The sequence below is a fragment of the Callospermophilus lateralis genome, unplaced genomic scaffold, assembly GCF_048772815.1.
Source record: "Callospermophilus lateralis isolate mCalLat2 unplaced genomic scaffold, mCalLat2.hap1 Scaffold_248, whole genome shotgun sequence".
Classification (NCBI taxonomy): Eukaryota; Metazoa; Chordata; class Mammalia; order Rodentia; family Sciuridae; genus Callospermophilus; species Callospermophilus lateralis.
In genome coordinates this window covers 1,677,351-1,821,529 of record NW_027513318.1, presented here as the reverse complement: position 1 = coordinate 1,821,529, position 144,179 = coordinate 1,677,351, and positions in this window count along the sequence as shown.

Here is a 144,179-nt window from a genome sequence, read left to right as displayed (position 1 = left end):
AACTTTTGTACTTTCTCTGGCTTTTGTCATGCTGCATCCATCTAGATTCTCCCTAACTCCATATTCTTTTCAGATTGTTTTCTCATGGCTGATTGCCTGACTTTTCCTGAAGATTTTACTTCTTGGGCTGATTCCTGGGGTACTTCTTATAACATGCACTATAGCCTTTGGGTCAATAACACCCCTTTCAGCCATCTGACTCAGCTCTAAAATCTCAACACAACCAGGAGTCAGAGGACCTCACTTCTCTAAAGTGAGGTATTCAATATATTATTGACAGAACTGTTTCATGGGTAGTGTGAGTTCAAGAGGCTAGTTATTCCTTTTTATTCCAGAACTGCAGGTACATTCTTGACAGACCTATGCCTATAGAAGAATGAACAAGGGTCAAGGTTCTAGCTTAGGTTGTTGTTGGTAAGTTGATGATCCTAGGAAAAAAGAATTAGCTCAATATAATCAACCCCCTCACCACCAACAAGACCAGGGAAAAATGATGAAATTATCTGCCTCCCAAGATCACCACCTAAATATATAGCTTAACTTCTCAGGACTTAGTTTTCACTGTGCCTTCAAACTTCTGTTCCAGAAACAGTCCTGAAAAGAATTTGGATAAGGAGTAGATCATTGTAATCAGTACAACAAAGTGTGAAGATACTGCTCTTATGAATGTTTCATCTAAAGTGAGGTAATGCCTTATTTCAGAATGGCTTCAGTTCGCTGTTAGTGAAAAATAAATACACATCCTGAGTAAAATGAAGTGTTAATCTGTCTCTCCAACTTTCTGATATTGAGGGATGCAAAAGGTAAATTTTTCAAGAAAACCCAATAAACAAAAAAAGAGTTAAAATATATGGTTAGATCAAGTTAGCATTATAATCCACAGATCCTTACCCAGTGTGATTTACAGATTGGCTATAAACAAGGAAGGTGTTTTAGTCAGCTTTTGCTGTGATTAAAATACCTGACAAGAAAAATTTTAGATGAGGAAAAGTGTATTTGGGGGCTCATGGTTTCAGAGGTTTCAGTCTATAGACAGCCAGATCCATTCCTTGGGATTCCAGGTGAGGCTAAGCATCATGGTGAAAGAGTGAGGCTGAGGTAGGCAGATCAAATGTTGATCAGGAAGCAGAGAGAGACTCCACTGCCAGATACAAAATGCATACCCCAGAGGCATACCCACAGTCACCCAACTCCTCCAGCCACCTACCCACCTTCAGTTACCACTTAGATTAATCACCATTCCATTATTTTTGGAAATAACCCATCAGGAGATTAATTCACTGATTGGGTTAAGGATTTTATAACCCATCATTTCTCCTCTAAACCTTCTTACATTGTCTCACATATAAACTTTTGGAGGATAGGTCACAACCAAACCATAACAGAAGGAAATCTTTTTCTCCTTCCGTGCATATCAGTGGAAATAGTGTCCCCAAAACCAAAGCAATCCCTCTGCCTGGTCTTTGGTTCTGGATCCTTCCTTCCTACTTGGGTCTCTTTCTCCATAAAATATTACCTCTTTTCTGTTCTTCACTTTTCTTCTTTTCTTTGGTGCTCAATTTCTCCCTTATCAGTAGTTTCATATTCCATGGTTTCAATAACCTGTAGTTAACTGAAGCCTAAAAATGTTAAATGGAATCTTTCAAAATAATTGATTCATAAGTTTTAAATTGCATGCTTTCTGAGTAACCTGGTAGAATCTCAAGCCCCCTCCTGCTCTGATCCTCCCAGGGACATGGATCATCTCTTTATCAGCCCATCCATACTATACCTGCTACATGCCCATTAGTCACTTGGTAGTGACCTCAGACCTGATTGATGGTTGCGGTATCACAGTGTTTTCAGTAACCATCATTTTACCATTCATGGTGGCCCCAAAGCACAAGAGTAGTAATGTTGTCAACTCAGAAATTCTAAAGAAACTGTACAGTAGTACTTCCTTAAGTTAAAAGTGGAATGTTCTCAACAAGAAAAGGGTGATTGTCAGCTTTTTGTCACTGGGACCAGAACACCTGACCAGAAACACTTAGAGGAGGAAAATCTTATTTTGGCTCAGAGTTTCAGAGGTTCAGTCCATGGTCAGCTGTCTTCATTGCTTTGGGCCTAAAGCAAGGAAAAATATCATGGTAGAAGGGTGTGATAGAGGAAAGTGTCTCAGCTCACAGAAGCTGGGAAGCAAAGAGAGAGAAGGAAGAGGGGCAGACTCAAGTAATATCCTTCCAGGTTATGTCCCAGTGCCCTTCTTCCTCCAACCTTGCTCTACCTGCTACACTTTACACCACCTCCCAATAGTCCATTCAGCTCTCAGTAGTCCAATACACTGATGAGTTCAGAGTCCTCATGATCTAATTGTTTCCCAAAGCCCCACCTCTGAATATTTTTGATGCATTGAGGATCAAGCCTTCAATATGTGAGAATTCATGGGACACTTTTATATATGTTATAATCTTTAATTCATGAATATATTTGGAAGAAAACATTATATATTAGCAGTGGTTATTGTTATCTCTACTGTTGTGATTTCCTAAATTTTATTAAATGTTTAAAGGAATAGTTCCTATCCTTTATAACTGTGACAATGATTTTCTAAATTTTTGTTATTTTTCTGATAGTTTCTACAGAAATGTTCTTTGTAAAATAAATCCTTAACCACATTTTAGCAGGTTTAAGAGTGTTCTTTAGGTGTTTGGGTGCTGGATGATTTTTCAGCACTCCTCTGGTTTAGCAGTCTGAATTAATGGTATTTGCTTAATCCTTCTTTTCAATGTGAGTTTGATCATAGTCAAGAGCATCTATTTCACATTGACAATTCCCAAACCTGTTTGATAATGTTTACTGACAATTACAATCTTAGCTAAGAAGTAACAACAGGGAGTAAAGCTGTCTTTGAATAAAGTCAGCCTCAAAATGAACAACAGTAGGGGACTGATTGGCTCAGTTTTATTTAACATATTTAAGCCTGATCTTTGACATTTTCATTAGCAAGCAGAAATAGCACATTGAGGCAATTCTCAGGTGGCTCAAAGAGGAAAGTGCTAAGCATACAAGAAAAAATGAAAAATTTCAGAAAATCCTGCTATGTATAAAAATTGTGGAGAATTTTAGAAAGTAGCAACATGAAAGTCAGGCAATATTTCTTATGCCCCCCTGCCCCCACACCACCATTCTTTTGGAGACAACAGTGTATTTGTGGAAATCAGCCATTCTATTGTCAGGATTTTTGAGATTTATTGGAATTATGGCTGTATTGTATGGACAAAGAACTGTGAAAATGTAATGGACAGTGAGGCAATTTTTAGTGTTTTCTCAACATCAGAAAAGTTTATGGATATAGTAAGAAATTTCCCAATACCCTCCTTGACTACTAAAAACAAACTAAAAAGGAAAACAAGAATTAACCAGATAAACCATGCTCAAGCAATTATATAACGCTAATACATAATATTAAATGAAGACTGGAAAAAGCAGGAACTTCGCTGAGATTTTATCCTCTTATAGCCTTGCTACTCTGAATGACCTCTGCCCAGTACTTTGGTTGTTAAATAAGAATAAGCAGATTATTAAGTATGTGTGGGCCAGGGATTAGATCAGTGTTAAAGTGTTTGTCTAGCATGCATGAGGCCCTGGGTTTGGGCCCCAACACTACAAGAAAGAAAGAAAGAAAATAAATCAATTATTATTTAAGTAGAAATATATCTCAATGTTATGGAGAACCACTTTGAATATCATTAAAGACAATACAACCCTACAGATAAAGCCTGCATATGTAAATTGCTTTGAAGTTCAATCAGTTATTACTGAGTATTGAGAATAGAATCTGTCACTAAAGTGGATATTTACTTACAAATAATTTTTTTATTTTCTTCAATTATTCATTGATACAACAATTTTGAGCCAAATTATTTGCAAGTAATTGTCAAAACCAAGAATGGTGACTTCTTGTTACTCCTGGAAACTGGAGGTCTTAAAGACAGGTATCATGGTATTCTTTTTCTCTTTTCCTTGAGCTCTGAAAGGGGTACCATGTGCTTGTTCAATAACCAAAGCGTGGTAACATGGTGAAAAGTTTGGAACCAGACATCCTAGATTCAAATCCTAGCCTCAGAATATATTCTCCCGGGTGACCCAGGCAAGTTGCTCACATACAACTTGAGTTTTAGCTCCTTATTTTTTAAATTAAACAAGCACAGGTTTTTATCACAGTGTCTTGCCATAATAAGGATACAAAACACCTAGCTGCAGTTTTCAATGAGGCTGCCTTATTTTTTCCCCTCTTTTTTCTTTCTTCTATCTTTCATAATGTAAGTGAAGGAAAGTAATTTCAACTTTTGCCCATAACTTTTATAAATCTCATATTTTGTGTGTGTGTGTGTGTGTGTATGTGCATATATGTGAAGGAAAGAAAAATTAAATGTATTTATGGAAAATGGGACAGTCATGTTGCAAGGACAAGAAAACAGATTTAAAGGTTAGAGGGCAAAAGTCCCTAAAGCCATCAGCCCTCCATATTGCAAGATTGAAAAGACAAACAGGCTAAAGGGGTTCATCAACTGAGAAATTGAAATACAATATAAATCTGGTGAAATGCCATGTCTCTAAATTCAAGAAACACCTTAGCTAGAACACTGTATTCATCAGAGAAATTAGTCATGATTGTTCACTGTTATGGATTGGGGATGTATTCTGGTATCCATCGAAATTTACGGAAAGGGATGATACTCATAATAGAGTGTAGAGTAATCATTTCAAACAAATCAGATATTTTCTTGTATTAATATTTATTAATTAAGATAATGCTGTTGCCTGACTGAATTTTTTTTCAATTTATTTGAAAACTCAATATTGTGTACTCAGCATTCTGTACCAAAGGATAATTGGTTTTAGGGGCAATCCTATCAACTTTTAATAAATTCTTTGGAAGTCTTGAAACAGAAGAGAGAGCATAAAGTAATGCTATAAATGGGTTTTATGACCCTCCCTTCATTCAAAGCCATGCTTCAAAAGGAAATCTATACTTGCAATACTTCTAAACTTCAACTAAAAATAGTTTCAATTACCAGGAAATTCTTAAAATTGAAATAGAAAAGGAAATATGTCTATTTCTTATCACTGAACTGCTTTGAGAAGAAAATACTAAAATCACAAAGAATAATCGAGTCCCCATTCCCAAGAGAAATGAAAGGAAAAAAAAAAGTAATGATCTCAAATTCTCTTGAGAATAAATAAGGAAGAAAGATATGACCACAGTTCATAATTGCACCCCTAATGCATTTGTCTTCACAAAAATAATAGAGCCTTTACCGTAAAAAATAGTGGATGTTCACACACCCAGGTTCACCTGTATTTGTGCCACTTTTTAAAAAATAAGAAAATATTGAAATCAAGTTATATCATCACAAGTTGAAATACTGAATTTGAAAGATGATATTGGCTTGAACTAGATAAACTGAAAGGAAAAAAACATATTCAATATTTTCTTGGTGTTAGAGAAAGACACACACACACACAAACATACATACACACACACACACACACACACACACACACACACACACACTCCTTAGAATAGTCTTTTCTCTTAGTGTAGAATTTTGAAATGAAAAGAGGAAATTTTTTTAAATTTTTTTTTTAAAGACTGTAAACAAGTTTATTGCATTCCTTGCACATGAAAGACCTGACTTATACATACTGGCTTCTTCAAACTCTGTTTAAAACTTAGGAGTGTGGGGTCTATTGTGTTGTTAATACACTCATCATCTTAAATCATTTTGGTCTCTCTGATAAAGGGTTTGAAAGAAAGAAGAATATTCTATCCCAATGAGGCTGGATTCAGGCAGATGAGACCCAGATTATAAATGGTGTTCTAGCACTTTCCCATAAGGCATGTTGTATTACCACAAAAGGGAGGTGGGAAGGGTCAGGTGGCTGGTCTGTATTGCTTACATGGATTAATATTAAAGACCTGAACTCTGCGTCCAAGAAAAGATTCAATGATTTTTGGTCTTCATTAAATAATATGGCACACTTGGCCAGAGTAGCAGTTGTTACTTTAGAAAATCAGGAAAAGATAAAGAACACGAACTGATTTAATTTCACTGTGGATATCAGAATACATTTGACTCTTTTTTTCCCTGCATGAAATCCCAAAATAGTGATCTTTGATAGATGCATAAAATTTAAATGGCTAGAGAAAAGTTATAACTATTTTTTAACTTGGAGATATGTCTGAGAATATTCAATGCCTATAAATTATTTTGTTTAGCAGCAACTGATCACTATAATTCTGTTATTTGTGATTTGAACATTTAAACCACTAGTTAAGGTAGAAAATTACATGATAATTAAACAGATACATATAAAGATATAAGGTGTCAACCATTTCACCTCATGTAGGGAAAATTATGGTAATAATAAAAGTATGGCCATAGCTGTATGGATTCAGTTTGGGATATCTGTAGCTATCTTGAGTTGGAACTATAATTGCCTCTAAGTACACTGATTGATTTTCCCCCTATAGTTCAAAAGTGCACTATAAGTAGACAAAAACATTAGAGTGGTATAAGGATATTTACAACCAGTACATGGTGCTAGGAATGTGCCGGACTCTTTGATATTAGCTTGAGATAAACCAGGTACCTTCTGGGTTGGATGAAGTCACTTTTGTCCTGACTATTTTATAGGCCCCTGTCTTCTGACACAAATCATGTTTATCCACCTGATCTTGCTGCTGTCCAGAAACATGCTTCTCTCAATAAGTCCCCAATAAAAGGCACTCTCTGATCCTGGATCTGTCTTCCTCTCTTTTGGTCCTCATGGCACCTTGAAGCTGGCTCTTATACACTGGGTCTGGATTGTTCCAGAACAATAGCCAAATGTTGAATATCTTGAGACAGACTGTTCTTTTACCAATTATTATAAAGAAAATTATTCTAGTCAACTGATTAATCTAGAAAGTTCTCTAAGGTATATTACTGGTTGTATTTCTGATGATGCTTTAAAAATTCCAGCGTGTTCTTCAGTTTCCGTTGGGAACAGATTAGGCTGCAATGCAGCAAATTATGCGGTGTTTTTAACAGCTATCACAAAATAAATTTGAAGCTCTTTTTATAATCAGGAAATAAAGTTTGGTTTTATTTTTTTTTCTTTTTCTCTTATTGGTAAAGTCAATCTATATATGACTCTCTGAAAAATTGTTTTCCATTCATCTTTTTATTTCCAGGTTGACCAGCTTCTGTAATGAATTACTGAAAGTACTCATCATATTAAAAGTGGTTTCATGCCATCACTTTTACATGGAAAGTATAATGTATTTATTTGTCTCATAAATGTATGTATTCATAGTTGTATAAAAGAAAAAAATTGCTTTTACAATACATTAATTCTTTTCTGTCTTGCTATGCTAAGTATTATATTTTATAGTGCCTTATATTTGCATACACTTTAGATATTGAAGAATTTTGTGTTTTTTTTACCTTACCATATTGAGGTCCTCTTGGAATAATAAGGCTACTGTGAGTTATTTTAAATGAATTTCACTTTACTAGCTTTGTGTTTCCTTTAAATGCTAGTATATGGTCAAAACATGGCTTTCAATATCATTATACTAAGTGGCATAGATGCACATATATGCACACACACACGTATTTTTAAGTTTGTAAGATCAATTATTCAATCTTTACAGCATTTTTGTAGCTCTGTTATGAGTTCCAAGAATGCAAACTGAACAGCCTCTTTGAGACAACTCTGTTTCTACAAACCTAAATCTTACTGAATTTTATTTTCTGCCTTATTGCATGCAATTTGCTTCTTCTCCTATATATTTTTTTCACATCATTACTCCCTTTCAAGTTTAATCCATTAAGTGTTTTATAGAATTTTCTTCAATGTAATAGCCTTGCACATTTAGAATACAAATTGTACACCACACCCATTTTCCTTACCTCCTACTGTGCTTTCAAAGGTTGTTTATATGTTCTACTAATGCTTTTTTAGATGAATCAGGTGTGTAACAAGATTGGCCACATAAATGGTTTCAGAGTCCCCTAAATATAAGGTCTATATTTTTCTAGTTAAGAGAGAGCTGTGACAGTTTCTATATGGAAGAGAAATGTCAAATGTAGGTCATGCTCATCCTAGGCAATTATATGATTAGACACAATTAAAAGGTGTGGTTTCTGGACCAGAATAGACTTTTTGTGATCTTAGAACCTGTAGTTCTGGTTTTAAAAGTAATAATTTGAAACCATGACTTTATAGAGTCCTTTTGTAATTTCTAACTCATTCTAAGAGCTCCTTACTTGCAATCTCTATTGGCCTATCTAAGCCACTGTCTCTCCTTTGTCATTTTAGTAGTTTTAACCCTAATAATAAATTCTTACCATTTCTTCTCTTATTAGAAAATTCTAAGACCTCATTTTCTGAAAATTTGCACTAATTCAGTGCTACTGTAAATTAGGTAAATCCAATGTACAATATGTTTCACACTTTACTAACCTGGAGAAGATTAGCACAAATTAAATTTTACATAAACCAGCCTAAAGCCATGAAAATGAAAGTATGCTCCAGGGTATTTGATTAATTGTGCTAAAAATATATTCATGCCATTTGTGTAGGGCATAAATGTAGCAAAAGTACTTCTTTAAATAAAATACGGGTAGTTTACGATGGTTTAATTTCTTCTGCTTTCACCATTCATTTGCAGATGTGAATAATAATGACTATTTTAATTTTTTGCAAAGCTAGTAGGTTATTGCTCACTAAGCAATAGTCATTTTATTATTTTATGTTTTGAAAGAGATTTATTTAGAAAAATTAACTTTATTTACATTTTTAGTCAAGGTCTTTGTTTCTATTGTCTTATTTCTTTTTAACCACTTAGTTTAGGCATAGACTCCTAAATAAAGAAAAATCATAATTAAACCTATAATATATGTATGAATTATATGACTACCATTCACTAAAGACATGAAGCAGTCTTTCCACTTACCTTTGTTCCACCTTTTAAATTTAATGATTAAAACAGAGTATTGTTAGTTGTTAGGAATTTATGTGCATTTCTCCAAAGAGAAGTTACAAATTTCAAGATTTTGTGAAGGATCTATGTCTAAAAATATTACCATATTAAATGTTAAATGTTTTCAAACACTACAATGGGCTTTAAGAAGATTACACAACAATTGAGATTCTCAAGCTTTGTCTGCAAAAATTTCCAACTCTTCCTTAACATTACAGGTGATTCCCTGAAATACTCTAAAATACATATTAATTAGATATGATGAATATTTATTTCATTTTTCTGTTGCCTAGGTTTTATGAATGACTGTGTTGAAAACAGTATAAACAATAGTTAAAGATGTTGAAATGGCTTAAACCAAAAAGCAACACATTCTATCATTCAATGTCGCTTTGGTATCATATACAGCACACATGTTTTGTGTTGCTCCTCGTATTTGCTAATGATAATTTGCATTCTTCATTATTTTATTCCCTTTAAGTTTCTTACCCAGTCTGTTACACTGGATGATGCTTCACTTTTGAACCCACTATCTTGGATATTTAATTTAGGATTTGAATTGTTAATATGCCTTGATTAATTCAAGCTCTAACTCATTGGATTCCATTTTCTTGGCTAGAAAGAGACAATCCAGTCAATGACAGGAAAATCATGGGTCCATTTGAATGCTAATTACTCCCCAAGTCCTGTATACTGTATCAAAGCTTAGCATAAACATGGTCATCAGGGGAGGCAGAAAAAAACCATTAAAATGCTCCCCAGGAGACTGAGCTCATTAAATCCTACACTGATATCCAACAAAGAAGAAAAAGAGTTGCTTAGCTGGACTGGTTCCTTTTGGGATGTGCAATTCATATACTCTCTGTGAGTCAGTATGTGTTCTCCATCCCAAAAAAAGAGGGAGAGGGAGAAAAAAATGAATTGTAAAGCTTCTCTCTGGAAGTGAATCTAGGACAAAGGGTGCTGGACTGAATGGAGAGAATACTGAGCAGAATTGAACTGCAGTTTGGGTCAATTAAGTTTGTGAGAAATGCCTTTTCTTTCTTAGGGAATATAAACTACTGCTCTAAATTCTACCTCAAAGAAATTTCTAAATAATCAAAGGTGGTGGTTATTAACAAACCACTTCTTTTAACTATCTTGTTTCTATTATGTACCTAAATACAATCAGTTTTATCTCATCTGGATCACATCATGAAGTTTTAACCAAGAGTTGATTTTGACATTTTGACTAGTATTATCTCTAGAAAGTTATTAAAGTCATAATAAGTTTTAGCTGGTATGTAAAATAAAAACTTGATTAAAGGGGAATGGGATATTTGTGACATTGGGGAGAATCAGATAAGAAAGCAAGTATCACTAAAGGAAAATTCTTCAACTCTGACTTATGTTTTGTGTTTTTCAATGCTAATTTAAATATGATAGTTTTCCAAGAATATATATGAGTTTAGCTGGCATCTAATGTATATCCTTAGTATTCAATCCTTTAAACCTTTTTTTTTTAACTCAGCCTGCATCAGATTATATGTGAGGCTGGTAAAACCCAGAATCCTGTACCCAGTGCCTCTGGGAAGCTGCACATTTAACAAAAACTCCAGGCACTCATCATTTCAAATAAGTAGCATTAATTAAATAATGTTATAGGTATTCATTCTCAGTGAATACAATTCATCTGTATTTTGCTGGGAAATCTGGACATACTTTTGGAATTACATACATTTTTTTAAAAAAAGAAGTAAATTGAAGGAGAAATGTCTTTTAACATCTATAGGATTTCTGTCTGAAATGAATATATTTTTTTACATTGATTAGATTTTTCCTGGCCTTAGAGTTCTTTTACATGTAATATTTATCGTATCATATAGCTCTCAATTTATCATATCATATATCCTTTAACTGAGCATAATGATGACATGAACACTACAATACTCTCCCAGACATGTAAAGAAGGTGAAGACATGATGTATTGGTCTGCTTGTGCTGTTATCACAAATACCACCGAGAATGCAGTTTAGAAATAATAGCAAATTGTTTTTCCCAGTCTGGAGTTTGATGTTTTCGAGATAGAAGTACTGGCAGGTTCAGTGTCTGGTGCTTCTAAGATGGTGCCTTAAATGTGGTGTCCCCACATGTTAGAATGGAAGACCAGAAAGGGCAAAAGCCCTCTCATATTTCTTATAAAGTTATGAATTTTATCTGAGAGGGCTTTTCTCACATGACTTAATTACCTCCTAAACGCCTCTTAACTGCTATAACACTGGTAGTGAAGTTTCAACATGAATTTTGAGGCATATTCAGACCATGGCACATGGTCTTTTTGTCCAAGTGATTCTAAGCTGTGAGAAACAAACTTTATCAAGATAACTCCTCCCTTCACACATATATAATCAAGATTTAAAATATTTCAGTATTTCAGAAAACATACAAGATATTGGGTATTTAATGGGCCAAGACTAAGGAGAACTGAATATCTTGTGTTTTGTTTTTCTCTTTTAACAATTTGGCTATGACATGATGAAAAAAACTATATTTCTAGAAATGAAAAGTATAACAATAATTATATTTTCAATGGTGTGTGATTGAAATAACAATTGCAATTTATATTCTCCTTTCTCTTTAAGGATGATTCTTTAGAAGTCACTAGAAAAGTAAACTTGATTTGTTAGGAACACAATCAATACTTTGGAAAAAGGAAGCCTAGCAGAGAAGAAAGACCATTCATTCATTTATGTTTTATGTTTTCAACAACTATTCATTGACAAACAAATATTTGTGTGACAGTGGTCATTACATGAACCTAAGCTGTGTTTGCCATCAGTCACACATGTTCAGGCATAATTTGGAAGACTGGTGAAGAGTAGCCAGAGGTGTGTTTACATGGAAGATCAAAAAAACTCCTAGAAAAATAAAAATTCATCCTTGGGGAAAAGAAGGTCAAGATGGGTAAGATTCCTTGAAGGATCTTTGGCAAATATTAAACACAGAAGGGAAAGATGACTCTGAACATGATTTGTGACCCTCAGATTGTTACATAGACCAAATCTCATTATCTCACACACAGATCATTGGACAAAGGGGCTGAAACAAACTTAAAAGTGCCAATTAGAAGAGCTGTTGCTCCGTGACTGCTGTGGGACACTGAATATGAGGCATTGGCAGTGTTGGTGCCAATGGTGTTAGCAGCTCTGGCGGGACATGACATTGACATAGATCACTATGTAAATGCCAGGAAGGTGTTGGCAGCTGCACTGGTGACTGTGGCAATGGGAAAGATGTAGACCTTGGCAATGTCAAGGTGATGGCTGGGGTCCTTTGAGGGCCCTGCACATTGGAGGATGACACCATAAAAGGGCAAAGGAAAAGTCAAGGATGATTTCTGATTTTTCTTTCTGAAATAGTGGTTGTGCAGTTTTCAAAAGCAGAGACAATCTTGAACAAGAAGGAAATGAAAGGGGAGAGGGATAAAATTTCATTTTTATACACATTGAACCTGAACTGTTTCTTTCATATATGTTATACTTGGATAAATATGTGTAATGTTCAGAAAAAGGGGTCATATACCCACTATGAAAGTCATCAATAATTGAAGCTATAGGAAGTGCTTGAGATGTTTTGAGAGAAAGTACATAATGCCAAACAGATTTAAAACAAGAGATTTAGAGCAATATTTTTAATACCTATCTTCTTGAATTAAATAAACCTGGACTTGGGTGAATGAAAGGTAGATTGGGGTGAGTGGAAGAGAGCAATCCAGAAAAAAAGCATAGAAGATTAATTTTAAAAAATCAGAGATGAATCAATGGCATGCACTATGAAAATCCATTATTTAATGGGTGATTTATTTGCATTGCTAATCTGTTTATCTTCACAATACTCTTGTGAGATAAGTTTTATCATTCTCATTTTACTCCTTAAGAATCTGTAGGCCAGAGCACTTAAGGACTCAACAAAAGATCATGTTGCTTGCAAACACAGGATCTAATTTGGAGTCAAGTTCTATCTGACTCCAGATATATGCTCTTTTTTTATTTTTAGTTATTGGTGGGCACAATATCTTAATTTTACTTTGTGATGCTGAGGATTGAACCCAGTGCCTCATGCATGCTAGGTGAGCGCTCCACCTCTGAGCCACCACTCCAGCCCAGATATGTGCTCTTTTCGCTGCTGTGCTACCTTCAGTAAGCACCAAGAAAAGCACAACAACTTATTAACTCAGTAATCTACATATGCTTATGTATAAAATTAACTGTTTTGTATTATGAAATACAGACATCATTTTATTTCAACATTCTCAAGTCTTCAATATGGATTTGAATTACAAGTAGCTTAAAATGCCAGATTGATCATCTTGAAACTGACGCATCATGGTATAGAGACAATTATACAAGGTTATAGCAAAAACAGCTAAGAGATATATCCACATGCATGTGTGAAATTTGGTTGTCTGAAAACATTAGCCCACATTTCATTTCCACACGAATATCTCAATTCTATATTCTACTGAGATTTCTAAGGCTGTCTTTTGTAACTTTCTTTTTCCCTATATAGCAGTTCCCACATTTGAAAATTTCAGACCTTTTACTAAAATTAATAGTAAACAACTTTTTACCCATCCTGCTAAAAATAGCAACTTACCATTAGTAAATAATGTTGATCTGAACTATATCCTTGTTGCTAAGAATATAGCAACTGTTGTAAATATACATATTCTTTTATATCTAGTTGCCTATCTATAGATGTTTTGTGTGATAAAAAACTTATGAGGCTAAAAGCCAATTTACACAGGAGAAAAATCTACCTGATTAGGGGAAAATGTAATAAAGAAAAAGTACCTTCAGGATGTACTACCAGAGTGTTCATTGATACTCATTTCTTTCCATATAAGCCTCTCCTGAGATGAACAATTTGGGGAGAACTAGAGCTTTGTTACCACTGTATACTGAAATTAATATTGAAATCAGACCACAAGAGAAAATTGTGAACCAGAGAGCTTTAAAAGCAACTCAGATAGTAAATGAGAATGCAGTATGAAACATGGCTAACCACTGTGGAGACCTTTCAGGATGGTATTCCATCTTCGGGTTTTATATTATCAAACAAACCTACACTGTTTTTGACCTTGCAAAATATCTTTGAGCCTCACTGAATTTTAAAACCTTACATCAAGATCCTTCCAGGATGAGATGATTTTTGCAAGAATGATAACCTGCAGATAAGGCAAAATAAAATTTAGTTGGATCTTGAAATGACTGGAACTAATTCTAGCAATGGAAATGTCAATCAAAGGGCCTCAAGTCAAGGCTAAATCTAAACTTCTGTTTGACTGCTAAGACTGGATAGCTTGGTTATTATTGCTTCCATTGTATTTATTCATTCTTTGACTCTAAATGTAAAAAATAAAAAACCACAAGCCTGGAGTGAACAAATATCAGGGACTGAGGTACACTGGTAATTTATTTTGAAGTAAGAAATAGGTTGGTTTAAAATTCAGAGCACCTGTACCTTGTAAATCAAGTTGGGCAGTGTGGATTCTATAGTAACTTCTTTTTGTTTTGCTTTGTTTTCCCATGGAGGTGAAGATGGAGATGAGGAGATTCTAGATGACTTTGTAGACTCACTGAGGGGAAACAAGAAACAAGTTATTTAGGTAGTTATATTTTAACATTCAAACCTTATTTTTTACTATTAAGATTCTGATATATTTTAAGTTGATAAAAATATCAGAAATATACTTCTTATATTCAACTTACAGATGTAACTTAGCTTTTCTTTCTGGGTAAGGAAGAGGACATTTTCTACCACTATAATAAGATTTATGTGTGTGTGTGTGTGTGTGTGTGTGTGTGTGTGTGTGTGTGGCCTCAAGAAGAAAACAAGAAACCTTATGATATAAATATGGCTTTCTAAATAAAAGAAAATATAAGGCCATAGTAATCTTGATTAAGTAATTAATCATTGTTTCCTAAACTGAAAACATCATGTTACATTTTTCCACAAATTATTTACAAATTACCTTCAGTAGAAGAAACTGCTAATTGTTTACCATCATTCATTTTCCTCTTCCTTTTGTAATAGGGAATTTTTAAATGGATGTATATATTAGTACGCTATAGCATTTTACTCTTAGAAACTTGTAACACAAGAGATTTCTAAATACCTATTATATTTTATTTGCTATTTACCTCAAAGGAGTTGTAACAAATCTATAACAGTTGATTCATATGAAGATGAGGTAATTCACTTCTTTTTGAAGAAATGAGGGGTGGCAGGTTAGGGTAGATTTAATTTTAGATGCTTTTAAGTTAGTGATTTCTATTGTATCTGCAGGTACAGGTATCAATGAATTAGTAGATGGTTCCAATGTGAATCTGGGAGCCCAAGGAGAAGTCTGAACTGCATTCAGAGAGAGAATTAAATTCAGAGTCATAGCATGAAGATACTATTTAAGGCCACAAGGTTGCAAGGGAGAAAGGTTGGGAGTAGGAAAGACTGTAGAATGAATTGGACATAACTTTCCTCTGTTCATACAGGAATACATGACCAGTGAAACTCCACATCATGTACAACCACAAGAATGATAAGTTCTACTCCATGTATGAACAATATGTCAAAATATACTATACTGTCATGTGTATCTAAACACAACAAATTTAAAAGAAAGAAACAACCAATGGCTTTGAATTTGGAAACATGACAATGGCTGGCAATTTTTTGTTGTTGAACTAAGGACCTCAAACATGCTAGGCAAGCACTCTACTGCTGAGTTACATCCCCAGACCCATGAATGGTATGGTAATCATTAAAAACAAACTGAACTGGGTTGAGTACAAAAGGAGGGGGCAGGAAAGATAGCTATCACTGCTTACTTTTTCATGGAATTTCTCTGTGAATGTGGACCAAAGATATCAAGTTCTTAAAGGGATTGTGATCAGAGAATGACAATGAGACCAATAGGCAGCAGTTAGGTAGCATACCCATTTGTGGGTGCTATCTACCTGCCTTTACATGTTAACTCAGTTCACACTTACTTCAAGCCCCTTAGGTAGGTATGTTTCCATTTTACATACAAGTAAACAGGGGCACTATGCATTCAAGTAATTTGTCCAAGACCATGGTCTATTAAGTGGTAGAGACAAGACACAAACTTAGTATTCTAGAATCACTCTTATCTAATATTCATTTGGGAGGCTTTTATGGTTCTCTGGTACTTATGTCTTTATTCTATTGCTTTGTAGAAGACAAAGGCTCAAATTCTGGAACTATGAATGCAGCCAAGTAGTAGAACATCAAAGCTGATAGTTTCAAAGTAGAGTGGCAATCAGGTCTCTGTTATGTACAATTTTTCATTCCTTGATTTGGTAACTCTGATCATTTCTTATTTAAATGATCAGTTTTGAGGTTCTTATTGAATATTTGTTTAAAACTATTTTATAATTTTACAGAAAAACTAACACTAAAAAAATGCCTCAGCCTCTTATTCATTAGGCAATTTAAGGCTGTGATCAATTTTTCTAATAACCAGCAGAAAGGAAATTGATTGTGAAGTCAACTATTGTAGTGTCTTCAGGCAGCAAGGAGGTCAGGCATTGGCTAATGAAAAAATAATATTTATAGGCCCAGAAGAAAGCCATTGGATAGTGTTGCCCATGCTTAGGAAGGGTCTCCACTTCAGTTGGCTATCCCACATGCCAATCATTCCTAGATAGACCCTCACTGACATATCCAGAAGCTTCTTAATCATTGACATTTCTTTAATCCGATCAAGTTGACAAATCAAGTCGACAATCACAATATATTTTGAGGATCATTCCTGAAAACAGCTAGGATAATTACATTCAATTATATAAGATCAACAGACCCTTAGCCATGCTAACGAAGAGAAGAAGAGAGAGAACTCAAATAACTAACATACGGAATGAAAAAGGCAATATCACAACAGATGCTACAGAAATACAGAAGACAATTAGAAATTATTTTGAAAACCTATATTCCAATAAAATAGAAGATAGTGAAGACATCGATAAATTTCTTAAGTCATATGATTTGCCCAGACTGAGTCAGGAGGATACACACTATTTGAGCAGATGAATATCAATGGATGAAATAGAAGAAGCAATCAAAAGACTACCAACCAAGAAAAGCCCAGGACTGGATGGGTATACAGCGAAGTTTTACAAAACCTTTACAGAAGAATTAATACCAATACTTTTCAAGTTATTTCAGGAAATAGAAAAAGAGGGAGCTCTTCCAAATTCATTCTATGAGGCCAACATCACCCTGATTCCGAAACCAGACAAAGACACCTCAAAGAAAGAAAACAATAGACCAATAACCCTAATGAACCTAGATGCAAAACTCCTCAATAAAATTTTGGCGAATCGGACACAAAAATACATCAAAAAAATTGTTCACCATGATCAAGTAGGATTCATCCCTGGGATGCAAGGCTGGTTCAATATATGGAAATCAATAAATGTTATTCACCACATCAATAGACTCAAAGATAAGAACCATATGATCATCTCGATAGATGCAGAAAAAGCATTCAACAAAGTACAGCATCCCTTTATGTTCAAAACATTAGATAACTAGGGATAACAGGAACTTACCTCAAGGTAGAGAGAGAAGATGGGAGGGGAGGGGAGGGGGGATTGTAGAGGATAGGAAAGGTAGCAGAATACAACAGTTTCTAATATGGCATTATGTAAAAATGTGCATGTGTAACTGATGTGATTCTGCAATCTGTATTTGGGTTAAAAATGGGAGTTCATAGCCCACTTGAATCTAATGTATGAAATATGATATGTCAAGAGCTTTGTAATGTTTTGAAAAACCAATAATAAAAAAAAAGGAACTTGTTGGGATGAGAAGGCTATTTTTGTTACTTGGCAAAATATTTGTTTTTCTCCCTTGTTTGTAGCTTGAATGTAGTTGTAGCGTTACTGGTAAGTGTAGTAAAAATTGAGTCCATATGATTTACTTATATGGAAAATAAATATGTCACTTTCCCTTTATTCAGAGACGGGTAGTGAGCACATTGTTATAAAATGAATAAATGATCCAATATTAAATATTAAACTGTCAATTATACTTTTCTAATGTATTGAAGTTTCTACAGATTATACATTCCACATGGTAAAACACTGACACTTCACAAACCCTTGTTATGGAGATAATGGTTTGGGTGAGAGATATGGAGAAGGAAACTGGCATATTCTATTTATTTTTATTAAAAATGAAAGTTATTTATTACTCTAATCCTCAAGGCCTTTCTTTGGGTTCAGGCTATAAATTGAATACATAAAACTCTAGGTAGCCCTGAATCTCAAAGATTTTGCAGTTCATTTTTCATCTTGTTCCAGGCTAAAGAGCAAATCAGAGTTGAAACCTAGAGAAGTGCACCACACAGACTGGAGCTCAGAGGATCAGGCAGTGCAACAGAAGATAAGCACCTCTCTGAAATGAGGTTTACCTAAGAGCTTCAATTCACCTGAGAGTGCAGATTGCAGGTAAAAATTCTGAGTATGTTTTAAAACTGCACATTGTTAGAGAAGAAGGCAGTGGCATGGTATCTTTTACAACCACTTGTAACAATGTGTGTTTGTATATATTATTATAAACCTGTATGAAGTTCACATGTATTTAACATACGTACACCTGCTACTCCTAAAATATGAACAGCAGGCAAGGAGAAGTATTACCACATCTTTGGAGACTGTTTGTAGTTTTATTAGGAAAACTCATGTTTTTCACTAATGAAAGGCCTAGTCATTAGAACAAACTCTCAAGTTATACCATGATTAGAAACAGAATGTTGACTGATACTGAAGTGATAATTTTTCTAGTTTTAAAGTTCAAGTGCTTGGACTTTTAATAATGGGAAGCAATAACCTTAAATAACCAAGTGGATGTTTTGTTTACATAACAGGACAAACATGTCCCTGATTAGGAAGTTGGTAAATAGTAGTTTTCATTTTACAAAAGATGTAGGCTTGTTTACAAAGGGAACAGAAACAGAACTCAACAATATTTATAAAGTTTATTTACCAGATGGTTTAGGAAAAATGTAATCCAAAGATCTGAATAGACTCACATGTCTTTTCAGGGTTCCAAATTAATTCATGATATTTTTGGCTATTGTCATAAGAAAAAACTATAGTTAGAAATGTTTTTTCAATAAAGTGTGTTTATTTGTGTTCAAGTATTAACTAATAGTAATTTTTTTGATTCATCCATTTACTAATTCAAATATATGCCTTAAGGATTTACATCATAGTGATTAATGCACAGTTCCTGAGTTTAGATTCTAGATATACAATGTCTTAGTCTTGTCACTTTAAATGTGCTACTTAGCTTCTGTATGTTTCAGGCTTCTCATATATGAAATGGAAAAGTCAGTAGTATTTATTTCATAGACATTAAATAAAAACAGAGAGTATCATTAACAATTTTTATGGGTTAGTTGTTATTGGTAATGTGCTCCAGGAATTATTTAGATCCAGGGAGAAGATTGCCTCCATATTATAATAGGGATACAATAAGCAGCTAAACAGGTACTAGTAAAAGGTAGACACTGATAATCACTCTCAGAAACTACAAAACAGAAAGCATATATAATGTTGTAGGAGGTAGAGGTGTGCATGTCTGTTTTATTTAGATCAGAAATCATCTCTGAAAAGATGACAATTGAAAAGAGACATAAATGGAGGGAGTGAGCCTCATAAATGCTCAGATAAGAACACTATTTCACTTTTCCCTCTACTCCTAATCCCCACACTCTGCATAATATTTAAGACACACACACACACACACACACACACAAACACACACACACACACACACATACGCTTATACACACATACACACACATGTATATATTTGATGATTGGTTCATTTTTCAGTTGATTTACATGAAAGTTTTATTAAAGTTCAATAGGTTTTATTTGAATATGCACAAATTCTATTTGAAAATCCAGGGAGATATGATGTGAATTTGCTATTCAACACTAAAGAAGGAGATCTAATGCATTCCTTGTTAACACTAACATACCATGATAAGCAAATATTGAGTGAGATCTGATCATAGATCCTCTACAAAAGTTTAAAGGACTTGTGCAGTCTTACTGGTGAAAGGGAAGTAGATTGGAGTCGAGAGGTGATTCAGTTCCCTCATGAGGAAAATACCCAGTGAAGTGTACTCCTTATAAAGACTTGGAGACCATGAGTCTTAATGTTCTCATGATTTTTCTTTAGATTTTCTGAAAACTAAGTAAAATTAAAGTTGTGAAAGTACTTTATAAACTCTAATATGCTTTGTATAAAGGCATTTGACCTTTAATTCAATATTATTTATTCTTTTTAAAAATTTTATTCATTTATTCTAATTTATTCTACATGACAGCAGAATGCATTTCAATTCATAGTACATATAGAGAGCACATTTTTTTTATGTTTCTGGTTTTACAAAAAGTAGAATCACACCATTTGTGTCTTCATACATGTAGTTACGGTAATGATGCCCATCAAATTCCACCATCTTTCCTACCTGCATGCCCCCTTTTTCCCCTCCCTCCCATTTGCCCTATCTGAAGTTCCTCCATTCCTCCCATGTTCCCCTCTTCTATCCCCATTGTGGATCAGCATCCACATATCATAGAAAACATACTGTCTTTGATTTTTTGGATTGGCTTACTTTGCTTACTTTACTTACTGCATCCATTTACCTGAAAATGCCATGATTTTATTCTCTTTTAATGTTGAGTAATTCTCCATTGTGTATATATACAAAATTTTCTTTATCTATTCATCTATTGAAGGGCATCTAGGTTGGTTCCACAATTTAGCTATTGTGAATTGTGTTGTTATAAACATTGATGTTGCTGTGTCACTGAAGTATGCTGTTTTTAAGTCCTTTGGGTATAAACCAAGGAGTGGGATAGCTTGGTCAAATGGTGGTTCCATTCCAAGTTTTCCAAGGAATCTCTATTTGCTTTCCTGATTGGTTGCACCAATTTGCAGTCCCACCAGCAAAGTATGAGTGTGCCTTTTCCCCCACATCCTCACCAACACTTATTGTTGTTTGTATTCTTAATAGCTGCTGTTCTGACTGGAGTGAGATGAAATCTTAGAGTAGTTTTGATTTGCATTTCTCTAATTGCTAGAGATGTTGAACATTTTTTTTCATATATTTGTTGATTGATTATGTATCACCTTCCGAGACATGTCTGTTCATTTCCTTGGCCAATTTATTGATTGGGTTTTTTTTGGGGTGTTGTTGGTTTTTTTGGGTTGTTTGTTTTTTTGAGTTCTTTATAAATCCTGGAGAATAGTGCTCTATCTGATAGGTGTGTGGTAAAAATCTGCTACTATTCTATAGGCTGTCTCTTCATCTCACTTATTGTTTCTTCTGCTGAGAAGAAGGTTTGCAGTTTGAATCCATTCTATTTATTGATTCTTGATTTTATTTCTTGCACTCTAGGAGTTTTGTTAAGGAAGTTGGGGCCTAATCTGATATGATGAAGATTTGGGCCTACGTTTCTTCTATTAGGCACAGGGTCTCTGGTCTAATTCCTAGGTCCTTGATACATTTTGAGTTGAGTTTTGTGCATGGTGAGATACAGGGGCTTAATTTCAGTTTGTTGCATATGGATTTCCAGTTTTGCCAGCATCATTTGTTGAAGAAGTTATCTTTTCTCTAGTTATGTTTTTGGCACCTTTGTCTAGCATGAGATAACTGTATTTATGTGGGTTTGTCTCTGTGTCCTCTATTCTGTACCGTTATTCTAGAAATCTATTTTGGTGCCAATACAATGCAGTTTTTGTTATTTTTCTGTAGTATAGTTTAAGGTCTGGTATATTGATGCCACCTGCTTCACCCTTCTTGCTAAGAATTGCTTGGCTATTCTGGGTCTCTTATTTTTCCAGATGAATTTCATGATTGCCTTCCTATTTCTATGAGGAATGTCATTGGGACTTTGATCAGAATTGCATTAAATTGGTATAGTGTATTGGTAGTATGGTCATTTTGACAATATTAATTCTGCCTATCCAAGAAAAAAAGAGATCTTTACATATTCTAAGGCCTTCTTTAATTTCTTTCTTTATTGTTCTGTAGTTTTTATTATAGAAGTCTTCCACCTCATTCATTAGGTTGACTCCCAAGTATTTTATTTTATTTTTTGAGGCTATTGTAAATGGGGGTAGTTTTCCTAGTTTCTCTTTTTCAATAGATGCAGAAAAAGCATTCAACAAAATACAACACCACTTCATGTTCAAAACACTAGAAAAAACTAGGTATAATAGGACCATATCTCAAAATTGTAAAAGCTGTCTATACTAAGTCCAAGGCCAACATCATTCTAAATGGAGAGAAATTGAAAGCATTCCCTCTAAAAACTGGAACAAGATAGGGATGCCCTCTTTCACCACTTTTATTTAACATAGTTCTTGAAACTCTAGTCAGAGTGATTAGATGAAAGAAATTAAATGGATACAGATAGGAAAAGAAGAAATCAAACTATCACTATTTGTCAATGACATGATTCTATACCTAGAGGATACAAAAAATTTCACCAGAAAACACTTAGAACTAATAAATGAATTTAGCAAACTAGCAGGATATAACAAACACCTATAAATCAAAAGTATTTCTGTATATTAGTGACAAATCCTCTGAAAGAGAAACTAGGAAACCTACCCCATTTACAATAGCCTCAATAGTATTAATTCTTATTGGAGGTAAAGACACCTATTTTATGCATGATTCATGTTTCATATAAATTATCATAATGTCTGGCTGATAGAGAAAATGTATAGTTTTTTTGTGAGACATAAAATGTGATTATATTATCTCTTTTGTCTTCCTTCTTTTGGTCTTAAAAGTTACAAGTCAAAGAAATAGAATGTCTCTGTAGCATTCTTTTTTCTTTTCTGAACTATTCTTGTTGAAATCCTATATCGAGATAAATTTGTAACTATGACAGGCTATATTAGCCATTGGAATCTGAACAGAAGGGCAATTCGTAATCAATTTGGCAAATTTCTTTCAGTACAAATTATCATCATTCATAGCAAATTTGCTATCAATGAACTGTGCCAACTTGAGGTATGGTGCTGAGCACTTTTATCTTAGCTCATCAAAAAAAAATGAACACATCATTTTATAATAGCAATGTCTTCTTTTTCTCTGAAAGTTTTATAAAAACCAGTAAAATAGAAGGTTGTTTTTCTTCAAATATTTCAATCTTATTCCACTTAAAAAAACTATTATAAATGAAGCTATATTTTCTGTAACATTTAATATTGAGATGAATTTATGTAATATATAGAAATTAAAAACATACATATTATAAATATTGGAGTAATATTAAGAAAAATGTTTGATTAATTTTCCATTGGACACTTATTACTTAGCCTAACCCTGGATATCTAAGAATATATATGTATTTGTGTATTTATATATATAATCAGTGAGACTACAGATTCATGTGTTCCAAATTGTTGTGCTACTGTGTATAAATGTTAGATTCCCAGATGTCATCATAATATTTATATATAGTTTTCTGACTCCTCATCATCTACACTGTTATAGTTTGCTGTTCCATCTGCTCAAAATATACATTTTTATAGGTCTATAATAATGCCATCATCTAAATAGCTTGCCAAATTGCAAATAATGTTAAAATATATCAGAAAGATAGAAACACTAGGCAGTGCTCTATGATTCTGCAGTCTTTTACCCATCTGCATTTAATTACCTTTTATTTTTTCTCAGACATAGAGCAGTCTCATGTACAAACTTGTGGCTGGGAAATTTTCATAATTATGGTTTTATTATTTCAGTTTTGTAGTTATAACCACAACAAGATGAAAGACTTCATCTGAAAACAACCATCTTTACCAGTAAAAAGTGTTAATTACAACATAAATGATGCCAGTAAAAATATTGGAAAATTCCAGGTTTAATTAGGTCTACCACAGAAATAGAACTGTCACAAGGCTTGGCATTTTGGCAGTTTTAATTCCTGTGTTCATTTTCTTCTTTAAGAGGATCACATATAGAGAGTGAGAAAATGAACATGTCATTTGTTTAAAACATATTGTTCAAGTATGTACCCAAGCTGAAGTGTAATATTCATTCACAATATGTTGCAGTGACAAAATATTTCCAACTATGGTTTTCACAAACATGCATATTCATTCCTTAGTCATTGCTTCTTTGTCTCTCCTTTTTCTAAGATATGATGACAATCTGAGCCTATCTAGAGAAAAAATAGTTCCTCAATCACATCTTCAAGACTTGTGGCCTTTTGTATATTATTTATCTGTGTTCAATCATCTTGAGACTAGGAAATAACCCTAAGCAAAAGAGTAGGATATTTTCTAAGCCCCCAGTGGAAGCAAAGCTTCAAGATGGCAGAGCCCTAGTCTTCCTGCCAATAAGAAGATCTTAATTGCTATAATTAAAATAAGAGTCACTTTTATTAAAAACTGAGCCCCCTGTTGTGCAAATCATTCTAGTAATGCTTTGCATAACACTCAGGAATTTAGAATGCCTGAGGATAAGAGAAAAATGTAACTTTCCCTGATGATTTGCAACTGTTAATACATGGTTTGTCAGTGTCAGTTTCAAGTCATCAAATTGAGATATTCATTAATAAGTTAAATAAGATTAAGAAAAAGGAAAAATTGGGGTATGCTTGTATATTACATTTATCATTTTAAAAATCAGGTTTTATTTGGTTTGCATTCCTAGCAACAAAGCAATTCTGACAAAAAAAACTTGCATAGTTCTCTTACTCCCACAACTCCAGCATTCAGCAGGAGCCATGCCAGCAATTAAATGAATAACCAGCAGGATTCCCCAAAGAAAGTCAGTGGAGTGATGCAGAAAGTCTTGAATGTGACATGGAATTTATATCTTCATGATGCAAAAGGAAATGCAATATGGTTCTCAGTGATATTCTGTGGCTCCTAAATGTCTTTGTTAGCTCTATTGCACATATAAGGAGGTAACCCTGAAAAAATTAGGCATTAACAATCATTACAACCAGGTACAGATTATTAAGGTGGATCCTCTCTATCTTCGGCTCTTTGAGTCTTCATTTTGTTATGCTAATTATACATGATGAAAAAGGAAATATCAAACAGACACTACAGAAATACAGAGAATAATTAGAAATTATTTTGAAAACTTGTACTTCAATAAAATAGAAACTATCAAAGACATTGACAAATTTCTAGAGTCATGTAATTTGCCCAAATTGAATCAGGATAATATACATAATTTAAACAGATCAATTTCAAGTAATGACATAGCAGATACCATCAAAAGTCTACAAACCAAGAAAAGCCCAGCACTGGATAGATACACAGCCAAGTTCTACAAGACCTTTAAAGAAGAACTAATACCAATACTCTCCAATTTATTTCAGGAAATAGAAAAAGAGACAGCACTTCCAAACTCATTCTATGAGGCCAATATCACTCTGATTCCAAAACCAGCAAAGACACATCAAAGAAAGACAACTTCAGACCAATATCTCTAATGAACATAGATGCAAAGATTCTCTATAAAATTCTGGCAAATCAAATGCAAAAGCATATCAAAAAGATGGTGTACCATGATCAAGTGGGATTCATCCCTGGGATGCAAGGTTGGTTCAACATATAGAAATCAATAAATGTAATTCATCACATCAGTAGACTTAAAGATAAGAATCATATGATTATCTTAATAGACTCAGAAAAAGCATTTGACAAAATACAGCACCGCTTTATGTTCAAAACAGTAGAAGAATTAGGGATAACAGGATCATATCTCAACATCATAAAGGCTATCTATGCTAAGCCCCAGGCCAACATCATTCTAAATGGAGAAAAATTGAAGGCATTCCCTCTAAAACCTGGAATAAAACAGGGATGCTCTCTTTCACCACTTCTATTTAACAAAGTTCTTGAAACACTGATGTGATGCATTGCTTTAGTTTAAAACATTCATTTATACTTTTTCAGGTCTCTTCCACTGCCCAAATAACAGCCTCTTCTTTGTCTTTGCTTCTCATGGTAGATTATTTTATTCATATGTGAAGGTGTAGTCAAATTATTTCCAAAATGACTAGGAAGAACCTCCCACATTTTCTTCAGGAAACAGTAAATGTGACATGGTCCTGGTATCCTTACCATTCAGCTTTCCTTCCATATAGAAAGGGCAATTGGGGATGCATATTAGAAGAGATGAATTAGAACCTGAAATTATGTACTTTGTAGACTGTTTATGACAGAAGAAATCTAACTTTTCAAACTCTATACTTTGAATTTTACTAGTCTGGGGAATTTAGGCTCAGAGAGAATCACTAGAGAGATTATGTATTCCTGCAAGAAGAGGAGACTAGACTCTTATCCCTGGGCTATATGCTTCTTGGGTTATAGTCTACAAGTAGGCTGTAACAGAGAACAACAGGATGAAGAAGTTCATGAGCAAACTTGTTTATCTTTTGACATAATTTTGGAGTATGGTTCACACTTCCTACCTGAAGATAGGAGGGTTTCAAGAAAAAAATTTCAGGTTGTTTGTAACTTGGTGTAAGGTGCCTGGAAAGAAAATAATGCTTTTCCCACAGTAGGTATCTTAAAAGGATGGGTACATTTCTACAGGATGGAGTACATTGAATAAGGAGGAAACAATAGCATTTGAACTTTCTCATTTGCAGCTGAATGAAGCAACATAATGTCCTGGAAGGGTTGGGATTTGAACCATTGTCAGGTTTCAGAGATTTAGCTGTCATTTTCTAAGGGAACTCTTTAGTTTTAAATGGGATTGAAGATCAACTCACTATAAGAAGACCACATGGTTTACATAAGACCACCATATTGGTAGAAGCCACTTGATACTGACATTAGTGCTATATAAGGACATGACTTGCACTTCAATCCAAGCAGTACCCACAAGTGTAAGCAGCAGCTACTTTTTCTCTTTTGCTTCTTCATGCTCCTATAACAAAATACCAGAGTGTGCAGCTTATACAAAAAATGTATTATTCACATTTCTGGAGACTGAGAAGTATCAGATCTAGGCTCTTTGTTGTCTGGCAAAGGCCTTTTCATAGATGGCTATTATTGCCTCTGTCCTAACATGGAAGAAGTGGCACTAATCACATTCATGATTGTTCTGCCCTTCTGACCACATCGCCTCTTAAACTTTTGATTTCTGTTTTCATGATTTCTGTTGCTCCTAGGAGCAGGCCTCAAATCCCTATAAGTGCTTAAAGAGTCCTTCAACATCAGGACTGTTTTTCTCTGTGGCTCAACAAGTACCCCTATCTTATTTTACTATTTTTTAAATTATAATTTTAGTATAAGATATCAAACAAAAAACAAATGCAGGCATAATTTTGTTAATGTGTGTAAAAGAGGAGTAAAAAATTCATAGCAATGCGCAAGACGAGTGGTGTCTTTTCAATCCTGTAATCATGTAAGAGATTTTAGAGGTCAAAGCATGAACAGAAACATTTGTATGCTTAAAGTCATCTGCACAGTTGAGAAAGGGACAAAGACAAAGTGTCATCAGAAACCATTAAGGATCATTAATTCTTTTTTTGGATGAGATAATGAGGTCCTCTTTGGAATTTTAATGAATATACATGAAACATTTTATGTTATGAAGGGTACATTATTTGTACTGAAAAAGTTCTTGCTCAAAATACAATAATAACTTGCATAATTGTTTTAAGTGATAAGAAGTTTCTACTCTTAAATTTTTTAAGGTTTGGGCTTATTCTTAAACATCAGATAAACCGCATATTTTAGTTTCATACAGGTTTTCTGGGTTTATGGTTTCTTCTGTTTCATGAAAAAAAAATAGATCTGTGCATTTTGGTACTGGTGCTTTTGCATTACCTGATCCATATATTTTCATTTCAAATAAGATTTTATGTGCAACTTTCAAAATATCAAGCATATATCTTATATGCCGTTTTTTAGTTTTTATGTTTTTTAAGTGTTTAGTGTTTAAACAATATTCAACTAAGTGCAAATTCTTGAAGCACAAATAGACACAACTTGATGAATGTGTTTTGAAGCCTAAGTCAGGTGATCAAGCCGAAGCAGCTGACAATCCCATGCAATAGATAGATGGTGATTCCATGAATGCAATTCTAACTTGTGAGCATGGTAATGGGTCATATATAGAATGTATGGGCACAGAAACCAATTTCATCTGAATCAAACTGCCCATACATTTAACACAATCACTGCTCTTTCTATAATCATAAATCATTCAGCAGATTTAGTAATTAGACAAATGAGTTTGTTTTATTGAATTAAGAATTAACATACAAAATACAAACCCAATTTGTTGGATGGACATGCAAGGAACTTGAGAAGGAACAAATAATTCAAGGTATTATTCTCTTAAATGACTTGATGCTTTGGTCTGGCTGAATAACTTCCAATCCAATATTTGATTTGAAAGAGAAAGGAAGGAGATGGAGCTTTGATTGTTTCACTCTAAATAGTAGTGCTTTATTCAGTAGATTAAAAAATGCATTGTGTGTGTATAAAGATGAAATGTCCATATTTAATACAAATATTCCCTCTTAAAGGAATGTAATATTTTTGCAGCTCTTTCTGAGAAATGCTACTTCATTTTCAGTTTTGACCTTCTGCCTGTCTGTATACTGTGTAATTTCTAAGTGTTTTTCTTGTGATGCATTCTGATGAGCTCCTTCTTATGTCACAGAAGCTCTGTCACTATGATCTTCATTAGTAATTATTTATTCTTCTTATGAGAAAAATTCAGCATTTTCATGCTTTTGCATCTATGTGAATTGAACTGTTATCCTGTAAGAGATGCCTTTCTTGGGACTTGAAAGTTTTAAAAGACCCTAGGAGAGAATCAGAGGAGTCTGATGGGTGAACTGGAAAGACATTTACCAGATTGGACTCAGCAGTCTCTGCTCTGAAAATGAATGACCTGAGCATTGGAGTCAGACCTTCCACTGCAAACAGCAATTCTACAGGAGGTTTAAATAGAATAAAAGATGAAGAGATAACACTTCAGCTGCCCTACAGGAAAGAAAGAGAAGAAACAACTATGTCAGTTTTTGCTGTCAGGACCCCTTGGTCTTCAGGAAAGACTGTGATATTAGAACAGTATATACAAAAACCAATATTATCTAAGGGCAAAACTACTGGCAATTATGCTCTAAATGAGCAGGTTAATGAAAAATCAGTTAAAAGAAAAAGTTAACACTTCCAAGGGTTTATGGTTTCTTCTGTTTCTAGGACTGTATTGTTTTCTGGGAGCAATAGAATTGGCTCTACTATGGATGGCAATGATAATAATAACGCTGGCAGTAATACTACCATTTGATTACTTGCTATGTGCCAGCCTAAGGCACTGTACCAAAAACAGTATGTATACTATGTAACTTAATGTTCACAACAATCTTCTGTTGTATATACTGTTATTTTTCTCAGTTATAAGTGGTGATGGGGTTTAGGACATATTACCCCAAAATATAGCACTTTGGCATGTTAAATATTTTAATCAGAAGAAATATGAGATCACAGAAGCAAGAAGTTCACTCAGAACTTCCCTTCATCATTTTCCCCTAAAGCAGGTCTTAACAGTCCTCCCAAGGATTTTCTGACCCTCCCCTGAAACAGATTAGAAGACTCTCCTATGAGAGTTGCCCCTGCCGCTGCCATACCTGGGAAAAAGGAATCCTTATCTTCAAAGACACAGGGACACAGAAAAAATTTGAACGTCCAGCTGGCTAAATTTCCTCCAGTTTATTACCATGAGGTAATGCTCTTTTTGCCCTATCAGATTTCTTCCTGACTCTCCATCATTCACCACACCTGCTGTAAAATACTTGTTCAACTGTTTCTTTGAATCTACATTTCTTTATGAAGGCTCCTGTGACACTTGAAACATATTAAATACATTTGTGTACTTTTCTTAGCTTATGTTTTGTTGTAGGAGTCCTGAATCGAGTAAAGTAAATGATTTTTTTTTCCTTTCCGTATGCTGGGAAAACTAGACTGAGATTTTCTTACCACGGTAAGACCACTTTTAATAAAGGTCAAAGCCAAACTTCAAATCCAAGATAGATTCTGGATTCACTGATCTTCTTCAATATTAGTTAATTGGGCTTAAAATTTAGGGCAGATGCAAGTTCTTTGGTCAAGCAGAAACTTAAAGAATAAGAATAAGATTTCGAAAAATCCAATCAGTGATTCTCAGCCATGTCAACTTTGCCCACATCCAACATTCTAGGAAAGACAGGTGATGTTGGAGATGTTTTTTTTTAAGTTGTGCAGTGTGAGGAGTCCTACTGGCATTTAGGAAGCAGATGGGTCTACATTTTTCCTATCAGCCACAGGACAACACCCACAACAAATAATTACCTGGACCAAATGTAGAAAGTGCTGAACGTGAGAAAGCTCAAACTAAACTGACAGTGCCACCTACATAATTTGGGAGGCCAGTATAAAATGGAAATGCAGAGCACCTGTTCAACTGCATATTCTACCTTTGTCTTAAATGTTAGGTGTCCTTTGCTAACTATTATCATGTTTTCTTAGCAAAGATTGCTGGTTGAGAACCTACAGAGCTTCACAGGCATTTGGTTCTACCCTGCAACTTGGCACTGGCCTTGACTCTCCATTACTGTGCCATGGTGAGAAGGATAAGAGGAGTTATTGGGCAGGGATGGGTGAGCAAATGGTCAAGAACCCAGCCAAGGGAAGTGGGAAGCACCAGGAACTGGGATGGCAATGGGCTGGGACTCCACATTTCCAGTATGTGCTTCTGTTGTGCCATTAGACTTCAGTAAGGAAACATAATTCAAATATAGGGTGATTATGAATTTCAGGAAGGTAACAGTAGAGTATTACCCTTCAAGCATCTTCTGAGGGCAGGTACTTATGTGACTGCTTTGATTGATAAGCCATCCTGAAAGTTCATCCTGTAAACTGATCATGATGGGTGGGAGGACTTAAAGAGGTGACTGCAAAGCTGGTGCAAGAAGCCCAAGGGAGGAAATGGGACAGATTGGAAGGTTTAGGAAACCAAAAAGTCTAGTGTCAAGATTCATTCCCATTATGATTAGAGAGTGTATTACCTGAGAAGAGCAGAAGTCACTTAGAATGACCAAGAGAAATGGATAGAGCAATAATGGAAAGAAAATCTGGGACACTGACAAGCTCAAATGGAAGAAGTAGCCCTTGGAAGACATCTAACAGCAAACTCTGAGTCTAAGCAGAAACCATAGATATTAGAACAGTTCCAGGAAGAAAAATGGAGGTTCCTGGAAATTCAAACTCAGGAATGATGTGAAAATGGTTTACAACTGTATTTTCTGGGTAGTGATAGTTGAGGCCTGAGCTGGGTCATTCCATGCTACTATCTGAAATAAGAAAAGCTACAAAAGGGACAGAAGCATCTGATTACTTTGGGTTGATTTGATTGTACCAGACATGAATGCTTGTGTTAGGGCATAACCCATAATAGACTGAATAGAAGCCCCACCTGCTGCCCTTCAAAGAGGCTCACACAAAACCCCCCGGAATCTATGACTACTTTCTTAATATTATGATATCAATAAGGTTACCATGAGACCTAATGATGATTCTGACCTACATCCACCTGATTTAATCACATGAGTCCTTAAAATTTTTTTCTGGTTACAGTTTTTTTCTGGTTACAGTTGTTCAAAGAGATGCAAATAGAGAAGGGCTTGACCTGCTGCTATAGACCTTGAAGACACTGGAAGAGAACAGAACAGAAGAAAAGTAGGCACCCTCTAATGCTGCCAAGTGCAATTAAGTGGGTTCTGCCCTAGAGGCTCCTGAAATGAGTGCAGCTCTGTTAGCAGGCTGACTTTAATCCAATGAGGCCATATCAGACTTCTGATATTCAGAAATATAAGGACATAAATTTGTTCTGTTTTAAACCATTAAGTTTGTGGTAATTTGTTTCAGTCCCAATAGGGAATGAAGACACAGGTACTGAGCTTGTCTGGAATTAGCACTGTGAGGACACAAAGAATTGGAGAAAATTAAAGATGTGATGAATCACTGAGATAACAAAATCAAACACTCTTGTTTTAAAGTGAAGAATCCCATTGTTTAAAGGAGTTAATTAATGTGCCAAACATCCTACAGCCAGAACCCTATCAGCCAAATTCTCGATCTTCCTGGTGTGAGTCAACAAATTTGAGATGCTTAGAATGTGGTATCTATAAAACATGAAAGATGATATGTCATGAGCTTTGTAATGTTTTGAACAACCAATAAAAAAAAAGAAAAAGTGTGCTCACTGTGTGATTTGAGAACTTTCTGTATACAGCAAGAATAACATTTGCACATAAGAACAAAGAGGCATATGTGGGATATAAACTTTATAATGTTTAAGAATTGGAAATAGTCTAAATATCTACATAAATAAATGAATTATTAAATAAATTTAAAAATTGAACATACATTCAAAGATGGCTCCATATTTCTTTAATAAGTTCACTTACCAATAGATAGAACACAGGAAGAATATTAGGTGGTGGTAGAAGTGAGAAGCAAGATTTGGGTAGGAAGAAATAGGTAAACTAATACCAGTTTGGGATATAATGAGCTATTTAAAGAATATGTCTCAGAGGCAATGGGAGACAATGGGAAGGGACTCTAAAAAAGAAACCTAATAATACCATTTATTTAACAACTTTGCCTGGGATCAAGTTAGATTAGTTGGGCTTTAGCAAATTTTGTGTAAGATTTTAAAAGTAAAGTAAAAGCACTATATTTTAGTGAAATTTTCAGGGGAAAAGAGATGTCTTCAAAGAATCATATGAGGAATTGCCAGAGAAGGGGAAAATTGACTTGGGAACAAAAGGATTCTTGGCATAAAGGATGGAAAAGAATTTCAGCATGTAGGAGACAAAGGCATAGACAGAGTTTATTGGAGAAGTAGATACATATGCAAGACAAAAGGGGGGAATCTCAAAGAGAGATGCCTTTGGGGTAAAGCAAGAATAGGCACTCAAGGTAGAATGTGAGATATCTCCAGAGGTGTGGTGTGGTGTGATAATATTTACAGAGTGAACATTGTTAGGGGCTGGACCAGAGGTTGAGCCAGGGTGGAGCTACACATTTTCCAACCAGTTTTTCCTGTATGTGTGCATTTCCTTCTTATTACAAGGGCATCTTGCACCAGAGTGGCAATTGCTCATTAGTGCTCTCTGAATTTCAGTGGTTCCTTTGAGACTCATACACTTTCCTTTTATTCCCAAATTTTGATCTCTGAATCAAGACTATAAAATAAATAAACAAAATATGAAATAAATATTCAACGTTGAAATGATGGATATATTTCTAACTGCAGCTATGTGCATTTTTTAATATCATAATTTTTCCTTGCTAATATAAAATAATAATTCTGTCTTCAAGGAAATAAGAAAATAGTTTATTCTGAGTCAAATATGAGTGAGTTTGGCCCAGGAAGATCAATTAAAGTTACCCTGAATTACATAATGCACCATAGAAGAGTTTACATGAATTTTTGTAGTCACAGAACAAAGGAAAGTCATAAATCAATACATCTACTGATCACATCTGTGGGAGCATCAGGTAGATCGACTGCATCAAAGTAGGAAAATCTCTGCTGTAGTTTTAAGATTTTATTACTTTCTTAGTTTTCTTGGCGGAAACTGGAGGTCTGTTAAGCTTAGCTGTACATTCCAAGAAATTCACCTAATAGCCATGGGAATGTTAGGTCAGATACAAAAGTGAAAGTAAATGGCTCTGAAAAGACCTAAAATAGTCCAAGATAATTCTGACTCTTTACTTACAACATTCCATCTCCCGACAAGCAGGTCAACCAAGGTCCAGTGATCTACAGTATCTTTAATACAGTTACAGTCTTTTCAGAAAAATAAAGTTCGTACTTTATTACTGTCAAAATTGATTTCATGCTTGTACCCTGAAGGAAATTGCAAAAAAAAAATCACTGATCAAGATGTGTGATTGTCTGTCTTTTTGTTTGAGAAGAAGCTGGTGCTAAGAATTCATATCTAACAGACTTTATAATTCAGAGAAATAATGACAAGGAAGAAAAGTGAGAGGTCTTGGCATTATAACAGAAAGATGTCAAAATCCTCTGAAGGCAATTTTCAGATTGATATGATTGCCACATTTTTTGTGGATCAAAGATAATTCTTCCTTTAAGTGTCTGCTTGGTGCTTAGCTCTTGGATAATGGTAAAAGATATTACACATCCTCCCACCTGGTATTACAGCTTGCATAGCAATAATGAAGACAGATTAGTGCTAATTACCTACTGACACTGACAAGAGTAGCTTGTCTTTGTTCCACTATTTTATCATTAAAGTCTTGTTTTTCAGCATTACATTGCCTGAAGACAGCATGCTGCAATCTTGAATACCAAAGAAAAGGTGTTTAAAAATAGCATCAATGGCAACTTGGATCACCCCCATCTAAAACCAAGGCAACTCTAATTTAATGCATTTCTCTGTTCTTAATTTACACTTTTATGGAAATATAATGAACTTGGAAAATATGATTCTGATGATTAGTAGAGGTATAGAAGATAGAGAGAAGAGCAATAATAAATTTTGTTACCTTTAAATATATTTTGGTTAAGTCATAGAAGTCTAAACTTCAAAGATTAACTAAATCCTTATTTCACCCTAACAGAGATACTATCAGATGCCAAATGGAAAAAAAAGGTGATGGGATAGTTAAATATTTGAACTGTATTGAAAAGAATATCAAAAAACCTCAGTTTTAATATTATTTAAATAATTTTTAGGTCTGCCAATTTTTATGGATTCATCTCCAACTACTCTGGGTGGTCCAGAAAATTGATAACTTTATTTATTTATTTATTTATTTATTTATTTATCTATTTATTTATTTATTTATTTATTTATTTATTTATTTATTTTTGCTTTTGTTTCCTCTTCCCACAAGAGTATATTGCTTTAACAAGCATAAATCTTTAATGAAGGATATGAACACTCGGAGAAGTCCAAGTGGATTATATCATTCTCCTTTATTTTTGTCAGCTATCGTCATCATTTCCTCAGTGCAGTTAATCAGATTTATTCAGCTTCACCTCCACTGCAGAAACCCAGCCTGACCTGCAGAATTCTATACCAGTTCAAGGATCCTTCTTTTGGCAAAGAGGATATAGGCATTTGCCTGTGGGGCCAGTTTATTGTCCAAGTGATGTCAAATCTCTTAACAATGATTTAGCTACAATTTAGTTGGAACTTTTGTCAAATATCATAGCTCCAGGCAGGCAATTGTGTTGAGGTTACTAAAATTCTCCCCACAACTGAGTGTATACTTTGATACTGTTTCACAGTCCATTCTTATTTATGATCACTGAACCATTATTTTTCCTTTATACTGATTTGAAATTGTAAGATATGTTGCATGGATTTATCTTGCTTTTAATTACCATTTGGACATGTTGAGGCAGAGACTGTGTTTACTACTGAACATAAATCTGCATCATACCACAGGGAGAGTATTCCACATTTTACAAATTAAAAGTGAGGATAAGAAAGAGGGAAAGCAGATAGTTGTATGATGGCTTCCAAAATGGAGCCAGTGGTGAAAGGATTATTGGTTTATCTAGAAATCAGACCCCATATTGGGAAGTAGTCTGGGATCTATCCTATATAGTGGCATGAAAGGTAAAACAGTATTTAAAATTTCAGGTTCTAGAGAAACTCTTAAAGCCAGTATTTCATATTCTAGTGGGATTCAAACAAGTTTTTAACTAGTCTAAGTCCCAGTTTTATCAGCTATAAAATTGGAGATAATATATTACTGTCTTGACAAGGGTGCTTTGTGAATAAAATGGCTTTACCTGGTAAAACACTTAACACATTGCACCTACATAAAAACATTGAATTGTTATTTCTTCAACAATCATTTGTGTTAACAAAATTTCCCTCTTAAACATAAAACTAGTGTAGACATAGAATAATTAAAGATATAAAATGCAAGTTTACTCACATAGCTACAAGTAATAAAGCCATCTTTTTAGATTTGATGTTAGATATAAAAACTGTGTTTATTTTAACCTGGGTTTCGTTCACCTGTTCAGGACATTAAAAAAGTATGTGTAGGCTATTTTCCTGCCTGTAGCACAACCCATAACCTATCCCTGCACACACCCTTGCTCTCTAACACACACACACACACCTGAAAAGAACAAGTAAAACTACTTGCTCTGACTTGTTCTTCTTCCCCTCTTCCTGTCTGCTCCTCCATTTTCTCCTTTTTTTTGGCGGGAGGGGGGTTGGGGGGTGGGGGGATGGGGGTGGGGAGCAAGGGGAAGAAAGTGGCAGCAGATGAACTGTGTTTCTAAAAGTGTCTCAGTGTTTAAGGCCAAAGAACAGAGAAAGAAGGATGATTTAGGCAAACAATAGTAGGATTGAGGTAGGTCAAAGTTTCAAAAAATGATAATTGGTTTTGGAAGGTAGACATTGAGAAACTTCTAGAGGTAAGGTGCTGGTCTAGAGTCTGAAAAATAAATTTCAATGAGTTGCTATGTCCCTGCACTTTGACAATCTTGAAGTTTCTAAGAGATACCTATAATGAATTTTATTAGAACTAAATCATTTAAATGTGATAACCTTTTCACACTTGACCATGTGGGGCAGAGTTTAACAAGAATTAGACTCTCTATAACTGAATATTTGAAAGAAATATTTCTTACATGGCTGAAAATTTTGGGATAGGAATTGGTGTCTGTAGAGTTTTCTAGAATAATAGTAAGAAAGTATAACATATCCATAAATAGGGGTCAGGAAATAATTTATAAAGTAGAAGAGATCTTTACATATGGAAAGGGAATTTTATAACTTAGCATGACTATGATAATAATGTATGTATAAAACTCCTTCTCAAAGGTATTCAGCTATTCAGCTTGCTTTGAAAGTTATGTCTAATTAATTACTGCTCCAGGGTAATGCATATTCTCTTTTCAAGTTATAGGAATCTACTACAGAGGAGGCGCAGGCTGGAAGTACAAGAGCTAGAGATGTATTCTTTTTTTTTTCAATCTATCTACCCATACCCTTTGTTTCTGACCTTTTTTATGATATGTTTAATCTTTAGTTTGTCATTGACACATTTGTGAAATAGTATGCTTTTGTTCATTTGGTTTCTAGGTTTTGGAATTGGAACAGAAGACTTTGGAATAATTGTAAATGAAGACTGACTACTATGAGTGTCTATTTTCATAAATTACTCCATTTCATCATTCTTCAGGAAAATTTAAATCATAAAGAAATAGTGATTGTATTTCACAGCAGGATTGGTTGATTCAATCCCCTAATCCCTTCTTAGCACAAAATATACTTTCTTTTAGAGTTCTGATTAATAATGGGAGTAAATCACTGAGGCAAATTAAGAAGACAGACATACTTGGAAACAACAGTATATTAAGGAAGTTCTTTGAAGAGATTGAAACAATTTTTTCCCCTTTCTAAATAGTTTGTTGTTGTTGTTGTTGTTGATGTTGTTGTTATCAAGATTCTTTGCAATTGAACAGTCTTAATCACCACTTGTGAAAAGCCTGATATGGGACTTTGCACCTCTGGGTCAACAATTCAAATCTGGCCAAAACCAACACAGATTGAAAAAACAGTACTAGTGAATGGATCATAATGGTCTCAGTAGATAAGTCCATGGACTTGATCACTCTCTGCAAGCAGAAAAGGGCCATGGTGACAAATCATGCCACACCATGCATGACACTCCCTTGAATACAGTGGTATTAGATGATATCTTTGTTTATCTCAGTTGGCTCAGTATTTAATGAAAGGAAAATCATACAGTCATCATTCTTTCCCAAATCATATCCATTGATATATAACCTGATTTTGTTCAAGATAGTAAGTGTTTCATATTGTGGTGAATACTCTTAGACCTGGGATCCTAAGCTTCCCTAATTGAATTTCAGGTGGTATAATTTGCTGTATTTCAGACATCTGCTAGTTTTAAAAAAAAAAAACTGAGGTGTTTATTTTAATGAAAATATTTATTTTAAAGCACATCATTATCTTATCACTGAAAAACTACTTTTCCATCCATTTTCCATACTATGAATAAGAAAATAAAATGAATCTGTTCTAAAATCTTTCACTTGTTCTTCCAGTATAATACTAAAGAAAACATATAAAGCACTGAGGTCTGTTTTATGTTTTCTTTCTTTCTTATTTATTTATTTATTTTTTTGTGTGTGGGTAAAGTGAATTTCAGTGGAAAACCAGGTTAAAAATTATTTTTTGGGGGGGGGCATTAAAATGGCACAGTATTAAACTTTTGTGGTGTTATGGGGAGCAAGGTATAATAAAATGAGTGAGGCTGCCCCACTCTGCCTTCAACTGTCCCCAAAGGAAAGTTCAAGTCAAGGTGAAGGAATGTGGGAAGTATGTGATGTGATCTGTAAAATAGTTCCTCACTAATGCTTCTCCGAAGAAATTGCCAGAGATTTGTAGCTTTTTTCATAATACCTTGGATTTTTCATCCAAATCTTTTTCTCTTTTCCTTTAAAAGAGTCATACTTTACCTTTATATCTTGTTTGACAGTACATAATCTGCTTTTATGTGCATATTTTGTTTCCCCCCATGATTTACAAAATTCAGGGACCTAAGAGGTCAGTAATTTACCCCAAACCACACAGCCAAAGGGAAGCATAGACGTCAGCAATCTTTCCTCTTCCATTGGATTTTAAGTTGTGGTGTTCAAATCCAAGGCATAAATGAGTAAAGTAGCTAAATTGCTGGTGTGGGAGAGTCATGAGTCTGCAGATAATAGGAGTGGAGACTGTTGACTAATATCTGGTACAGATATACCTTCCCATATGTGTACAAATTATCAAAAATGTAGATGATTTTGTCTGGTGGAATATAATTTCATTTCAAAATTACTGGGTGTGACATTTGGTTTTATGTATTTCCTTGTAAACACATATAAAATGTAAGGTGAGAGCTCACTTTTTTTCCCTTCATAGGTAAGGGTGTCCTTATGTATCCAATGGTTGGGAGCTCCACAACTCTATTTTGGTTCCTATTAGACATATCCATATATTGCCCAATACCTGAAATATCAAAAAGAAATTCTCAAACTAGGAGTATATCTCTGAACCTGCATTGCCTTTGCATCTCCCTCATTATCACCTTCTGACTGCTGCAAACAATGTGTAGGGAACAATGACCAAGGAGTTGAATAGCAAAACTTTCAGGAAAACTCTTCTATGAGAGTAGTGACACAGATGGGTATGAAAACGTTCTGGTTTCTGCAAGGAATAGCATCGTAGCCTCCAAAGAACAGGAACAAGGGTGGAAATGCTCTTGCTGGGACTTGAAAAGACATTTGCATCTTCCTATCTAGAGAAGTAAATGAATAAACATTTTTCTATAATGACAAAAATTAAAAATGGGCATTTTAATAGATGTAGAATTTGCAATATATGATGGTCAAATTAGAAGAGTAAAATAATCATTGCTAAACTACAGGAATCCTTCTTTTCTCAAAGGTGTAAAAGTGGTGTTGTTAGGCTTAAAACCCAAGACATGTGTTCAGAATTACTTAACCATGAGGAAATAGAATCTGAACTAAGGTTATATGTGGAAGGTAGATTTGCAAAATAAGTTACTTCTTTGGAAATAAAAATAAAAAGATAAAATTATTTATATGCTCATATTGCCAAATGAGCTATTTGTATTCAGTTCACAGAACTGAAATGAACATGATTAAGGTTAAGATGTCTAGAAGTAAGGGTTGGAAATTCAACAGGGAAAACACTAAGGAAATATAAAATATGAGTGTAAGGATAGAAATCTGTTATTCTAAACAGTGATATTCCATTAACTAAATAAATAACCACTAAATTTTGATGTGATGTATTGTCTAGTTATCAGGAGACTTTAAATGGAAGTAAATAAAGAAGTGCATTTAATTTTTAAAAATATGAAGTCAATGTGAAAAACTTACATAAAAACACACTTTTAATTTTAATGAGAAATGCTGGCCCTTTACAGGAGATAAATGGCAAACATGATGTGAAACTTAACTCTGACATTTGTACTTTGTTAGTCTTCAGACCTTTTGCCCAGAAGGATGGCAGAGCTCCATGGGTCAAAGAGGCTGATAATAGGAAAAAAATGTCACAGACACCCTGTGGCCTTAAGGGCTAGTAGGCACCCAGGAACAGTAACAATCACTAACAACATTGCTCTGATGGGTTTGCTTAAAAAATTAAGTCAGCTATAATAATAATGAGAGAAGTTTGTCATTACTATTTTAACCACAAAAATTGAATTCCACTGGCCTGAGAAATGCTGAGGACTCTATATCACATACTTTTGGCAGCTGATAGCACTCTTTGACTTCTCAGGTGAATTTTTTCCCCCTGCTTGTGGTACCATTCTCAGAGATAGAGAATTTTGACTTCTGTTGATACACTGAATTTTGGCCCCACCCAATTCATATGTCAAAACCAAGGTGTCACTAGAGATGGTACCTTTAACGAAGTAATTAAAATTAAATGAGTTCATATGACTGTGTCCTTGTAAGGGGAGAAAAAGGCACCAGATATATGCACCTATAAAAAGGCCATGTGAGGACTCAGGAAGAAGGTGGTACTCTCGGGGCTGGGGATATGACTCTAGCGGTAGCGCACTCACCTGGCATGCCTGCAGCCCAGGGTTCAATCCTCAGCACCACATACAAACAAAGATGTTGTGTCTGCTGATAACTAAAAAATAAATATTAAAATTCTCTCTCTCTCTCTCTCTCTCTCTCTCTCTCTCTCTCTTAAAAAAAAAAGAAGGTGGTACTCTCTGTGCAAGCCAGGAAGAGAGATTTAAAAGAAACCGAGCCTATAGACAGACACCTTGATTGTGGACATCCAGGTTCCAGAACTATGATAAAATAAATTTCTTTTATTTAAGTCAAACAGACTTTGGTATTTTTTAATAATCACCTTAGTAAGAAATAATACAAATTTGATGTCTATTTATCTGAAGATAAAAACAAGTAATGCTTTCCTATGTATTATGGAGACAAACTTCAAAAAAACATTTTTTAACTTATGTTGTTGATATGATTATACCATTTTGAGATAGATGAAAATGTTTAGCTTTTAATGCCCCTCTATCATTATATATATATATATATATATATATATATATATATATATATATATATATATGCATACACACACATATATACACACATATTTACACATATTTACACATACAATGAACGGTACTATATGTATACACATATATAATGCTAGTAATGATGCATAGTCATGTGACTTATAGGTTGTTTCAGTATTAAAATTGTTCAGTTTGTGGAAATATTTTCATCATAAAACATTGTGAAGAGGCTGATATAGTACTGATGCATAAAGAAGCTACTTTTGACTTCTAAATAACCAATTTTAAACCTTCCTGTGTTCAGAAAATACTTTTGATCATTTACCATTTGCCCTGATTACATTAGGTGAGGAAACAGAATGCTCATTGGTTTGAAATTAATGGAATTTAGGAATAACATGGGAAAATTCAAGACAAGTGACATGTATAAGTAATGAATTGATGGTTCAGAGGAGGAAAAAAAAGTTCTTTTTTCTTCTACTGTTCTAAATTCTAAACTAGGGTCACTCTAGCAAAAGAAATTAACAAAAACCTTTAAATGTATTGAATGTTCTATTTTATATGCTACAAATGCCTCCATATGAAATGATGACCTAAAGAAATGATTAAACCTGAATATTTTTATACTAGGTTTGCTGAAGAATAGAAATCCCTAGAAAAACAGGATGGAATAGAAGAGTTGTGAGCTAAGGGTAAAAAAACAGGAAAATGTAGCAAGACCTCCTATTTCAGATTCTTGACCATGTCCCTCTGTCTTCAGAGATGAGGTCATTCCTTTGCTCTGAATCTAGTGACTAGTTTCAGTGCAGGGAACTTCAGAGTCTCTCCTGTCATTTCTCAAATTTCTTCAACTTAAAATAGTCAATATGTCAAGGTGCATAAATTTTGGGATGGCACATTCTGATGTGCATAAAATGGCAATTATGAAGGGTGCCTTAGGATTATAAACAAAGAGTCTTGTTTTAACTAGAGGGTAGGAGAAAAGACTGAAGGAGACCTTTTAGTATCAATTTGAAGCATAAAAAAACATGATGTGAATAAGGTTGGAAGTTGAGCTTCTAGAAGGTGGGTAACAGCACTTTCTAAACTATCAAGTGGTAGGAGCTCCTACATTAGAGTATCCAACAGAAGGGCCATGTGGCTGGAATAGAAATAATGCTAGGAGAAAGAACACTGTAAAGATGTGACCATCCTGCTTTAGCAAAGGGAAGTCATCGGACAGTTGTAAGCAAGGAAAACAGTGAATCAGATTTGTATTTGAAAACATCACTTTGGCTTCATGTAGAGAGCAAGGAGAAAAGAGTTTGAGTGAATACAGCAGAAATGTTAGGGGTTTTCTGGAGTAATTCATGGGTGAGATACTTGACATTTGAGTCAGAATGTTGTAATGAATGTGGCAAAAAGTGAAGAAATTTACAATATTACTTTGACAGTAGAACCAATAGGACTTTGTGTGAGAAGACACACACAAACATACATACAGTGAAGGAAACTTCTGAGAACATAGTTTCTAGAGAAACAGGAAGTACATAAAGGCGGTGTATGGAGAAGAAATTGAAAAAGTCTAAAAAATTATAGCTAAGATTTATAGATTTCTATATATATATCAGACAAGAAGCTAAGAATTTTATAATGCTATTTCATCTTTCTAGTATCCAACAAAGTATATATTTTGGTGGGGTTCTGAGAAAATATCCCTTTGCGGGCTCCTGAAATCCCCTATAATCAACAATGTTGTAAGACTTTCTCTCTTTGTCACTAGATTGTTCCATGAATTAGATAAATTCTTTAGCCTTACATTAAATGCAGTCTGATTCAACTTGACTATAAAATAGCAATTGACTTTAGGCCAAAGACCATGTTTGGAATGTGAAAACCTGATTAGTGTTTTGAATATGTAATTTAAAGGGATCACCCGTGGGTATTCTCAGAACTATAGCTTTCTCTCAGGAGCAACCCAATGCATTAAGAGGTCAATCTATATGGTTCTATATGCTGAGACCTATCTGTGGAATTCCTGTCCAGAGTAATGAGGGCCAGTACTTCAGGGACCCACAGGCTGTCAGAACAGTAAGCTAGGAGATCTGTAGTCATCTTGGAGAGGCGAGAAGTTGTAGCAAAGTAATGTCATTGAGCCAAGTATTCCATTATTTTCTATGCACTCTATCAGGAAATAATAGAATATGGCACCAAATAGATGAATACATTAATAACTCATAAAGAATAAATACATTTATATTGCAGAAAAAAAGAAAAGGAAAAAATAACCTAATTTTTATCAGAGGAGATCTGCTTAAATAAATTTTGATGTGTCAGAGTAATGAGCAATTCTGTGGCCATTCAAACTATGGAACAATATACAGTTAGTAGAATTTTTGGAGAGGTGTCTAGAAGGAAGTCTACTGTAGGTATATCTGAAGTTTGAGCTTTTGGGTGATTTTTGCATTTTTTTCACTTAATTTTGCTCATTTATTTTTAGTGAATAATCAGAATTATGGGATGTTCATTTTTAATTGATGGCTATCAGCATAATTTGTGTGTATTTCAAAAGCACAAGTATAAGATAGGTGGTTTTCCAGGCTAATAAATATTAAGACATTAGACTATAACAAATGTTTATATTGGCTTTATTTGTCTAGGACTAGGTTCCAAATGACTGCTAGGTTTCCAAAATAAATTAACCCATTAGAACTGAGGGTTCATGAAGATATGAAACATTTTTATTTTGCTTAGGCTAATCAATAATTTTTTTAAGAAAATAAGTCACTTTAGTTTTCTAAACTATATCCCTAATGATCTCCCCCCCCCAAAAAAAAAAAAAAACTAAAAGAAAGCCCATGATAGATTCACAAAGGATTTATGAGATTTAAATAAGATAATGCATATAAAATATTTAGCACAGTGCCTGTTACTTGCTAAGCATGGAATAAGTTGTTATTGATGTTCAATTACCTAAGATACATTAATAAGCTCTTAGCTACTGCTTTCTAAGGAAGTCCTATGGTCATTCTAATTTTAGTGTTTGTTCCTTTGATATATATTTAGCTTTATTATTATAAAATATCTATAGTGATTGAGTCCAGGAAATAGAATTCAAGTTAGGTGAAATATAGAGGTGTTTCAAAGCATTGTTTATCATCTGCTTTTATTGTTACCATCACAATCCATTACTTTGTGATGTTGATTCTCTGAGGTTATCACTAAGAAGGCCACAGTTACAGAAATGCAAAACAGATTCTTAACTTTCAAACAGGAATCCACTCTTCTGTATTAGAAATCTAAAGTTAAAAAAAAATGAAAACAATCTGACTTTACAATCCATACCCTCTTTAAAGACAATTCTAAATGGGTAAATAGTATAGATATACGCAAACTGGTTATACAGTGAGAGCTATGGCAAAGAGTAAATATTAAAATATACTTGTTTTCATTATTGTCATTATGATAGAAATATTCATATAATATATTTCTTTTATTGGTTCTTATCATTCACCTAACAAATTTAAAAAAGAGGCAGAGTTACAAAAGTAAATTAAATTTGAGAAATACAATCTGAGTATAGTTGTAAATCATATTTTGGGATGAGAATATCAGTCAAGCCAGGCGGTTTAACAACAATCTTTTGTTTAAGACATATAGAAATAAAAGTGTGTGCATTATACTATAAAGCTGCAGAAATATTCAAGCATTGACTGTACTCCTGTAACTTGCTCTCAGAAGCTGATCCTATATCCTGTATCTCTGACTTGTAACTGCCTGGATTAGTCTCCTTGCATTTGTGACTTCTATAAATAGAATCATACAGTAGAATATGTCTACCTTTTCTTACATATTTTTCTGTGATACATGTGTATTTGATGCACTGGGATAGTTAATTTCATTGCTGCATATTCACTGTGTGTTTATTCCACCATTTATTCATTCTTCCACCCCTAGCAGTGCTGCTATGTATGTTGTTGTATATGTCTTTCAGTGAACATATTTGTGCAAATATGATGGGTATATTTCTAGGAGTGGAATTATTTATAGGATATACAGAGGTTTTTTTTTTTTTTTACCTTTAGGAATTGACAAATAGTTTTCAAAAATAGTTTTATCAATTTATGTCCTTTACCTGAAATGTAGGGGAGTCACAGTCACTGTGTTCTTACCAAGAATTGGTTTTATCTGATTTTTTACTATTTTGCCATTCTAAGATCACATTTTATTTTTATAGTTAGTAATTACATAAGGGCTAGTGGAATTTAAAATTTTTTTAGTGTCTTTTAGAAATTTTGACCATCTTCATATCCATCATAAGTTGCAGTACCTTATAATAAATAGAGAATCACAGAGAACAGTGTGCCTTAGTGAAATGGTCATTCTGTCTCATCCTTGCTTTCTCTTTCATCTCATTAAGAGTCATTTTATTCAATATTTTTATGTTTTAAAGCTATTATTTTCTATCTACAATCATTCTCACCTCAAATCTTTCATCCTCCCACTTATCTAACTGGATTCATATGGATGATATTTCTCTAACTTAAATGTATGTTGCAATGAAGTAAACTATAAGCTACATAAATAGTATGAAATGCAGATAAAAATAGAAAGTGACAATCTACAAGAGAATTTAGTATTTTCATGAAGCATTTATTAAAGAACTACCTGAGAACTAATAAACACTGATATTTCTTTGTATGAAACTGTTGAATCATTTCTATTTCCTAGAAAACCAGAGTAAATATTTGAACCCAGTAAATTTTAGCAAATATTTTATTTTAGAATAGTGTTAGATTTACAGGAAAACTGCAAAGAGTGTTCAAAGTTTCTATTTTTCCCATAGTCCATTTTCCTTGTTGTTAACATCTTTTATTGTTATGGAATAATTGCCACTGTTAATGTCTCGACGTTAAGACATTATTATCTAAGTAAAGCCCATGTTTTATTGAGATTTCTTATGCTTTACCTAATGTTTTCTTTTCTGTGACAGTTTTTTGGACTTTCTTTGTTTTTGACAATCTTGGCAGTTTGAGGAACATCAGTCAGTTAGGTTGTAGAATGTCCCTCTACTTCTTGGGACTTACCTGTTTTGTTTTGTTTTTTGGAGGTGGGGGAGTGGGGTAGGGGGGAGAAAATAACAAGACCACAGAGCTAAAGTGCCATTCTCATTCCATCCTATTAAAGGAACATACTGTCAGGGTGATTTACCACTGGTGATATTCAACATGGATCACGAGGCTGAGGCAGTATTTGTTAGGGCTCACACTGCCGTACCTTTCCTTTCCCTTCTTTTCTGTGTTGTACTCTTTGGAAGAAAGTCATTATGTGCAGTCTTTATGTATTCATACATAAGGAGTAAAGGACTATGTTCCAACCCATTGAGGGTGGATTACTTGGGATTTTCCTGCAAGGGAAATTTGTTTCTTCTTCTGCACTAACCTACATATTATTTACTTACTACTTATATCAGTTAGGAAGTAAGAAAATCTTTTGTATAATTTGTGTTGTAATGCAATGTGCTGCTATTTATATACTGCAAATGTTGCTCAGATCATTTCAGTTTTGGGATTTGGGGAATTCTTTTGGTTGGTTCATCATTCCCTGTAATATACTCCCATTGTGTGTGTGTGTGTGTGTGTGTGTGTGGGTGTGTGTGTTTGTTGAGTACTTCCCTACTTTCAGGCACTATAAGGACTTAGATATTTAGATTTCATTGGTTTCTTGCTGCAGGCTTATTCCCTAGTCTTGAATCAACCATTTCATCTTTAATTGGAGAGGGTATTGGAAAGATCTGAGTGTTTACCCACTTTTTAGGTAAAAGTGTCATTTATACTTTAAAAGATTACATAAAATCATTAAATTGCATTCAGAAAAGTTGATATAAGTATGTAAAACAACCAACCAAAAAAAATTACCTTGAGTGTTTTCAACTGAACTAGTGTACGTTTCAGAATAAAATGGACTAATTTATTGGATTTATCATAATTAATAAGTATTTAACTTAGGCTACAATTAGTCCACTCATAGCACCGATTGATGGACTTACTAATTAAAAAGTAAATTAAGTTGAATGTAGCAAGTACTGTGAAGGGCATGAATATTTTGCTTCATAACATTCTTTTTTATCTTAATGGAACTGAAGAAATAAAATGATTATGACTGTTGCCTTCAGTGTTAAACACACATCTTTTAAATCTGAATGGCTTGAGAGAGAACTTTGTGTATATTTAAAAGACCAAAGACATAAGCTAACTGTAGAATTAGCTTACTAAATAGATGCAGATTTAGAGTCTTATCACAGAAGATGGCTATACATTTTATCTATTTTTTTTTTGTTTATTATGAAAGGGCTCATATTTATCTATAGTGTTGGGTATACTTAGTGGGAAAAGAAATTTTAAGTAGACCTCAATAAAAATGAATGACCATTCATGACCATTGAATGCTTACCTATTTAGTAGCACTGTAGATTTTGTAACAAAAAATTAACAACAATGTGGAGCCCACCTGTATGGAGAAAATAAAATATTTTGCATCTTGTATCGCTATTTTAAGAAGAAATATTAGGGACTATTGTATTTCTAAAACATTTAGTCATTTCCTGTTTATTTTTTATTCTGACTAAAATTTTAAGTTTTACACCCTAATTAAAAAATATGACTGCAGTTCACAGTGCTACTCTTTTCTTTCTCTTTTTTGATGCTGATGACTGAACCCAGGTGCCACCTTTTTGATGCTGATGACTGAACTTCATGGGGCCACCCTCCCTGTTCACAGTCCTATTCTTCACAGCACTTTCTCAATGGACAAAAGTACTCTCTTATATCTTTTCTAATACAAGCTCTCTTGCCCCTCAACTAAAGTGAGAGTTGTATATATCCTGGCAAGAGTAGGCCCAGGTTTTTGGAGGTCCAAGTTTATACAATTGGAGGAGCTCTCTTAAATAATGCAAAATAACTCATATAAAATTTAGCACAGAGCCTTGGAAGAAGTATGGGGCTTAGACATTTAGGTTTCATGATAAATCTGTCTCTTTGTGCAGGCACACAGATGATTATTCTACTGCCTTCCAGTTTTGATCATAATATATGAACTGGCCTCAAAAAGTGAAATCAGAACTGTTCGTGTCTTAAACACGTGGTGTTATAGTTGCAAAAGGATAGAGCATTGTGAGACAATTGCACAGAAGTCTCTTATGGTGATGCAAGTCTTGCTGGAAGAGGCACTGACTGCCTTTGCCCAGTTATCTGTTTAAAGATATTTGTAGTGTGAGCAGCTTTAAAAGAGAGAGGTAGTATTTCCTCTAGAGCAGAAGTCAGGTTCGCTTAGAGCTTAGAAGATACCAAGTCTTTCTTCAGAGAAAAAGAGAAGGCTTGCTCTGTGCCCATCTCAAGATTCCAGTTCTCTAAGTCCAGAGTTTCCCTCCTGTAAAGCAGTTCCCATTGTACTTGCAGGTGTGAGTTAAACTCCCATCTTTTACCTCTGAGGATTTTGGCACAGGGAACTTTGCAGAAGTGCTGATTGACCATTTTTGCTGTGAATAAAAATCTTTCCTCCTTGATCCAGGAGGGTTTTGTCTTTGACAGCATCCAGGAAACTTCCCAGACTCACTTGTTATCTTGCAAATAGGGTCAAATCTTAACTGCTTGGTAGTTCTTGACAGTACACTGCTGATCCCTCATTCTCCATTAAGTTGATATCTAGCAAATGATCAAATTAGTTCAAAACTGTGTAAATGCTTGATTTATGTGCAGTTCAGTTCTTTTAGCTTACCTGTATTTTTTTTCTTTTTCTTTTTACTTTTGATACTAGATTCAACACAAGGGATGTTGTCTTTACCACTGAGCCACATTCTCAGCCTTTTTTTATTTTTTTTAATTTTGAGACAGAGTTTTGCTAAGTTGCTTAAGGCCTTCCTGATTTGCTGAGGCTGGTCTCAAACTTGCAATACTCTGGCCTCCTGACTCACCGATCAGTATTCTTATATTACTTTATATTTGCCTGTACTTTATAGTTTATATGGTAATACATTTTGGTTTTTAAGCAATATTTCCTCCCTTTTCCACAAATAATTATATTTCAGGCAGCGTGATCAGCTCTGAGAATCAATGATATACAAACAGAAACCTAGTCCCCAGTGCCAAAGAGCTTCAAATGGAGACTGAGTGTCTCCCCAATTAGACATTTGAATTTTATAAAAGCTGACTTATGTATCATTCATTTTTGTTTCCCACTTTACCAGAAGGCCTGGAACATATTAATGGCTCTTTAAGAAACAGCTTTATTGAGCTACAGTTGATAAATAAAAAACACTACATATTTAATGAGTTCAACTTCATGAGTTTCAATATATGTAAACACCATGAAATCATCACCCCAATTTTGGTAATCAATATATCCATCACCTTGAAAATTTATTCATGTGCTTCATTATTTTATGGTACAAATGCTTAACATAAAATCTACCCTCTTATGATTTTTATAGGTACACTATAGGATGGTTAACTATAGACACTATGTTTTCTAGAAGAGCTCTAGAACTTCTTGCACAACTATCTTGCATAACTGAAGCTTATACACATTGAAAGTAACTCCCTGTTTTCTCAACTCCCAACAGCTCCTGGAAATGCTTCTACTCTGAACCTGTATGTGTTTGAATACTTTAGATTTCCTCATATATGTGGAATCTTGCAGGCTTGTCCTCCTGTGATTTGCTTCTTTCACTTCATATAATATCCTCCAGATTTATTCACATTGTCTCATGTTAATATTTTCTTTTTAAGTCCTTAATGCTTATTAGTTTCAACTAAATTTGTTTTTAAAATTAAATTATAATAATAATACTAATAAGAAGACCAATTATCTTTGTCTAATATGTATTAGACACTGTAGAAGACACTTTGCAAAAATTATATTCATGTAATCATATTGCATGACTTTGCATTAAATATTATCTCCTGGCTTTGTAGACGAGTATGTTGAGGCTTGGGACCGTTTAGTCATTTGCTCAATGCATTGATCTCCAGAAATGATAGCCTGATTTCAAATGAAGGTATCTATGTCATTGTAAGTTAGAAGGTCTTACCTACCTTCTCAGTCTACTCTAATTTGTGTCAAAATCTTCATTGCAATCTTCTACTCTCAGAAGGTGGGCTATTTTCTGACACTTAATATAGGTTTTAAAAAGAAAGAATCAATAATTACAAGTCACTCAGTCTTTCATTATCAGTTGATATAATTCCATATCTAAAAAAATCTAAGTATCTGTAGAATAATGGTAGTGAGGAAATAGTTTATTTAAAAAAATTCTTATCAGCAGGAATTAAGACAAATAAAAAATTGAGTGAGTGAAGTTGAGATGAAGGTATCCTAGGACTATTGTCTGAGTATATCTGAAATTTCTATAAATGATTTGGATAAGATAATTATTGATGTATTTTCTAATGAACTAGGACCTGTTTCAGAAGAGTTGAAATTATGTTCATTAATTACTGTTTTTACATAAGACATGATATACATTGAATAAAATTCATTAGACTGATGGATAAATTAAGAAAAGTTGAAAGCAAACAATAATTAACATACTATTATGAGAAAAAACAATAAATTTTTCTCCTATATATTATTTAGGTATCTAGACACAGAAACTGCTGAAAGAAGGACAACTAACTTGAAAAAAATGAGGAAACAATTGAAGAGAGATTAGTGCCCTCAATCATGAATGATGCTCTCAATCTAGAATGGTCTCAACTAAGAAAAGGTAGACCCAAGTCTTCAGAAAAAATATTGTTAGAGCAAACATGGGTTTAGCACATGTCTGAGCTAACAAGCACAACTTGTAGATGCTTCCTGAAACTTATTTGGAGAAGTTAAACCTAGAGTAATTAGAATGAAGCAATTATTGACACAATGGATATTGTATCAATAGAGATCCAGGTGGTAGCACCTTCTTTCAGGTCTTCTTCATGTTATGACTGATTTGCTTTAATCACTGGCTAGTTGATTTTTCTAACATCAGATTCTGTCATATTCTGCCTCTCCTATTTCTTTTCATTTATAACGATCAGACAAACCATTCTCAAATCCTAAAATAATATCCCTCTTCTCTTCAAAAAATATTCCTATGATATTCAGCCCACATATGACCTCATGTGAGTTCTGTAAGCTCATTCATTGTTTAGAAGCACACCCTCTTGTGGTCACAAAAATCTGCTTAGTGTTCCTGGGACATGCCTTGTCCTGCCTAAGCAGCTACACTTGCCTTATTATTTTCACCAAGAATGCCCCTTTGTCTTGTCACCATTCATAACTTACCCTTGACCCAACACAGTTTGATAAGGGTCTTAAAGAGAAAGTGCTTTTTGAACCTCATTTCATATAATTGTTGCAATTAACCTGAAAGGAAGATTATATACTGATTTTCTAAAAAGAAAAGAAAAATGCATAAGACAAGGCCTGGGAAGATTAATCAATTTCCTATAGATATGAACCCTCACTCTAACACCTACTGTTGACATATCAAAGCTGTCTAAATTGGAGTCTAAAACCTCGGCCATAGATTATGGCTAATTCCTCCATCTTCTCAATTAACTTCCTTCATATGATCAGAGACCAACATGTAAATAATCAATTTTTAATAAAAGTTGTAATTTTAAAAAGACAGGATGTGGATACATAAAGAAAGACTTATTACTAACTAGAAGGAATAAAAAAGGATCCAGTAGAGGTTGTGATGTTTGAAGTGGGTCTTGAAGTCTTTTAGGTTCAGTAACCAATGTGATTAAGTAGCCAACATGTGAGAGAACTATAGGGTAAAATGTGGTAAACAGGGTTGTGATAGATATCTAGGAACAAATAGAAATTCAAATCCATGACAGACACCTTTTTTTTCAGTTTGTTTGTTTTTGTTTTTGTTTTCAATAAAGAGCCACTGAAGAAAATGGTCTAATCCATGCTTTTGGAAAATTATCCTAATGGGAAGGGTGGATTAGAGAAGATTCAGTTTGGAGGCAAAAACACACCAAAGAGGAGCCTTCTAAAGTAAGGTAATTGTGGAGACAAAACAAGAAAGACAAAGACATTTCTAAATTAGAAGTGATAGGACTTAGTACCTGAGAAGTAAAGGAGAAAGACGAATAATGATTATAATAAAATATACCCAAAGCTATTTATTTAAGTCACAGTATTCCCATGTTTTCCCTAAAGCTGCAGATACCTATGAAATATGACAGTAATCTGAAAAGAGTGGAGCATTTCAGAAGAGCCACACTCAGGTTGAAATATTAAGCTGACTTGGAAGACCAATAGGATTTCTGAGTAGCACTGAGTATACCAGTGAGTTGTAATTTCACTAAATAATGGAATCAAACTGGGTATATTGTATTTATGATCTTCATTCATTGGTGAGTTGAGAGAAAAACAGTGATATTGTGAAGAGTGTAAACTTCAACTTCTGGTTGTAACTTTTATTAGATGTGACATTGAAATATGTCTCTCAAAGGTTTGATCTACTTAAAAGGACTTCCATGTGAAAAACAAAATCTGCTAATAGGTTTCTTTGTTTCTTTTCCTATTCTTTTTGCATTTTGTGAAATGTTTTTTTTATTTAAATGAAAAATTGCACATCAGTCATAGTGATACTATACCTATGCCTCCTTAAGATAATTGTTTTATTATTGAATGACAATTGATCTGAAACAGCAAGGAAAACCTTTGAAGTTCTCTGGAGGAAATATAACACCAATGTCAATGGTTCTAGAATGACCTCCGCTTCCAGGATAATTCAAAATATGATTCAAATCTTGAGACTTGGCAAGTATACGTGACAATTTGGATGAAGAGGTAGAATAGAGACAAGATTGTATCATCCCAAAGTTTTATTTGTTTGTCTGCTGCTATGGCATGACCACGTGGAAGGGAGCCTACATCTCAGCAGACCAAAATCAGTCAGCTAAATAAATATCAGGCTTCCTGTGCATTTGAAGCTTCTTTACAAAGAAAATGCAATATATACTTCGAGGTCTCAGAGATTCTCTCACGTTATAATTTTGCAAAAGAAAATGGACCTATTAGGGAAATATATGGAGATAACTTTTTCCCCCTTTTTCCTATGGACTGAATAGCTTTGGAGCTTAAAGACCCACAATCTTCCTAGAATATAGATATTAAAATAGTCTGAGGGCCTTGGGGTCCTACAGAATGGAGACAGTAAAGGTATTTTGACTGAATTTCCAGGAATGTCCCTGTATTTACTGGACGTAAGTATTTATGTTGAATGTAAGTTCAGTATGATGGTTACAGGCAAGGACTGCGTGGGCCATTAGGAAGTGAAAGCCTTCTAGAAGGGCTGTTGGAGGTGAGAGTAGAACAGCAAGAACTGGAAAATGGCAACAAAATGTTCAGCAATGCTACTGCTAAACTTGCTCCTTTGCTGATGTTCTCTGGACTACAGGGGAGCAATTATAATCAGTAAGCATAACTGCTTTTATGAATCTCTTTATAGTTTACAAAAAGATGATCACATATGCTATCTCATTATCATATTTAATGTTTTATAGTTTTCTGTGTTCTTCTTTGACAATGTCACTGGATCTTTACATCAGTCCCCCAAGAGAGGAGGCTAGAGATTTGATAAAGAAGAAAACTGAGGCTCAGATATCCTTGACTGATTTCAGTGATTTGGCAACAAAAGCAGACCAAGAACAGATTTCCAGATATCTGGGCTTGCTCATTTACACAGAGAGCACTTTTTGAAGAGGCAGAAGCAATGCCTGACCTCAAGCTATGACCACATAAAAACCACTCAACAGAAACATTTCCTCTTGGCAGCCAAGCACAAGCAGAGGTCCAGGAAGAAATGGAAGAGGACAAGCAGTTTCTTTTTCCTCTGTGAATATGTTCCCAAATGCCACCCAGAATGATATTTGCTCATGGGAAAAAATCCTGAGATCTTAAACACAAATTTTGTGAAAACCCTAAAGCAAAAATATTATTGTTATATTACTTTGGTAGCTCAGTGGAAATCAATACGTCTATTAACTTTCACAGGTGAAAGAGACTTCTACTTGAAAAAACCAAGGCTGCTTGGAAAAGTACAGGAATTGGAAAAGCCAAAAGGAAATGAACAGTAGCTATTAGTGAATCCGGGAGAAATGATAACTTTGGGGAGGACAGGAAACGTAATTGGGTGAGTGGAACATAACTGAAAAATCCCCTAGGAAATCAAATCTCTGTTCTTTTAGCTGGCATCGGATTTGTGCCTTTGCTATATTTTTGTCCCTTGAGGGTTTTAGTGGCCTAATGCCCCATGACCTTCCATCCAACAAAACAGTAGTGAAACAATTTCTGTTTGTATTGAGAAGGAAGCAATAATATTCCTGACTGCTGGACTTGAGGGCATCAACCAGGACAAAAAAGTTCCACTCTGTTTCTGTGTATATGAAGGTGGGGTGAGGTCACGGTCCCCACAGTGGCTTGATTGTTCCTCGCTCCTGGGAACACTAGCTCTCAGTCTAGTCTCATTGCACTCTGAAAATGAGAACATACATCCCAATGAGACTGAGGCTATCAAATAATCAATTCCAAAATGTTCTCGTCCCAACTTAAAGAAGTTCTTTCTTGTTTTTCAGAAAAAGTCTCATTTTTTTGGAAACAATTCAGTAACGTTTCAGAAACACCCAGTAACCTGAAAGGGTAGTAAGCGGCAGAAGGCAATAGCTGCTACATAGACGTTAAAGTTTATTTTCTGTAGGAGAGGGAGAGTAATACCTTCAGGCGTACCCCCCCACCCCCTGTGGCAATTGGTGAAAATAAAGCAGCTGGATGGAGCAGGCCAAAGGATATAGAACTTCCAGACTCAAATCTTTGCAGTTTGCAGTCATTTTCCCTAGAGAGAAGGAACTTGACATGCTTTAGTGGCTCCTAAGGGTCTTATTATGCAACACAATAATGTTAATAAATATTATCCTGAATCATCAAGAAAAAAATAAATCATATAATATACCATTGTGACAGGCAAGAACATGCATAGTATAATTTATTTTAAAACCACCCAAATTTTCAAACAAATCAATTCAGTCAAAACATATTTGAGGTTGAAGACATTGGATGAACTGAAAGAAAATGTTTTTTTTTTTCTCTTGCTTCCATGTACTGCTATTCCAGAAACAGAGATGGTTATGCATGAATAAATTTAGTAGATGACTGTAATATGTTCAATGATTAACATTTAAGAAATCCTATGACAGTTTTGGAAAGAAGATGAATTTTGAAATGTGACATCTGTAACTAATTTGTAAGGAGGTGAGATTTTGTCTGAATTATGGATGAATTATATAAAATTTCAGATGAAGAAGAAAATTTGAGTCAAGATCAATAAGAAAAACACATCTGGCAAACATGAGGAATGACAGATAGATAGCCATGGAGTTAGGGCACATGTGGGTGGAGGTGGAGGGAAAGATTGAAATATAGGTTGGGGTCATATAATGGGGAACTTTAAATGCTAGGCTAAGTAATTGGCATTTATTCTAAGCAATAGAAAGTAAATGTTTTACAACAGGGGAATGATGATAAGTCTAACCATAGTGTACAGTATTGATTGGAGATGGAGACCAATAAGGTGCGCACTGCAGTGTATAGAAGAAAAGTGAAGAGGGTCAGGACTGTGGTAGCCATAAGAATACAAAGAAATCTGTGCAAGAGGTATTCTGGGCATAATTCAAATTATATAAGTACCACAAATCCCTTATAGGCCAAACAAATACAAAAACAAATTAGGATACTTTTATGATGATTTAAATACACAGAACTAATTGTGTTCTGAATGAATCTTCATTGCCAGGAAGAAAAATAGGAAGACAACTCACCATTAATAAGCAATTTAAGTAACTGCATTAGATTGTGTAAATGTGTGTGTGTCTGTGTTTGTGTAGGTAGGGATGACAGGAACAAATACTAAATGGAACAAATACTAAATTAGTTAATTGCCATTATGCTTTGGGCATGTTTATTGATCTCTCTAAGTCTCAACATTCACAAACTTAAACAGAATGTTGGCAAAATCATTTTGAAAGTTGTAATTTAATACATATATTTTTCCATTCAATAGACGAATTTTTATTAAATATTTTCTTAGAAAGTGTAGAATTAAACTATGTTCAATAGGATAATTGTCCCAATGATGATGGTGTTTGAATATGTGTGCATCTAGTATTTTAATTATCTCCTGAGTCTATAACTCAGTACAAAGGTTTATATACATTTCTAAAGTACTAAACCAGCCTAGAATTTTTTATATTCAACTTTTACTGTTCAATTTTATGGTCAGATACATCTTATGGAAAGCATTGCTCTTTGAATCAATACTGTGTTTACAACGTTAATTGAATAAATAATGAAAACAATCATTAAATAAAGTAACCAGCTTAAGCAACTTATAAATAACCATTTTAAAGCTAGGGCTGTGTAATTGATTATGGCATAAAACTTTATTTTTGCCTTTAAAAATGCTCATGGTCTCTAAAAATGTTGTAGTTCTCATAAAACAAACAAAAATGCATGTTTATCAAAATATTTATTACTTAATTTAAGTAAAAATTTTAAGATGCAGATGATTAAATCATCCAGTCATTATTGACTCACTCTGATGGATGACCTCTTTGAAGCTAGTAGAGTTTCAGGCATTTAGGAAACTTCAATTTAATTAAAATGAAAGTATTTTTGAAAAATCTGTGTATTTTTTTTAACTTTTCTTACTTTGATATCTAAAATTAATAATCCAAGAGCTTAGCCATGTAGAAACATTTCTGATTCATAGAAAATGTTTTAGCATTGTATTTTTGTTTTTATCAGGTGACAGCCAAATTAAAAGTGTGGCTAGTCATTAGGTAGAATAAACAGTGGAAGAGAAAAAAAGTCACTGTTTTTTTTTTTATTTCTTACTAATTATCTCAATTTTTCTATTCTTTTTTTTTGGTTTCTCAATGATGATGTTCATATTTATGCTGGTTTCAAATCTAAAATAATCTCTTCCATATAATTGGTATAAATAGTTCCTAAATAGTCCCCAGAATGGAAACAAATTCAGTCATTTTCACATGGTACGTGATAATAAATGGCCAGAAACATCTGCATGATTGTTCAAATATTTCTCTTTTCATCCAGGTGCCTGGAATATAGTATCTCAGTTTAAAATGGAATAATTTTAAAATTTGTTAAATCTGTATAAGTGATTGAGTGTAACCATTGGGTTTTTAAAGACAAATGGTGGTAGAAATATAATTTTATTCTAAGTACTTATTTCTTTTCCCGTACACTCCCTTTTACCCTATGGCTGCTCCCTATTATGGGTCTTGTTAGCACAATTGCACTGGGAATTGGAGAAGGAATTGTCAGGATGGAAAAGAGAACAAAGGTGTCAAATTTATGCCGTTAAAACTGAAATTACCTGACTCAGCAAAGACCAGCATGTTCCACTTCCTCCCATGTGATATAAAAGATATTTGTATTTGAGGAAGGAGAAAAGAAGGTAAGATATTCTATAGCTTAGGGGCAGTTATCCTATTTCCTCTCCCTAAAAACCATTTCACCAACAGGTTAAGTGTGCAGTGGAGGATAAAATTATATCTTATCTTCAAATTTGGGGATCAGAAAGATAAAATATTCTGTGTCCCACTTCTTAAACTTTGAGATGACAAACTTCAGAGGACACTTCTGTGTTGTCAAGTGTGTAAGCCACAGAATGAGAAGAGTGTTACCGAATATCAGGCAAAAGAAGATCAGAGGCAATCCTGAGTTTCCCATGGTGCAGAATGACTTAGGAAGACACTACCAGGTTCCTAGGCACAGCTCCACCAGGGATCAGATGGGGACATGACTCACAATTAGCTAGCTGCCAACAGGAATTGAGATGTGACCAAACACTAAAGAAGATGAGTTCATCCACAGCAGGCATCAGTATTAGACCCATTAGACAGAGATAATTTAGTACTTGAAGGTTGACATCCTTCCCTTACCTATGACTCAGAAGTAAATGAATAAAACTTCCAACTCTTCTTCACAAAGCTTTCTAATTTAACATCAACCCAGGAAAAGTCTTAGGAAAAATTAAAGGTAACCAATGACACATATCTCTGAAATTTTCTGAATAACCCTGGTTCGATAGTAGCTAGATAATGGAGGATAAAATTAGATATTAAATTTCTTTATAGAATAAAGGAAAACATGTTCCAAATTTGTACAACCATTATTATTACCACAAATTTTGTATCTCCAATAAAATAAATGAAGACATTAAACAGAGAACATTGCATAAAACTTTATGCAATTTGTAAACCTAAATTTATCTGTCTAAAAGTACAATCTAGGTCATATTCAGGTTGCTATTTAAACTGTACTTATGGCTTGTCTCATTCTCATCTGTAAAGCTGTGTCAATTTGGGGATAAATAAATCCCAAATCACAGGTTCAGAATGTACTGATGTTTTATAAGTATTGGACCTAGAACATGTTACCTGATTTCCCTGTATCCATGGAAAGTAAAAAGAAAATCAACATTTACTTTAAACAGTTGCTTTGAAATTAATATTATACAAATATCAAGTGCTTGGTAACGACTTTAAGAAACTTATAATCCAAACTTTGAGACATGAAGCATCTATTATAGTGCCAAATTTCTGGTCCTTGACAAAAGAAGTCTCCCTAGCATAGTGTGCATAGCAAGTGCTGCTTTTTCCAATCAGTCCAGCTACTTCTTTCCCCTTCACCTCCTTCAATAGTCTACTACTACTAGCCTTTTACTTAGCTGATGCTATGTTTGAATATAGATTGTTGTCATGACACATGACTAAACTGGTCAGGATCACTCCAAGGTAATTTGGGGACTAAATGAAGAAACAGACACAGAAAATACATTTTCTTGTGGTTCAATGACCACTTCTCAGCCACAGCTCCCATAATGGGGGCAAGGCAGGCAAGTAAGAGAAAGAGCTCACCTTGAATCGGGGTTTCATTGGGGAGAAGCCACTCTAATGAGCCAAAGAATAGGGTTCCAGGGGATTGAGTCTAGTTTCTGATGTCTTGCTGTCAGCAGATTGACATCTTTGAAGGTAATGGCCATCTCATGTGCTGTGTGATGATCAAAGGCAGATCAAGTGAAGTGGACACATACGTGCCCAGCCCAGACAGAGCAGCATCATCAGTCCAGTCCACTTTGTGCACTCAAAATGTTCACAGGTTACACACACAGGCTGTGGCTGGCTTGCCACAGTTTGTCCTCTCCGAAATTATATGTTGAAATTTAATCCCCACTAGGAAATATTAAGAGATAGGGCCAGGTAGACCTTTAAGACGTGATTATGTCTCTGTTCTCCCAGAGGGCTATCCATTCACGTGATTAATAGATTAATAGCTTACGTTGAAGGTAGGTTTGCTATTACATTAAAGGTAGGTTTACTAGGTCTGTCACATGCTCTGTCTCTTGCTATGTGGTGCCCTGCACTGTCTTGGACTCTGCCAACAAAAGGCTATTGTCACATGGCATCCATTGACCTTAGACCTCATCAATGAGCCAAAACAAACCTCATTTCTTTATAACTTGCCCACTCTGTGTTCTTGTTATTAGCAACAGAAAATGTATTGGGACAGCTGATCATTCCATGAAAGACTTTCTCTTAATGATGTTGTTAAGTATGGCAATGAATCCTTTCCCCACCTAACATTTCCTGAAACAGAAATAGAATGTTAAAGTGGGGCTTCAACTTACCCAACCCATCTTATGCTATCCTATTTGATACTTATTCTTTCTTTACATAGATGGAAACAAGTCATAGCACCTTTGTAGAACACAAAGTACTTTTTAAAAATAACCAGATGCTCAAGTATGACTTCTATCCAATTTTCAAATTTTCTTTGTCAGAGGAATCTACTTATTGTTTGTATAGAGATAGTAAAGTGTAAAACAAAGAAAAATAAACTGGGGGCTGGGGATGTGGCTCAAGTGGTAATGCACTTGCCTAGCATGCGCAGGGCCCTGGATTCAATCCTCAGCACCACATAAAAATTAAAAAAAATAAAGATGTTGTGTCCACTTGCTGGGAGCCATCAGCCAAGTAGGTATGACAAATTCCTTGCCAGCTTACTCCCATGCTGTCTAGTGGAAGGACTTCTGAAAGGTGACCTTGCTCAAGGACCAGGGCAGGATCCGTGTTTAGGGTGTTCCCCCTTTAGAATAGGGCGGTTTAGCATAATAGGAGATTAGGGTGTTCCCCCTTTAGAATAGGGCAGTTTAGCATAATAGGAGATTAGGGTGTTCCCCCTTTAGAATAGGGCGTATCCTGCTGCTGAGTTCCTCTTGAGTGCTTAGGGTCAGACAGTATATTTTGGGAGACAGAAGCCCATGCGGTGTGGATTTAGGCAGAGAGTGGATTTGGGAGAGAGTGGATTTGGGCAGAGAACGTGGATTCCCCCAGAGCGTGTTTGTAGACAGCCGGTGTGAGTTCGGGAATAAAGAATTGCTGTTTGAATCTACAAGCTGTGTGGAGACTCGTGATTTGTGCCCAGCCAGAGACTGCGGCATCCACTGAAAACTGAAAAATAAATATTAAAAAATTCTCTATCTTAAAAAAAAAGAAAAATAAACTGTGTAAAACATTTCAGCTATATGCCAAGATTTTTCATCTCTAAAATTGACAAAAAGCCAATAATGCTCTATGTTTAACTTTGGATAAGAAATATGATGACTTCATTACTAATGAGGCTAATCAAGTAAAATCTACTTTGATAAATAATGTTCCAGGGATCTAGTTAGAAAGCACTTGTGACCTAATGAGGGTGTGGTTTTGTTTTCTGTCTCAAAATCATCCCAAAGCCAAAGTTCTCTGCAAAATCAAAAGCAAGATTCAACAGATAATTAATGTAAGCATTATTCATTGACTTATGACAACAGATATGATTGCCCAAGAGAATCTCCTGTGGCCTCACAGTATAACTGAATAATGCAATGGAACCTATTTGAATTATGATCTAAGGTCTAGCAAATTCCCTGTCTATAGTTTCAACATATAGTGCCTAACAACTTATTTAAGGACAGAGAGCAAACACTTTTTCATATACTTATTCTTTCTTTACATAGATGGGAACAAGTCATAGCACCTTTCTAGAACACAAAGTACTTTATAAAAATAACCAGATGCTCAAGTATGACTTCTGTTTTCTGAAAATAGATAAACTTGTAAGGTGCATATTTATAATACAGATAAGAAAAGCAAAGTCAAATATGAATTTTAACAAACTTCAGTATTATTTATAATGCCCAAGAATTATAGCCTTAAATATTTCCTTTCCTGGGAAGAGAACAAAAACCTTTAGACAATGTATACATATCACAGAGGCTTTGTTTTAAATCCTTATTATCCTTTCAATTTGAGAACTCTCTCTTCTTTTTGAGATATTTTATTTTTTTTCCTCTAATAAACCACACGAACCCTTTGTTCATTTTCCTCTAGTCTTCAAAAGGGACCTCAGAAGAGTCTTTTAGAGGAAATTGGGTGTACAATCATGAAAACAATTCTGTCAGAACACAAATGCTTAAAAAATCATTCCTGTATAGGTCTTTGAAAAGAACTTTCCAAATGGCATGTTTGAGGGCTATTAGGGATGATTGCCTTTGCTATTTGATATCAATGGATTTGGACTTTAAAACATTTTACAATCCAACCAAAATTCTATGTTTTGCTATTGTGTGCACTGGTGGTGCTGGGGGAGGGAGTCATTGTAAGGAAAAGACACTCGAGTGACCATGTGGTTTGGGTACTGTGTTCTTTCATGATTCATTCTTATTGTACTGTCTCAGCAGATGAGGGAATTGTCTTTTCTAACCCCTTTGGAGGTTAAGCCTAAGCCCCCCACTAAGCTGCTTGGGGTACAGTCTTTCAAAGCTTCACAAAGCCCTCAGGAACATTTTGTTATTGTTTTAATTGAAAAATTAAAGTCAGATGGGAGGATCCTATTTAAATAAAAAGGCAAATCTTGGGATAAACGAGGCTCTGTCTATTGGCCTCCTCTAATTTTGGGTGGTAATACTTCTATGCTTTTTTTTTGACCACAGCTAATTGAAGTCAGGCTAACATTCCCCTTGCTGACCACATGTGTCCCCACCTATGGTGAGAAATTAATTTCTATTCTATATTCTATATTAAAGTTTGTACTAACTTCTTGGTCTACTAAGGAAATTAAATCCTGCTTGCTACCCACATACCCCAAACCACACAGTAACCTTAATCTTTTATCCAGGATGAAAGGGTCTTTCAGCAATTTGTTGAGGATCTTTTTGGAATTTTCGAAGAGAAATTCAGACTGATAAAAAGTAGAAATTATATTGTTGCAGAAAGAGAATAAGTTTGATGACACTTGAAGCTGCCTATGTTCTTGTTATGTCTAGCAAGAGTGATTTAGTTTTTCTTTTCAAATTATGTTGTGAGTGTATGTGTATTTGATTTTTCAAATGTGAAAAAATATTTTGCCCTTAGTAATAGAAAAAAAGTGCCTGATTTGTTGAAATCATGAGCTACTCAATGCAAGTTTCCCAGTGTTAGCAATTTTTTCTGCCTTCTGTGATGCTGTATGAATAGTGGGGACTTGTGGGCTGAACATTTTGAAACAAATGAAGTTCCAAATATCTGATTCTTGAAAACTCCAAATGGTAATTCTTAGTTTATTAAAATTATAATGACTTTTTTATTTTCTTGAATCTGTGATCTTTTTGACATACATGATTTTCTTGATCATGATTTCCAAATTCAATCTTTTATATTGAACTAGGATTCCTATATTTTCTGTGAATTTTCCTTGTTGGTTTTTAAATGTTTGACTCTATAATTTTTTATTCCAGTATACTTATCTGCGGCAGAGAGCAATTCTGCTGGTATCTATAGACTGAACCTAGTATCACATGAGCATAGAGCTTTGGTATGCATACATTTGGACACTTCACCAACATCATAGGCCCTATCTTTTGTACATGGCTAAGTGATTTCCAGCTTAGGTTATTGCATTGAAATATGTTTAGAGTATCTAAGGAAAATGATGTCAAACTCTGGGGTTTGAATTCCTATAACTCACAGATAGTGCGTAGTTTGGTTTTCAGTTCAAAGTTTCTAGGTTCCAGATGCATGGTTATTGGTTCAGAGTCTTGTTTATTATCAAGATTTTGGACACAGAACTAGAAATGTAGTTCAGTTACAAAGTGTTCACATAGGCATATACTATGCCCTGGGTTCAATTCTTAGCACCAAAAATAAACAAAATAAAATAAAGGGAGTTTTGAATATAAGTTTAAAAAGTCTGTAAGCCTTATATTTGCAATGTTTATTCTTTTAAGAAAGTCTCATTTTTTATAACAGTATGTGCTGACCCAGAAGATGAATCAAAGAATAAGAAAGAGCCAACAGCTTGCTGTAAATGGAAATATCCTCACTGAAATAAAAATAGAATTGAAAAGTTTGGAAATCGTACTTTAGAACAAGTAGGCACCTCAAAGACTCAACAAATACTTATTTAATCCCTGGTCTCTTCCAGAGTGTCAGAGTAAATTATACTTGACATGTTAATTTGGCTCTCCCAAATAACCTTCAAAATCAACATGGACAATACTGTACATAGTGCTTTTTACACTAAGTGTTTTTTCTTATATTTCCTTTTTAGTTAATGCAGATATAATAATTACCTATTGCTACAAAACATTATCCCAATAATCAGTGGATGAAAACAAAAGATAAACATTCATTTCTCTCACAATTTCTTTTAGGAATTGGAAGTAGCTTGGCTGAGGGATTCAGGCTCAAGGATTTCCATGAAGTTATTATGGTCAAGGTGTCATCTGGGCCTGGAGTCAGCAGGAGGCTTCAATGTTATTGCTGGATCCAGTTCTAACCTCGGTTCCCCTTATGTTGCTTGCAAATGGATGTGGGCTATTTGGGGGAGGCTTCAGCTCTTTCTTTACATGGAACTGTCTCAGGGCTGCTAAAAAGAGGGATCCAAAGGAGAAAGAGTCCAGTGAGAACGCCTGTCTTTCTGACCTAGCCTTGGAAGTCAAATAGTATCACTTCTCTCTTAATCTAGTCATTAGGAAGTAGTCCCTTGATTTTTGCCTGCATTTGAGGCAAGGAGAATTAGGTTCTACTTTTGGAAGGGGAGACTGTCAAAATTTGAAGGCCTGTTTTAAAATTTAAAGAATGACACAATTCAGCCAGTGTTGCTGGTGTTTCCTGCTAAAGAGTTTCTAGAGGCCTTTCTTATTCATCTCATTTCTCTCTGTCCTACTTCAGGTTCTTAAGACACCTTACTTCTTAACTCGTCCCTTGTGTCCTATCTTGTGTTTCTTAACTGTCTGCATTGTCCAGAAGAGGAATCTAACTGTCACTGTGTCCCTTAAGATTCATAATTAATTCTCTAGCACACAAGAATAAACCACAGCACTTTGACCTAACATAAAAAGCCCTTTAAGTTCCCAGCTTCTGACTCCAGATTCAATCCCCTTTTCTCTCTGCTTTAATTTTTTTTATATTTAACTTTGTAATTCTTTGAACATGTAGTCATACTTCAGATACTATTATACTCTGTATACCAAAGGCCAAAAAAATTTGTGAAAGTACAGCTAGTAAATATCTCTAACTTTGTCAGCCAAACTATGCCTGTCATGACTAGTAAGATGTGCTGTAACAATGGAGTATGATTACTATCAAGTAAAACTTTGTTTATAAAAATAGACAGTGAGGCAGATTTAGCCCATGAGCCACAGTTTTCTCATGCCTGCTCTATAATATCTTTTTCTTGAATAGTATGCCCAACATTTTTTGTGTTAATACTAATGATTTATCCTTTAAGAATCATCTAAAATATTGTCTCTCATATAAACTTTCCCATGTGCTTCTAGTTTGAACTGGGATCTTTTCTTCTATGGTCCCATGGCAGCCTGTACAATATTACAACATTATCACTTAAAATTGAAATTGTCAGCTTTTGGAAAATATTTCTCATTAAACTGGAAGGGCTTTTTAATTTAATTGAAATTGCATTACCAAGCATAGTTCTTAGCTAGTGTGTCAGACTGAATTAAGTGAGTTTAGGACTAACTTACAAAAAAACCCTTAAGAAAATATAATGGAGAAAGGGATTATATGGTAGAACAACTATCCTCTTTATTTTGTCAAGTATGGTCTTCTGTTTTTATTTTTTATTGAATATGATCTGTTGATATTCCATTTTGTATCATATAAATAAAGGAAATGGGGTCTGAGGATGTCCAAAGAGCAAATCTAGAGTTAAGTATATTAAGCCTTTCCTACCTATGATTTTTTGTTATGAAAAACATTCTTCCAGGAAACATGATCCATACGATATGTCTTGACAGTATATGTGTTTATTAGAATTATATGTAGAATAGCTGTGCACACACCCACATGCACACACCACACACACAGGAAGAAGTACACAAATTCCCACTCAACAGAGCTGCAATGATGGAGAGAATTCCATTATCCCCATGTTTCAACAGGTGACTCTAACAGATAGTCAGGGTGAGAATCTAGCAGCATAAATCTCATATAGAAACATGAAGCATGATATTTCAGACATAATGGTAATAGAAAAACATCGCAATAGAAAAACTCTTACATACATCATTCTAAATGATTATACAGCTTTAAGTGATTCTTCCCTGAGTTTTCTCATCATTAAAATGAGGTAATTGGATGATAAACTCCCCCTACTTCTATTTGTTTTGTTTGCATTGCTAGGGGTCAAATCCGCAATTTTGCAGGTGCCAGGCAAATGCTTTACCATTGAGCAACATCCTGGCCCCAGCTCATACTTTAATTGTATCAGCTTTTAATTGGTCTATTTTTACAGATGCATTGCTATATTTTAATCAATATGTTGTCCAGTCATGTAGTGTTGCATAAATAACACTTCAAAACTTAGTGCTTAAAGCAATGCCAATGATGCTTTGGTCAACAATGTTCTTCTTGGGAAAGGCTTAGTGGGGACTGATTTGTCTACTCGAATGAATATCAGCTAGGATATTTGCAGCTCAAAGCCTGGAGTTGGTAATCATAGGAAAGCTCATTTATGTGAGCTGTGAATATAGTTCCATGGTAAAGCACTTGCCCCTTCTGTGTTAGGTCCTGAGTTCAATAACCAGTACTGAAGAGAGAAGAAGGAAGGAAGGAAGGGAGGAAGGGAGGAAGGGAGGAAGGAGGAAGGGAGGAAGGGAGAAAGGGAGGAAAAGAAAAAAGAGCTAATATTTTGGCTGATTTAATTGTTGATGTTTCCAGTTATCTGGGCAGATTCAAGTATCTCAGCCTATGGCCAGAAAACTTCCTCAGGGTCTTTCAAGACTTCTTGACACCCTCACATATCTGGTACACAGCTGCTGGATTCCTAGGTCAAACTTTCAAAGGAAAAGGAATTGAGTGGGGGCTTTTCACTATTTGTGACAGTTTCAGAAGACACACAACATTGAGACTACTGTATTCTGTTCATCAAGGCAGTCTTAAGGACCTTCCCAGTCTCAAGGGAAAGAGAACAAGACTCCACCTTGTCATAAGAGAGTTAAAAGTCTCTGAAAGTATACTTAGAACAAGAAATGTCCTTGGGAGCATTTTTTTTTGTAATCTGCTACAGTGTCAAATTATTTTTACTATAATTGATATTACCATAAAATTTGTAAGACAGGATGGGGAGCTCAGTGGGTTTCACAAAGAAATTAGAGGACATAATTTGCTCAAATTCTGAAGCAAGATTTTTTTTTTAATCTCTAGTAAATTGCAAAGAGGTGAGCTATGTTTAATATAATAAATGAGAACTATGCCCCCTGTTTAAAGGAACAGGACCAGGGCAGTGTTAGTTGTGCTCCAAGAGTGTTATCAGAGACATACTGCAGAAGAAAGCATTTGAGGAGTCTTGACAGAGTTTTTTGGTTACCTGCACCAATGTTAATTTTCTCCTTTTCCGTTAAGGAATCCCTGATTTTTTAGTGGCACACTCTGTTTATGAGTCCCCTCTGTAGTCTTGGGTGGTGGTATGATAAAGTGTTGTATGAAATATCTGGGAAATGGTTTCAAAGGAAAGAAGATATGCCTCACTTTTGTTCTCTACTTCTTTCCTTCTTTCTGATGACTGAACTGTTACACATACTTCCTGAACAGTTAGGGAGAAAAATGAAGCAAAATACTAGAGATGACTCTCTGATGATAATAAGATCACTGTTCCAAGAATGTGCCTCTCCCGTAAAGGAAGTCATTATCCACAACCAGTGTATCCCTTAATTTCCTGTTCCCACCACTTGAATCTGTCTATGCTCTATCAACCCTACCTAGGATTACTCATCCATAAACCAAACAACCAACTAACTAATCTACCCAACATCAAACCAATTGCTTGTAAAAAAGAATGATAATATAATATAATATAATATAATATATACATGATTTTATAAGTGCACTTTAAAATCATGGAATATGAGAGAAAGGCTTTTAAAACTATGTCAATGAGGGAGAGCTCCAGGCAATTGTATCAACAATTAGTCTTCCAGTACTAGGTAAAAATAAATACAGCAAGTATCATCTTTGTAATATTGTACTAAAGAAACACAATTTTCTAATATATATATATATATATATATATATATATATATATATATATATATATATATATTACTTTTATCTTAGATCTGGTGGAAGTACTCTGAGGACTTTATTTTATTTTATTTTTTCTGTTAGTCTAGTTCTAGTACAAGAAGAAGGTTAAAAAAATCTCATTTTTAAGTTCAGAAGTTTGAATGGATTGCTTGACAAATGTATAAGGAATATTGTCAGAATATAAGAAAAAAGTATTACATAAATATTAGAGAAGCATTTAAATGTTTTCAGAATAAAGACTACAATAAAATATTAATTATTAGAATATACCACTTATACTAGGAAAATACTACTTATACTCTAATAAAGGTTGGTAAAAATACCTGCTAAACATATGAGGAGTAAACTTGATCTTATTTAATATACTTTTCTCACAAGACAAGATATACTTGAGGTCTTCTTCAATGTTTTCTTCTGTGCTGTGCAGTTTACATTGTAGATTCTTTTACTTCTTTGGTTAGATTAATTTTCAGATATTTTATTTAAATTTTTGAAGTTATTATGATGGTTTCTTTGCCAGCTGACTCACTGTTGAAGTATAGAAAATCTATTGATTTATGAGTATTTATCTCATATCTTGCTACTTTGCTAATTATATTTATCAGCTCTAGAAGTCTTCTGGTGGAATTTTGAGAATACTATTATCAGCAATAGGATAAGTATTATCAGCAAAGAGAGATAGTTTGACCTCTTCTCTTACTATTTATAACCCTTTATTTTTTTTTAATTGAAGAAGAACACTGAAAATGGAAAGAACTCCCATGTTCTTGGATACACAGAATTAATATTGTCAAAATGACCTACAACCAAAAGTAATACACACATTCAATGCAATCTCCATCAAAATACCAATGATATTCTTCAGAGAACTAGAAAAATCAGTCCTCAAATTCATTGGGAAGGATAAAAGATGTGGAATAGCGAAGCAATTCTAAAAAAGAAAAGTGATTCAGGAGGCATCATAGTATCCTATCTCAAATTGTACTAAACAGTTACAGTTAAACAAACAAACAAAAACAGCATGGTACTGGCATCAAAAAAGACATGAAGACCAATGTAACAGAAGAGAAGACACCAAGACAAATCCAAATTCTTATAGCCATCTGACAGTTGACAAAGGTGCCAAAAATGTATAGTGAAGAAAAGACAACTGTTTCAACAAAGCTGCTGGCAAAAATGGGCATTATATGTAAAAGAATGAAATTTCACCCTGCACAAAAGTCAAATCAAAAATCAAATGAATTAAAGATTAGGAACTAGATCAGAAGCTTTGCAACTGTTAGAAGAAAACATAAGATCAATAATTCCTTATACAGGGGCAGGCACTGACTTCCTCAACAAGATCCCGAAAGCTCGAGAATCAATGGTGTGCCTTCAAATTATAAACTTCTGCACATTAAAGGAAACAATTAAGAGAGTGAAGAGAGAACCTAAAAAATAGGAAAAAAAATCTTTGCCAGTCAGTCCTCTAACAGAGAATTAATATCCAGAATATATTTAAAAAACTCAATGCCAAAAAATCAAATAACTCAACGGGCAAATAATTAAACAAATTTCTCAAAAGAAAAAATACAAATGTGGGTTGAGGCTGTAGCTCAGTGGCAGAGTGTCTGCCTAGCATGTGTGAGGCACTGGATTCAATCCTTAGCACCAGATAAAAATTAAAAAAATAAAATAAAACAAAGGCTTGATGTTCATATACACCTATAAAAATAATTTTGAAAAATAAAAAATTCAAATGGCTAACAAATATATGAAAAAAAGTGTTCAATATCTCTAGCAATAAGGGAAAAGCAAATCAAAACTACTCTAAGATTTTATCTAACCCAGTCAGAATGGCAACTATCAAAAACGCAAGCAATAATACATGCTGGCAAAGATGTGGGAAGAAATGTACACTCATATATTGCTGGTAGGACAACAAACTAGTGCAACCATTATGGAGAAGGCCCCTCAAAAAAGTAGGAATGGATCCACCACATGACCCAACTATCCCATTCTTCAGTTTTTATCCAAAAGAACTAAAACCACTATAGTAATGCAGGCACATTAATGTTTATAGAAGCACAATTCACAATAACCAAGTTATGGTACCAACTCAGATGCCCATAAACAGATGAATGGATCAAAAAATATGGTGTATATACAAGGAACTTTTTACTCAGCTATAAATAGGAATTTTTAAAAAATGGCATTTACTGGTAAATGGATGGAAATGACAAAAAGCATGCTAAGAAAATAAACCAATCTCAGAAAATCAGGTGTCAAATGTTTTCTCTCATATGTGGATGCCAGAGCAAAATAAAGAAAAAGAGGTATAGAATATTATAAAAATAAACAGTAGATCAGTGTAACAGAACAAGGAGAACATAGCAAGTGAAGAAAGAAGGGAAAGGGGTAGACAAATGGAATGTATTTAACAATATCATAGTATGCATACTTATATAAGTGTATCATACATTTCACCTTTATATATATACAGAAAGCACTAATCAAACATAGATAAATAAATAAAGGAGTGAAAGAAAGATTAATAGAGAAGAGGATATACAGAATACAGGAAAGAAGGGAAACTGGTAGAATGGAGATTAAAATCAAATTCCTTACATGTATTTCTTTGTCAAAGTGAACCCAAATACTATGAATATTTAAATGCTCAAATTTATTTATTTATTTATTTTTATTAGTTACACATGACAGTACAATGATCTTGACATATCATACATTTGAATCAAATGGAGTATAATTTCTCATTTTTCTGAGTGTACAGGTTGCAGAATCACATTGGTTATACAGTCACGTATATACATGCAGCAATACTAGTGTCTATTTTATTCTGCAAATAAATGCTTTAATTTTTTTAAAAAAGATATATCTGATCAGAGGACACAATTTATAAAGCATTTTAAAGCAATTTAGGAACAAATTAGTTTTATAACAAAAATAGAATTTCTTTTCTTTATTGGAGAGCAAATCTCTAGTAATGTACTTAGGACCCTGGTGTTATCTATTAGGATATGGCATTTCAAATTCATGGGACTAAATTTTTTATTGTGTTCTGCTTCTATTTTAAAGCTCAATTTCTAAAATACTAAAAGTTTCCTTTAAAAACTAAAATGTTAAAAACAACTTTTCTGTGGAAGACAGTGTGCTTCTTTTATAAAGCTTTGGATTTTTCAGTTAAATAGAGATGTTTACCTGAAGTAAACATGATATAAGACTTGGAATGGGATTAGAATTTTATTACTTTTCCCCCAAAAGAATCATTTTGAGTAAGGTAGCTGATGTCATCAGTATTTTTGAAAAAAATAAAACTTAAAAAGGGTAAGAGGTAAAATATACTGAAGAATTTTACTTGTACTTTACAACAGTGACAGCGAAAGAAGGGTGAAATTGATTAGAGATTAAAAACACAGATCTTCTGGAGTCAGAAAGTGAATTGAAAAAAAAATAGCATTCACAGGGAGAGAGAGTGTTTAAAAAGCTGTTTTATAAATTATGACATTCTTTCTCAGCAGTGGGGGCCTTTCCATGTTTATGAAGAGGTATGCCGTCATTGTTCTTCATTATTCTTCATGGTGACACAGTGACATGGCAAGATAAAACCTTAAGTCTGCCTTACAAACACAAAAACCAAAAGAAGCATATAAGGATGGATTTCCTTGAAGCCAGTGAGATGGAAGACAAACAAATACAAAACAGAATTTTTACAGGACTAAAATATTTTGAGATTAATTTATTCCAATATCATGCTGGATTTTGAATCTTTATTATTGTGTTATTTGTAGATGCTCTGATGCCATTAGGTTAGGATTTCTCATAATTACTTTAGTTATCACATTATCAGAGAAATTACATGCACTACAATGCATCCAAAAGACAGGACTCTTCATTGACTCATGTGGAGGAGCTACTAGTTCATGAATATCTGGGGTAGGTTTTTAAAGATGTTACAATGTTTCCATGCTTAAAAAAAGGTAAGATCTATCAAAAAAATCTAAGGTCAATAAATAGAGTCAAGATATTTTGCTTTGGAGAAATTTTTTTTTACCTTTTCCAAGTTCTCCTGCCTATGGACAATCATTTTTTATTTTCTGAATTCTGAATACATCCTATAAATAAATCTGAGTCCAAGTAACATTTTTTTGCACTTTTTGTTACATACCTAACTCCTTACATGCAGGGCAGACATCCTCTTATTAAATTATCTATGGTGTATATGACCAACATCTCTCTAGTAATATCAAATAAATATTGTTAATTATTTGCTAAATTTTAAAGCATCCTCTTTATTAACTCAAATCTACCTGTCAGCATAATTACTGTCATTAAATAATATGTTCAAAAAGGTAACTATTTGTTAAGTCTGCTGCATATAAAACAACAATGGATTACTTTTAGAGCATGTGGGAGTATATTAACTGTTATGCAAAGCAAAAGAGACAGTTATTTTTTTCATTAGATCCTATTGTGAATTACAAAATTAACAAGGTTGATATACAGGTAAATATAATACATACATATATACTTGCATTATAAATACAAATGCATATACATATATTTTAGAGAGAGAGAATTAAATATCCATGTAAATCACAAAGACTACTGAGCACTCTATGCAAATTGGGCCCCATGGACTGGCTATTATTTCCACACTATTAGTTACTGGTATGCAGTGAGATAAAGAACTTGAGCCAAAAATTAAATCAGATATTGAACTAAGCACAATATTTAGTTGAATGACTTTCATTTTCTTTTTCTTTTCATAGCAGAATGTTCTTATGGAAGAAAGAAATGACTTGATTTATATGTTGGCAAAAATTCCTGATCTTGTGACCTGGCATCTCAAACAGCACTGAGATATGAAACTAACATGCTTAGCTTGCACGCCAGAGGATCTATCATCTATGAGACCTTCTTTTGCTACCTTCACAATGTTGACCATGCAGCTAATTGCAAAGGAAGATGATTCACTGACTGACAACACCCTATTAGTGCACCTTGAGAACACTCCAACTTGTGTTATAAAAGTACTAAACATGTTACAGGACCACCACCACCAAAAAAACAAAAACAAAAAATCTGGCAAAAATGTAACCAGGATTGTTATATATATATGTCAGTAAGTTTAACAGCTTAATAAGCAGATAAATTTGGAGTAAAACTATAGTAGGTGACCCATTCTTACCAATTGAATTCCCCAGGAGTTAAAACATTGAATATCATCAAGTAGTACTAACAAAATTCAGGGCAAGGACATATGGTGCCCTTGTCTGAGGTAAGTCTACACAACCATCCTGCTTTCCCTGTCATCCTTCTACACTGTGTCCTATCATTTTATTGTCCTTGGCATTCTTTCACTGACAACAATGTTTAATCTCCTTTTTTATTCCTCTTTGGTGCCTCCCTTGTATTATTTTGTACTTATTCTTTCATTTTATACTTATTCTTTCATTTCTCTGAATAAGTTTTAAGATCCTCGAGAGCAGGAACTATGTTTTAACATACTTTTTATATTTGTTGTCATTAATCCCCTCAGAATCCAGCAGAGTGCTTCTCATACGGTGCATGGTTAAATCCATATTTGTAAATGACATTGAAGAATAATGCCATGTTATCCTAAATGAAAAGGAGGAGACTGCTGAAGAGCAAAGAAAGTTTTTTTCTATCTTTGTGTTCAAAGGCATATATTACGTGAATGCACAGAAAATAAGGACCAGTGGTCTATTAATAGCTTTAATTTATTCTTAGAATGAGAAGGGATGGAAATGAAAACTTTCACATCTGGGAGTGAAAGGACAGGGCAAAAAGTGACATCAAACAACCAACGAATATAAGACAAAAGAAATTAGAGGTAGAATCAAGGATTAATCATTTTACCAGTGAAAAATCTGAAGTTGAATGAGAGGTTGCCTAGATAGCTATTCATAAACTCCACCTCTAACAACTTTAGATAGCAAGCAGGATATTATTAAAGAAAAATTAGAAAAGTAGAATGTCTTAATATTTGGAAATACCTAAGATGTCATCCATAGAAATATAATGTAGCTTAATGGAGATATTTACTTAAATTAGAAGGAAGAATTCAGGATGTTTCAAAATTTTAAGTACATGGCATGGTTTTCAAAGCAGCTGAATCCCAAACACGTTTTCTCCAGGAGCAGGAACTCCTTTCATTCTAGAAGAACCAGCCAGCAAGATAGTTATCACCTGTCTGATGCAGCCTTGTGATACGCTGGTAACTAAGTGCAGCTACGGTGATACATTCTCACAGACACCAAGACCCCGAACTAGTCTTTGTTGTCACTGACACTCTTTATACTTTGTATTCTGCTGAACTGCCAAAATGATATTAATTAGGGAGCAAAGAGCTACTGATATATCCTGTTTTCCCCATGTTGCTTTCAAAGTCAAATGCAGTCAATTGGCAGTAATATTCTACTCTAGCATTTTAGCTTCTTTTGTGTTGTTTGGTAACAACAAAGATTGAGTCAATTAGAAAACTCTCAGAGCTTCTATTCAAGAGGAACTTGACTTCCATTATACTATAATATTCCTAATGATATCCTTAGGAGGAGTTTTTTTATATATATTTATTTTTTAGTTTTAGGTGGACACAATGTCTTTATCTTACATTTATGTAGTGCTGAGGATCGAACCCAGTGCCTCATGCTTGCTAGGCTAGCACTCTACCACTGAGCCACAACCCTATCCCCAGGAGGAGTTTTAAAATAAAAACATTTCTAAAGGAATTTTTTTACTAAGTGTTCATAATGTTTAAAAGTATCTCACACTTTTGTTAAACCCATAGCAATGTTAACTTCATTTTAAATAAAATTGCTATCTGTACACTAAGTAACAATCTATATTTGGGCTTGAACTTCTTTGGACAATTTACACTTATATATGCATGCTACATGGTTACTTGCAAATGTGAACAGTGTGGTGCTCAATGGAGCTGTGTTGAAGGCCTTGTATCTTTCAATGTTTTGTTGCAGGATTTCAGGGAAATAACCAACCCTTTTTATATACCTTATTTGACAATCCACAATGTACTTGTAATCAAGGCATTAGTGAGGTTGTTAGACAAAGGACCACATGCATGTTGAGCTCCCTGAGTGATATGCATTGTAGAACTACAATACACAGGCAACAGAAGGCGCTGAATAGATGGTTGCCTTGATGATCATAAATAAATATAGATATATTGGCTAATTATGTTGATCAATGGTTGAAACATTTATTTCACAAGAAGGAGGTGTACTTCTAAATCACTGTCATCTAGTCAGTGTGACAGTCTTGACCTTCACAGGACAATTTCCTGACTAGTCCTGTGAAGCACAAGTTATGTGAACTCTGTTTCTGGATTTATGTTAAAAAATTTGCAAGGTATTAGCTTTCCTCATGATACACAGATAACCAAACTCTTATTTATTACATCTGAGAATCCCATAATATTGACTCAAACTCTTATGTGCTTGTTATTGTCTTCTTTCTTAAAAAAAAATTAGGTGTAATCCCAGATGACATGTTGTGCTAGGGGTAATTGAAGCTGTTTCATACATTCAAAGGAATTTTTACTAAATGGCTATTCTGTGGGAGTGACTATTACTATATTAACAAATAAAGCCTTTTAAAAACCTTTTCTTATTAAAATAAAATTGTCCCAGAGTCTTACAAATTTTGATGGGATTTCAAGTCTTCTTAGAATTATTTCAGATTGTATGTTTTGTGTAACAGAAAGACAGACTCACTCTGTTGCTAGCGATACTTCTGAAACAAATATTTTTTAGATCTTAAAATGCTATAGACCTTCTTATACCTTTCAATGTCCATGCTTTACAAAAGCATGGAGGAGGATAAATCTAAAATAAAATTATGGAATAAAAGAACATAAGTGATTTTGCCAAACTAATTATTAATATAACTCTGTTTTCTATTAAGAGTCCTTTAGATACAATGAATGTTATTAAATTGTCTTCTTTGTGTTCTATACTCCAAATATTTTTAAAATTCTTATTTAGATAGCCACAGAGCAAAATTGTAGAATAAATAGGATCTTTTAGATAATTATGATTAGTCTTGCATTTTGTATCCCACTTCCAAGAAAATGAATTATTCTCAAGTGTTTATAGTACATAATTGAATCTTTAGTATCCTAAGAAACCGAACACTTGCAATACTCTTGCTGTCTTTTCAAACCAACTGTTTACACAAAGCTTGAAAATCTTTTGTTCATGCTTACTGTTTGATAACTACAGTTTTTGAGCTCTCACTTCTGATATTAATGATAAGTCAGATGTGTTATTGGATATACAGAGGAGAAATAGTATTTCTTGAATCAAGGTTGATTTTAAAATCAGTCTTGGTGTAGTAGCATGATGGAGCAGCAACCATCATTTCTGCAGGCTCCAGCATCATCTACTATTAAAATGTCCAGGAGACTTTTTATCTCAAAAGAACACTGAGTACAGCATGGGATAAGATAGCAATGGAATCCCCTTTTTAATGGAAACCCACAGTGAAGCCTGACTACACCAGTCAGCTCTATCCTTGCTCCACCAGCCAGGCATCCTGCCAGAACTTGAGGAAAAGACAGTCCATGACAGGCATGGTGTAATCTCAACAATGTAGTGTTGAATCGCTGAGTATAATATGATATCTGTCTATTTTAGGCTGAAGATCTGGGTTGTTTTAGCTTAGTAATCTCTCTTTTCATAGAGGTATAAATTGATTATGTCTTTGAAATTTTATATTATAGTTATATATTTTCCTAATAAAAGGTTCATAAATGCCAATTTATCAGGGTATACTTTTTTAAATTCTAAAACATAATCATCATAATTAGTAAAACCAGGAGAAGCCATATTAAGTGCCCATGTTTTATTTATTTTTAACTAATTAAAAAAATAAATGACAGCAGAATGCATTACAATTTTTATTACACATATATAGCACAATTTTTCATATCTCTGGTTGTATATATTGTTGTATGTTGAAACCAATGCGTGTCTTCATACATGTATTTTTGATAATGATGTCTGTCAAATTCCACCATCCTTGCTAATCCCCTGACCCCTTCATGTTTTATTTTTCAAAGGAAATAAAGTTGTGCAGGCACCATTCAGGTTTGAAAGGCAGGCTAACACTTAACCAAATGTGTAATGTCGGCCAAGTAACTTCAATTCTAGGTGCTTCAATTTCATTATTTGAAGAATGAGAATGAAATACTGCCTCAAAGTTTTATTGTGAAGATTAAGTTAGATTATACATGTGAAGAACTTTGAACAGTATCTGAGAGTTAATATATGCTTGATAAATGTAGGCTCTTGTTTTTATTGTGATTTTTATATTGTATATATTTATAATGTACAGCATGATACATAATATCCATATTCATAATGAAATTATTACTACAGTCAAGAGAATTAACATATCCATCTTCTCACATACTACCTTTTGATCAGTGTGGTTTGAGAATCTGAAATCTATTAGCGAATTTTCAGGATGCAATACAGTATTATTAACTGTATTCCTTATGCTATAAATTCTACCTCTGGACTTACTCACTTTATATAACTGTACATTTGTATCTTTCATCTTTTTATTTTCTTCCCCACTTCATCTCACCTCAAGCGACTACTTTCTGACTATTGTTCTTATATGGTCAACTTTTGGTTTGAATTCCACCATAAATGATATTGTGCAATATTTTCCTTGTTGGGTCTGAATTATTTTATTTGGTGTAATGTTCTCCAGACTTATCTGCATTGTATCAAATGACTAGATCTTATTCTTTTTAGGGGTTAACAGTGTTAAACTGTGAATAAGTTCCACAGTTTCTTTATCCATTCATCAGTTAACAGACACTCAGGTTGTTTCTGTATCTTGTGTATTGTGACAAATGCTGTAATGAACATGGAAGTGGAGATATCACCACAAGGTTCTGATTTTATTTTCTGTGGAGTGTATTTTCAGAAGGAGATTTCTGGGTCACACCTCTAGATCTACTTTTAATATGTTGAGTAACCTTAATACTGTTTTCCACAGTGGCTGTATCAATTACATTCCAGCTAACTGTGTGAAAGTTTTCCCTTTTTTGTATGACCTCACCAACACTTATTATTTTTGTCTTTTTGTTAATAGACCTTCTAACAGATGTGAGGTTATATCATTATGATTTTGATTTGCATTTCCCTGATGATTTATGATGTGTAACATGTTGTCATATGCTTTTTGTACTATTGTTTACTGAAAATAGATTCATTTTACCACTTGTTCACCTTTTATTTTTGTAACAAATATCTAATATATTTTATTTCACAGTGCACAGTCAATTAGAAAGATCAAGTAATATAATTAGATGTGGAGTCAAAGGGGAAAACAAGAACAAAAGAGATGTTTGAGGCATGGTCCCAAAGATGGAAGAGGGAGCAAGTAGTGGTCAAACAACAAGAAAACATAAATATAGGGGAGAAATGTGAAAAAATTACAGAATTACAAAACTTACATATCTGGGCCATCTGAAGCCATTTAACATACAAGACATGATGCTATTTCAAATTTTTTCATGGAAGTGAAAATATTATAATAAATAATATTGCATGATTAATTTATTGGCTTTATTTAAAAAACTTAAACTCTTTTCAGTGTATTATGCTAAACAATATCAACATGTCTCTATAATATTTCAGTGAGTTTATTATAAAATAGAATTAGTTAATTGAATAAAATTACCAATTCATACATGCAATTCCATTACAAATTCAAATATGTGTACTTAAATGATCCCTTTCTTCCTTGGTCTCATATTTTTTGCCTATTCAGATTCCACACCCACACCCTTGCTACTGCATCTGGGCATCTCCAAGAGCTCATAGAATGTGCCAGTCTGAGGTTATTAAGACTCTATTCCTGTCTGTTCCAGAACCACTCAGAGATGCCCATGCTAAGGCCTTTTCTCTCTCTGAAACTACACAAGGTTACTAACAAATCTCTGGGATCCACCACTTGGCCAGGGCTGACACACTTCTTCTTCTATCCCCATAACCACTTGCTCAATTTTTCTGAGGAACTGCCCCTTGGAGGCCACAATGAGGTAAAAACACACTGTGCCCATGTTCATTTAACATGTTTTTCACAACCTTATGCATAATTTAGTGAGAATTTACTATGTACTATATATACTGTAGGGATGGAAGTTATGACTCTTAAATACATCTGATTCTTGGTTCACAGTAAGAGTGTGGTAGAAGATGAATGCAAGAAAATCAGCTGTTACATTACAATGAAGCATTTACAGCTGCTAAAGGATGAGGCTTGAATAATATTGTATTTAACCATTCCCTGCTTATTTTACCTTCACCCCAGTATCAGGTAACTAAAATCCAGTGATGTGAAGGGCAGTTTAATTTTGACACTGAGAGATGAACTGCATAATAGGAAGGTACACAAGTATAGCAAGAATCTGGGAGAAATTGCTAGATGAAACTTTACATACAATTTTGATTTTGTTAAAATAATTCCAGTTTCCCCAAATTGATTTTTACCAATTAATATTCCAGCCAGCAGCGTGTGGCTCTTCACCTTATATTGTCACTTCATCAAATTTGATATTATCCATTTTCTTTCCTAACATGTGACAATCTGTGAATGAAACATGCTTTGAAAATTTTTATTATCAATGCATAAATATGCATGCATAGTTGTATAAGTGTATACCAATAAATGTAAACATATAGATGTGCATATATATTTCAAGATTAATAAAGGTTGGTTCATAGAACATAACTGCATAATTTATCAAATCATTATATGGCAACCAGCCATGAAATTTACACCTGTGTCAAGATACAGAATACTTTTCATCCTCCAATGTCTCATTCATGCTCTTTTGCTGTGAAAATCTGCTCTCTTGAGCACCATGTAACACTATCTCTCAAGAAGAAAGAATTATAACCCTGGATCATTCATTTCCTCCTGGGATTCTTCTTCACAAGAACCTTTTAATTCATCCAATTATTTTAAGTCATAAGCTTTTTGTACCTGAAAATGATTTTTCAGTTCCCACAGGCCTTGAATAAGGAGTTAATTTGGGTTTCATTTGTTTCTATTTGATGTATGTGTGTGTGTGTGTGTGTGTGTGTGTGTGTGTGTGTGAACTGAGTCATTTCTCAACTTTATCTTTAAAGTTTCCTTTACTCAAATACTTGCCTAGAGTGCTGACAAACCAATTCTGCTTTCTAAAGATGGTCAAGGTGAAGATTATTTATTCCAATGCAATTCTGGTAATATTCAAGCACCTCCACATCCATGAATCCTATAAGGATGTTAAGCACTTAGAATAGTCTTTTCATTTTCACAGCAGTATTTGGCATACACTAGCAGGTCAGGTATTATATGAAGAAAATAAAAATAATGGAGCTCACCAAGAGGAAAGAACCTATTATTAATTGTTTGAGAGAGGTTCTCCTTGTAGTGAAAGAAATATGCTGCTTCTTGCAGGATTTCATAGAATCATATTTTTAGGAAGAACTTAAAAAACAATCTATTCACATCCCTCAAGGTTTAGGAGGTGAGCTGATGTGCTATTGACCCCTGCATTCATACTCGACTATTCCTTGTCAGGAAAACAAACAACGAAGGCAAACCACCAGACAAACAACAGCAAAACTAACAACAGCAAAACAAGGAATAGAAATTATAGCACAGGATGATATATATATATATATATACACATACATACACACACACACGTTTTTTAATTTAAACTTTTTCTAATTTGAAAAAAATAGTTAAATATAGGTAAATGGAACTATATAGCAAACTAAAAATACAGACTTTATAATAACCAAAATCTGGAATTGACAGTATTTGTTTGAATATGTTGCTTCAATTTTTTTTTTGGTATATATTATAAAGTTAAATTCTTACCTTTCTCTGAATTGACTACCAACCTAGATATTGGGTATATCCCCCAGTCCCTTTAAAATTATTGTTGCATTCATTTTTATTTTCCCATGACTTTTTGATTTTTATATATGACTGAATGTAGCTATTTTGCATATACTCCTCAGAGTTTACATTTTCCTACTCAATATTAATTTTTGAAACTGAAAGTTATGTCTAGATTTATTACTTATAAGGATACTATTTCTTTGTATTAACATATTTAATTCCATTTATCTATTTCTTCAAAGCCATTACAATTGTTTTGAAATCTTATATGTTGCAAGGAATACTTCCATGAAACTCCAGTGTGTTTCTTTGGGATTGTTCAGAGGTTCTTGACAGGGTCTGACAGGCCATACACCATGCATACTTCACTTTTTACTCAACACTGACTAGATTAGGGTTAAAAGGTTTGTACTGCTATACTTTACTCTTTGTCCAGATCTGGTATTTTTGTTATTTTTAAATTTTCCCAGAATTATGAATGTGGAAAATCATTTTGTTGTTTTTTTTTCCTTTTTGTGAACTGCAAATATATTTGCCAATCTTCAGATTTCCTATAAGTTTTATTGTTCCTTTTATCAAGCAAGCTTTTCAAATTGTGATTAAATCAATTTTATTATCCTGTTCTATTAATAATTTGTCTATTTGGTTTTTATTAGGTAAAAAGAAAATCAAAAGAATGATTGTCTTTTCTTTTCCTCTCCTCTTTTTTCTTCCTCTCTTCTGCTCTCTTCTTCCCCTTTCTTCTCTCCCTCCCTTCCTTCACTTCATTTTTCCTTTATCATCTGTTAAAATAATATTATATTTGTTGTATAAATATTTCATACAAATTTTATAATAATTTTACCAAATTCTCAATTTATTTTTACAACCCAAATGGCTAACTGTTGGCAATGACATATGATTCAACTTATATTTTGTTGAATCTGCAGACTAAAATTTGTGGAAAATTAAGCCTTCTATGCTGTCTTCCCCTCAAAGAAAATATAGATTATATTTTCTCTTATGATATTTGGGTCCATAGCAATATTTGCATTTTATATGAATAATTTGTTAAACATTACTTAGATATTTTCGTGGGAACCATACAGTTCTTATCATTATTTTGTAAAAGACATTGATTGGTGTGTAGGAATACTCTATTTTTGAGGCTGCATCTTGTATCCAAAATCAGTTATAAAAACATGAGTTTTCTCATAATTAAAACAAAATAGTCCTATGTCACTGGCTGGTAAATGGATGGTAATGATAAGTGAAATAAGTCAGACCCAGAAAGCCAAAGGTTTCTCTGATATACAGAAGCTAGTGTAAATAAGGGAATGGGGAAGAAATGTGGTTGGGGGAGTCCATTAAAATAAAAGAAAGGTCAGGGGAGTAGAACAAGGGAATTGGAGAGGAATGAGGAAGGACAAGATAAGAGAAAAACAGTGGAATGAATCTGAATTAACTTTTCAATGTATATATATGAATATACTATAGTGAATCTAAAAAAATAGTTGTAAAAATGTTTAGGTTCTATTTTTTTAAAAAATCATGCAAAAATAAGAACAATTTTATTTTTTCTTTATATAGTGTACATTATCCGGTTATGGAAGATTCTATGCCTAATTTGCTAAAATTCTCAATATGACAGCATTAAATTTATCAAATATTTTCTGCAACTATTTTTGTGTTTATATAGTTCTCTTTTAATATTGTGGGAAAGTCAGTTTTTTCTAATTAGCAATCATTCTTATATTCTGAGATAAGCTTTTCTTGTCCAAAATGAATTATGCCTTAATCTCTTTCTCTCTCCCCTCTCCACCTCTTCTCTCTCTTCTTTATCCCAATTGTCTTTCTCTTTACTCCTCACTCCCAAACCTATCCTGCATTTAATTTGCTAATTTTATTTCATTTATAATTTGTGCATTGATGTACATTAAAGAAGGTTAATCTATAACCTTTTCTTTTATCCTCTTTGTTCAATTACAACATATCGGAATAATAAAGTAGGTATTTTTTAATATTTATTTATTTATTTAATTGTAGTTGGACACAATACCTTAATTTTATTTATTTATATGTGGTGCTAAGGATCAAACCCAGGGCCTCAAATCTGCTAGGTGCATGCTCTATCGCTGAGCCATAACCCCAGCCCTAAAGTGAGTATTTTATTATTAGTAGTAGTGTGTTCAGATTTCCTATTTTTATTTGTATCAACATTTGATACTTTGTGTTTTTTTTTCTTGAATGATTAAGTTAATCATTAAGTTACACTTCTTAGATACTCAAGATATTTACTAATTTTGAATTATGCCTACTTGGCATCTAACATTTTTAAATTTACAAAGATCTTTTTTCTTGTGAAGTCTTTTCAAAGAACCAATTTGTAAGTGGGAAGCAGGAACATAGGCCTATGATCAGTGACTTGGGAGTCTGAGGAAGAAGGATTGAAGGTTTAAGGACAGCCTTGGCAACTTAGCAAAACACTGTCTCAAAATAAAAAGTAAAAAGGACTGGAAATGTAATTCAGTGGTGAAGTGCCCCTAGGTTTAATCCCTGATACTAAAAGCAAGTAAACAAACAAAATCCTTGGATTGTTACTGTTACTATTGATCATCTGAATATTTTGTTTTCTATTTTTCAGCATTTAAATGTGTTTATTAGTTTTCTTTCTTTTGTTTCATAATGGATAGTTTTCTGAGTTGAATGATTAATTTATTTAATTATATTCTTACTGATTTCTGTACTAGTGTTTAAAAACGACTTTCAGTGTCTCACTTTTATTTACCAAAATGCACCAATATTGATAGTTTTTGCTCATATTACATTTTTTATATATGAATATTTTGTAATTTCTTATTTGGTTAATAAATTTTTAAGGTTTTTTTTTTTGCCTTTGAGTCCTAAATATATATTCCTAGAAACAGCATTTTTTATCTGGCTGAGTTAAATGAGCAAATACTTCATTAAGAAAATGGCCTGGTAGATTTTGTAAATATCTGGGAGTGTATGAAACAAAACATTTATTCCATGTAAATAGAAAGGTGCTTCAACATGAGCTTATCATTTAAAGCTAGTTTTTCTCATCTTCCATGTTTATCATTTGTAATGTTTTTCATCAATCAATACATTTTAGACATCAGCTTTTTATTTATGCTAAATTCTTTCAAATATTCAGAATTTATGTCATAAATTATATGCAGTTACTCCCTTGCTTTATATTCTAATGGGCTGGTCTTTATCCCCCTATAAAAATGTACTATTTTTTCAATTAAGGCTTTTCACCTTGATTTCTGTTTTGACTGATATTATCACTGCTGTGAATATTTTCTAGTTAGTATTTTCTAGAATGACTCTTCCCTCTATTTTCATCATTAGTATTTTTGTCCAAGTTACATGTGGTAAAAGATGTTATATAATCTTTATTCTTTAATAAGTGAGTATAACACATTAATATTTTGGTTATTTAACATTTGGATAAGTTTTACTGTCTTACATGATAAAACATGTAAGATCAAGATTTTACTTTGCCTTGGGCTATGTGGCACATGCCTGTAATCCCAGCGGCTCTGGAGGCTGAGGCAGCAGGATTGGGAGTTTAAAGCCAGCCTCAGCAAAAGCAAGGCACTAAGGAACTCAGTGAGACCCTGTCTCTAAATAAAATACAAAATAGGCTGGGGATATGGCTCAGTGGTTGAGTGCCCCTGAGTTTAATCCCCAGAACCCTCACCCCACAAAAAAAATAGATTTTACTTTGCTTTTATTCTCTTTTCTCTTCATTTTTTCTTTGAAATAGTCATAATATTTCTCATTATTATTATTATTATTTTGGAATTCAACCATTATGTTTCTATTGTTGTTGTGATCACCCTTAAATTGTAACCGGAATATATAATGCTTTATTATTTTTTATTTTATTTTCCCCAATGTTCTTATGGTCTCAGCAGCAAATCATTAGATTGATCCTAATCCTTGATCAAGAACACAGTTTGGTCATTGTCCATTCTGTAGTCATATAATGAGCCGAGATTCACTCACAAGTTTACCCCACACAAGTCTGCACTTGAGAGGGACTCATGCTTGTCTTGGTGGTACCTATCCTGTCCTTTCTCGGACACTTTGGGAAGAATTCCTTATGCATTCCAACACCATTTCCACCCACTTTCTTTTCTATAGTTTCATCTATGTTTTATTCATTTTCAAATTGATTTTAGTTGTTTTTAAGTTGTTTTTAGGATTCTATAAAGACATTTTTTCTGTATATAATATCTAGGGATTTATGTTTTTCACTTTATATTCACTCACCCTTGAATACTATGTTAGCTTATCAATTCTGACTTGTATTCTTATGCCTATCCTTTGCCAATTTTGTATATTGAAATACATACTTATGACTTATAACATCTTTTTATTCTTTTGTGCGTGTCTTTAATGGAAAAAAATTGATTTTATATGAGAAATGTGTTTTCCAATAATTCACACATAAGTCATTTTGTTTTTTATTTTAAAAGCCTTCACAATTCCAAAATTAAAAGATAATCAGCTTTATTTTTGAGAATTTTCAAATATTGTTTTGAGTATAAAATGTCCTTTTTGGTGTGAGTAAAGGATTTTTCATTTTAACGTTTCCCATGCAGATGTCTATAAAAAGTCCTCTTTCCAGAAAACCATCATTGTTAGACCTGTCTGGCAGTTTCCTGAAAGCCCCACTCAGGGGTTGGCTTTCTTTGACCTGATTGAGTGCTCACTGATTGCCAAAGATTTATTTCCCTAAGACATCTGTCAAAACCAAAAGCTAAAATTTTTTAACATCAAGACTCTCTGAGGTAGTGATAGCAATTAGGGAAAATAAAAAGAAAAACCTAAAAAGAAAAGCTAGAACTTTTTCTGGAGATTTAGAAGAAAGACCTGGGAAGATCCTATACTCTGATCCTTTCTGACTTGAGGCTGTGCACTGTGGCAGTGAAAGTCACAGGCTAATGTGCACATACTCTGCTGTGTTGTAGGCACACACCATCATATATATGCATAGAGCATCTAGGGAAGTGTCTGCCTCACTGTCATTTGAATGTTAATATACCAAGCATACTTCAGTGGCTTCATAGGACAACAAATAAAAGAATTATATGGAATGATACCTCAACACATAAAGAATATCAATAAAGAAAGGATATTATAACTCATAGATTATATTTATATTTACTTATACATGTAGAGAAATTTTGCTGTTTAAAGTTACAATAATTGAAATTAATTAGATAAAAGAATCAATAACAAATGTATACAATAGTAAGAAGAAATCTTCAAACATGAATATGGTTCAATGGAGACCATCTATTTTAATAAAGAGAAGAAGATAAAAATGAAAAATGAGCAGAGTCTAAGATACCTGTAGATACTGCTAAGCAAACCAATATACCCATAAGACAAGTTCCAGACCCAGATGGGAAAGAAAAGTGTAGGAAGAAATGATGACTGATAAATATGTTAAATTTTATGAGAAAAATTAATCTCCTATACAATAAATTAAACAAAATCCAATTAGGATAAACTGTAAAAAAAAGTGCACTTTATCACACCATAACCACAATCTAAAAAGCAAAATTTTGAAATCAGAAAAAAGATTTAATCTATCCTATATATCAGGCACATCCTCCCAATAAAATTAACAACACATTCTTATTAACATTATAGTGGAGTCTCCAGCCAGAGATTAAGGCATGGGAAGGTTGGGGGAAGAATGAAAGAAAAACAGAGTAGAAAGGAGAAAGTAAAACTATTTCTGTAGGTGTCATAATCTTATGCACAGAAAGTCCTATCAGTTCACAAAAAAATTATTTGACTTAATAAACTATCTTGTAGAGTGTGCAGCATATAGAACTAATATATATTATTGTATGATATTCTATCATATAATAGAAGTAAATTTTAAATAAAATATCAAGATTCATATCCTAAAAACTACATATCACTGTTGAAAGAAATTAAAGAATATCTAAATAATTGGGAAGACAACCTGTGTTCAAAATCAGAATATTTAATATTTTTTTCATCAGTTTTATATTACTGCAACAAAGTACTAGAGACAATTAATTTAATAGAGAATTTTTTTTTGGCTCATGGTTTCAGAGATTTCAATCCATCATTGTTTGACCCTGTAACTTAAAAGGCCTGTGTTGGCACAATACATCAAAGTGGGGGCATGTGGCTGAGGAAGCTGGTCAATCATGGAAGCCAGAAACAAACAGAGACAGAAAGGTGCTTCAGTTTTTATTTCCTCTTCAGGGGCATGTCCCCAGTGAACTAAATACCTTCCATTAGGTTCCACATGGTAAAGATCTCTTCTCCAATATTCCCATAGCATTTTAGACTGTCAATAGAATCTCAAGTATATGCTTTTTTTTTTTTTTTTTGGCGGGGGTGGCATTTCAGAGCCAAATTATACTGATACTGTTAAGATGGCAGCACTCCATGAAATAATACATATATTTAATTCAATCCTTGTCAAAAATGCAGGTGTCACTTTTTTTGTACCAATGAACTACTTTTCTTCATGTATAAATGGAAGGGACACAGAATAGCCAAAACAATCCTGTAAAATAAGATAGTTGGAGAACTTATACTGATTTCAAATCTTACTAAAAACTTTAGTACTGAAAGCAATGTGGTTTTTAAATAAGAATAGAAATATAGATCCATGAAATATAATTGTTAAAAATAAGTCCTTATTTTCATGTTTAATTTACTTCTAACAAGGACATCAACATGATCCAATGAGTTTAAAAATAATATCTTCAACATGCTACTGGAAAAGCTGGATTTCTGTATGCAAAGAATGAAGTTGAACTTCTATCTCACTCCATACACAAAAAATATAAAAATTGATCATTAGCCTAAATGTGAAAACTAAAACTTACAAAGTCCTTTATGAAAAATATTATGAGCAAAGAGACATGACCTTAGATCAGACAGTGATTTCTTAATTTGTCACTAAATGCTTAAGTGACTAAAGAAAAAACAAGAACAAACTGGATTTCATCAAAATGACATTTAGTACTGGAAATTTTACCATGAAAAAAGTGAAAAGAACATCTGCAAACTATGAGCAAATATTTGCTAATATTAGTAGCTATAATGTTTTTGTATCTAAAATATTTTTTGAAATCCTAAAATTCTATGTTAAAAAAGCAGAAATGAAACTGTAAAAATGATTTGAATGGGTCAGTTCTTTAAAGAAAATACACAAATAAATAGCCAATAAACATATGGAAAACGCTCAACCGAATTAGTCATTAGGGAAATGCAAACCAAATATAGCGAAGTTATATTGCTTCACATCCACTGGAGTGGCTAACATAAAAAATACAAGACAAAACAGGTGTTGAAGAATATGTGGAAAAGTCTTTATACATTGCTGGAAGCGGTATGAAGTGAAACACTAACTTTAGGAAACTATTTGGCAGTTCCCCCAAAACTCAAATATGGAATTACTATATGACATAGCAAGGATTTTTACAGCCAGTTGATTGACATGTACTTTGAAGTGTTCATAACAATCATATTTGTGAGAGAAAATGAGCAAACCTTGAATATCTTTTTGGTTTATGGATGTGAGTGAAGGATAAGGAGAAATCTAAGATGGTTCTAGATCTGGCTTTCAAAACCACATGAGCTTGAACATCATACACATGGTATGATGATGGCAATAAATTCCTATGTGTGCACTCAAGAAAATTTAAAAAATTATATTCACAAAAATCTCTGTAATTTAATGTAGTGGCATAATACATAATAGTCCAAGAACAGAAACACATCAAATTTCCCTTAATCCGCATATGAATAAAGAAAATGTAGTACACATTCAAAATGTCATTAAGTGATTAATAAGAATAGAGGCAGTGATAGGTATTACTACACGGGTAGAACTTCAAAACAGTAAAAGAGTCAGTTAGGAAAAGGCTACTGCCAGGTGTGGTGATGCACACCTGTAATCCCAGCAGCTTGGGAGGCTGAGGCAGGAGGATTGTGTATTCAAAGCCAGCCTCAGCAAAACCAAGGCATTAAGCAACTCAGTGAGACCCTGTGTCTAAATAAAATACAAAATAGGGCTGGGGATGATGTGGCTTAGTATTCGAGTGCCCCTGTGTTCTGTTCAATCTCCAGTGCCACCCCTGTCAAAAAAAAAAAAAAAAAGAAAGAAAGAAAGAAAGAAAGAAAGAAAGAAAGAAAGAAAAGTCTATATATTGTATGATTTCATTATTTAAAAAATCCAGAATAGTCAAATTCATAGTAGTGCATCAGTGGTTTCCAAGGCCCAATAATTAGAAAGAATGGGGAGTGATTGCCAATGGTTAGAGCTTCAAACTGAGGAAGAGTTTCTAAAAGAAAGTGTTAATAGGTATACAAACCAACACAGGTACATTTTATTTCAAAAACAATGAACTATGCACTTTGAAAGGATGGATTTTGTGAAATTTGAAGTATATGTCAATAAACTGGCTGTAAAAATCCTTGAAAAAAACCTATGTGATACAATTTTGAATACATAAAAATAAAGATGTTCAAATATTATTTTTAATATTGATATTGTTTACCTAATATTCTTTTAAAAGTCGTATTAAAAGATGAGAGGTTTGAATAATATTTGATGTTTCAGATTAGGGTCAATAATTTTTTTTGTGATTGTAACCAGTAGTAAGACAGGTTTGTCCCCCAAAGGAAAATTAATGACAAATATTCCAGTACCTTCCTAGATTATTAATTGGGAGTCTTCCATTTTAGGTCCATTGTTGGTCAGCAGGGTTCTCAAAAGATCTTTACATCTCAGAATCCATGTTGGTACAGCCATACACAATAATTCACTCAAATTTCCTCTTTAAGAAGTCAAATTTACTTGGAGTTCATACAAAAATAATTCAGCCTAAACATATATGTAGGTAATTAGAATGGTGTTTGGAGAGTTGTGTCATTTGTAAATAACTGAAAAATCTCTTACTGGTAGAAGCTTTCATCAAATGATGCAATATCTAAATTTATAGACATCAAATCTATGTATTTGCATTTTATAAGAAGTATCATTTACTCAATCCAATTATTTACTTTCCTCGGTCAACTAGCAAACACTTGTGCAATAATCTTACTTAATTTATAAAAATTAGAGATGTAGAATAATATTTCAGGTGCTCTAGTGCTACTATACACTTTGAAGTTGCCTTGAAAACAATAACTTTTTGAAGTATGGTGAGGAGTTTTCTTCATCAATATTTCTTAAAAATGAAGAGACACTAGGAAAAAATAATAACCTTAACATAAACTAAGGTTAAACAATTTTTTTGAACTTTTGAAAAACATGAGTCACTGAGAAGATGTCTCCTTCATAACAGTTACTTTTCCTTGGAAATTCTTTAATATATATTTATCCTTTTATAGTCTGAATATCTATCTGATCAAGAGTTAAATTTTTAAGTATTTATTGGGAAAATGACATTATAATAGCATTAAGATTTGTTTTAATTTTTTTTAGCTGTAGGTGGACACAATATCTTTGTTTAAAAAAAATATTTGTATGTGGGGTTAGGATTGAACCCAGTGCCTCACACATACTAAGCAAGCACTCTACCACTCAGCTACAACACTAGCCCTAAAAAAACTTTTAAAGAAAAGAGGGAGCAGTCAAAATATGCTCCCTGAATATCATATATCACATATCCAATATCATTTCAATGGCTAACTTTTAAGCATAGACACAAATATTTTTCAATTTCCATTCATCACAACATATATTCATATTACTAAGAAATTTTCACAGTGATTGAAGAATGTGCTATATTTTCTTAGCCTTATGTTTATATGCTTTAAAATTTCATTTCTCCTGTAATATGCATATTTCTTCAAGTATATTAAAGTTACTTTCTTAAGATGAATGCCCTCTTAAAGTAGTCTGTTATTTTTTTAATAAAATAGATAAACATAAATATTTGGATACAGGAATAAGAAGAGGGAGAGACACTTAAATTATAGCAGTTAAGAATTTGAAATTCTTTAAAATTACCATGAGCCCTTATGCCAGATAGCTGACATATTTTAGTTTCTTTTTAGAATTTGTAAAGTGGAGATATGTATACTATGTTAAAATGTTATTTCTCTGAATGTAAATAAAGTACTTGTTCAGAGTCAAGCACATATTAAGTATTCAATAAATAGTATGCATGGTATGATGAAGGCAATAATGATTGCGATGATGCTGATGATACTGATGTTGGTGATGACCGTGACGAAAAGGAGGAAACACAGGAATTTTGACATTTTTCTAATCTTTGTGGTCTTTGAAGATAGGTTTCCCACTTCAAGTCTGTGGAGATAAGCAGTGTGTTATGACAGCTTTGGCTTAAAGTAATACAATAAATTCATGTGTATTAGGAAAGGAGAGAACCTTAGTTTCAACAAATACAATGACTCAAGAAGCTAGAGATTCAGTAAAAACTCCAGGCAAATTATTTATTGTGTCTGCATTTTTTATGAATCAATAATAGTTGTTGTTGGTGATTTGTTTGCTTATTGTTTGTAAATACAGTAAAGGTTTGTTTCCATGTTGATTAACCCTAGTAGATAGAATATAATAAACTCTGAATGCTTTCTGTTTTCCAATGGCCTTGTTTGTTTTAGCCTTGGGAACATATGGAGAAAGTGTGTCTTACCCCAAAACAGCCAGTGGCAGAGTCATGTAGCCCTAGATCCTCTCTCTGTGTGCCTCAGGCATGCTCTACTCATTAGGCAGAAATCCTTGTCCAGTTTCTATGGGTCCACTGGGCAAAAGCTATCTGTAAAATTCTGGAGACCATTGGGCAATAGCTAAACATAACAATAGAACAAAAGGTAATGGACAAAGATATATTTGTCAGCTAAGTGTAAGTAATTAAAGCAATTTTTATGTGAATGTTGTTCAATAATAAATATCCATAATATTTAATTATGGGATATTGATAATATCTGTTCAGTTTAGTTTTCACATTATGATACAATATGTTTGATACCACTTATACATCTGTAGGTGGACTGAGAGAACACTGGACTGAGAGCCAGGAGATTGCCAGTTTAATTTCATGTATACATTAAATCATTCGGTAATTGCTCATACCTTGAGCAATCAAAGGGTATTTTACTTTTCCCATACCCATAGATTTAGGAGGTAAATGAAATGATCTCTAATTTCCTTGAGGCTGCGGAAGTGCAGGAATGTGTTTTTCAATAATTCTCGTAGATATTAGTATTTCCACCTGCAAGTGAGAAAAGATCAAGAGGAAATAAGTGACTTTTATAGATCACAGAGTGAGTAATTAATGTTGTTGGAATTTGAGTCTCAGTTTGTATCAGAATGAAAGATTATTCTGGCACTATTTCAGAAGACCAAGTCACAAAGACTGAGCAGAACATTAGGTAAGAGGTTAGTTTTGGATCTAATTAATCAATGATGAGTACTTGAAATAAGGTAATAGCAGGAAGCATAGGAGGGTGAAGTATACATAACAATCATATTTTTTTAGAGAAAATGAGCAAACCTTGAATATCTCTTTGGTTTATGGATGTGAGTGAAGGATAAAGAGAAATATAAGATGGTTCTAGATGTGGCTTTAAAAACCACATGAAAGGCATTCTTGATGATAAGGAATGTGAGTTACATAGGATTGTAGGTGAAAACAATTAAATTAGGAAAGTGTTCTGTCCTAAATGTGTTTATAAAAAACAGATAGGGAGAGAGAGAGAGAGAGAGAGAGAGAGAGAGAGAGAGAGAGAGAGAGAGATGCATAGATTGATGATAGATATTAGAGATGACTTGACCATATTTAGACTATAGGGAAAATATCAGAAATATCCAAGCTCATGAGATAGAAATAATAATATGAACTAGGCAGTATAATTGAAGTAAAAAGGAAAAATAAAAGAAAAACCAAGTCTGACAAGGACCTTCTGTGAGCACCAGTGCACAGATGATAGAAGAAAGAAGACAATCCAGTAAGGACACAGCTGCCACTAAAGTAATAAAATAATGAAGAAAGACAGTTTTATTGAAGTCAGGGAAAGCTGGAACTTAAAAAAGAAAAGAAAAGGTAAAAAAATATTATCACCAAATTTAATGAAAAGTGGTATTCAGGTTTGAAAACTAGGAGGATATTGATGACTTCAGTGGCAGCAATTTTAGTAGGTCGGTAGAGATATAAGTCAGATTGAAAAAACTTGAAAAGTAATTGTGAGGTCAGAAAATCAGGGACACTTTTGAAAAATGTAATAGATCTAAGGGTTATCACTACTGGAACAAATGGCTTTTCACAGACTTTAGAATTTATGTGCCAACAATAATCACACTGGCATCATTGCTACAATCTTTTACTAAAGTTATATTGACTATTTCCTTTAAATTTGAATACTTTTGTTGGCCAGGAAATTATATCAGAGAAGACTGATTTACCTTCTTGGTCCAAATATTGACCCATATATCCTAACCAATTTGAGGTTTTAATGAAACATCCATAGATGTGGTAAAATAAATATTTTACTAGCATAATCATGCCAACTACAGAACAAGTTTTATCAAGTTTTGGACTAAACATACTGCTTTATCAGTGTTACTAAACACTCTAGAATTGATTCTTCTTTAGAATAGAGAATGCCTCATTAGCCACTGACACATCATAATTGCCATATAGTCTATTTAAATCTAGTTCTTGTTAGGGATGTCTTATACTGTAATAACCCTGTCAGTCAACTTGCCACAGATTCTTTTGTGGAGGAAGTTCTCTTGAAAACTTCAAACTATTATTGAATATTATTGTTTGGACATTGTCCTTACTAGCAGGTTTTAATTTTTAATAAGAAAAGGTATTTTGGCTTAACAACCTTTTTTTCCCCATTTTCTCATATGTATTTTCCCATGAGAAACCAATTATTTCCTATAATTGCAATGTGTTTTTTGATTGGAATATTAGCACAACATCTAGTAATAGATCTGTTACTAGTTAGTAACATAAACTTGGAAAATTCCTATAAAATCTTTGGATATTTATGTTTCTTCTTGAGAGTAGAGGAGTTCCAAGAAAAGTCCAACTGTACAGTGCTGTGGTTTTTCTAAATGCTTTTGCATCTTCTTCAAAAGTCTAGACATAGAACTACCATTGGACACTCCTGCCCCATGCCCTGCAAAAAGTGTTGTCAGTACTACCAAGCCTGTTAGCATTCACATGATATCATCATACCATTTTCTTGGACTGGACATACACAAGAAATAAATGGTACCAGAGCAATTTCCTTAATAGGATTCATACGTGAAACTGAAGAGGAACAACTGTAAGCAAAAAGTACAAAATGGAATGTGTCGGGGGAATGCTGAAGTATAACTTCAAATAAGGTGGCACAGCTGTGAGTATGCTGACAGAATGTATCAACAAACACCCTATCTCGAAACATTAGGGAAAAATAGCATTTGTTTAAAAAAATTCTGGCTTACAAGGATTCCTAAAGTCAGAATCAACCTAACCTCTGGCTCTGTAAACAGTGACAACGTTCTCAAGCCAGAGGATAATTTCACAAGAGCCAAGTGAGGTAAACACTGCTTATCATGACCAGTCTTCCAAAAACAGAAGGTGTTACCAAACGCATTTTCCTCAAACACTTATGCATTAAAATGGAAATAGTCATCTAGGTTCTCCTACCAGACTTCATTTATTTTCAGATATTAAAGCAAGATATAATGATTAGACTGTTTTGCACATACATAAATTTCACAGAACACATACTGGCCTATTTTTAACATGGCAGATAGACATTTATATTGCATCTCTTGGTACTATTGCTTGAGGCAATGAATTTCAGAGTGCAACTCTCTTTATAAATTATATTGGCTATCAGTTTTATTCTCCTTTACCTTTTCTTTTTCCTTCTACTTACATGATTTTTCTTAAATAGACATATTTACATTTGTATTTCTAATTTTTTAAAATTTTTGTATTGGTACATAATAATCATGCAGAATAGTGGGTTTCATTGTGGTATATTCATAGATGTTAATAGTACCAAAGTTAAAACCATATTCACCCTCCACTGTTCCCTTCCCTCTGCTCTACTGATCTTTCTATTGTTAACTTATAGTTACTTTTTTTGCATCCGTGTCTTGTGGAGGTACATGATGGTGAGATTCACTGTGGTATATTAATAATGAACATAAGAATATTAAGTCAGATTCATTCCACTGTCTTTGCCTATCCCATCTCTCCTTCCTTCCCTTTATAAACCTTTGTTTACTACACTGGTCTCTCTTCTATTATTTTTTTTAATCCTTCCCCTTATTTTGGATTAGCTTCCACATGCCAAAGAATCCAAAAGATTTAAAATCAGTATATTGCAGTGATGCTGCCACATCAACGTTTATAGCAGCACAATTTACAATAGACAAGATGTGGAGCCAACCTAGGCACCCTTCAACAGATGAATGGGTAAAGAAAATGTGACACACACACACACACACACACACACACACACACACACACACAATGAAGTACTATTCAACCCTAAAGAAAACTGATTTTATGGCATTTGCCAGAGAATGGATGGAAGTGAAGACTATCATGCTAAGTGAAATAAGCCAGTCACAAAAAGCCAAAGTTTCAATGTTCCCTCCGATATGCAGCAGCTAATCTAATTCTGCCCAAACTTCATCATAACTCTGGCAGGTTCCTACATCCTTTCAAGCTGAATATTTTGCTGTGTACACTTTTTCACACTATATCATAGTTAATAACTTCTTACTTCATTCAGTGTTCTCAACCAAAGAACACATTGAAACCAGACAAACATCACTCTCCCTATACCACCCAATATCCATATCGTCCTTAGGAACAATGATTCTAGGATCTATGGGGACAATGGCATCTGTACACTTTGGAAGTTTTTGGATGATTCTAATATGCAGCTCTGTTTGATATCCATACCTCTCTTAGACAATTGTTAGTAACCTCTATTTTCAATGTGTGACAGAGAACTATAATATAGTCTTTTACAGATTCATTAGATCTAAATGACCCTTATATACATATATATGTATATATATACATTTGTGATTATAATCCTAAGGGTTAGTGTTTTTATTTGAAGTGGTGTATTACCTGACTGTGTCTTGTCAAGAAATATTTCTTGCCCATAATTAAATTATGTCCCAAGCAATTTACTACATGCATTTACTTTTCTGCATCTCATATGAATAATTTAATCAAATTATTATTATCATTTTCAGTTTCCAAATAAAGAAATCAAAGGTCAAAATTTTAAATTATTCATTTTGCATCAGTTAATGGATTGACAATTTAAAACCAGATTTCTTGGTTCATACTCCAACTCTCTTCTCCACCACAGTGTTTCCTAAGTAAAATTCAAGGTCAAGACAGGAAGAATAGAACTTATTTTTCTATAACTATTGTTTTGTGCATTTTATTCAATGATGTTAATTTCTCAAATCTTTCATTTTCACAATTTTTTGGGGGGTGGTGGTGGTTGGTAAGGGAGGTGTACCAGGAATTAAACTCAGGGATACTTCACCACTGAGCCATATCCCCAGCCTATTTTTGTTTTTAAACAAATTATCCAGTTTGATTTCTGCCTTTAATATATTTAAGAAATGTCTAAAACTGGCTTTGAATTTTCTTTGCATCTATGATGTCTTTTCTATTAAATTTGTGTTTCTATATATATTTATACCTGATTCATGGTTATTGGATACAGGCATTTAAAAAAATGATATTTTTTTTTAATATGTGGACTTTCAAAGTAGAAAATATGCTGGTAATTTATCATTGAATTGCTTAGTGCCTCACTTTTGCTATGGTTGGTGTTGAACTCGAGATCCTCCTGCATTAGCCTCCAGAGCCACTGGGATTACAGGTATGCACCACTGTGCTGGCTTCATTTACAAAGTTTTAAAGACCATCCATACAGTTTTTGTTTTTATTCTTTCACAATGGATATTCAACTTCCTATAAACTCTAGATATTCTGAAAACTTGATTCTAGAAGACTTGTTCATCCAGAGAAAATTGTTTAACAGATGTGTAATTTTACTATTGATATTCTTTTTCTAAAGGGAGGTCCCTCTTAAGTTCACATTATTAAATGTTTAGTGTTCCCAAATCACAATGCTTTAAAAATCTTTTAAAGGAAAAGTTGAAATACAGGAATTACCTCAAATTCTGTTTCATGGATATTCTTTCAAATACTGAATTCAAGCAACAGAGTAGCTATTTCTCATCTAAATATTTAATTGCTTTGTCTCCAGGTATTTACTGTTTTTATTTAGTAACTCACAAAATTGAAAATAAAGCTAACTAGTTCCCAAGTTCTAGGGTGCTTAGATAAAGTGCCTGTAGTCTGCCAGTTTTGGGACAGAGTATCTCACAGAAAGTACAAGTTTTATATTTAGACAGAAATTGGCATATTTTTAATGCCTTGCTAATAATGACTTCAACAAAAACACCGATTTTGTCTTCCTACCAACTTCTTTACACCATTAATGCAGTTTTTGGAGAGTGGCCAATTTTATCCTAATGATTATCCAATTTGCTTTCTGCCTTTAATATATTTAAGAAACACCTAAAACTGGCTTTGAATTTTCTTTGCATCTATGATGTCTTTTCTATTAAAGTTGTATTTTTATATGTTTTTATACCTGATTCATGGTTATTGGATACAGGCATTTAAAAAAAATTTAAATATTTTTTAATATGTGGCCTTTCAAAGTAGAAAATATGCTGGTATTTATGTGAATTTTTTTGTCAATAAATAATAAATTGTCTGACTGTCTTTAGCACACTGTATTGTAATGCTACATTGTGCTTTAGAGCTAGGATTCTTCAATTTAAAGAAGCTTCTGTAATTTCTATCCTACCTAATTGGTCTTTCTGCTTATTTCTATATAGTTTCTCCATTCTTTAATTTGTATAGTTTGTCATTTTTCTGTATTATTTTCTAGGGCAACTACTACCCTAATGTTACTTTTGTTAATGAACATTGTCTTGGCAATTCTCATGTATTTATTTTTTTCTAACTTAAACTTGTTTGTTCAAGTTCCAAATGAAGAAATTATCTTGTGATTTAATTTGAGATTGTATTATTTTTGGGGGTAATTTGGGGAGAAATGACATTTTTATTTCAAAGCATATAGTATGAGTCTCTCTTGTTTATATTGAAATAATTTGTGCCACATTTCACAAATTTTGAGAAACCTCAGTTATTTTACCTAACTTATCAATATGTATCCACTTTTAATTCATGCTGTTAACTTTAAAATTCATTTATTCTGATGTAATTAATATTTTCTTTCATTTATTTAGGTTTGTAGTTGGCTATATCAGTGGCCTACCACTAACCTATGTCCCGAACCAATTTTAAATTTTTAAGTTTGCCACAGAGTCTAAGTTGCTTAGATTAGCCTCAAACTTGTGATCCTCTAGCCTATTATACACTGGAGAACCCAAATTCTAAAGAATGTAATAGGAGGCTTCTATTATTTCCCTTAGGTAATAAATAGCAGCTGGATTTTCACATAGATATTCCATGGACTTTGAAGGGCACAACTTGACCTGGAGGTGTGCAATATTGGAGGGTCTGTTGTGCCTAAAGAGGAAGACCAGATCCAAGTTCTTCCTGTAGAGAATGAAAACCTGTACTTCGTCTAAGGTGGGTAGCTGATGGGTTTGGCTCTAACTAATGCTGGAGGAAATCCAGGCTTGCAATGAACATCTTTTGAATGAACAAAAGAAGTTGGAGATTTGCATCCTTCAATATTGGCAACTAATTAAAAGCACCAATAACAACATCAATAAAGTACCATGTGTTCCAGTAATATTTAGGTCAAACAAAATAGATCTGAGCACAGGCCTTCAAGCTGCAAACTTTGGGATTAGACTGACTTATCTTAGAGGAAAATTATTTTGAACTATGTACTTTTTCACTGGTGAATCAGGATCCAGTGCAGGTCTTGTTAGTTTGGGTCTGAGGTGGAAATAGAGGTCCCAATCCCCTCCTAATATGGGGACAGGAATTGCCTCTGACATCCTTGCAACAGGTCCTATGTGAGCATACATTCTCACAAGAGGGAGCTGTGGGCTGAAATATCTTCCAGATAATATATAAAAATTATACGTGTACATATGTCAATATATCATAGTGAATTTCACCTTTATGTATGTGTGTGTGCACATGTCTCTGTATGTATATGTCTGAGTATGTGTGTGTGTGTGTATATACATATATACATATATATATGCACATATTTATATGACCAACTAAAACATAAATAGAAGAAAGACCAGTAAAGTATTGGCAGAAGAATAGGGGGAGGGATGAGCAAAGGGAAGAGGAAGCACTGAAATGCCTGTATTATGATTCTGTCAAAATGAACCCCACTATTATGTACAATTAATGCACTCATAAAACCATTTTTTTAAAAAAATAAAGTGCGTAGGCTTCCCAAGGAGTGAAAGCTTAGCAGTGGAGCGTCTGTGGGTCTAACTTCCTGGTGAAGGATAAATCCAGACTTGCCTTCTCTTGTGAAGGCCAAAGTGATGTCTAAGCTAGTGTGCAGATGATGTTTTCTGTACATCCTGGTGTCCTCCCAAGATGCTTCATGCATGTACATTCTCCAGTGAGTGGACCTTCTGAAACTGTGTGCTCTAGAAGGGTCAGGCTGGCTTGGTTTCTACATTAGCTTCTTAAGAGTGTTGTGATCTTAGGCTTAGTCGCTTAAATTTGAAGAAATATATTCTCTTTGAAGCCAGAAGTCTGCAGAATTTTGTGAGGCTAAAAATCTGGGTATCTGCAGGCTGCTTCCTTCTGGAGGCTGTGGGGAGAATTTTTTTTCATTTCTTGTGGCTGAGCTTTCCTTGAATGGCTGAATTGCTCCCATCTCCACTTCTGTCATCTCACTGTTTCTCTTCTCTTGTCAAATCTCCCACTACCTCCCTCTAAAGAGAATTATTTGTGATTACATCTGAGACCTACTTATATAAATTAAAGTAATATTTTACCTCAAGATCCTTGATTAGGTTACATTTGGCTTAGTCCTTTTTGCTGTGCAAGATAACATGAGCAGTGTATTAGTTAGCTTTAGGTTACTGTAACAAAAACCTGAGATAGTGATGTTATAAAGAGGAAAGTCTTATATTGATTTAATTTTGGAAGTTTCAGTCAATGATCAATTGATTTCATTACTTATGGACCTTTAGTAAGGTAGCTAATCATGGTAGCCATACATAGCAAAACTGCTCTGGCCGAGAAGCAAAAAAGAAAAAAGTAAAGTGTTGGGTTCACATTATCCTCTTCTGCAGTGCAATCCCAATAGCTAGAAGCCTCCCATTAGGCTGCAACTCTTAAAGATTCTAACAACTTCCAGGAGTGCCATGCGCTGGAGATGGAGCCTTTAATATATGGGCTTTTGGAGGACACTTATCTATACCATAGTAGACAGTTTCTGTGGATTAGGACCCAGATATCTTTGGAGCCATATTCCATGGCTGTTAATTCAGAAACCAGCAAGGGGTGAAGGGAGATTGAGAAAAGATAAACATACAGAGATACAGAGAGAAAGCTGGGATCAGGTGGGACACCATCCTCTGTTGGAGGAACAGTGACCCAGAGCTAGCTCAGCACATTTATATAATAGGTTTTATCATCAAAATGTTATTTATGGGAAAGTTTCTGCAAAGAGGCAATCTGAAGGACACAGCACTGGTGAGACATTAGGGTTACCTTGTTGTGCTTAGAATTCACTTTCCTTGGGAGCTGGAGTTTGAGCTCAAGGTCCAGACTGATATAACTCCATACCTTCACACAGAATTTCCTTGGACTGGGCATCATCATAGCAACTGGGCAATCTTGACTAGCATTTTGCATAGGAAGTTCCCAGCACATACACAGCCATGAGACACTCAGAAATCATGATCCAAATCATTACTCTCCACAGCCTACAAAATCTTTAAGGCTTTTTATGAAATCAAATGAATATTAAAAGTCACAAAAGTCCTAAGAATTCTGAATTTTTTGTTGACTTTTTGCCACACTATGGTTTATATCATTTTTTAATTAACTTTCTTTCCTGTAAAAAAAAGAAAAGAATTTAGGGTAAATATAATTACAAATTAAGAAACACACTTCACTTTTTAATCTAATATGGATTACTGTATTTAATTTTATAAATAATGGGTTTCATGGTGGCACATACTTCACTTTTATAAAGCATCTGTGAGAAGATTGTGGAAGATTGTGGAATTTATAAAATGGATATATATTTAGTAAATATTCAAATTTTGAATAATATTATTGAACTTATTTTGTTTCACAGAATACAAAAAAGTATAATTAAAACTTCAAAATCATATCTTCAGATCAATATCTTGATGATTTTCTATATAAAATTTTAAAAATTAGTTGCTGTTTTATTTCATCTCAATGTCTGTTCTTTGCCCCAGAAGTAATAGCTTCATAGAACATTGAACTTTCCCTTAACTTCCATCAAAGTAGCAATTTGGAATATTTTTACATGCATAAAAACACATTGTTGATTCATGTGTGTCATTATCAAGAAAACCATTTTAGATTGTGAGATGGAGAGTCTCTTCACTTACTAGCGATGAAACTTATTTCTGCACACCATCCCAATGGATAAGACACTCACATTTATCAGAAAAATGTCACAAAATGGACTATAAAGGTAGGGTCTGAGTAGGTGAAGCTACAAATGCTAAATCTGCAGTGCTGACTTTACACCTACACTTCAAACAACTAAGGCTGAACTCTTCTGTTTAGTTGTGAGAGTAAGATTTCCACCTGGCCCAGCCTTCTCCATTAAAATCCCCAAAGATATTTGTTCGTGGTTCAACCTATAGTACTGAAAATAGATGTGCTGTATTATTTTGGGGTTCCCAGTTTGTGAAGACTGGGGTTTATCTTGCAGCCAGATCAAAATTTATCTTGCTGAGAGGCTCCTGTATTGCTGTCGAGGAGCAAATGAACTGATTTCTGCGTCAGTTATTCCATTTGCTCACTGGTGCCTTGACTCTTTCCAGACTCAATCTCTTTGATTTTATTTTGAAACTCAGAATAATTCTTGCCAAACCCTTTTGGAGAGGTGTGCTTTGAGAAAATGTGAGTGTGTGAAAAGGAATATGCACTTCAGACCAACCCCTTTACATGGTTTTCATAATGCAAGCCAGAGTGATCCCCACTGTCTAGCATATCTTACTGATGCCTTTGGAAGATATTCCTCTTTGGAAGTTTTATTTTGCTGTCTAGCACAATGCTGTACTCAAGTAAGCAAAGTATGGCTGGCTGACCCCCTGCATCACTATTATCTGATAATTAAATTAAAAACACCAGTGAATAAAGAATAATAGGATGCCTCTACTGACATGGAATTCCTTTATGATGGGGTTACGTCTGCTCTTGCTCACCATTATTACCCTACAACTGCACCTGCTTCCTGACAATTGATCTGTGCTGAATAATGAACTGTTGAACTCCTCCTAGGACATGTCTCCAAGAACCATTGGATCCAAAAGTGTCATTTGGGCAAAGGAAGATTCAAGGAAAGACCAGTACATTTGTGAGGATATCAAAACACCCCAGGAATGCTTATTGAGAGGAAAAATATCTTTATCATGTTTATTCATTGATAACTCACTATATTTGCTTTGCATATTTTCCCAAGGAATTCTAGAATTCTGTTGCTGAGGTTTTTCCATATTAAACTTTTTTTTAAAAAAAACAACTTTATAATGAAAGCAATTTAGTAATAATATAAAACAACTATATTATTCCAACTATCTTAACGTTCAAGGTACACTGGCTAAGAATTCTTTACTGATTACTCTGAGTAAAGTTCAGACTTTGAAAACATTTAGCATATGAAAAATCTATTTTTGATATCTTTTATTAATTTAAATATTTTGAGGGAAAAAACTTCTTATTTTGCCAAAATTATGAAAAATCTTTATTTAGAAATTTCTACTATTCAGAAGACTTAAAATAAATAATAACCCATGGCCACTGTGTACTTCTATTATTCACTCATATAATTTGTTGCAACACTTTTATGCTAGCAGCTTAGCATAACACTTTTCCCCCTGTGAACCAAAAAATAAATTGCATAGTCTTTTTGTAAATGACTTTATGGTAGTGGAGATAAGTGAAAACCTTGGCATGGCACGCAGATTTTGTATTTTTCAGTGCATTTCATTTAGATGTGCTGTGTCCAGGAAGAGACCTGCTTCTCAGTCAAGGCTGCAAGGCTGCAACCTTGATATTTCCACTTTGCAGGGCATGCAGGAGAATGTACTAGACTTTTCTATTTCGTTTGGCTTGAAAATCTCATTGTGCCTGGAAATTTAAGACATGGAAAGGGACCCTCCTTGATTAAAGGAAGGGTTTCATGTTTGGATAGTGAATAGCCCAACAGGCGGTACGTTAAGTAGGAATTTTCACCTGCATTGCAATTCACAGACCCTGCACTAACTTCCATTAGTGGCTACATCAGCCAGGGCAAATTTCCTTGATTCTTTAACCAATTTGTTGATCTAGAAAAAAGGGGGCAACTCTGTTATTCAGAGTCATGATAAGTGGTAAGGTATACGTGAAAATGAGGAGGCATGTCCTGGACTATGCCACCCGCCAATTACTCTTAGGCATACCTCCAGCAAAGGAGGTAGCAGTCCCTTTGTAAGTTGTCACTTTTCAGATATGAACGTGTACATGAATATACATACAGCTTTGCTAATTGTATAACAAATATTCATGTACCCACAAATACGAGCTGGTTTAAAAAAGTGGTCTTCAAGTTAGAATTTTATAAAACTGACCAGCAAGAGGCTACAGAGTGAAGAGTTAAGAACAGGGGCTTTGCAGACAGACACCTTGGTTGAACTTTCTATTTGACTTAATTCTTGCATTTTTCGGGGTAGAGAAGTTACTCAAATTTCCAGTATCTTTCTCTTCATCAGAGTTTTCATGTCCATACCATTGATTTGTGGCATCTAATAAAAGAGATAATATATGAAGCACTGTCACCATGGCCAATAAAAAGGAAGTACTCAATAAATGTTCATCGTCATTTCACAAATCTCCTTAAAACAACATTACATTTAGAACCTCAAATGAGAGCATTTTATTGGACAAAAATATAATAAGTGGACAAGATGGGGAAGATTGGTGGCAAGGGATCAAGGTGGATTTTCAGCTTTAACTCCTTGACCTTGAGGTTGAAATTTAAGTCTTCTAGTACAATTTTTAGAAAGTTTCAAACAGAACTAAACTCAGAGTGTCAGGATGCCTCATTTTAAACCTACCTATATCAAATGTTTTCTGTGAGAATGTCTGTGAATTAGTTGCATACTTAAAAATGCTTTGAATAAGGAGAGAATAGAATGATCTGATTTTATTAAAATAGAAGTTATTTTCATGGCTTACATTTCTGTTTTTATCATAAAACTTTTCAAGTTCTTAACCAAACTAATGAAAGTCATACTAGGGGGCATTTATAAAATTTTGCATTAATCACCATTTATAAAGCTATTGAACTTTGGGGGGCATTTTTTTTTATTGAAAATGCTACTCTAAATGAAGAGTGTGCCTGGACCTTTTTGATGGTACAAGTCTGGGACAGAGAACAGAGATGACCGTATGTGAAGTCACTGTTATCCATTGAGGCTCTTGGTTGCAAGTAACAGAAACACAATTTATAACAGGACATTAGTTGATGAGGACACTATTGGAGAGAGAGCACATGGAGTCCTCTGGAGCTGGGCAATAAGCAGTGGAGGAAAGACAACAAAGGCATGACCTTATACTGTGGGCTCCAGAGCCCACGTGTGTGTCCATGTATAGACACACACATACTCACCCAGGGAAGTGAGAACACACGCAGAATCAGCATCACGTCATTTCTGTGCTTGAGTGTGAGGCCAGGTCAGTTGTGTCTGACTCACACGCTTCTAGACCCAGCACACACCCCCTCTAACTTCAGAGCACACTGCAGTAATATGCTGGAATGTTCATGCCTGCAGATTTTAAAGGGTGTTTTCCTGTATGGAGGGGAAACAATCTTTTATTATCTTTCTATTAATGGACCTGGTAGTTCTATATGCCATTTATGTACAGAACACAGCTTTTGCAATGTTTGTCCCTTATTTGGCATGACAGTGAGTCTTCAATAGGCCATTTGGTGTTCCATAGGGGAACATGGTCAGAGTGCTGAATCCTATGGTGATAACTCCAGTGCTTTGTAACTATCTGTATATATTATTTGTCTAGTAGCAATAACATACAGAATGCTAAAAGAGATTGAAGAGGTTATTGAATGTAGAGTAGCGTCAGCAGAGGCAGAAAGAGCAGGAAGAACCCATTCATTGTCAAGCATTTATTCCACCTCAGTTGAATCAACAACCTCTGCATGATTCACAAAATAAACTCACTGCCACGTAGTTGGCTGTTCTCCTTAGCCATGCTGCCCTTCCAGGCTTGGTGTTGTTCCCAGTATGGAAGGACTGAAGCCTAAGGTGTGGTATCAGCTGGGTTGCCCAGGGTGAGTGGGTCTATCTTATCATGTCAGCATGTTTCTATCCACGAGGCCTTGGTCACCTTACGTGATAAGGAAACATAGGAGGAGAGGCCATAGAGGAGGCGTTTCATCACAGAATCTGCTGTCCTGTTGCTTAGAAGTAGAAAGACCTAGACAGGTGAGTATATAGCAAATGGTGGGTTATGGCCACTGGTTAGGTTGGATACTCAGGAACCTAGGAAGAACAGAATGGGAAAAATGACAGGAAATTAGTGGAAGAGGTATCTGTGTACAGCTTTCTGAATGGGCAAAAATCCTGGCGATATTTTTGTTATGTATGGATGCTCCCCAAAGGGTGACCTCAGAGGAGGAGGATGTTCATAACCAAGAGCTGACCCCTTCTGTGGTCACCAGTTAGTTCTTTCCCAGCTGCTCCTTTCATTGCCGTGAGGTTCATGATGGGAATAGTCCAGCTGTCAGGGACGGAGGTTATAGGAGGACTTCCACTCACCAAGAGTGGCTGCCTGTGGACCCCATTGGAGGCCCAGTGTGCCTGCTGCAAGACACACACTGAGTCCCCAGTGTGGCACCATTACTGGTGACCAGGCATGTAGTTGGTGGCACAATGATTGTATGGGACAGTGTTTTGTTCTCTCTGGACAGCTGCTGTGAATACGGTGTGACTTCCCAGCACACAATGCTTCTTCTCCTTGGGCTCACAGAACATTACCCCCATCCTGGTTTTCCTCACTGCCTGCCTTCTGCTCAGGGTACCCACTTCACAGCAGCCCAAGTGCAGCAACGAGTCCTGCTTCTGGAGTTCGCTGGCCTGCCTCTGCAGCTGGCTTGATAGCCACATGGAAAAAAGACCTTTGGTCCACTCAGTCTCAGTGTCACCTTGGTGGCCATACCTTAGAGGGCTGGGACAACTTTCTCTGAAGACCTTTTATGCTCTGAATTAGTGTTTCATATCTGAAACCAGCCATCTCATCAAAATTCATCTTCCCACACACAGTGCCAATAGTCAAGAGCTGCATCTGCAATCTAGCCTTGTCCAGTTTACCCAAGATTCTTTTTATTATTTTTTAGTTCAAAATTTTATTTCTTCTAAAGTAGCATATATAAACTGTAATAAGAAGGACTTCTGTAGTGAGGGAAATTTTAACATATGGCTAAGTTTGGCAGAGAGTCATAAAAAATCACATTTGCAATAAAATCCAAAAATTATAGCATTGTTCATAATTTTGTTTCTTTGAGATTGATTCTTCTGACTTTCAAATGCAGTGACAGTGGAAAAATTTCAACAGGAATAAAACCACAAAATGGTTGCATAGAATGATTAAACTAATGTCATTCAAGTTCTGTTTCTGCACCTTTACTCCATGACATGATAACTGTCTATTTCAAATCAAGGGAACACAGGAATATGCAGCTTTTGAATCTCTGGATGCAAAACTGCATGGGAAGGAGCCCACACCATTCCAAGTATTCAGATGGACACTCCCTTGAAGTGGATGAGAGTAGCCAAGTCAGTGCTTGTCAGGAATATTTATAAAACTGGAATTCTCTAATTTAATAATCATACAGAATAAAACATTTATTAAATTTAAAAAGTAATGCAAGTATGTTTATTGGATGTCACACATTGTTAGTAGGTTGAATGGAAACAAGGTAATTGTTTAGAATTTAAACCAATGTAATGTTTTTTGAAGGGGTTATTTGATCATGTTCTAGGGAAACAGCCATGGGCACACTGTGACCCAGAACTGGGACCTCTTTATTGTCCTTTGTAGGCAATACAGTTTCACTTTGACTCTTGAATGGCAGAAGAACGATTTCCTATAAAAATCAGGAACTTGCGCTGGGGATGTGGCTCAAAGGGTAGCGCACTCACCTGGCATGCTCAGGGCGCTGTTCGATCCTCAGCACCACATAAAAATAAAATAAAGATGTGGTGTCCACTGAAAACTAAAAAAGAAATATTAAAAAAACTCTCTCTCTCTCTCTCTCTCTCTCTCTCTCTCTCTCTCTCTCTCTCTCTTTAAAACAAACAGTAAATTTTGGTGTGCAGACTCACTTATTTGTAGATGTACACATCTTTGCAGAAGGCGAGAAGATGTTAGAGAAAACTTTTGGTGTTCTTGCAGTATCTCACTAGAAGTATGTATCATCTCTTTACTTAAAGAACTTTGACTATGTGACTTCAATCACATTTTGGAATGAGGAAAACATTCCTCTTCTGGGGACTTCTATAAGGTATATGTGCCCTTGCATCAGGCTACTTTTAAAAAACAAAAGTAGAAAATTGCTTTAGTGAACTGACATTAATTATTATCTCTGGGAATCCACAGCCAATTACAGCTACAATAATCCATGGATCATATAATTCTAATGACTGTAATGGCCCTGAGGTTCACTGAGGACACAACACCCCTCTGCCTCTCGTAGGTTGGTGCTGTGATTTTGGTTAATAACAACATAAATATGTACACTCCCAATTGTTTGGGGAGACAGTTGTGAAACACTGTTCATTTTTTTGGCAGCATCCATCTGTAAAGTATATTTAATCTCTTTAAATAAACAATAAGAATTTCTTAGATGCACAGTGAATGAATGGTTAAAGATATCAAAATCTTGACAAATATCATAGCATTTATGTCTTACTACTATTTTTTCATGCTTTCTACCTTAAATCAAATGGGTTTCTGGCACGCCTCTCTTTGGAGTTTCCATAGAGCTTAAATTTTAGCCAACAAATTTATTAAACACCTAAATATAACCTACTCTATCCAAGGTCTTTGAGCAAAAGTTCACTTTGAAATATTTACCCCAGAATAATTGGTTTTCCTAATTCTTTGAACACTTTGAGAATTCATTCTTATGAAAATCCTCACGAATATTTCTCATATAGATAAGTCTTGCCATTGTGTTGTGATGTCTTTTTGAGTATGTGTGCTCCGATTTCAAATTAGCTCTGGCCCAGGTTCTGGGTTTGGAGACAATAATATTGGATAAATAGGGAGTTGGATGGAAATTATCTTCTCAGACTGAAGTAATCTCCTCAATTGCTAAGTTTGCTAATGCAAGACCGGGAACGATACATTTGTAAGGTTCCTAATATTAGCCAAATAAATTTCTTTTCCTGCTTACATTAGTAAAAAATCATGAATGTTGCTTTCATTCAAGGACCATATGAGATAAGTTATTTGAAGGTGAAGGCAGTGAACAGGAAAGAATTGGAACCTGACCAATGAGATGGTATGAATGGGAGAGTTCAGAGCATTTGGAGGAGCCAGCTACTGGATCTTACCTTTCTTACACCTCACAGTAGCCGTTGCAGCACTACCTGCTTCTTCAGCGTTCATCTTTCCACACCCCACCCGAGATTCACCTGGAAAGCATGGTTTGCATTTGGTTGACACTGGGACATGTGATTTCATTTTTATGCTAGTGAGCTTAGCAAGGGGTGGGGGTGGGGGGCTCCAGGCAGCACAGAATAATGCAATCGTAGGGAGCAGCAAGGAAGATTGGTAGGCAAAAAGTGAAAGGTGAAAGGTGACCCGTTTATGTGTATCCAGAGAGTTTTATGATAACTCAATACAATATATTATTTTCTCCATCTCCCATAGCCAAGACAAGTTGGACAATAATAACTACCCTGTAATATTGCCTTTGTTCAAATAATGCAAATGAGTTATTATTTAAAGTTTGAATATTTAGCTTAGATTAATTTATCTCTTACTTCTTCACCTTTTAAAAATAATTTCAGCTTTTCAAAAATTTCTGCACTCAAAACAATTTCCTCAATATAAAAAGGAAATAAATATCCCTCAACATTAAACATCTTACTCCTTGACATCATAACACAATACATGCCTTACTGTTGAAAATTTGAAAACACCATTAGTAAATATATCATTATGATGCTTTGTGGTTTTATAGAATTTTCTGTGTTAGCCACTGGAACAGTAATTATTGCTTCAGAGGTGCAGTACATTGTAGAAACTTGCTTAGAGATTTTTGAAAATTGTTTTCTTTCTTTCTTTCCTTTCCACATTTTATATTGGTACATTATAGTTGCACATAATGACGGGATTTATTGTTACATATTGCTACATGCACACAATATAACAATACAATTGGACTAATATCACTCCTCTACCCCCTTGAAATTTGATTTTCAAATTTTCTTTTCATTGAGAGTTGTTTCTGATTTATTTCTGGTGATTTTCTTTTGACTACCTTTTTGTAAGTATAGTAATTTTTCTATGTTATCTGTTTGTGCTGAGAATTATGCATCGAAATCATGTTGGGTTCTAATTAATTCACCTGAGCATATTTTAAAAATTGCTGATAACCCAAGTCAATTGAATCAGATTATTTAATATTCTAACTATCATCTTAATATTTAAAACAAAAATCTTCCCAGGAAATTTTAATATATAGCTATGACCAATGTTCACTAGTATAAATATTACTAAATTCAAAATGATCTCTACCCTTCTGTGATACAGTCATGTCCATCAATTTAAAAAAAAATAAAAACAAACCAAGAAAAACTTACAAATAATACTGTTAACTAAGAGGAATCAGACTAGCTGAAAAGTCCAAATATACACTCTGTAGAATGAGCACATTCCTGGTATAAATGTTTACAATTTGCCAATAAATAAATAAATAAATAAACTCAGTGTACTTCTTCCTCTCATGCACAGCCAGCCACAGATAGGGGCCACTCCTCCTCACAAACTGATGGCCACAAAGACACAATGTCCATTTCATTCTTAGACAGTTTCCTTCCAGGTAGCAGTGGTCACAAGCTGGACAGATACCATAACAGGCAAGTATGGAGTATGTAAGAACAGCATGTATCAAGTGTATCCTGTGGCTTATTTTAAGATTTTTTTTTCTGCAAAAGTTTTTAGAACTCAAAAAATTAAACAATAAGATAACAAATAACCCAATCAACAAATGGGCCAAGGACCTGAACAGACACTTCTCAGAGGAGGACATACAATCAATCAACAAGTACATGAAAAAATGCTCACCATCTGTAGCAGTCAGAGAAATACAAATCAAAACCACCCTAAGATACCATCTCACTCCAGTAAGATTGGCAGCCATTATGAAGTCAAACAACAACAAGTGCTGGCGAGGATGTGGGGAAAAGGGTACTCTTGTACATTGCAAGTGGAACTGCAAATTGGTGCGGCCAATTTGGAAAGCAGTAAGGAGATTCCTGGGAAAGCTGGGAATGGAACCACCATTTGACCTAGCTATTGCCCTTCTCAGACTATTCCCTGAAGACCTTAAAAGAGCGTACTACAGGGATACTGTCACATCGATGTTCATAGCAGCACAATTCACAATAGCTAGACTGTGGAACCAACCCAGATGCCCTTCAATAGATGAATGGATTAAAAAATATGGCATTTATACACAATGGAGTATTACTCTGCACTAAAAAATGACAAAATCATGGAATTTGCAGGGAAATGTATGGCATTAGAGCAGATTATGCTAAGTGAAACTAGCCAATCCCTAAAAAACAAATGCCAAATGTCTTCTTTGATATAATGAGAGCAACTAAGAATTGAGCAGGGAGGAAGAGCAGGAGGAAAAGATTAACATTAAACAGAGACATGAGGTGGGAGGGAAAGGGAGAGAAAAGGGAAATTGCATGGAAATGGAAGGAGACCCTCATTGTTATACAAAATTAGATATAAGAGGTTGTGAGGGGATTGGGGAAAAAACAAGGAGAGAAATGATTTACAGTAGATCGGGTAGAGAGAGAAGATGGGAGGGGAGGGGAGGGGGGATAGTAGAGGATAGGAAGGGTAGCAGAATACAACAGTTACTAATATGGCATTATGTAAAAATGTGGATGTGTAACCGATGTGATTCTGCAAACTGTATTTGGGGTAAAAATGGCAGTTCATAACCCACTTGAATCTAATGTATGAAATATGATATGTCAAGAGCTTTGTAATGTTTTGAACAACCAATAAAAAAAAAGTAAAAAAAAAAAGTAAAAAAAAAGTTTTTAGGTTCTTGAAACACTGTAGGTTCAATAAGACTTTTTGCCATCCTTTTTTGAGCTTAGTTGGACCAAATAATTTGGACAAAGATGCTTTGTAAAATCAATCTTGATTATGATATATTTACTAAAATAATTATAAGATTTCTAAATTTTGCTTGGATTTATAAAATTGACAAAGACAAAATGAAATATGCATGTCTCATATAAATTTATGTGATTGTTTTGATGCCATTAAATTGTATTTATATAGGATTTATTTGTTCTTATGATAATTTTAGTTGGCTGCAGAAATAATCCATGTATTTATTTGCATATGGGTACATGACCAAGTATGAATTGAAATCCCCATTATATTTTAATACATATTTCCAGCTTATATTTGGTAAATTGGCTTTATGTATATAATATTGGATAGAGTGATCTTTCTTTTTTCTGGTCTTTTAAGTTAGGGATGTATCAATATGGTCTTAAAGCACTCAAGTGTTTTATTTTACCTTTTTAGAAGTTTTCTAAATTAATGTAAATTCTGCAGTATGGTGTCAGAATAAAATTTGTATTTAAAATAGAGCTTCATATGCTTCCTTTCTTTCTTTATACCAGTGTTTAAAGTAGTCAATCTCATATTTTATTTCAATCATATACCTTGAAATTGATGCACTGATTTGTCAGACTAGAAAAATTATAGAGTGAATATTTTAACATAAGAATAACGTAAATGAATATTCTTAGAATACAAATCAACTGTGTTTGCTTAAAGAGTTTTAAAATATTCTGTATCCATATCATAAACTACATATTTCTCCCAACTTTCTAATGTTATTTTCTCTTAGTTTACTCATACTACTCAATATATAACTGTCTTTTAGAGTTGAGCCATGTTGGAGAAAATACATTCTTGGGAAAAAAATTACTATGATAAATTTTTATAATTATTTAAAGTGTTTCTAGTTAAATTAATTACATGGAAACACATTACTTTTTAAAATTGTCAAGGCTAAGATGAGCATTTTAGCAATGTCATGAGATAATGATTACCCTCACATTTTAATCACTTTTAGTTAAGTATTACAGACTTAAAATAGGTACTGAATTCTAAACAATTATCTAGTCTACATTATGTATAATTTGCATTCTTTTACTTTATGAATACATGAACATTATGTTTTATTGATTCAAACTTCAGCAGCATTAACACTTTCTCTCTGTTAATTTATTTCAGTATGCTATGTGATGATATAATCAATTCCACATCCATTCATAATGCTTTTTAATTGAACTTAAAAATGATTTCCTAGGAAAATAATACATAAGGGATACTGCTGTTACTACTAATGTAAAACATGTTTCAGAAATAGAAAAGAATCATAACTTGTCTTTGGAGAGATAAAAATGATAGGTATGTTATGCCATTAAAGTTCTTGCTGTTGCCTCTGCTTTAGTCATTTACCAACACATTGCTCTTATTGAACTGCTGTCATCCATTATTTATACAATTTATTCTTGCTATTGCAAAGAATGTGCAATGCTACGAAGTCAGTGCACGTATGTATAAGCTATTGTGATATTTTAAACAATGTAAAATATGGGGAAGTTTTCAGAATCTATATAATCATATTACTTTCTTCTTTTCCCATGGGTTCCTGTCAATTCTTCACTACTCTTAAACCACTGAACATCTCTCTTCTGTTTTGTTTTTCATTTGTTCTTTCAGGTTAAATTTGGTCTATCTAGTAAAACAACATAATGTGCCTCACCCTGTTTTTTTGTTTTTTTTTTTTCCAAATTCTCAAGGTGGCATAAAGATCAGGGCTTTGTGCATTAAGAACCTTATTTTTTCCCACATTATTAGCTTGACACAGTGTATATGCATGTAATTTATGCACACTCACATATAAACAATATAGGAAATTGACCCATCAAGAGGCACTATCAGAAAGCAATATATTATCTTTTACTGTAAGTCAATAATCTGGACATAGACTTTATCTGCATTTTCATACAACACTGCCAGAGACAGATGTTAAGTTATTGACCCTGAGGACCATCAGTTCTGCTTTGCCTCTTCCTGAATGTGGAAGTGGTCTAATAGGGCCATTTTGGTCAATCTGGTTTGGTTCTAGTAAGACAATGGCCATCAATCCTTGGGCCATGTCATGACTCAAACACGTCCAGAGAGGAAAGCACAGGTTTCCAAGATGCACATGAAGTTGCAAAACACACCATTGCTCTCCCCCTGGGAATGCTGACCCTCCTTTATTTACTGGCTGGGACTGCATCTCTGCCTGGATTACTTTCCTGGTCATTATTTTGTTTCTGGAACACTCATCTGTTAACCTGAATACCTGTCTCTCTTCTTCCCCCCACTTATCAAAATCCAAAGAAGGTTTTTTTGGATAGTAATTCAATCGTTTCTAAAATTATTTACAAAATAGGAATGCAGGGTTTTGACTTTTCTCATAAATGGCTGGATCACAAATGGCTGGATCACGATAAATTTCTTGGATCAAAAGCTATATTAGCTGAAGGAATGACAGACTCAACTCAATTTAACTAAAAGAAGGAGACTTCTTTTGCATTTGTTAATGTTAATATTTGGAATGAGTATAAAACAATTTTCAACAGTCTTACATTAGAGGGGTTTAAATTATAAGATAAAGAAAGAAAGCAAAGTATAAAAGCCAATTCTACATTAAAGTAAAACCTTTCCATAAAGGAAGTAGAATATGGTGCAATTTTAATGGAGGAGGAGAATGTCCTGGATCAACCTATCAGCTGACACAGTACAGTGGTGAACCTTTTAAGAGCCATGGCATTTCAATAATATGAGATGTGGAAAGACCTAAAATACAGTGATAATTGGTATCACATGCTATTAGTTAGAATTAATGTTATCCCAAAGTATAAAAGCTGGGAAACGTTTTACAAAAAGCAGAGCATGTTGCCTGGAGACACAATTAACTTGGAATTGCTTAAAGCTTAAGAATTTATCATGAGCTCCACCAGTATGAAGCCAAAGAAGGAGCTGACCCTGAAGCTGTCTAGCAGACTCTGTGGTCTGCAGTACACTATGAGAGGAAGGCTACCTCTCCAGTTGCTCTTAGGAGAGGACTGTCCCGAGGCCCATGGGCACCACTCACAAAGGCAATGTCTAATCTGGAATCGAGACAAAAATATCGGGAGAGGTAACAGGAAAGAATGAAATCCTAACATAGGAATATTTTACCTCAGCGGGTGGTCTATTAAATATCTGTTTTTTTGAACAGTTGCGGAACCATCGAGTCCCATGAAAACATTTCAGAGACTGAGAAGCTCTTGAAAAGGGGGAAAGAAAGAAGCAGTCTGAGGTCAGAAATCAATAGGGGCAATGATAAAACCTCCCACAAAGTCGAAAAGGTAGCTCCTGGGGTTGAATGTGGACTGGAAGAAGCTTGTGTGCAGAACATCGAGGGCTCTTGACAGAACAAATATGACAACAGGGTGCAGTGGTCAAAGAGGCCAAGGTGAACCACAGCAGCTTTCCTGGGACCCTAGGCAAGAAGTCTTCTTCCTCTTCTGTGGGCCTCACAGAATGCACCTCCCCATTGTTTTTGTTCTCTGGGAGGGAAATTGAGAAACTAAGACACACCCAGAGCCATAGGAGAACAATGGCTTGGATCATGAAACAGGAGGATCCTTTGAAAGAACTCAGGAGATTTACCTTGAAAAAGATGTGTTTGTTGAGACTCCAGTGGGTAAGGATTGGCAGGTGAGAAACTATTTTCAAAAGCCCCAAGGCCTGCTATCTGAACGAATATTTAGACTTGTTGGTGGCTTTCTCAGGCTTTTCTAAGCACCAATAGCTTTGATGTCAAGAAATTATAGCCATTGCCTTTCTAAGAATTGGTATCCATCCTGCAGTTCAAAATGCTACTTTTTTAATACGATGCAAAATGTGCTTTCATTTGGATTACCTTAAAAGTCCATTCTGACTGAGATTCTATTATTTCAGTAATTGTCTCTTATATTCCTGCCCAATAAAACAGGTACGGTACTACGGTAGGCTACTGCATACATAAGAATTAAGGCTTTTGTTTTTTAACATATAGAATAAAAGGTACTTTAGGCTTTTATAGAAATGAAGAGAACTGATATGTGAATCACATGAATTGAATGGAATAGAGTTACTGTGCTTTAAGTAAGAAAGTTTCATATAGAAGATATAATGAAGATCTTGGAGGAACAATAGTTGTTTAAACTAGCACACAAAATGACCTCCCAAAGTTAGAAGTAGAAGAAGCTTCAGATAGCACTTTAATCCTGAGTTTTTAGTTACAATGTTTTCTCAACAGTTCTTTCTTCAATGGGGACTCTGTGGGTCAGGCGGCTTGTTCCCAACATTTCCCTGAGGTTCTCAAGAGACATCTCAGTGTGCTATGAGAAAAGTTCTAATGAAAGTTGAAAACATGGCCGAGGTTTCAATTTTCTCAATGACATAGTCCCAGAAAAAGTTTGATAGTTTTACCTGGGTCCTGTGCCACTTTGGAATGTCACAAAACCCATGGCACAGTGTTGGAACTTTTGATCTTGTGCTAAATCAAGCTCAATGTAGGAGGCGGCTCGGGCTGCTGGGGTGTGGGCATTGCTTTGTAATTGCAGCAATGTGCTGACTTGGCATCTCATCAAACATTCTTTTTGAACCTTTCTGATCACTTCCAGAAAAGGGAGGTTCTATTTGGTTATGGTTCATTGGCAGTCATTTAGAAAACTGCATGCATTTTAAAGGTATACTTCTGGTACTGTCTGTTTTTACCAATGTCTAGAAGGAGCTCTGAAATATGGACAATGCTGAGAACTAGTTTCCATACTCTAATAAGGTGAGAAAATGTATTGAACATTCTGGATCAGGAATCCCATTTGATATGATACTGCGTATGAGTCACATACAGAAGTAGTCTAAGTGCATAGAAAGAACAAATGCATGAATCTTATGTAATTTGGACCCTTATGATTTCTAGGACTGATTTATGTTCAGTGATCAAAATTTTCTTCCTTCTTGAAAGTATTTTATTCATCACTTCATTTTAATCTGGAAATACTACTTGGTAATAAATGTTGCTTTTACAATTATTAGACATCCATGACTTACTACATGAAAATTCCTATTTTCAAATTTCTTGGTGAAAAATAAATACATTCAATTGCACAACATTTGCCAATCACCTATTAAGGGAAACTAGGATAAAAATCAATTCTCTAATAGTCTGAAGTTTAGATTGAAAAATGAACAGTAATACATACCCATCATATATTTCTTGATGCATAAATGTTGAAACATGGTGAAGATATATTTCCTGTGTATACTCATATAAGCTTTTGTAACTACATAATAGAAATTGTTTCTGTCTTTATTTATAATTTTTTGAATTCTTTAAATATATTTGTATATATATATATATATATATATATATATATATATGTGTGTGTGTGTGTGTGTGTGTGTGTGTGTGTGATATCTATATCTATCTATCATCTATCTATCTATCTATCATCTATCTATCTATGTAGTTTCCATACTCTAATAAGGTGAGAAAAAGAATTGAACATTCTGGCATAGGAATCCCATTTGGAATGATATCAGGTAAGAGTTGCATACAGAAGTAGTCTAAGTGCATAGAAAGAACAAATGCATGAATATACATATGAATATATGAATATATATTCATATATATATATATATATATGTATATCAGTTTATTTAAAAGAGGAATTAATTGTAAACTTTTTCTAATTGTCTTTAAAATAATTGCTATTTTATAGGCCCAGGAAATAATATCTTATTATTATAAATGATATAGAAAAAAGGGAACAATATTTACTTGTATGCATCATGAAAATTATATATTAGTACTTTCAGATTATTTATGATGATATTAAGATCTCAACATAATTTTATGCAGAGGAAAAAATTTGATGATCAGAATGTTTTATAATCATTTTCAGTTAAATTTTCTGTTTTCAAAGTGACTGTTTTCCTGTTGGAGGAAAGTATTCTTGTTTCTCTTTTTATAAGAAAACATTTAGTTTTTTTATTTCTCCATTCTTGTTTGATGTTATTTACCTCTCAACTTCTTTTTTGCATAGAGAGAGTAAATACATAGTAATAACATTTAATGTCATGTGTGTATGTGCACGTTCCACAAATTAAGTCTTTCAGATTGGTTTCAAAATTCTAAGAAAACCCTATTATTGGCCAAATTTTAATAAAACAAGTGTAATGAGATATAAGCCATATATGCCACTTGCCATATAATTCAGACATATAAAATATAAGATTCAGCTGCTTTGAAAACATTTTTATCAATCCAGGGTAAAAAAAAAGAAGAAGAAAACCTGCAGCCACTAGTAGTCATTCCTGATGTTAGCAAACAATATTCTATCTTCTATTTTTATATACTATTAATTTGGGATATCCTGTAAAGGGAATTATATAATATGTTGTCTTTCTTATTTGGCTTATGTTATTAAGCATAATGTCTTCAAGATCTCTCAATGTTGTAACGTGTATTAATATTTCTCAATAAATATGGCTTTTTAATTGTTGAATAATATTCCACCATATGAATATACTGTATTTGTTTATTCATTCATCCATTGAGGAGTATTGGGTTGCTCCTACTATTTAGCCCTTATAAATAGTGCTGTCATAGACATTTGTGAACATTTTAATGAAGTGCTAGACTATTTGCAAAGCAGCCACATTATTTTATTTAATATCAGGACACCTGATGATTCCATTTTTCCCGTGTGGTCACCAAGACTTGTTGCTGTGATTTTTTTTGCTTCTGTTTATTTACTAATTTATCTATTTTTAAATGGGCAAATAAATTGTCTATATTTTTATGCACAAAATATTATTTTGATATGTGTATGCATTGTGGAATGGCTAAATTGATCTAATTTACATATGCATTGCCCCACTTACTAATATTTTTATGAGTACAGGTATTGTCTCAGTGTCTTTCAAGAATATAATATAATGTTATTAACTATCATCACTTTGTATGCTGTATCTCTGGAATTTAATTTTTCCTCTTACCAGATTGAAATTTTGTGCCTTTTGAATGACATTTCCTAATCTTTCCCCCAATATACAATTATACTTACACACACACACACACACACACACACACACACACACACATATCTGGCTCCTGGGAACCACCATTCTTTTCTGTATTTTCATAAGTTCAATTTTTTAATGTCTCACTTGTGAGTGAGATCATACAGCATTTTGTTTCTGTTCCTGGCCTTGAGTTGCTTAACCTAAGGCCCTAAACATGGGTTATCCAGTTTATTGAAAATGTTAAGATTTCCTTCCTTTCTAAGGATGAATAATTTTCAGTGTGTATCTTAATACATTTTTTCAATCTGCTCATCTTTTGATGGATGTTTAGGTTGATTCTATATCTTGTCTATCGTGAATAATGGGACAGTAAACATGGGAGTACAGATAATCCTTTTAACCTAGTGAAATCATTTTCTTTGGACATGTAGTAGTAGTGCTGCTGCTAGATGGATCCTGTGGTAGTTCTATTTCAGATTTTCTGAAGAACCACCATACAGTTTTGCATACTGGCTATGCTAATTTCCATTTCCACCAACAGTGTGTTAGAGTCCCCTTTTCTCTGTATCATTGTGAATGCTGACCTTTGACTTTTCATAAGAGCCATTCTAGCAGGTGTGAGTTGACATCTCATTATTTTATCTGCATTTTCCTGATAATTGATGATGTTGAAGATTCATATACCCACTGGACATTTATGTGCCATCTTTTGAGAAATTTCTGTTCTTATCCTTTATCCAAAAATAAACTAGTTTATGTGTACACTTGGTATTGTGTTCATTTTTATCCTTATGCACATTTAATATCAACCCTTAGGAGATGTATAACTGAAGAATACTTTCTCCTTTCCACAGATTCTCTCTCCACTTTGTTGATTGTTCCCTTTGCTTTGCAGAGCTTTTCAGTTTTGATGTGATCTGATTTATTCATTTTTACTTTTGTTATCTGTGCTTTCACATCCAATAAATCTTTACCAAATGCAATGTCATGGGCTTTCCTTCTGTGTTATTAATTTTTTTTCAGTAATTTTACAGTTTGGATTTTATCTGTAAGTCTTCAAAACCTTTTGACCGGACTTTTCTGAGATGAAGGTCTAATATAATAACTCTGTATGTGGATATCTAGTTTTCCTAACTTCATTTATTGAAGAGATTCTTCTCTGCTCTATGTTCCCAGAACCTGTGTCAAAAATTAGTTGATTATATAACACGTGGAATCATTTCTGGAATTTCTATTGTACTGCACTTGTCTATGAGTCTGTTTTGATGCCAATGATTACTATGCCTTAAAGTGGTATAAATCCAGTGTTCCTCTTTTTTTTTTTTTGTTTATTTCAAAATTGTTTTGGCTATTTGGGATTTTGTTTGTGGTTCCAAACATATTTTAAGGTTTTTATTTTCTATTTGTTTAAAAATTCATTAAATTTTTTATGGGGATTGTATTGAATTTTTAGATTATTTTGGATATAATATACATTTTAACAATATTAATTCTTCTAATCCATGAACATGGGATATCTTTTCATTTATTTGTGTCTTTTTCAATTTCTTTATCGAAGTGTTATAGTTCTCTGTGTTAGGAATTCTCATAGTTTGATGAAATCTACTCCTACTTCATGCCGCAGTCTGGCTGGGCACAAATCACGAGTCACTCAAGAGGAACAAACTTTATTTCTGAACTCCATCAGCACACTCCACACACACTCCCCAGGAACTCTCCTGAACACCACATGGCTCCTCCAGGAACCACCAACGGGAAATCCCTCCTCCACCACTTCCCCAACCAATGGGAACTCTCCGGGAATCCCCGCAAGAGCTCAAGTGGAACTCAATGGGAACTCTGCCAGAACTCAAAAGTCATCATCTTAATGGCTCGCTGGCATCACCTCTCAACCACTACTTCTGGCAAAAATGCCATGCATCATCCCTACTCAGCTGTGGCCCTCAACAACTTCACTTATTTTTATAGCTTTTTTTCTGCATCTTTTATTTTAAAGTTGTAAATGGACACAATACCTTTATTTATTTATTTATCTTTATGTGGTGCAGAGGATTGAACCCAGTGCCTCTGCATTTTAAGCAAGCACTCTACTTATTATTTCTAACAAGTTTTTAGTGGATTCTTCTTCCTTTCCAATCTAGGTGCCTTGTGCTTCCTTTTCTTGCCTAATTGATCTTACTAGTAGAACTTCCTAACTTGATAAACATGTTTTGGCTATTTGTGGTTTTGTTTGTGGTTCCAAACATTAGGAAGTAACATGTTGAGAAAAAGTCATGATAATGATGACTCATTTGTTTTCATACTAGATTTTTTTTTTAACCAAGGATTGAAATCAGGGGCTCTCAACTACTTAGCCACATCCCCATCCCTATTTTTGTATTTTATTTAGAGACAGGATCTCACTGAGTTGCTTATGGCCTCATTGTTGCTGAGGCTGGATTTGAACTTGTGATCCTTCTGTCTCAGCCTCCCAAGCCACTGGGATTACAGGCGTACATCACCATGCCCACCTTTATACTTGATTTTTATATCTTTAATGTGGATGACATGGACTCAGAGTCAGTTCTTGTGCAATTTTGATAGAGTTCCTAAAGATTTGGTAACAAATTGTGAGAAATTTACCAGTGTTTCTGACCCTAGAGCTTTCAGAATGCCTGTTTGCTAATCTGGTGTGTCCAGCAGAGGTACCCCAAGCCTCCAGGGGCATATTTGCATGCCTCAAATTTACTGAAAACCATCAAGAGCAGAGCTGTGTTCAGCAGGAGACTGTGACATGTGCATGTTATATGACATTCTTATGCAGCCATATAATAAGTTGAAAGATTTAAGATCAGAAAACCAAGCTCAGGAAGAGAAAATGGAAAGCAGTTTTCTATACACAACACAGCTGATGAAAGACTGCATGTTATGTAACCTTACCTCTTGACTGAGTGCCAGGGACTGAAATTGGCTGGGTCTGAGACACAGGTATAAAAGACCCTGAAACCTGAAAATGCTAATCTGAATGGTGAAAAATGAAGTTGGAGACCTGAAAACATATAAACATAATACAATCTGAAGTGCCCTGAAATTATTAGCCTAAACACTAAAACCAGTTTTTAGAAATTACTTAAATACTGACTATGATGCAAGTAGGCAATTTGCTGTAGAAATAGCCCATAGAATGCAATGTTAAAAGGCAAATTAAAAATCAATATCTTAATCCATCAGCTTTGTAAACAGAGTTGATACAATCCCTTTTTTATTTCCTTACTCTGTTTGGAAATTAAGTTGATTACATAGAAAAATGGAGTCCCTTTATACCAATAATACCAAATTTCATTCATCCAAGTTTTTGTGTAATTTGTACTGGTGAGACAGGCTGGGAAGTAATTTTTAAAATTTCTTCTGCTATTAATTCAGTATAATCATTTCTCACATTAATTTCACAAGAATAAATGAGATATGAATTTGATGCTTTTTATCTTAAACCTGTTGTGCACATTCCAAGGTCTACTTGCTAAATTTACTCTTTTTAAAAGTTTTTCTTACCCATAAATCCTTGTCTAGACCCTGGCTAACAACTACATTTAGATTAATGAAATGTCTATCCCATAGTGCTCTGACTTCTGGCTTCAAGCCTTTTTGACTTTCAGCTAATCCTACTCTTGTGCATGATTCAATCCAGGAGCGATAAATGATCACAAAGAACTCTCTTTTATTCCTTATGACTTAACATCACTTGACTCCAAGGTCATCCATGCCCTTCTCTTATTTCTGGCCAAGATTTCCTACGTTTAAAAATCTCAGTCATTTATTACTTACTTTCTTCATAATTCCCTTTTTATGATTATCACTCACAGAAGTCCGTTCCACAGCCTATCCTGTAACTTGTGCCTTTCTTTGCCATAGCACACTCAGTTCCAAAGAGGTTCCCACAGAGTGACATCCACATTGAAGTGGCTTTAAAAAGTTAGCATGGCAGCAGTCCCAGATCTTTTCTTTACTAGTCTGTATTCAGAGGATCTATCTGTGAAGGTTCCAACTTTCTACAAAGCTGTATGATAGATTTTGTGAAATCGATGTGATGGTTCATTTCTTTGTATTCCTTAACTTCATATCTAGCAGCTCAGTTCACTAAGTTCCTTGAAGACAGGAATTCACAAGGCAAACTTCACAGTGCCTACCTACACTCTGTAATCAGCCTTCACTCTTTTCTTTAAGAATTTAGGCATTTTCCATAAACACCCATGACAAAGGTTCCTAAAATCATGTTCAGTGATTCTCCAAAGATCCTGACTACGTATATAGACTGAGGGCAAGGAAATCAGGGCTTTATTTCCAGTCCTATTATTTAGGAACTTTGTAATCTTGAGAAATTTCTTGAATGTCTCAAGACTTAGTTTCCTCATGTGTAAGATATTACAAACAAAGCTCAAATCTCACACTGTTGTTTTGAATATAAGTTCAAATAATAAACAATAAACATAAACTGTACAGCACTTCCTGATATGTTGTGGATTTTCAATAAGATTTTAAAGGAATTTCAAATGTAATTAACATTCGCAGTTTAAAATAATAGTGTGCAGAAGCCTGGTTTTGGAGTGGGATTTGTGATCTGAAAGATCTGAGTCTGAATCTTGTTTCTAGTATTTATAGAAGCAAGGAGTTGGTAAACATTATAATTCAGTTGTAAAATGGAAATCTTAAAGAGTCCATTCCTGAATTCTGTAATAATGAGGTAAATTTTCAAATAGGAAAATGCTTCATGACTTTGTAGGTGTTATGCATAATTTGGTTATTGAAATATGGAGTCATTGATTTTCTTATAAGAACACAAATAAATGCATTTTTACATGCAATTTTTACTCTATTGTCTTTTTAGTCTTAAGGGATAGAAATTAATCCCAGAGTCTCAGGAGGCTGAGGCAGGAAGATTGCAAATTCAAGGCCAGCCTCAGCAACCTCTCAAAGCCCTAAGCAATTTAGCAAGACCCTATGTCTAAATAAATAAATAAATAAAAAGAGGAGCTGGAAATGTGGGTCAGTGGTTAAGTACCCCTGGCTCAATCCCTGGTACAAAACAAACAAACAAATAAATAAATAAGTAGAGATTGCCATGAATAATGAATAACAAAATTAAAGAAAGGAAAGTAGACATACTGACCAGGGGTGACTGATTTGGGGAAGAAGGCCTTCATTTTTTAAAATTTTACTACCACCCATTATGTGACATGAGTGATTTTTTAAAATTTCTATTCTTCAGTGACATCATATTTGCCTAGTTTATTTATGATCTTATAAATAGCTAATCATTTCTGAACCTACTATGAAATAGCTGCAGGTATTTTTTTTTTATTTTAATCATTCAAAAAGGTCTATGTGACACCTCTGTCATAGTGTGATGAGGAACAAAAAATAATAAAAGCCAAATTAATGTTCCTCTGTATCACCAATCACAGTCTCTTTAAATTCAATGGATGTTCTTTTTAGTTCTGGAAACAGATGCACAATTGCTTATAGACCTCTAAGTTCAATTTGGGCCTGACTTTTCTTTATGGATTAAAAAAAACAATCAGGGCTAAAAATACTTTATGTTCTTTCTGTGCATAAAACAATCAAGAAATTATGTATCTGGTAATCTAAAATCTGAAAGCACATATTGATCAATTTTCTAAGTGATGCTTTATGGTCTTTGATTTAAGAATGTAGAAAATTGAAAAGAGTGAGAATGGGCTGCTCCCTTGGATGCTGTGTGTTCTGAGGACTATTGGCAATGCCATCCACGTTCATCCACTAGTGCTCACAGGTGGTTCTGATCCCAGTAGGTGACTACAGGAAGCCACCCTAAACTTGCTTGAATATATAATGTGTGATGTGACTTCCTAATTTACAGATAGTAGAAGTTACTATCAGCTTCATGAAATTTGAATAAGAGTGGTGCATTTGTGTATGTACATGGTGTGTGTGTGTGTGTGTGTGTGTGTGTGTGTGTGTGTGTGTGTTTGTGCTAAAACTTTAGATTATGGGATATGATTTATATCTTACTATTGGAATTATCATTAAAGGCAAGAAAATTTGTATTATGAGTCATACTGGATTTAAATGCAGAATTTAAAATTTCAAGGCTATTCTTAGTCCTCTTTGATAGTCACAGTAATCTTTATTTATTTATTTATTTCTAATAAACACGACAATAGTGGAATGTATTACACTCATTATTACCCATTTACATTACAAGTCCCAGTTATCTTTGATAGAGAATAATAATAGTAATAATGATAGCTAATATTTACTGAGGACATTTTAAACCAGAACTCTTCTAAGTGATAGATACAACAATCTTATTTAAACTTCATAAATTAAACAAATGGGTAGGCACTACTTCTTTTTTTTTCTTCTTTCTCTCTATGGATGTGTAAATTGAGGGACAGGGGGTTAAATAAGTAATTTACACCGGCTTGCTGTGAATTCACTTTGAACAAAATATTATTATTGACAAAGTACCAAGTAATTTAAATTGTATTATCAGTTTTGTTGTTATTCTTGAATCATTCTTCCTTTTACCTGCATTTTTTTAAATAAAAATAATTTTGGAATGACTGACACACTGCCATTAACTCCATGTTCATTAATTATTCTATTAGAAAAAGGTCCCTGGAGATTCTCAGAACTCTGGGTGCCCACTGCAGAGTGGATTAGAAGAAGGAAATGGGTTGGAACAAATAGATCTGACCAAATGTCATTAATTATTTCATGCATAAGTTGTATTTATAATTATTCTAGATAATGCCACTAAAGAAAAAGGGAAAACTCACATTAGTACAGATTAAAAAACACATGAACTACAAATGTCGCTCATCTCCCTGTGAACTTCTGGAGGGCTCCTGTGATTGGTGCATTCCAGGACCAGGTAAGTCTGAAGCCTGGAGCAAGCTACTAGAAAGTGTCCCCAAGGTAGAAAAGTTTATAGTTTTTTCCACATACTGAGCTTCCACAGCAGGCTTGAATTTCTAATAGGGTAATGAGAGTTCACTAATTTTTCAAGACAAAATAAGTGGGAAGGGAAGCACACTTATATATGTTTATGTGTGTGTGTGTGTGTGTGTGTGTGTGTGTGTATTTAATACATATCCAAAACACTTGAAAAAATGAAGTCATGGTAGATGTATTTATGCTTTGGTGGAATATGCATACCTATAGAAAAACTTTGGTTTTGAATCTGAATCCTTCATTCCAGCTTTTGACCTTTCTTCTCATGGGACTAGTCAGATTCAAAACTTTAAATTATAAAAGTCAGCTGCTCATAGGTTCTTTCTTGGGGTAATAATTCTTGTGAACATATGGAAAATGACTTTTTGAATCATACAAGTCAATATCTGATAAAATTGATTTAGCAGAAACTTTCCAAATATTCACCTTTTGGCTGAAACTAAGCCTGGAGAGTTTAAAGCCCACAAGGAGAATTTTTGAGAAAGTTATGAATGAATGGATACTAGTTTATTATGGAAATGCAATTGTAACCAAGCACTATAATGTGTCTAGACATAAGGGTCTTAGTTGCCAAATATGAAGTGTTCTAGTTTTACAAGAAATCCTCATGGAAAGTGCACAAGATGTTACATGGTGAGAATTCTACCTAAGGTCCATATGTGCTTCTGTCACCATTTGGAACTTGTTCCCTTCTTAGGAGGGGGTTCTTCTGAACAAGCAGGAAATTATGAAACCCTGTTCCTTGGACCTTACACATAGGTCTGGGAGAGAAAAATCAAGTATGAGAAGAAAGAGCCATCATAGTATCTGAATTATTATTTTTATTATTGGTGTTTTGTTTAAGGGTATTTGACAAAGCTGTTGTTGTGGGATGATTTCAGAACAAGGTCAATGAAGAATCTCACAGCTCATTCTCTTTCTGACACACTGATTGGAAGATTATATTGCCATTCTTTAGATTCTCAGAGGTCTTAGGTGAAATGCATATGGAAATTTGTTCTGAAGGCCATTGCTATGAGCGGTCATAAAGGAATTCTTTAAGGCTTAGAAATGAAACATTTGTAAGGATGGATGGAAAAGCAAATGCAGAAGACAATGTTCCCCTGAAAAACTTCTCGTGCCAGCTCATCAATTTCTGGTTAACTTTGAGGATACCCACAAGATTATATCTGGTGAGAGTTTGTTTTTCTGGCACCTCACCTCTAGGAGGTAGCAATTATTAATACTCTGTGCGTGTGTTGTGTGTGGATGTAAGATATCCAACCATCCAATTCTCTTCCAGGCACTTATTTTTACAAATGACTTTATAAGGCCTGAAAGAAGAATCATTCTCTGGCGTTTTTAGAACCACTTCCAGCAGCGCGTCTCCAGAGTCAAATAGAGCTGTCTTCATCACTTTTACATATAGACTTCCTCAAACACTAAAAAGAATGATAATCGGCTAATTATAAATTCACTGTTAATACAGCCTTAGAGCTGAGAACATTTCACTCCGGCAGTTAATTTAGTCTGTGGTAAATTCTCACTGTTATTTAATGTCATTTATCACCTGCTGTTTTGTCTTACTGAGAACATCCTGCCTGCCCTGTGCTGTCTACAGTACATGGACCTTCTGTGACTTTAATGTACTCGGAACAAAGGCTCCAAAGTGCTGCTATTGGGGGATTTTGGCAACTTGCCTTAGATATATTCAAACCATTTTGCTGCCTGTCACTCAGGGCTGCACAAATTGAACTCGGAGGAGAGGTAAAGAGGGTCTATCAGGCATTTTTTTTTCTGGGAAGAATATGCTAATAAAGCGTCCTCAGCAGGAAGCAGGCTGTGTCTGAGAGAGTTTGGTCAACTCTGAATTAATTTTGTGTGTTAAGAAACACGGGGTGCTTCTAGAGCCGGCCTGTGGTAATTAATCCTTCCTGTTTCTGGGAGAACAGAACTGTGATAAATGCAGCCCAGATTTAACAGATGTGTGCACACAATGTCTGCTTTATGAGGAGTAAAACAAAATGATGGGTACAGAACAAAAAAATGTTGATTTAAAAAACTAGAACAGTATGGAAAGCAAGAAGCTTGGAATTCCCAGAGTTTATGCAAATATAGTATTCCTTTAAATGTTCACAGACAACGTGGTTTTGAAAACATCTGTCTATGGGGTTGAATGCTGCGAAGAGACTGAAAAAGACAGATGTTTCTTGTTCTTCAGAAAATTGAGTAAAAAAAAAAAAAAGAAAAGAAATTGCATGCAGACATTAGGTAGGAGATGGAGTTTGCTGTATCTAGGTGTGGTTGGTATTGGACACACACAAAAAAATGGTGACAGTATTCTAGGATCTCTTGTTATCTTAGTTATTCAGTTTTTCTCCAAACTGCTTTATAGAGAAAAAGTGCAAGATACATTACTTGTATAGAAACAAGGGTCATGATGCTTGGTGATTGGAATACTGACCTTCTGAGCAGGGGAGCTTGACTTTCAAAGCAAGGCATGCATTTGAGCTGGGAAGGCTGACACTGAAAATATTTCAATACCATTTGCACATAAGGTAAATGAGAACAGGCAGAGTGTATAAAAACAAGCCCATACCCAAGGAGGCATTCTCAGGGTAGGGTGGCCAAACAGCCTCAGCCATTCCATTGTGCCTGCTCTCCGTCTTGCACTCTCTCTTCCTTTCTATCTTATTGAGCTAGCCCTGCCATCCTGGGGGCCAGGCAGGAGTCTGACATGGGTAAGGTAAAATAGAAGGAAAGCCCAGCTCGTGCAACCTGTTTGATAGGGCATGTTTCAAAGAGAGTTTAGCTCCCCCCCCCCTTTTTTTTGTCTCCAATAAAACTAAGTGATACCTTAAATATATAGTTAGATATCTGAAAATCAAAATTTTAGAGCCTAATGTGAAGAGAAGATAATAAAACCCAGCTTACTGCACATCACTGATAGCCTGTCACGCAGCACAAATACTAAGAACAATTTGACTCACTTTCAATGAAATGTGTGCCTGCCTCATGCAAAAGAGTAGTTTCTGGAGGCTTTGACAATATTACCCAGGAAAGAGTTGATTCAGAAATTCAGTCTTGGTTAACCCTTTACATTTCAGTCATTTTATGTAGGTACCTTCTGCTCCACAGAGTTTCATTGTCACTAGAGTGTTTTTTTTTTCAGATTATTTCCTATGTTGCATGAAAGATGTCTGACTAGCTATCTTCACATTGCTTAGGGTCTAGACCAAAATCAATCATTTAACGCTTGGTCAAAGCTTTTGGCTTGTTTCCGTGAAAAAAAATGTACTGGAAATGATCTGTGATCCTCATAAAACAAGCAAAGCAATTAAGCAAAACTGATCATTTTATATATTCTTTTAAAGTCTAGTTAATGAAAATATGCATAAAGATAGCATTTTCTCCACCATGTGGATTATCAACAGCTTATCATAGTCTCAGTAGAATATTAAACTACCTCCAGGTGAAACTCATGAACCAAGTCTTTTCTAATTGGATATTAGAGAACTAAAATACAATGATATTGCACAAGGTGTATTTAAAAATTATATAATGATAACTGCAAAAATTCTGGATTTATAAGAATCCAAGTTTTTCAATAAAATTTATTCACAAAAGCAAACTTTACACTTTTGAATCAATTGTAACTTATTTTTTTTAAATAATTCACTTAATAAGCATATTCAAAATGTACCTTTGGCTTAGGGAAAAAATATGGTATACAATTACTTATAAAAATTAAATAAGATTATCGCCTGCTCCTGAGGAACACATAGTCTATTTTGGCTTCTCCAGGTAGATTATATTTCATTTATCAAATGTAAGAAAGGGATTTCACGATGTAGGTAAAATGATTTTGGCTTTACTAACTGAAAAGCATTGGAATGGTAGAGAATTTTTCCAAATCAAAAAGCCAGCATATATGACCATCTGAAAGGTCGTGGTTTCTCAAAATAATTTTTAGAAGTAATTTTCCAAGATCTTAGAGCATATAAACACTCATTCCGATCTCAATGTTTATTTAGTGCAAATGAGTAAAAAAAAAGAGGAACTTCCTAGAATCTTTATCACACATAACAAAGATACTAACTCACAATGCCTGATTTGGATCAGTTGTGCAAGAAGTAGTATTGGGCCATCTCAGAAAATTTCCAAGGAACTTGGAAAATACAGACAAATGATGTAGAAGACTGAACATTCTCCTAGGAGCAGTAGAGGAGTACCAAAGCCTTCAAAACACAGTGGAGTCAGTCCAGGCTAACGCTGCTGCTGTTTAGGGGAAGATGGGCCAGGTTGTATCTGAGGCTTCTTACTCTTTGTTCACTAAGTAGCACTCATTCCTAGGGTCGGGAACATAGTATATGAATAGTGTCCTTTTTTCAGTTATTTTCAAGCCACATTATGAATTGAAATCATCTGGTCAGGGCCTTACCTCTAGAGATTCCGAATTTCTAGAGCATTTATATTCTTGAAAGGGATTTTGTTTCAAAATGGTTAGAAAGGTCCTTAGTGAATGTTTGGCACATAATGGTTATAATTATTATAATTACTTTCATCATTAGGGTTGATATACCCTGAGGGTTACTATCGTGTAACTAGTATCTAAGAATCATTCTCATGGAAAAATATAATACATCAAATTAGAAAGCTTCTGCATGGTATACGAAATAATCAACATAATGAAGAAACAACCTATTGAATAGAAGAAAATATTTTCAAACTGTCGTTCTCAAACCCGTATGAGGTTGAGGTTAATATCCAAAATACAAAAGGAACTTAACTTAATGGCAAGAAAAACAAATAGCTCAATTTTACATTTATATTTCATTTTATTTTTTAGGGGAAAAACCTGAATGAATGTTTTCCAAAAGAAGACATACAAATGCTTACCAGGTATATGAAGAGCTTCTCAAAAATGCTAAATATTAGAGAAATTCAAATTAAAATCACAATGAGGTAGAACTTCGTTTCTCAGAATTTCCGTCCTCACACCAACAGAAGGTAAGTGTTAGTAAAGATGTAGAGAAAGGAGTGCCCTTATGGACCACTGTGGGAATGCAATTAGTATGGTCAGCTGGAAAAGCAGTGTGGAGGTTCTAAAGTGCTAAAAGTAGAATCCACATAGGATCCAGCAGCACCAGGACTGGGTCTATATCTTAAGGAAATAGAATTAGGGTGTTGAAGAAGATCTGCATTCCCATGCTCTTTGAAACACTGTTCACAATAGCCAAGATAAGGAATCCACCTACGTACCCATCAGTGGATAAGTGGAAAAAGTATGGGACAGATACACAGTGGAATACCATACAGTCATATAAAAAACAGAACATTCTGTAATTTGTAACAACAGAGATAAACCTGCAGATAACCATTTTTGTTCACTGCAAGATAAGTATCTCCTATAATAGTCATATCTTTCTCAAAGACTAATATTTAAAACCAGACAACATATATGAAAAAATGAACTTGTGTATCTTAACAGCAACACTGGTATTGATGAGCATACTAATTCTTTCTTGCTAAATATAAGTCAGCCTAAATGATATAAGCCTGGCACAAAAAGACAAATATCTTATGATCTAACTTCTATAGAGAATCAAAAAAAGTTCATCTCATAGACATAAAGAGTAAAATGGTAGTTGTCAGGTATGAGGGAATTTGGAGTTAAAAATTTCAATTGGATACGAAGAATGAATTCAAGAGATCTGCTGGGCAACTTGGCAACTATCGTTGTTAACAATATATTATATTCTTTTAAAATACTGTGAGAGTAGATTTTAACTGTTTTCCCCACAAACAATTATTAGAGGAAATGAATATGTTAATTAGCTAAATTTAGACATTTCACAATGTATATATACTTCAAAACATCACATTTTGTACAGCAAATACATATAATTTTATCTGTCAATTTAACAAAATAACTTTAAATGAAATGAATCGCTGTGTCAGGATATAGGACTTGCATGCTGTCATCCAGCATCCTGACAGTTGGTGCCCGTGTCAGTCTGGGAAGTCATGACTGCCTATGTTTTGCTTCCTTTTAATTGTTGTATGTATATTAGAGCCCAAAAAATCCATTTCATGATCCCCAAACTCGATGATCTTGCATTTCAATAGTCAAAATATGACTGCTGTTCTCCAGTGTCAGCTCTCTCTCAGGTTAGCAGTTACTGAGTAGAATTTCTAGTTCAAGATGGCCAAGTGTTGCCACAGCTCAGAGGACATGCCTTACCTGCTTCTCAGGTGACCTGATGGCATTGCTGTGCAATTCAAGACACCCGTCTCCTGGATGGTGGTGCCTTTCTCAAACACTAATGTTCCAATCAGGAGTCTGTGTCTGAAGAACGAATGGTTGGGACTCATGGCGACCCGAGTGTCGATGCACACGGTGCCACCTCTGGTTGTACTGTACCAAGACCTTCTGAATGACACTGGGAGTTGGGTTCATTTACGAAAGTTAATGGTAGGAAATACCATGGAATCCATGAGTGGTGTCAAGGAATATTAGGAACATTTTAGAACACTGCAAAACAAGATTACAAGTTTACATTTTCGAAAATGTCTGGGGATGAACAGATCCGAACAACAAGATATGTGCTTGACAGCCCCTCAGTGTATCTGAGCCCTGCTCCGGGGATTTTGGCCTTTTTCCCATGGCTTCAGAGACCACGCTCAGTTTAACATCCCCCTTTGTCTGAGCATCTTTGGACATCAAACATGGTGGGACACTGTAGAAATGAGAGGCCCTGCAAAGACTGGAACTGCAACCTTGGGCCTGTGACTTTTAAAGTGGGATCGCCTGGAACATGACACTGGAATTTCTATTTTTTTTCCAAAATGGGTAGTAGAAATCTGTTGCTAAGGTTCTGTTAATTCTTTCTCCATCATCAGCTAATAATGATAAACAATGTCACGTGAAATCCTCCAAATGTTTACTTATGGAGGTGGAAATTATTCCTTCCTAGTTGTTACCAGCAAAAATATTAATGATTATTTCATTAAAGTCATACAGTACATGAGGGAGTGAGAGGAAAAGAGCTAGTAAATCTGTTAAATGTTCATTTTCTGGTTCCCACTTAGGAATGTTCTCAGGTCCCAAAGCGGCCATGCGGTGTGCAATGTCTCAGGGAAATGGCAGAGCACCACGGTGGTAAATGAGCCTGTGGAAATGTAATGACCTCTTTCCACCCATCATACCGAATCTTGGTTAACAGGCAGTAAATGAAAAAGCAATCTTTAGAAGGCTAAGAATTCCCAAATATCAAGTTAGTGAGGGTTTGGAAGGGTTTATTTGAAGAATTATCCAAAATTTGATTCCACGTAGGAACACATTTTCCACTGTACCCATCTGCCTTTCCCAGTCTCCAAACATGGGCTCCAGCCCACTCTCTTCGGGATAAATCAATTTGTCAGGGCAATTGGGCACCTATGTGGTGGGATGTTCCTGGTAATTAAGGTTTATAACTGCAGCTGTTATGATATCTTGGCTTCTAACCTTGTGCTGGTGGGGAAAGCTGTCCTTAAAACATCTGGGGGCCTTGCTGAAACAATAGCGTGGTTGCTGCAGTCATCTTGTGTAATTTCTGTGAATAGTAGGGTATGTTTAAACATTCCTAATGGAGCGAACAATACTGTTTTAAAGGGCTCTGATCATTACTTATCTCTCAGCTGATTATAGGAATCTTGTTGGAAGCGTTCAAAGGGTTTTTAATTTTGAGTCTCTTTATGTCTTCAACCTAGTGATGACACTAATTTCCCCGACTGCCTGTGAAAGGAAGCCTAGTTTTGTCCTCAGACGTTTTTGTTCCCCGTGTCATGTCTTTTGTGTATGCAGATGGAGCTGATTAATTCCAAGGACTTCGCCACATTAAAAAATAATTTAAATACCTGGGCACGGTAAAGAAAACTAAGTGTTTCTCTTTAAGGAGGAAACAACCAACAACATACACACGCGTGCGTGCACACACACACACACACACACACAGATAAGTACTCAATTTTTATTTCTTCTAAACAGAAATGATGTTACTGTTTCATCTTTATGTATATATGGTATTTCCAAATCCTAGAGATTATTAGATTTTTTTCTCAATTAACCATATTTCTTTGTATGTAATATTCACCAAAAAGGGTTATTCCCTTGTTTATTATAGTGTCACTTCAACAAATGCAAAGTAAGTAGTAAGAGCTATGTAAGCAGACAGGTCACTGTGTACCTCAGAGCCATGCTTCACTGGGCAAGGTCATTGTGAAGGAGAAAAACTCTCTGAAGAACATGTAGCATTTGCTTGTTCTGTAATTGTCACCCAAAACACAAAACAAAACTACTAAAATGCCTTACATATGACAGATTTTTTTTCTAAACAAGAAAATTAAATCCTGTAACATTTGGGCAGGTGTCTATATTTGACATTTTTTTTTATGTTATGTCTTCGAAGTTTTTGTTTATGACACTCACATAACAACCCATGTGCCCTTAAAGAATACTTGATTACCTGTGTGGAGATCATTCGATACTTTTTGACTGGGTTCCCAAACTCACCCACCTTACCTGGCAGCACCTCCTCCTGTGAGGGGTTCCTGTGCTGTTTAGTCTCAGCAGAAGCTCAGCCTGCGGCCCAGCTGCCATGGGACCTCCACTGAGAGCCAGGTGTGCATCCTATCTTGGCCTTGCCAATCAGATGCTTTTGCTCAGAATGCTGGTGAGATAATGGAACCCACATCAAGCATGGTGAGACACTGTAGAAATCAGAGGCCCTGCAAAGACGGGAGATGCTACCTTGGGCCTGTCTGGAACCTCACCTGGGCTTCCTCCTATCTGACCCAGGATCACACTTACCTCCTCCCCACCATCCACTCTTCATGCTGATTATTTGATTTCCTGGTTTCTTTCCAATGCTTTGATTCATTTTCTTGGAATACCTAGACTAAGTTATTGGTTTTTATTGTTTCAAGAAAGGCCACTCTGCAGTTGATGTACTCTGGTAAAAATATAGAGTAAATGAGCAATCTTCATTATCTTCTATTAGATGGTTAATTTTTAAGGGTATTTTGAAGTTATTTGTGTTTTCAATCAGTAAAAAATAGTAAAATGGGGCAAATGAAAATGTAGGAAAATTAAAAATAAAACTCTTCAGACATTCTATGAACCTTAGGCAAATTCAAAGAGGAGTTTTATAATTCAGCATGTTGATGTTATATGACAATCCTACAGGAGCTCAGAGCTGAGTAAGGACCCAGGAGAAGTCCTTAGGTAAGCACAGATCCATGAGTTAGAAACTTCTTGAGAGCTGTGGAGGTCTTTGGTCCATGCCAACTGGTCCATACTCCTCAGGATCAGTCTTATCCTGGAAGGTTGTTATAACTGAAGAATCTTGAGTCCTAACCCAAACTTGTAGATTCACTAGCTTTAGTTAAACTATATGCCCACTCAATTTGCATGCACACTGTAGGCTGACATGATGGCGTGGATTACGTACTGTGTACAAGATGTTCTGTTTCTTCTGGTGATGCTTGAATAAAACTGGAGCTCCAAGGCCAGGGTGTACAAGAAGGTTTGTTAAAAAGAATGTTAAAAACAATACTGAAATCAAAATAGAGTCTATGGTTTATGATTTTATTGTTCCTGACTACCCAGGAGTGTTCATATCCCTTAATGTCTAAATTCTACTTTGTCTATGTAAGAAAAGAGGATCAAAAAGGAAAATAAATGCAGGAAATTGAGCTATTTTCTGCACATTGGATCAAATATTCCATTCAAAGCTTCCCTGTTTATTCTCTCTCTGCTGATTATGTCCTCAAGCAAAGATTCTTAGTGAAAATCTGAAAGATCGCTTGAAAGTGCCTTCCACCATTTGTGGTGCTGTCAGAGGTCGAAGTCAATTGACCAGAAATGACCCCAGGAAATTGATGGATATTTTTATTCTGTGGTAAAGACAAAAACACAATATTAAGGTTTTCATGTGGTGGATGTTTTCTTTCTCTGTGGGTGCTGGAATATGTGGTGGGGAGCAGTGAGGAATAATTTGAAAGGAGTTGTTGGGATTTGTGTTAAATAAAGTATAATGCTTTCTGGAGTTTATATTAAAATTTTAAAAATCATCAGCTAAGAAGCTGTAACACACTATAGTGAACATTTAATAAATAATATGCTTTATTTCTTAGGACCTCTCTGCATCAAAGGGAAAGAACTGCTTCTAGATGGCTCCCTTTCCCAATCCTCTATTGCTATGGAATACTGGCTCTTCTTTAAATTTGAAATGATTGATATTAATCTAGTTATCTGAATATTTCAATTATTTGTATATGCCCAATGTTTCAGGATTTTCAAACACATTCACATATAATAAGACAGTCTTTGTTTTTAGCAGCACACACAATGATATAAAATTGCTCAGTAAGGTATTATTTCCACCCTGAGAAATGAATAGGGTGATTGTTTAAATTCTGGAGTCAGATAAACACTGACTTGTGTTGGAATATTGACTCTGATATCTTTTCATGAATAAGCTCCGGTGCAAACACATTGTCCATTAAATCACTCAAAAATATTTCATGGGTCCTTGCTAGGTGCTGGTCCTTTTCTGAGCAGTGGAGTAGACTGGAGATTCAAATTTGGCCCTTAAGCTCACAGAACCTGCATACATGCAAGACCCAGAGTCATAATTACTTTAAAGCCTGGTCCTTTCTGTTATATCATGCTACCTGCATCACCAAGAAGAGTGTTAGTATAGAAGACAGGGGCAAGTATCTTCTCATAATCATATTTTCATAATCACATTTCAGGTTTGTATTTTACCTAATTTTTAGCTTAACTATATCTTAAAAATATGTTGATTTCAAATTTAGTTTCTGAAGTAAAATACTAATACTGAAAATCAAATTTCCTAATTCAGTATCACATGCTATCTCTTGACAGAGGAATTGAAAGAAGCAAAGCGCTGCCGGGAATCCTTGGTGGAACCCACTTCCCCGCGGCTGAACTTATCTCAGACCCGGGGCTGAATTCAGTGTGTGCCGAGGGCCATCCCAGAGCTCCTGGCCCTGCTCACTGAAGCTCTGAGAGAGGACTCTGACTTTGCCCTGCATCACCACCTTGAACCAGACTCAAGTTAATAGGAGAAAGTCCTCACTCATAGTGGCTCTCAAAGCTCTCCAGCTTCTGCAGTGCATCATTCAGCACAGGTGTGACTTCAGCTGTGTTGAGCAAGGTAAGCACTACAGTCTCTCCACCAGTTTATTTTCCATGATAACAGAAAAATTGGTTTTTACTATTATTGACTTTTAAAGAACCTAGCATACAAAACTTGCTACCTGTTTGTCCACAAGATTAATGAGTGATTGATGGCATATCTGTGATTTCCTCTCCTGTCTGGAGAAGATTGTACTGTCTCTGTCTTACACATTTCATTTTTGAGCATAATCACATTACAGGTTATTTAGAGATGGCTTTACAAAAAAAAAAATATCAACTGATACCCAAAACTAGTCTTCAACTAAAGGGTTAAAATTATACTTGATAATCTATTTCAAGGACAGAAATGCACAAAAGAGGGAGTTACTAGTTTTCTAAATACTCTTAAATATATAAACGAGGCCATTGGCCAAAGTTGTTTTTCTACAAACATTTAAACACATATATATTAGAGTCGAATGGTTATAGTTTAATAAAAGGGCTGGTAAATTTTTAATTCTCAGAACCAAATAATAAAGGATCTAGGATTATGGCTTCATCGTCTTTGTTGCAATTTTTTTTAACTTTGTCACTATGGTACAGAGGACAAATAATACATAAATGACCGTGACGATGTTTCAATTAAATTTTATTTACAAATAGTTGATAGGCAGGGTTTGGCTCTTAGTTTCCAGTTTGCAGCTCTGGTTGAAAAAATTGCAGGTTCTCCCTAGGAACACCACTTATGTTCCCTGGAACCCTTAAGATGGGGAAGCATGGGTGTGTTCCCGCTGTGGGGATGTAATACAGGCCAACTCCACCCGGTTGCTCTGGGTCCTCTACAGAATCCTCAGGTGGGAGCCCCTATGATTGTCAATTCTCACATGATTCTTAACTATTTTTCTCCCTTCAGACTAAGCACCAAAATGCCCCAGTCCCATAAATGTTATCTCTTAGCAGTGAGGAGGGGACACAGAGGCATCAAGAACTGTCTGAATCATGTCATCAGCAAATAATGATAGTTTGAGTGCTTCTTTACCTATGCGTATCCTTTTAATTTCTTTTGTCTGTCTAATTGCTCTGGCTAGAGTTTCTGGCTATGTTGAATAGAGGACCCAGAGCAGCCGGATGGAGTTGGCCTGTAGGACATCCCCACAGCGCGAACACACCCACGATTTCCTATGGTGAAAGAGGGCATCCCTGTCTTGTTCCCATTTTTAGAGGGAATGCTTCCATTTTTTACCACTTATGTTTACCATTTACTAAATAGATAGCTACGTTCCTACTATCCCTAGTTTTCTAGTGTTTTGAACAAGAAAGGGTGCTGTATTTTGTCAAATGCTTTCACTGCATCAATTGATAGAATCATATAATTCTTATCTTTAAGTCTATTGATGTGATGAATTATATTTATTGATTTCTATATATTGAACCAACCTTGCATCCCTCGAATGAACCCCACTTGATCATGGTGCACTATTTATAAATATGTTTTTGTATATCACTTGCCAGAAATTTATTGAGAATTTTTGCATCAATGTTTATCAGAGATATTGGTCTGAAATTTTCTTTCCTTGATGTGTCTCTGCCTGGTTTTGGTATCAGGATGATACTAGCTTTGTAGAATGAGTTTTAAAGGGTTCCTTCCTTTACTATTTCATAGAATAATTTTAGGAGTAATAATATTAGTTCTTCTTTGAAGGCCTTGTAGAACTCAGCTGTGAATCTGTCTGATCCTGGGATGTTTTGATTGGTAGGCTTTTGATGGCAGCTTTTGTTTCCTTGCTTGAAATTGATCTGTTTAAACTGTGTATGTCCACTTGAATCAGTTTGGGTTGATCTTATGTCTCTAGAAATTTGACAGTGTCTTTGAGGTTTTCTATTTTACTGGAGTATAAACTTTCAAAATAGTTTCTAATTGTCTTCTGTATTTCAATAGTGTCTGTCATGATATTCCCTTTTTGATCACAAATGTTAGTAATTTGAGTTTTCTCCCTCCTTCTTTTCATTAGAGTGGCTAAGGGTTTGTCAATTTTATTTATTTTTTAAAAGAACCCGCTTTTTGTTTTGTCAATTTTTGAATTGTTTCTTTTGTATGCTGATGACATAATTCTATACTTAGAGGATCTAAAAAACTCAGCCAGAAAACTCCTAGAATTAATTAATGAATTTAGCAAAGTAGCAGAATATGAAATCAATACCCATAAATCAAATGCATGTCTTTATATCAGTGATGAATCCTCTGAAAGAGAAATTAGAAAAATCTACCCCACTCACAATTGCTGCTAAAAAAATAAAATACTTGGGAATCAACTTAATAAAAGAGGTGAAAGACCTCTACAATGAAAACTACAGAATACTAAAGAAATAAATTGAATAAGACCTTAGAAGATGGAAAGATGTCCCATGCTCTTGGATAGGCAAAGTTAATATTTTCAACATGGCCATACAACCCAAAGCACTATACAGATTCAATGTGATTCCAATTAAAATCCTACTGTCATTCCTTATAGAAATAGAAAAAGCAATCATGAAATTCGTTTGGAAAAATAAGAGACCCAGAATAGCCAAAGTAATTCTTAACAAGAAGAATGAAGCAGGTGGCATCACTATACCTGAACTTAAATTGTACTACAAAGCTATAGTAACAAAATAATGTGGTATTGGCACCAAAATAGACAAAGACCATTGGTACAGAATAGAAGACACAGAGTCAAAAACCACATAAATAAAGTCATCTTACACTAGACAAGGTGCCAAAAACATACATCAGAGAAAAGAGAGCCTCTTTAACAAATGGTGCTGGGAAAACTGGAAATCCACATGCAACAAAATGAAATTAAATCCCTATCTCTCACCATGCACAAAACTCTACTCAAAGTGGATTAAGGACCTAGGAATTCAACCAGTGACCCTGCGCCTAAGAGAGGAAAAGGTAGGCCCAAGTCTTCATCACGTTGGATTAGGCCTTGATTTTCTTAACAAGACTCCTAAAAGCGTGAGAATAAAATCAAGAATTAAAAAAAAATGGGATGGACTCAAGCTAAAAAGCTTCTTCTCAACAAAAGGAATAATCAATGAGGTGAAGAGACAGCCTACATTTTGGGAGCAAATTTTTGCCACACACATGTCAGATAAAGCATTAATCTCCAGGATATATAAAGAATTCAAAAACTTAAAACTAAGGAAACAAACAACCCAATCAATAAATAGGCTAAGGAGCTGAACATAAACTTCTCAGAAGAAGGTATACATTCAATCAACAAATATAAGAAAAAATGCTCAACATCTCTAGTAATTAGAGAAAAGTAAATCAAAACTACTCTAAAATTTCATCTCATGCCAGTCAGAATGGCAGTAAATCAAGAATACAGACAACAATAAATGTTGGCAAGAATGCAGGGGAAAAGGCACACTCATATGTTGTTGGTGGGACTGCAAATTGGTGCAACCAATCTGGTAAACAGAATGGAGATTTCTTAGAAAATTGGAATGGAACCACCATCTCACTCCTCGATCCATAACTAAATGACTTAAAATCAGCATACTATAGTAACACAGCCACATCAATGTTTATAGCAGCTCACTTCACAATAGCTAAACTGTGGAAGGAACCTAGATGTCCTTCAATAGATGAGTAGATAAAGAAACTTTGGTATGTATGCAAAATGGAATATTACTCAGCATTAAAAGAGAATAAAATTATGGCATTTCAGGTAAATGGATAGATTTGGGGAACATCATGCTAATCGAAGTAAGCTAATCCTGAAAAAACAAAGGCCGAATGTTCTGTCTGATAAATGGAAGCTGATTCATAATCGGGAGCGGGACATGGGGAAAATGGAGGAACTTTAATGGGGCAAAGGGGAGGTAGGGGTGGGAAAGGGGTACGTGGTAGGAAAGATGGTGGAATGAGTTGGACATCATTACCCTAGGTACATGTATGACTGTACATATGGTGTGATGCTACATCTTGTACAACCAGAGAAATGAAAAGTTGTGCTGCACAATTGTGTATATGAATCAAAATGCATTCTGCTATCATATATACCTAATTAAAATTAAAAAAATAAAAGAACTATCTGAAAAGTACACTAGAAGAATCTCAGAAAATTATCATTTGTCTTTATTTAATATTCCCAGGGACCCAGTGTATATTTTCCTATTGCAGCTTATCCACTTTTCATTGCATCTATGTTAATTGGACAGCTATAAACAGCTTGGACTTTCATTTACTTTCCAGTAACTGACATTTAATCTTTTGACAAGAAAGAGATCTCTCACTCCTAACTGCTTAGGACCAACCCATGAGGTGACTAGGCAAAGGGACTGGCCTGAGCCAGTGTCCTAATGGATATCTGCAGGTTAGTTGATGCTCACACGTGACCTATGCATTACAGATAAGTTACTTACCTCCATCAGAGGCTGGGAGGCTCTGCTCATGGTGTCTCTCAGCATCACCTTGGGAACCAGGGCTAGCACAGCCATTCTGTTCTCAGAGTGATGGACAGAAGTTCAGAGGAAAGAGCTCACACATCCATTATGGGAGGACCTGCCATTTCTGCAAAAAGAAAGAAGAACCATTATGAAAAGAAAACTGAGAGAGGAAAACCAGAATAAAACTTATACTCATTCTCAGATGATCTGGTTCTCAGATGGTCTAGTTCTCAGATGTCTGGTTTGACAGGACATAGGATTTAAGAGTGTGGGATGGATTCATTAACCCACCATATTTGTGTGCCCTTAGAATGTCTATGCGTGCCCCAAGAATTTCTCAAAGCTAATCTAAACAATTTAGTACAAATTTCACCTTTATAGCTCATAATAAAAATCTTAAAATACTATTTTCCAGAGATAAAAATATATGCAACACGACCATATAATACTGACACATACATTTTTATTTGCTATTTACTGACAGCTTGGATTTATAGATTACAACCTCTTTGCTTACATTTATGAACATATGACAAAGCACACATCAATTCACTGAAAACCAGAGACAAAAAACTCTCTGAAGAAAACATCAGATGCATTTTCAGGTATTGATAGAAATACAGCATTGATATGTAATTTTTACTAAAAATTTGCACAGAGCACAGAATTATGAATTTCCAATGAGAAAACATATTGATGAATCGTATAATGTCATGTAATATCAATGAGTATTAATTAAGTTAATTTAACTTCTTTTTTTATATTTTATGACCACCTTGCAAAACTTTAATAGGGATTTTGTCAATATAAATCATTTAAATATTTTTTATACTGGCCATGAATAGGCATGATTGAACTATCAAAGAGAAATAACAGCACTAGACCTTGTATTGATAGAAATACAGCATTGATATGTAATTTTTACTAAAAATTTGCACAGAGCACAGAATTATGAATTTCCAATGAGACAACATATTGATGAATCGTATAATGTCATGTAATATCAATGAGTATTTATTAAGTTAATTTAACTTCTTTTTTTATATTTTATGACCATCTTGCAAAACTTTAATAGGGATTTTGTCAATATAAATCATTTAAATATTTTTTATACTCGCCATGAATAGGCATGATTGAACTATCAAAGAGAAATAACAGCACTAGACCTTGAACTGCTAAACTACAACTCATTATATTTTGAGGCACTCACTTTGTGAGGGACAATTCATAGTCTGACCTGATTATATTTTATTATTCAATGTATAATTTATTAGCATGATTAATACAAATATATAGTCTATGTCTTTTTTATGTCTTGATTTCTAAATGAAACAAATGCGTTATCATTTTTAGGCACAGAAGGAATATTTTGTCATAATTCATATATCTGGTTCCTATTTGATAAGAGGTAGAGTTTTCACAATGTTCAACAGAAAAAGCAGATATGAAAATTAAGATTTCAAAAAGTTGAACTTTTTGTTACTATTAATGCTCTTTGATTAATAATTAATTTTCATTTGTATGCATTTTCATTCTTGAGAGATCTTTTGGTTTCTTTCTTATTTTCCTGGTATTCATTCTTAAATATTTAAATAATCTTATTGACATAATCTTGTTTTTAATTGGCATAGATAAAATACAATTTTGTGGTCCACATGTGCTCTTTGTTTGAAAATTTACTTTAGGGCTGGGGATATAGCTCAGTTGGTAGAGTGCCTGCCTCTCATGCACAAAGCCCCCAGCACAAAAAAAAAGAAAGAAAAATAAAATTCACTTGAAATATTTTAACACTAAAACTCCCAACATTAATATTTTTATTTCTTTAAAGTGCTTACTAATTTTCAGGTTAATAATGAATTGCTGTATATTGTATAGTGAATAGAAAAATGCAGAATTCCAGAGTACACATTGTTTTATGTATGGAAATTAATTACTGGACTTTTACCAGTATAATCATTACATACGTAAATGCCTCCGGAACCCTTCCCTCCGTTCAGAACACCAATCCCTGCCTAGGTTTTTACTCACAACTGACTGCACGCCTGTGTGACGCGTCTCAGAGACATCTCCATCCTCAGGACAGTGAAAGCCCAGCCCTGAGCTCCCTACACCACCCACTCGTGCCCTTTGAGGAGGCCCTGACTCTGGCTGGCACTTCCACTGAACTTTCTTGTCCTTTGTCTTCGACTCATTTCTGCCAGAAACCCGGGGTCATCCTGAATCTCCTGGCTTCCTCACCCTCCATGTCCGTCACCCAACTCTCCCTCTTCCTGATTCCTCCCTTATTCCTGTTCGGTCTGGGCTCCAGCCACTGGCGAATGATCCAGGAACACAGACATTGGTCAGGTCACCTGTTTACCTACAGCTTTCTGTGACTTCCAGTACATGTCAGATAAAACCTGGGGACTTTGCTATTGGCAGATACCCTGGATCCTTTCTGCCTCTGCCTGGACAGCCGTGCTGCCTCAGCTGGTCACCCCCTCTCTCCACACCACACGGGAGCCCAATCTGATCCTTCCACAGAATGGAGCCCTTTTCAGAACTAAGTTCTTCATTCTTATTATAAAGGCTGACTTGATCTTGCTGAACAGGCTTCCTTTAGACTTGAAGTTAAATCCAGCTGGACTTCACTGCACATCTTACAAATTATTACTGCATATTAATTCCTGCGCAATATCTTTACCAGCATTTCCACTGTATTATATCATTAATGAAGACAAGAGGCTCCTGGTCTTGGTTAGTTGGTAGAGTCCCTGGACCTAATAGCATCAGATATGTGGGCAAAATAAAAATTAGGTGAGTGAACTTTTGAATTGGCTTTGCTTGAAGATTTACAATTTTAGGTGTCTCTGACTGATGGGTTATTCTTAACAATCATTTTATCTGTTCGTTGCTAGAGACGACCACCATTTCAAATAGTCATACACAGCTAGAATTAATTATTCTCTCTGTATATGCACAACATGGCTTGGAATTTGTTCCTTCCAAACTCATAACACATTAAGGAGTAACTCTTTGGCATTCTCTCAGATCCCTGGTATAGCTAG